Source organism: Syngnathus typhle, linkage group LG17, assembly GCF_033458585.1.
Source record: "Syngnathus typhle isolate RoL2023-S1 ecotype Sweden linkage group LG17, RoL_Styp_1.0, whole genome shotgun sequence".
NCBI classification, from domain to species: Eukaryota; Metazoa; Chordata; class Actinopteri; order Syngnathiformes; family Syngnathidae; genus Syngnathus; species Syngnathus typhle.
In genome coordinates, this window is record NC_083754.1 from 7153936 (window position 1) to 7268426 (window position 114491).

Consider the following 114491-nt stretch of genomic DNA (forward strand, 5'->3'; position numbering starts at 1 on the left):
TGTATAATACGCACCCTAAAAATGGCATGTTGATGCTGGAAAAAAGCCTGTACCCATGTGTAATACGCACCCAAATTTTGACTCCTACTTAAGTCCGTAAACGTAAAATTATTTCAGAAAAAAGATCATCTTTGGGAACAACCGGATGTTATTCTGCCGGTCAGTATCATTGCGCATGCGCTCGCAAACTCGATAGCGAAGAAATGTTTCGGATTTGTGTAGGGTACATTATGACAGCAAACGAGCAGGTGATCGAGCAAGCGTCTGATACGAGAGCATTGTGTTCGTATGGAGCGTGTTTGAAGTGAACAGCAGAGAAGAAAGCGCATCTGTAATGGCGGCCTCCGTATCATATCCGGATTTAAAAATTCAGATTTTTTTTGTACCCATGTATAATGCGCACCCCAGATTTTACGACAATAAATTAGTTAAATTTTGCGCATTACACTACATGGAAAAAAACGGTATATACATATATATATATATATATAATATTATATTGGTCCACGGACAAACAAAACATTCAAGTAAACAATACAAAAAGTAAAAACAAAAACAAGGCACATACAATGAATAAATAAGAGCAGTGAATAAATAAATAAATAAATAAATAAATAAATAAATAAATAAATAAATAAATAAATAAATAAATAAATAAATAAATAAATAAATAAATAAATAAATAAATAAATAAATAAATAAATAAATAAATAAATAAATAAATAAATAAATAAGCGCAGCATGGTCGAAATGGAGCAATTGTGCATCCAGTAGACAGTCAGTATATTGCGCAAAAGTACAGGAGGAGTTGCTCACAGTATTTTGTAGACTTTTAATTTATTTATTTTTAATAGACAGTGACACACTTGCGTCCACGCATGGCTTAATTACCTTTCCCCATCAAGCATCACGTTTCCATGTCATGGTATGTGATGTGAGCACACGTGCCTCCCTCACCTTGTTGGACCATCTGCGGCATAGCCCCTCTCCAGTCTCAGCTGCTCATCAGCGCTTCACTTTGTCTCCCAATATGCATCGGCGTCTCAGCTGTTGTGTGTGCGCATGTTTGACTTCAGCCGTGGAAGTGCAACAGGAGCACAGCGCTGCCCGTGGCACATGGCCAAGGGTGATGCAGCTCTTTGTAATACACAGCAGCACACTGAGCAAGCGCTTAGTGAGTCTTAGCTTAGCATTACGCTTTTGGTCCCCACATGGAAGATCTCATGAAACCAACAATTCATTTCCATGCCTTTGTTTCACCTGAGCTAATGATTATTTACTTTCCATTTACTGGCAAACTTTGCACATATATATTCAAAACGTGTGGTCTAGCTTTTGAGCCCGCAAGGTGCTTTGTGGAACATATTGAGCGGATTTAAGCTGCCATTGTTTTAATATGGATCAAATTACCAAATGTTGCCTTGGTGAGGAATATGTTGAAGGTTGTCTCCCGTGTTTGTTCTGTTCATTAAAACGCGCACTAATGCAAGAGTTCTAATTAAAATCTCTAATTAAGACTGCGCGTTGACAAAGAGCAGATCACACTGTAAGAGCCTCCAGGGGTAGCTGCTGTGAAATGCTAATAACGAGCCAGGCATGGAAATGTCGTAAATAAGATTAACTCAACTTTAGTCATTGAGCACTCTCAAAAAGCGCAGCTGAAACAAAATGTTGTGCAATAATAATAATAATAATAATAAATAATAAATAATCACAATTAATGTTGATTATGTTGCCCCCAATGGTGAAATACTGAATTACAAATGTTTTTTTTTTGAGTCAGTGCAGCTTTTATTGCGCTTCGATTTTTTATTTTTTTTTTAGCTTTCCTTTGTCCTTCGCTCGACCGCACACATTGTACTCAAAGACGGCAACATTCTTTTCAAGTTTAATTTATTTAGGAATGGGCTGGACGCAAACTTTCCAAATTGCGGCAGCCCGTTGAATCAATATTAAGAAGGTACACGATGGACTGTCTAGGACACGAAGTACTCGTCGGCTCATGTTAGACTTTAGTCGCGTCGTTCTCTTGTCCCTTCGTCTTTGACGTCGGTGAAACAAGATTCAGCCGGTAGATGAGGGAACATAGTCGCTCTAATTGTACGAAGTAGAAGAAGGTGAATGGATCGCAGCTTTGGCACCCGCTGCATTGACTTGTGTGTCTGTGTGTGTGTGAGCGGAAACGGTTTAATTGAGCACAGCCTTCCGTTTCACGGATCTCGGCCGCAAATCAAACTGAGCCGCGCTGACACTGTTGCTGATTTCTTGGACTGCGTGAAAAGAGAATAAAAAGTCGGTCGGATACGTGGCGATTGTAGTGACTGTCAGTAAACACGACATTTTTTTTTTCTTAGAGAATTTGAAAACCCTCCTAAAAATGCAGATTGCAGCTTTCCTACCATCGATTGGATGGCCGAGGCCTGCAAAATGCAGACGCGCAAATCGTCAAGAGAGTATTTAGACGCCGAAAGCTCGAGGCAACGTCGTCTTGAGGCGTTTCGCGGATATTTATAAATGAGGACAAACAGTCGTTGTTCCCGTGATGGGAAGATGTTTGTCGATTCCGTAACAGCCAAGAATATTGTCACTTTTATTCGTTTGAGCCTCAATGTGAACGAACGGCGTCATTCTTCACGTTTGTCAAACAGCAGCCCGACCGAAACCGCCACCTTCCACGCGGCGTCCCGTCTTCTTGACACCTCAGACACGGTTATACAAATTGTGTATCGTCTGTTTTGTGCAGCCGGAGGTGGAGAGGATCAAATCTCAGCTTCATCCGGAAAAAAAAGGTGCAAACAGCACCGGGAAGGATACTTGGCTTGCAGACAGCAAGTGTGGCGGAACTGACGGGTCGTCCTGGCTGCTAACACCAAGTCGGGTGTGGCGTCTAATTGCCAACAAGCGATCTACGTCCATTTTCACAAGAGCTGCCCGTGCGTGTGTGTGTTTTACCTTCTCCACTGCGAATGAGTTCATTCTTTTCAAGGGGGTCAATATGGCGACAATTTTAGCCGATGATGTATCCCCGGCGGCGCCGCGCGGCATTTCTCAACTGTCATCACCATCCCGCCTCAATTACTTTGAAGGATTGTGCGACGCAAGGTCGTTGGCTCGGCAGCTAGCTTCCCCACGTACGATTTTTGTTTTTTTCTAAGGACTCTAATGAGTCTCAGATTCGATGTTGTTGATTTGAAACAATCTGCTCATTTTTTGAATGCACATTTATATGCAACAAAGGGCAAAACAATTAGAAGCTAATGCGAAAGAATCCAGCAAACTCCAACTTAATTCTTACAGGAACTGGCTTTGTCTAGAATTTTCTATATCTACCGTCAAATTCATCAAATTCTAGTTGTGTGCTTGTATCGATTGTTTTTAGTCTGAATCGGTCGGCGTTGTCACACACAAGTCAAGCTGAATCTATTCAAACACTTTTTTCCCCCCGTCTTGTTTGTTTGTTACAGCTCTCCTGGGGTGAGCAGCTCCGATTTCTAGTAGCTTCTTTTTTTTTTTTTTCTTCCTCTACTCCCTGACATTGTTGGCAAAATGCAGGTGCATTCATTATCGTGTAATTACCCCCGCCGTTGGTCCGGCTTTGTATTATTTATGACGTGCTACATTCTGCCCGCGCTGTTGTGACAGCAAAGGTAAAATGAGCGAGCATCATAGAGCACGCGAGCTCCGCAGGCGTCATTAGGGAGAAGTCGCTCTCAAGGCCGCCTCGAGGAGATCCGCCGCTAATCAGTCTCCCCGTCCACTTAGCTTTACCTTCGTCCCGTTTTACGACGTCATTGCGCGTCAGAGTGGAAACAGATGGTGGGAGCGAAATCGCTAAGTAAGTGAGGCTTGGCGCGCGGCGGTGACGGCGACACCGTGCCCGCTGACGCATCATCTTTCAAGGGGGCTTTGAAAGCCGGCCAACTTGGGAGGAATTCCGGGGCAGGTATGGAAAAAGAGGCGGGGCCTGTGAGTCATTCGTTTAGTGAAGCGGCAACTCATCTGAAAGTCATGCCAGGAGTCATCCAGATCACGGGGTGCCACGGAGATTCCGGGCTTGGTCTGACTCACCGTTAATGAATCTCGGCTTGGGGTGTTTTCTGCAATTACTCCCCAAATAGTTTCATAATATTTCAACATATCTGCCAAATTTTGGCATCACTAAAAATAGCTCAGCTTTCCAATGATATCTGCAGGAGGCTTCTCTCTGGGCTTCTCAGTGCAGCAGTAATATTATTAGGACTAACAATATATTGTTATGTGTTGCAACATCGCAACAGACTGTATGGTATCGAAGCTAAAGAGATGAATGATGAGGCAGAAAAGGTCCCCTGCTGAGATGCAAGGTGATAATTTGTGTGTGGACTTTTGCTGCTGCATTGTTTGGACGCCACTCTCTAACCTTCACTCACTTTGTATTATTCATGACCCCAAACAAGACCGTCACTTGTTTTACAAATGAATAATTTGCCACGAAAGGCGTCACAAGCTAACAGAGGCCGCTTTCATCCAGACGACGCATCGAATGATGCATGTTTATGAAGTGAGATTGTAGAAGGTCCTTTCGCTTCTCCGCATAGAAGCAAAGGGCCAGTCGAGCGTCCCTCGCGCGGTAAACATTCCCAAGTCCTCACCTTTCAGTTTTCTCTCAAAGCCCGAGTAGGTTCTGGTTGCGGGTTGTAGCCGCCCTCCTTCCTCGCGCCTCGCCGACTTTCTGCAACACAGCAGCATTTATATTTCAGCGGCTACGTATGAATTATGCACAGCAAAGCGCTAAGAAAGGGTTTTAATGATGTCTCGCCGGTCGGTACAAGGTAGCCATCGGGTCCGTCTGGGCCGTCGGGTCGGGAGCGTCGACTCCAACGCCGTTTCAGGTTTGCAGTCGGCGCACAGGTTCGGGCGAGGACCTTCGGGTTCCGACCCTGTCAGAATATTGATCGGCGCTGACATCTGGCGTAATGATTCTTTGTCAGCCAAGAAAGAAACGGACGGGGCCTCGATTCGACTCGTATCGCGTACCGACTTTTAATTAAGAGCCCGTCGCCGTCTCCTTTTGACCTCGTCATCTGCGGACGCTGTTGATTTTGTGTCAACGCCCGAATGCATCCTACCCCACCCCCTCCACCCTGATGCAAACTGTAATTGCGATTTGCGGAAGACGTACTAAATCTCGAAACATGGCCCCTCCATTAAAAGTTAAACAGGTTCACTCCTGAAAAATGTCTTCCAGCCGAGATCAGGAACATTGTCATGTAGGGCCATGCATTATAATTCGATATCAAATATTTATTGACGACGAACTGGCAAGTGCAACATTGCACATGTGTTACTTTGCACACACACACACACACACGCACAAAGTGGCTCAGTATGAACCGCTTGATTGGCCGAGTGATGTCCCCTGGGAAACATTTCAAATGCATGCAGCTGGTTTGTGTATTTAAACTTCAAGACTATATTATAATAATCCGACCTCAAGAACCGCCGCCTTTTGGACCCGCATATAGTTTGGCAAACAACACCATTTTATGCACAGTGTACTTTAGGAAGAGCCCCATTTGCATTTGTAAGCCAACTAAAACAACAGAGAGCCTGCCGGGGGATAGAAAGGAGGAGTAAGACAAACATTTGATTTCCGCCGCGGGACACCAAAATGAATCATTTAACATCTATGTGCTGTTATTTACACTTCACTTGGTCACTTTGAGTGAGTGCTGTGCCACAAGAGGAAGGAGTCATCTCTAATCCGGCTGAAGTCCAAAATAAATTTTGGAATGCAAGATTTAGCAGCTAACAACTGTGTTCTTTCCCAACAATAACACCAGGGGATGCAATTTTTCCCGTACAGTTAGGTTTTCTTTTTTTTTTTTTTTATCTGCTGAGGGTCAGTCGTCTTGTGTAGAGCGAGCGTCAATAATGACAATCCAAAAATGTAGAAACTCTCAAATCCAATAATTCATGTTTGTTCCGATATTCAAACATGGAACCTTTACTTTATTTTTTTACTTTCCCAAGATATTCCTTTCAACCGCTTTCCATTTTTCACTCGTTATCACCTTTGAAGTGCAAAGTCTGTTAATAAGCTTTTTCTTTTACACCTCTGTGACTGTTCCTTATGTTAAATGACGAGCTAAGAATAACTGACGAAAGTTGACTCGTCCCGTGTTGTTTTCCAAGAAACAATGTGGAACTAATTGGCCGACCGCAAATGAGAAGTTAAAAGTCGGCGTGTTGTCCTTCTCCTTTTTTTCGCGGTAGGAGTGGCCGTTGATGGGTGTTAACTTCTGTTGCGATTATAAATCATCACCGCAAAGCGTTCACATACGGACGCTTCATTAGGTTCGCCCGCGCAGTTTAATGAGATCCAAAACAAAGGAAATAACTTGAGTGACACAATGTCAAAGACTGATTTTACTGAGATTTCTAATCTTAAAGAATTAGCCAGAATTCACTGCAAAACTAATTTTGTTTTCATGTCATTCTTATTTTTAATTTATAGATAATGAAGCTTTTCCTGACAAAGCTTACATTATGATGACTATAATTAATACATCTCACTGCCACCACTTCCTTCCTGCTCCATATTTGCATTAAAAAGTCTTTTTTTGTTAGTTTTTTTGTTTAGTATTTGTCTCATCTGACTATCTGAGCGGAAGCAACCTACTGACAGCTTCCCACGCAATTCAATAAGCATTCCCCATTTTTTTGCATATGCTTTTAAATCCATTTTATATGTGTTTGTATTATAACGTCCGAATGGTCGCTAACAAGGATCCGTGTCCGTGATTAAAATTGAAGATATCGACAGAACAAATTGGCGTCGGCGATGGCGAGATGGGCTCATTTGTTTCACGCATTATCATACGTCTTGTTGTTTTGACAGCGCATCCGGTGAGATGGCCGCGTAGATACTTTAATCCCAAGAAGGTTCATTACGCTAAAGCTGCTCCAGCCGTATTCCCAGCAGAATGCATCCAAGGCTATTGTCTTTCCCCACTTTTAATACCCCGAAAGCCTTTAGCAGCATCGGTCGAATGTGACAGAAATGTTGATGCTCGCGCAGCAGCGTAAGCAGCTATTGATGTTTGCATACAGCGAACCACACGTCTCTGGCAAACTCTGTAACGTTGCCCTCGTCAGAGTTTGCTTTGCTGGAGGCCAAAATTTGACATGTCTGTGAATGCTGCATCATTTATGGACTGTCAGCATTGGGATGGGTCGGCTGCAAACAGCGAGGTTTGGAGAAACGTTGACGTCTTTCCTCTCAATGAATGATGCAATTGGAGGTTTTTGTTTTTTTCCCCCAGCAACCCATAGTCCAAAGTGAGGAAGGATGACTTCTCATTTTATTCTTTTTTTTATTTTTTATTTCATGGATGTCTCGGTGGCGTGTCTGACAAAACCTCCATCCAGAGAAATATTATGTAAATTGATTTTGTATAGGTGCCACAATATGTAGAGGGGGGTAGGGGGGGCTTGCACAGAGCGCCATTCAAGCTAGAACCGGCAGTGCACCAAGTGCAGTAACTGGTGTTCAATTTTGAAATGTTTCTTCATTCCAATGAAAGTCTGAAATTATGATGTCATTGTGTCTGCATTGTCCGCAATGTATTTTGCCACGTTGAGGAAATAGAAATGTGTTTTGGAGTTTCCACACATTTTTTTACACTAAAACAGTTACCGTTTTTTTCCATGTATAATGCGCAAAATTTAACAAATTTATTGTTCTAAAATCTGGGGTGCGCATTATACATGGGTACATTTTTTTTTTTTTCCGGATACCATTCGGAGGCCGCCATTACAGATGCGCTTTCTTCTCTGCTGTTCACTTCAAACACGCTCCATACGAACACAATGCTCTCGTATCAGACGCTTGCTCGATCACCTGCTCGTTTGCTGTCACAATGTACCCAACACAAATCCGAAACATTTCTTCGCTATCGAGTTTGCTAGCGCATGCGCAGTGATACTGACCGGCAGAATAACATCCGGTTGTTCCCAAAGATGATCTTTTTTCTGAAATAATTTTACGTTTACGGACTTAAGTAGGAGTCAAAATTTGGGTGCGTATTACACATGGGTACAGGCTTTTTTCCAGCATCGACATACCATTTTTAGTGTGCGTATTATACATGGGGGCGCATTATACATGGAAAAAAACGGTAAGTCACTTAACGTGTTAATTTAGGGTTAAAATTAAATGTCTGCTATTTTTCTGTGTAATCCAGTATGACCCAGGAAGTGGAAACAAAGTGGGGAAGGTCGTTATTGTGGAACACAAAATGGAGCTTCCTACAACTACAATTGACCAATGTAAGTACAAAAAAAAAAATCAATTTTTGTTCTCTGTAATGCTAAATGAAATCTTACTTATCCATGACTTTGACTGACAATTAGTTTCTAAAAAGGAAGCCTGTCGCCGTCATTCAAGCGCTAAAGACGAATCCGAGCAAGTACGTTTGCGAGTCCATTCTCTCCATCTTCCCAGAAGCTTCTTTTCGACATTAAAAACACAGCAGTAATAATGACCGGCTCCGCATAAGCCCCGAGTGTCTTGAGAGTGGTAATAAAGAGCAGCTTGACTTCAACCTTCTGCCGCACACGTCTTTTCCACGGCAATGTGATGCGAGCATCTTTGCTGGTGACGCGAGCTGCATTTTAATACAATACTCTCGGCATACTACATAATGCATCGCGTGCTCCCGTCTATGCTTTCAGTGCCCCTCACATGAGGCCTCACCATCATTCCACTTTACTGACACCTTTGCGAGGCCTCTTTGCAGGAAAGAAAAAAACAACAACTCCAAACAAACCCAAAGGACACAATCTCGTGAGAGAAGAGAGATGGCGAGCTCTGAAACAATGAAAACAAACAGAGCGGTACTATTTGCCGCGGTGAGCGACCACAGCGAGCGGCAAATATAGAAAAAAATCTGACGACCATGAAAAAAAAATTTTCTCTGCAAAGTATTCAGAGCATGATAATTGTCCTCATATTTGATGCGTGGCTTCACAAAACCACGCAACCCCTGTGAAAGACACGCACTAGCCCGTTGTCACCTTTGGGCCTCAAATCAGCTAGCGTGGGGTGAGAGATTAGCTCACTTGCCGGGCCGATCGATGCATTGATCATCGGAGCATGAGGAGTCAGTCGCTATGCGTCACGGAGGCGCTCCTTCAATGTCAGGACTCGTCGCTTTGTTTGCGCCGCCAAAGCGGCCACACCTCTCCGGCGGAAAATTAATGATTACGAGCAAAGGTTAATATCCACTCAGCTGAAAATGAATCAAGACTGAATTAATGAGATCATTACTTGCATGGATTGATAATGAAATTAGTCTTCTTTCCAAGCTGCGGGCTGCCGAGGTATTGATTTGGAAAGGAATGCTTCTGTAAGCGGAGCCCTTGACCGGACGGACGCCCTCTGCTGGGAGGTCCTTGAACTTTTTAGTTTTTGTTTAACAAACAACCTTCAACGTCCCGCTCGCTAACACAGTTCGTAATGTTAAAATTCAGTGCCCGCTTTGTCCGCCTGGGGGCAGTATAAAACAGAAAGATGACTCATCTAAATTTCTCTCAGCTCATCAGTACGGCACTTATATTAGTCGTGTGTTACAGAAGATACAATTTTATTTTTATTTGTGTTGACGCACTGACCCTAAAGGACGATGTTGCATAATGTACAGTAGATGCTATTTAGCATTAGCTAGTGGTCTGAAAGGATAAGCTACTGTATGTGGTTGTTCAAGTAAACAATGCGTTTAGTTAGTGTTTTTGTTAGTGTTTTTGGATGTGCACACCTGAGCAGTCATTTATTACTCAGTGAATTTAATAGGCAATTTTGCTCTTTTAATTGTGTAAACTAACTGCTATAATGATCTCGCCGCATGCTGATAGTTTGCTTCTGTGCTGGATTTTTTTAATTAAACTTCAGCCCAAACTTTTTGGCTTTAGAGTTGTCTGCTCATTTGGATGCCGGCTTGTTGTTTTGTACTTTGAAACGTGCATTTTGGGTCCTGGCTCCCTGGCCGGTTGTTAGTGAAGCCATAAAAGCGCTATAGCTGAAGTTGTTCTCTACTGTTGGAACATCTTTACAATCTGTTACCAGAGAAAAGGTGTGATGAAAGAGACTGCTTGATGACAGACGAGCCGAGACAGATTCTTCTTTCACTGACCTTTGTTTTGGGGGGGGGGGCTCTTCGATTTTGTAACTCGAACGAACTCCTCGCCGCCGTTACAAGTTGTTAACGTGACGACCAAAAAGATCTATTGTGCAACACTCGCTTAGCATCACGACTTTAGGATTCTTCTCTCGTCCCTCCCCAGTGAAATTTCGGTGCTCAAAATTAAAAAAATAAAAAGAAATTGCAGAAAAAGTTTGGTCTCTTTAAATGCATTGGAAAAGCTGTAGCGTCTCCATTTGAAATGGCGCAAACTTGAGATTCATGACATTCCCTCACACTTGTCTCTCTGGCCCCCAGCTTGTACCCACTTTGAGGACCGCTATCCTCCAGCTTTTTCTTCCCGCGCCTCCGTCTCATCTGTCGGAATGCTTTATGTGCGTATGGACAAAAGCTATGTGTTGGTTTGCAAGGTGCCACGGACAATCAAGCACCCGCGGGAGTCCGGCCCTCAAGGAGCCAAACAAAAAACACCCAAAGCTAGAGAAGCCCTTATTTTTCCTCTCCTGAAATGAATCCATCAGATTAGAAGATCCTTCTGTTTTTTTATGGCTTTTCTTGGGCTTGTGCTGCTTATTAGCCATTCTGCAGTGGCGCTAATGATGTTATCGCCAGCCACGCGTTCCATTGTGTCCGCCGCGGCTCCTCATTTGTATTCCTCGTATTGACGTCGCCCTCGCTAGTGTCAAATGTACCGCACGTCGAGGTATCGGTCGCACTAAAGAGCTGATCCAAACAGACGTGCCGGGCTATTTAAAATGATAATGTAGTCGGCTTGCGCAATTAAGAGACACGCAAGACCTTGATCTGATTCGCAATCTATAAATTATGGCATAGCAAACATTCTCCCTCCGGGCCGGGAATAAAATTTCGTATCTATAGATGTATATAAGGAGATAGAAATGCACGTACGCAAAGTTGTACATTGAATTAGGTGCATTAACCCCGACGCACTTTTGCAGTTTGTTCTAATAGCGCATTAGCATGCTGGATGCTAAGCGGTAATTTATGGAATTATAGCCGTATCGCTCGAGTAGTGTAAGAACATATTTTAAAGTCATGACTGGTGGAAATGAAACCATACGATAATTGGCCTGGAGCAGCCACTTTTGATTCGGTGATAAGAAAAAAAAAAAATGAAATTGTGGCCCATACACATCAGCCGCCCTCGGCAGCGATTACCTTCTAGAAGTTGAATTTGCATCTCCTTGTCTCACTGGTGTGTTGTTATTTACTCTCATTCATTTATATTCCTGACATGGCCTTCAAATTCATTTACACGTTGTGCCTGCAGGTGGTGCAGCGGAGCAAATATAATTAAAACTTCCCTACTTTTGCTTTGAGCCTTTTGCTCGTCATTAAAAGTCCATGGTTTCTCCGTAAGCGTTTTCCGGGTCGCAACGCGATTGAGAAAGATGTCGCCTCTGACTCCGTCCGTGCTCTTATATCACCTAAAAAACGTCGATGGAGCGAGATTAATGTTTCGATACCGCACTAAAGCCATTCGCACAGTTTGAGAAGCCGTTTGCAATCTTCTGCTTCCTAATGCAGGCATTAATTATGTATGCCTAATTTATTGGTTTCCAGTATCAATGCGCTCGTCTCTCCGTGATTACTGTTTAATTGGTGATTAGATAGCTGCGAGCGCCGGGCCACGCTGGCTGTCATATTTCTTTTTAAAAGCATCTTTTGTGCAACGCGTACGTGTAAACAGCTCGCGCTACCTGCGTTAAACAAAGAGACGCCGGCTCGTTAATTAGCGGAAGGTAGGGCGGGCGAATTAGCAAACCTTGTAAACAACACAAATACGCTAGCGCCGCTTTTGTGTGCAAGGCCGGCCGCCATGTTGCGTCCTTGTTTTTGCATTGCCGGCGGCTCGAGTCCACCTCCGTTCCCGTTTTGAGCAATTATGGCGGTTTTGGACAAAAGTAGTTCTCGTGTCTTTCCCAAGTATACTTTTCATGCATGCGTAGACGGGAAAATGAAGCAGACGAGCTCTCTTCAGGTGCAAAGAGACATTTGCCACCGTTCAAATGATGACTCACTCAAGTTGATGACAGTGATCGGGTCGACGCGGGAAGCCGTCGGAAGACGTTTTGCGTTATTATCGCCGTCGCAACAATGGAGATGGCGGATATTTTGCCACGCACAAACAAGGCGCTTAGTGGAAATGAATTGGCTGACGGGAGACTTTTACACCCGAGTGGTGGAGTTGAAGCATTCCAGTGGGCCATGGCAACTGCTCTCGTTTATGCTTTTGGCACAAAAATAAAAAACATAAATAAGAAAGAAATGAGTCCCAGGCAAGGATCTGTGTGTATTGAATAATTCCTGGCAGGTGCCTGTTATTAAAACAACAACTCTTTTCGAGTTTGCTTTGTGTTCACACATGGCTCGCTGCAAACATACAAATATTTGATGTCGGTGCAGAAGTCCATTAGGAAATGAGCAACTTCACGGGCTGCCAAAGCAAGCTGGCGCTCATGCAGCTTCCTTCCACTACCCCTCCACCCCCAACCCCTCACCAGCTGGGTGTGGGAGTGCGGCTCCGGTCCTCCAGCAGTTTGGCATCGCTGTTGTTGCTGCAGGAACTGCAGCTACACACACACGCACACACACAGACGCAAAGAGCCCCTGTGGCAATCCGCCCCCACACTCGGTCAAACTTTTGCTACCGACAAAAGTCGATGGCGGAGAAAATGCATCAAATTGAATGAAAGGAAGATTGCGTTTAAATTGTATTGACGTCTTTCCAGATTTAAGTTGGAACTAAGCATGCATGCCGCCTCCGATTCTAGTGATTGATGAACCGATGAATCGGACTCAGTCGTTTTATCGTGTTTATCGTCGCACCTACTTCTGCTTGTCATTGTCACAAATGGCAAACGCGAGTTGAGGCGCCACGGCAGGGGGGGGGACGGCGAGGGTTTGACGAGCGGGTGCCGTTCATCCATCACGGGGCGTTGTCTTTAACGGCGTGCCGGGGCCGCCGATGAGCCACATAACGCCGTGCGATCCCCGCCGGGAGGAGCAGTTCAAGGACAACTTAGCATGCCTTTCATGCTTTGTAACTCTCGCAGGATGGATCACAGCACTCTGGCTGAGAAACAAACGAGTAGGAGGTAGCGGGTATGTGTGTGCGCGCGGGTGTGTGTTATTGACAGATTGGGATCAAAGATTGAGCTCCCCAATGCGAGTGGCTACGGCAATGTAAATAAGTGCATATTCGTGGATGAATTATAAACGACTGACTTTTTTTTTTAAAACAAACGGCTGAGTAGGAGGAATTTTTTGGACTTATTTAAAAGGTTCGAGCAAAGGTCTTCAATTAATACCTTCGGAACCCAGACCTATTATTATTTTTTTTTTTGGTATATTTCTATATGTGCAAATAAAATGAAAACCGATTTGATACTTTTTTTTCCTCTATTGAAAACCCAGTTTGAGAGAACAGTACATGCCTCCAAGTTTGACATTGACTTTTGGGAAAGCTGCGAAGTGCTCAAGGTTAGCGGCGCAAAGGGCAGCGTGGGACTTGCCTTGATGGCGGCGGTGGTGCTGGCTTTCCTTCCCGGGGTGACGAAGTGCTCCGCAGAGAGCAGCGAACGTCCAGCCATCCTTGGCCGCCCAACAGGCGGGATTAACGGAGCCATGCATCATCGCCGTGGCAACCAGTGATCTGTGGCAGGCTTATTTATTGACTCTGCAGACGTATCGATTGTCTCCAGTGAGGAAAGTCCAGACGCGCTCAACTAGTTATGTAACGTAATTAAAATAATAATAAAGATAAAGAAGAGTGGTGTTCTTCTTGGTTCTTTCAAGATTTTTTTTGTTTTCCAGCACCCAGTTTTTTCTGCATTTAGAAAAATTGGTGGTGAATGTTTGGTGAGAGGAATTATGACAATAATTAAACTCTTTTGGTTTGTGAGAATAGTACAATTTTTCAAGCAAAACAATTAGATATTTTTTTCATTTTGTACATTTACAAAAAAAAAATACATTTACAATTATTGTACTTTTTTTTAAAAATATTGAATAAAATATTTTACAAGACCAGATATGAATTTTCATTTTGCGAAGAAAAATTACATTTTATCCAAGTCGTCATAAAATCTGAATTATTTTTATTAAATCTCTTTTGGCATACTCTGGTCACTTAAATTAGCACATCTCTATTGTAATTTCATATTTTTTTTTTTCAATGTGTCAGCACGGGTCATGTACAAGGTCATTGTCCTTTGAAAGATTCTATGAAAAATCCTGGAGTCTTTAAAGGCAAACTTGTGGCGCATGCAGAAGGTTAGCATCACTGACGTGTAATTTGGAGCAAATCCAAATGAGAATTAATGAGCCTTGGTAGAGGTCGTACCTTTCTGTTCCAGTTCATCCACATTTCTGCTCATTGGTTAGCGCTTTTTATAACTAAAGTGTCTTAGAAAACATCAAATTTGGCTTCCGCCGATGGCTAGGTAGCAACCTTGGTGCGTTTCTTCTTTGTGTTTTTTTTTTCTTCTTGACGTCAAACACTCCCTGACATTGCCAATGTTCCGACAGCAGCGGCGGCAGCTTATTTAACAAGCCATTAATCTCTAACGACAGAGGAGAGCATGGCAGCAGATGTTTGTTAACAAACGTTGGCGGGGCTCATCTGTGACGTTCTTCAACCTCACGCGTTGCCGCCACGTCGGGAGGACCACGAGGTGAAGCACGAGGCAGTTGGCAGGAGTTTGCTATTATTTCCATGTTGGAAAATAGTTGTGTACCCTTGAGAATGAATAGATAGGTTTGTGAAAGAAATAATTTTTCCGCTCCTTTTTTTTTTTTTAATAAGCGAGTGGCTAGGCTCATTGAAATGGGATGAATTACAAAATGTGCGGCCATTTGCCAAACGAATGATTACTTTTCCTATACAAAGCACTTGGTTATGAAATATTATTTTGATTATAAAACAAGCATACAATTTGAAAATGAGCCTTTGCTGCACGGAATAAAAGTTTCTCATCACCATTTTGTGCAATTTGTATCGTAATTGTGATGGATACGTCGACCGGGTTAAAGGCATCGCAGAAATCAAGACAAATTTTAATATGTTCCCATCAGTCATTTCTAAAGATAAAATATTTTTTTATTTTAATTCATTTTGTAAATTGGACTAGAACACAGATGTCAAACCCAAGGCCCGGGGGCCGGATACGGACCGCCACATAATTTTATGTGGCCCGCGAAGACAAATTGTGCATCAAATTCATGTCATTACTTGAATTGCAAATTGTCTTCACTTTTAATATCTTTTGCTTTAAATATTTGACCAGTTTTTACTCATCTGATTCGAAAACGAGTTATTTGTCAGTTTGTTTTGTAGCTTTTACTGTACTATATAATATAAAGTGCTCATACATTTATTTGGATTGATAGTCATAATGGCCCTCCGAAAAAGAAGCTATGACTACAATGCGGCCCGCGAAAAAAATGAGTTTGACACCCCTGGACTAGAACAATAAAATGCTACCATAATGTATTTATTCATTCAATTTTCTTTTTTTTTTAACTGAAAATGTCACTAGCCGATCTGCCTACATTCTCATCATTTTCTGAGCATCTCCATGGAGGAGAATTAGCAATTAGCAGCTTAGCGCGCAATGCGACGAGGGCGGCAACACATCTTCGCCGCTCACAGTCATCTGTATGCTAATGTCAACCACGTAGAGAGACTCCAATTATCGGCTAATGCTCATGATACGTCAGTGTTCTTATTTAATATGGGCGCCGCTAATGAGCGCGGCGAAAATAGTGTGCACATTAACGCATTGGTAAACAACAAGGTCGTTGCATGTGCAGAAGACTTGTTCCTTATCATAAAACTAATAATTGTATCTCTTTTGTCCAAAACAGATATCAAGAGAATGGATATGTGGAAAGTTCTCCTTTAGGGTGCTAAGGAATGAAAGTGAAAGGTAAGGACACTTTCAAAAGTATATCGACATGTGTTGTAATAGTCGTCGTCGTTTTATAGTTGGAAATATAATACCATGAAACCGCTACTTCACGTTTCGTTTATCGCGGCTTCACTATATCGCAGATTTTTTTTTTCCCAAATTAAAAAAAACATTTAAAAGTCAAAATAAAACTTCTAAACTGAGGAAACGTGTCTAACCTTTAGGACAATGAAGTATTGCTCCAGATGTTCGTTTACATTCCTTTAGAGGTCCGTTGTTGGTGACTGTACTTCGTGGATTTCACTTATCGCGGGAGGTTTTCGGAACCAATTATCCGCGATAAACAAGGGATTACTGTATGATTGTAAATTAATTTAAGATTAAAATTTAAAATTTCGTCAGTATATTTCGATATATTTGAAAACAAGTTGTACTATCATACTTGACCTAGTTATGTCTGTCACATAGAATTTGAAATAAATAGGATTCGCCAACCAAAGCCAAAGTGTGACTCTTTGGACCACAGGCGGGGTATCGTTCAAAATCAGTATACTGATATTGGGACATCAACAATAATCTCTGAAGGTTGTGGAACATTTAACTTTGCGATTGACGTTTGCCTTCAGCTACCGCCGTGCATCTTGCACCACATTTCTTGAGTTGACAGAAATATTAGAGCTCACATTTTGACGGTAAGGTCAGAAGTGGAACCTGTCGAAAATAACTGCACGGTCAAATTTTGTTGTCACGTTAGAGGTCGGCGGTAATCATTTTATTATGATGATGAACTTTTTAACGGGTTAGCCAGTGTCACCTCCATGGCATAACTTCACATACTTGTGGGAGTTGTACGCAAGAAAAATCAGCATTTTCCTTTGTAAACAAAAAAAAAAACATCATCTCTTTTTCACAAATATAAATATATTTTATGTTTTGGTATGTACAGTAGTCATCTTCCATCATCATCATCATTAGTTTTGAGAGGGGGAGCAAATGGAAAGTGCCGCGATTATGTCCAAGCGTGCCCTTCGACCGCGGAGCAGTTGAGGAGCGTTTTTGTTTCGTCGAGTTGGTAGAAGGCTGGCGGTGGCGACGGGTTCCGCTAGACCAGAGAACCTCGAGATATGCTTTCCTCTTGTTTCTCCCATTCAAAATTCTGGCCTGTCATTTGGTAGAACATCATATTAAAGGGCTTATAGAACTTGTGCAGTCGCCGAATCACATCTGGCTCGATTTTGGGGTGAGTTCTCCCTTTGGACTTGCCCAGGCAGCGGGGAGTGCTGCTGTCCTCGGGCTTCTTCAGACAAGGGAAGCCTTTCGTCTTGTTGAAGTAAAAGTGTTTGTCTGTGACGATCCTCTTGAGTCCCAAAAAGTCCTGGACTTTGGCCATCTCGCCCGCGGGGTCCACAATGAGCCTCTCGCCACTGACAAAGTGCATTTGGGAAAGAGGAAAGTACTGCATCCAGCTTTCCAGGTGCAGTGCATATATCCCAATGCGCAAAGCGCTCCACGAGGCATCTATCAGACCCAGGGTTCGGTTTTTGAAAGCGAGAACCTCGAAGGTGGGGATCTCGGCCTTCTTGGACAGAGTCTGCGTGTAGTCCGAAATGGCCCTGGTGACGGGATTGCGCACCACGATGATGAGCTTGATGTCCCTGGCCATGGTGTGGATGCGCTTGGGGGCTTGGTTGGTCACAAAGTAACTGGGGGTCTTCTCCATGGTGATCTGCCCCTCCAGCGTTGAAGGCATCAGGTCTCTGGGGAGGAAACGGACAGAGACGTCTTAGTGTGCAGACAGATATGGAAGGATGCTTTCGATTTTGTGGGTTTACCCATCATAGACATGTCTACCAAATACCATGTTGCTAAGTGATACTGAATTCAGGAGTAAGTTGTTTTTTTGAAGTACCATTGCAAATGGTAGATTTCCCATGTGTTTTGGGGTATGGGGTCTAGATTTGTTTGTGGGTCTACCGTATTTTCCGGACTATAAGGCGCACCTTCAATGAATGGCCCATTTTAAAACTTTGTCCAGATATAAGGCGCACCGGACTATAAGGCGCACCATTAATACAATCACAACATAATAACTTGAAATAGTGAAAACAATAACAATATATCAATAATGTTATTATCACACAACACACAAAATAAACATATAAAGCTTAGTACAAAGGAAAACGGTCAGATAGATCAGTAAACTTCAAAAGTTAAAGTTAAAGGTTACAATAACAAATAAACAATTTTATGAAAGTTGAATGAATTTTTTATTAGAGGTATTGAGTTCGTTTTATTGTCTTTATTGTTGTTTGAATAAGAAGGGTGATATTGGTGTTTGTGACTGCAGTAAACAGGCCAGGTTGCACCATGTCAGATTTTTAATTCAAATCAAATTATTCTCCATTTTATCTTTTTTGTTTCAACTTCAGATGCAACAAATTACTTTATAATCACACAATAATGATCCATAGTCTTTTTGATTCATGATTCATAGTCTTCAGCGGGCCACTTATGATTGATTTTATGACACAATGCTTTGGGTCAGTTTAAATTTAGTCGCGAGCGGCATTTGGTCTGCGGGCCGGAATTTGGTCCATATATATGGCGCACCGGAATATAAGGCGCACTTTTGGGAAGATTTGAGGTTTTCAGGTGCGCCTTATAGTCTGGAAAATATGGTACTTATAATAGACCTGTCTACCAAATTTCATGTGGCCAAGCAAAACTTGCTCCAAACAAACAAACCTGCAGCTCAGCTAATTTTTGTGTGCGTCCGCTTCCGAAGACTAGCTAAAAACGACAAACAAAGCAATCCCAACTATATTACCGCTCGCTATTATGTTGCATTGAGCAACGCGTCGTATCAGCTCAAATAATTACACCCATGAAGTCATGCGCCGGAGATAAAAGACAAGAAGATGAAACGGCTGTCGAGCGAGCATGCGCATTGCTTAATTGACTCCATCTGTGTTACTCCAGGAGCTGTTTTGGAACTTTAATAATGAGTCGACTGCATATCATTAATACCGGGGCGCCAGGGGCATTGTTTTGTCATACATTTATTAGGCATGCTATGCTCACACTGTGCAAGGGAGTTCTATTCACCCCCCCGTACACATTTCAGGTCTTTACGTCTGTTGCTCATTCAAGTCCGCCGCCATTCATTAGGAGTTTCGAGGTGATTATTTGTCGTAAAATCGCAACGCCCCTCACATGAGGAACACATCCCACGCAAAGCCATTTGCCATGGCTGCCAATGTTCATCTCACCCAGGTGGCAAATCCAACAGCAGCAGCGTCATTGCTGTTTCTATTTCAGTTGAACTAATAATACAGTGTAGCGTTAGCTTCCGGCGAAAAGCTTATCAAATGTTTACACTTGACGCTCCACGCTCCCCGCTCCTTTTGTGGGTCCCACTGCTAAATTGGTCCATTAGATCCTCTATGACTCTTACTTAACTGATCACAAACAGAAAGGCGGCAGCTTTTCTGCAAAGCGCGATTCAAAACGACGCCGAAGCGAGTCGCGTTTGCTCGCTAAATGAGCAGAGCAAAGTGCAATTATGGCGTCTGTTACGTCTGGGAAATGAGGAAAAGTTGCCGTGATTGTGCTTGTAAGAGCAGCTTTCCTCCTCTTTTGTGTTTTATTTCGCGCTCGCCTGTGATATCTCAACACGCGGGGGCGGGTGTTGTTTCAGACTTACACTTGCCACGATATACTCGCATCAATCATTTGCACGGCGGACATATTCCAAATGAAGTCTTCTACGCCAAAGAATCCAATTTAGCCAGCAAAACATAAGATGTGGTTACGGACATATCGACCACCCACTTCGCTCGCACCCACGTCATTGGTTTCCGAGCTGAGAATCTTGCAAGTGGCCTGGTAATTGCATCTCAAGTAACAGTATTGCCTTCCTGATGGGTAATTTCCCTCTGGGTTGTGTTTGTCTCTCGACAGTATGGTGCCGCGCATACTCCGGGCGTGTGTTAGGGAAATTAAATCTGCAGATAGCAAAGTGACCAGAGAGAATATTCGCTTTCATTAGGTGCCCTCACTTTCCGCTAGTAATGCCGGGCTGAAGGTTTGTTTTTTTATCTTTTCCAGAAGGGCTCCTGCAAACTTCAGTTAGGTACTATGCCATCGCCATAAAAAAAAAAAAGTTGAAATGGAATCACCTCGGCACAACCAATTTCCAACTCCATAGACACGACCTCATTGGTAATGTGCCGCGCATCTCGCAAAGCATGTCCAATCGTTCAAGGTTACCTTTTTGGAAGCATTAAAACCGATCGTCCTCATCCGGCGCAACACGGAACATTATACGTTTAATTATAGGACAACACAAGCCCAAAGACTTGTTTTGATGGCGCGCCGCAATCACCATCATCATCATCAGTCATGGATCAAGTGCGTTTGAAATGTCAGCAGCCAAGGAAATCACAAAGCCGATAAACAAGCTAGTTGTGGAGGGAGGGGGGCATCGAGCGGAACAGCGGCAAATAACCGCAAACGCTGACCTCCTCGTTTTGGTTCGTTTTGATTTCTATTTTCGCTCGCTAAGCTTGACGCGGGTCATTCGGGTGGGTAGGCGACTAAAACCATGGATCCAAACAGGCCTTCCTCGCCATCTGCTGTTTACCTCAAATATTTGTTTTCCGCATCTCATATCGTATCTCGTTAGTGTATTCCGGTAGAGTCTTGTGAGTACAGCGTTTAAAATGCCGTGGACTCCAACATCCCAACACAATTTCCGGCGTCTGCGGAATCCAGGGACTAATTTTCAGGCTCAACGAGGTGAGAGCCAATTTACATTTGTAGAAACTGTTAATCGTTCTGAGCTGTTTGCGGCGGAAAAAGTTCGTCCTCCCGAGAAGCTCAACTGTCTCTCACAATTAGGGAAGATGAAATAGACACCTCCGCTCGCCCTGGCTTCATACCCGTTCGGATCAAGCCTGGCGTCCTCTACGTCAAAGACGACCAATTATCCCCAAAAAATCTCAGTCAAAACCGCTGCCGCATCCTCCGAGAGCAAAATCTGAGAGACGTCAGAGCTTATGAGAGCAGACAAATGTGGTCCTGAATCTTTCTTTCAAAAAGAGAGCGTGATTTTTCGAGTGAATAATGGAGATTGAGTCTCTTGTAGTTTTTGTGTATTATCGACTCGTCTGCATTTGTGGCTCGGGACAAGAATCGTAAGCAATTATTTTGTTTTTCTGAGGAGGGTCAAAGCAAACATCAGGAAGCCAAATAGATGGTTGAGGTCGTCCAAGCGGCTATTTATCACCGCCAATCGGCTGATGGATGCTACGGTCAGTTTGCAATGAATAAGACATGGCCGCGCATTGAGCGACATGTTTGCGATAAGCACCGAGATATTGCTTCTCTGAGCACACGGAGGAAAACACTCCAAATGAGTCATTCCTCAACAAGTGAACGCGTTCTTGTTTGGCACGCACGTGAACGCAAGCCCACAGGCCAGAGCAAAGGCCAACGCTGGGTCTGTTTTGGAGTGGGAGGCATTGTTGCTGTCACAGTTTACAGTGCCGCTTTTTTTGGCGAACAGCAACGCTGTTCACGCCGATCGGCCCAGTAATGATGCGAGCGCTCGGATCCAGATGGGTTTTGTTTTTGTTTGTTTCCAACCTGAGTGTGAACTTCCCACCTGTCAGTGTTTTCTAAGCATATCTTAGCTTGAAGCTTATCCACTGGGCACTCGTGTGTTTTGTTTGGGTCTATAAAATAATATCAGTCCAAACCGGTGGAGGGGTTCAAGTACACGAGAAAAAATATTTCCTCTTGGTATACCCATTAAAGATATTTAAGATATTAGACACTCAGATAAGCCTCACCAAGTTGACACCTGTGTGCTGGGACTTTTTAAATAAGAAATACCTTTTCCATATTTTTTATCACCTATGTCGCACCAGTCTTGGTTTCCTGATCCCAGGCCAATTAACACCCCACCGTTCTCTCAGCTAGCGCCACGATAGGTCACACTAGTTTCCTTAGAATCACAGCGAGTCTGGGATTATTCACTCGAGTCTTGTCTCGTTTCTGAGCTCAAGCTAATCAAGACTTGGCCATTCCAAATGTTTTGTCAGTTTCATTTTAGCTATTCTGTATTTGTTCGCTTGAGTATCTCTCTCTCTCCTGTCCTGGGTTAGTCAGTCTAGATTTCGTTAGTCACCTCCCCTCCGTTCCAAATGCTCCCTCACCTGTTTTGTGTCAGTTCTTAATCATTATCTTTGTCTCAGCTAGTCTGTAATGGTTCTCATCTCATCTGCTCGTGTCGTAGGCGTTTTCCCTTGATCCGCCTGTCTTGGACAGGCATTCCAGTTCTTTCCCAGGTGTTCCCTCACCTGTGTCATGCCAGTTTAGGTTTCCTGAGAGTCCCAGACAGTCAACCCTGCTGTCTTCCTGAATCTTCTTTCACCTTTATCATGCCAGGTTGTATTTCTTTCGTTTGTATCCAAGTCAGTCCTTTCAGGTCTCTTTTGGTCTTATCCAGTCATCTCTTTCTCTTCCAGGGTGTCGTCTCACTCGTGACGACTTAAGTTTGTCGTATTGCTAAAAATAGATTCTTTATCCTCCTCTCAAAAGTCTTTGTGGGTCAATTTTAAATGTGACTTACGTACATGCCCACTTTGAGACCCATCAGATCACATTTGGCAGCTGATAATAATCCATATCACGATTGTCAGCAAAAGAATAGTACATTTTTTGTTTACCCGGCACTACGTCAAGAACATTTGAGGACAGGAAGTGACAGCTGGTCCTGATCAAAAACCCTATTCCCCCGATCTCTCCCCGTCATCCCCTAAAGACCGTCGCGTTTCCAACGGCACCCGGCCAGCCAGGTACTTTCTTTCAGCGCACCTGCCAGACTGTAGCAGTCGCATCTGAAGCTTTTTGGACATGAAATAATGTGTGGGAGAAGAGCTATGAGGATGTTTGCAAAGCTGTTTCACGCTGCACCATTACCATCCTCAACAGTCGCCTGAAAGGGAGAGAAAAAAAAGTCTATTTTTAACTGAAGTCTGCGGAGACAATGAGAGCGCAATCTTATCTCCAATCAAATTCTCAAAAGGATATTGCCGTCTTTGCTGTCTCCACATTAGGACTGTACAAAGGAGGCTGCTGCTTTCCAATGTCTAGAAATAGATAGAACAAAGCCAAAAATAATGATCTTACATTTGCGATGTAATGCAATTAGAAGGAGAAACACGACAGACCCACAAACAGATCATTAGGTTCTTCTTCTCGGTCTCATCCCGTGGCCAAAAAATTTATTATGATAGGAGATTTTTTTATATGAGTACCTTTTGAAGCATTTTGGGTGAGACGCATTCACATTTCCACGTTTTTTTTTTTCAATCCATCCTGGACCTGAAGGTCAATGCGACACCACCACACAAACACAGAAACAAGTCTTCTCTATATGTGCAGAGAGGTAGAAAAAAGCAATTCAGCAGTTTTCTCCTCACAGAGAAATATCAGGACAAATTTAGCTCTACCTTTACACCCGTTGAGAGAGAGAAAAAAAAAAAAGTCTGACATTAAGTTTCAATCCCTTTCACGCCAGTATTAATGCTAAACCTCAGCGTGGCGGAACTCCCAACATTTTCCAAAGCTGCTCTACACGGGCAGCGCAAGGTCGCTGGCGAGCTGCCATGAAATACACACAAAATATCCCGAGCGCACCAAATAAATATTGCAAGAGCCGTTTTGAATAATACAGGACACTTTTGGGGGTTTGTTCCCAGATGCTATTACCGCATTCAGTGCACAAGCATGGCGCTACGTCAACTTTACTTCTCCTTCCTAAACTCACCCGTGCGTCAAAAAAACAAAAAAAAACAAAAAACTCGCATCACATCAACATCAATTTATTGCTAGAGATTGGGATCTAAAAAAATAATTAATAAACGTTTCTCCAACACAATTGTTTACCATTTGCCTTGACATGCGCTGAGTAGTCTGGATCTGGATACCTCATGAAACTTTTTTTTTTACTGTCAGAAAGAGTGAGCCTTCATCATGAGGTCAGACGCAAAATTCAAAGTAGTAACTTGAGGCGTAAACCCTGTAGCCGCGACGGGAATCCATCATTGGACTAATTGGCAATTTTGTCCAACCTGAGCTATAATTGGAATGTACAGCTCTGTGCTAATGACGACAAAGTCTTGATGAACTGGCTGGTTGTCGGCTACTTGAGTTAAAAACAAAAAAACATCATCAGTGTAGCTTTTTAACTACTTACAAGATCAAATGTAAGCTAAATTATGCTAACAACGAGCTAACTGAGTCTCGAGTGTGGCGTGCATGAATTTCTTCCATTTCCCGCTAAGAAATGTCATATTAATGAAGGCGTGCTGATCGGGCTTGTTAATTCACATACGCGATGAATCATGCATGCGTGTACCTGCTGCACTGCCGCCGTGCAAGAAGGCCAAATCAAAGTACGACTTCCTTGGATTTGATCGCATTTCAATGAGCAACACGTACGCTCAGATTTTTGTTTTTTAAATCCCAAAAGATAAAAAAGAAAGGAGGCAAAAATAGCAGGACATTTGAAATGAAGTCTTTGTGGTTTTTGAGATGTCTATCACGCTCTTGTTTTTAAGACGATGTATCTCAAAGGGGCAGGTTAACTTCCTCCAAATTGGTGACGTTCACTTTTGCTGTAAAAAAAAAAAAGCAGTTGAAGTTGTGCCAAAATTGTGCACTCGAGCATGGCAAAATGAAGAATGCCTCTGGCCGTTTTTTAACTTTCTGCTTTTCTTCGCGCTTATCACACAGAATCAACATCATGTTTTGCTTTTGTCAGGGCAAATCAGGTCCCGCAAACACATCCCAAAAAGGTTGAACAGTCTGTTCAGGCTGGTTCAATAACACCTTTTCCCAACGGAAAAGAGTAAAGCAAATCCAGTCCAGATTTCTCGGTCTCATCTTAAATCCAACAGTTACAAATCTTAACTGTCTTTAGGTGACTGGTTTAAAAAAATGTTCTCTGTTGGAATCTGCATTGCAATGACCACAGATCGCCCGGTTAAATGTAGGCCAAGCAATCTCAAGTCTCGGGGGACCCGAACCCCATTTTCTATATCCGTCAATCTGCATGCATGAAGCTGCGGGCCGCCTCCAGCCAAACATTATGAAGTGCTACTTTCTTATTGGAAGCGGGCGAAGAGATTGCACATGCTCGGTTATGTGCTTCATATTGATCGAGCCGAGCTCGGGTTATGTCGCTCTGTCTGTAAGTAAGCCGCGGCATCATTCCCTTTTTTTATTTCCACCATTCTGCACTGTTAAATGTTTTTTTTTTTTTTAATTTATTTATCATTTAACTCCCAATTGGCAATAGGCTCAGTTCCGGCTGTATAGTTTGTCACTTGTTTCATATTATTATTATTTTTATATAAATATAGACTGTAATTCGTTTTGCTCACACCGACTTGCACGGCAACTTTGACTCAGTGGATTTTTTCCAAAATAAAAAAAAAAAAAAGTTCAATGTGGATTTAATTGGCATTTCTGTGACGATTTAGTCAAATGGCCGTTAGTGTCGGGTGTAAGCATGTGCATAGTCGTGAATCTTGTTCACGATGGCATTATTGCAATTTCATTTGCTAAACAATGCAAACAGCCCAAATGCGTCCATTTGGCATCCGTCGTAATAAGACCGGCATGAATAATTTAGCCACACATCACATTTGCAGGGATACTTGAAGAAAAACGATGTGTCATTTTACCCGAGATGAATGCATATTAGGGAGAGAGTAGAGACGGATTGGGAAGGGGCTGAGGTTGGTTATTTTTTAGCAGCGCAACATCTGGATGCAAAGAAACAGGCTGCTAAGAATGTTCTCATCATGCAGACATGGCCTAAGCTGCTCCATTATGGGCTAAGCTGACCTATCAGTTGGGCTTTGGCTAATCCAAATTGTGCTTTTCCTGCCAGCACATTGCTCAATTCAGACGTTCAGCCGTGGGGGGGGGGCGCAAACATAATTCACCTGCCGTATGAGCCGCTAGCATTTAAGAGATATTGACAGAAATGCAGACTAGACTTTAGACCGGGTGAAACTAGGTCTAAGTTGTGGCGCAGGTGGTATAATACAGTTTTGGTGGAGTTGATCCAATGGAAATAATACATTTAGACAAATTCTATATTCTTTCCATTTCAAAGTTGGGGTTTGGAGTAAACAGCGGCGCTTTAAAGCACGCTTTGGTTTGTTTTTGTGCCCTTTCTCACTGAGGTCAGGCGTTAGTAAGACGTTTCAGTCGGCGCCTGCCATGATAGCAAATATCAGCAGCGCGCAGTCGACTCGGCGGGAACACAGCTCCGCCGGCCGGGCTGACATGACTCGGGGGAAATTAATTTGCTACAGCCATAAAACGCTTGCTTATTTAATCACTGTTAGATTTAATCTAACACCTTAATCTCATCGGGTGGCTTCTCCGCCTGGAGCTTTGCACCTGCAAAAAGTACGAAGGGATTATAGTCAGAGAAGCTTGCCGGAGGTTGAGTTAAAAAAAAAAAAAACAGTGCAGTCATGAAAGCAAACGTAACAGCCAGCAAACAAGTACTCCATTAAATGAGAGTGCCTCTCTCTCAAAGAGTGACATCTAATGGCATCGGAGCTTTTTGGGTTCCCGCCATGTATATTTAATGCTGTCCGGATCAAAGTGCGGCAAGTCTCTTCCAGCCCTCGCCGGATCAAAGAAATCTTGCTCACGAGCGTGACACCAAGCGTCGGGGGTCCCGGCCCGTTTGCCACGGCGCCGCCTCGTCTTTCATTTCAAGCGGGAGCGCACCTGTGCGACCGGCGACACCTTGGCTGTGAAATAGCTGACGCAAAAGCTAAAGCATCTCCTCGCTTTTCAGAACTTGAGACGGGAGGAGATACGAGGGTGTAATCCTTGAATGGATCTGGCAAGTCACCCCCTTTTGAGCCCCCCCCCCCCCTCTACACACACACACTTAATCTGCCCGGCAGAGGTAGTTTGATGCAGCAAGCGAATCTACCATAAACACTCTCCACAAATGCAGGATAATGTTTTGCTGATAGACAGATTAACTTGTGTAATCCAGGCTGCCAATGGCAGAGTTGAAAAGGAAATGTGTCAACTGTTGAAAGATAAAATTAAACCGTAATCTCTCAAGTCTTCCCTTTTGACTGCTATTGTCCTCACATGTTCCGCGCTACCGTACCGACATCAAATATCTCTCTCTCTTTTTTTTTTTTTTTTTTTTTTTTTAACTCACATAAGCGACTCACTTTGCGGGCTATAAATAACGCCGCACGGCAAAGCAGCACTCGAGTCCAGTCGGCACCAATCTACAACTGTTGAGTCAGCAACTTGAAAGTGTGTAGTGCAAAGTTTCAATGAACAAGTTCTTTTGTTATATTTTCACGACGCAAACATTAAATTACATCCCAGCAGCTAATTTACAGTATTCTGAATCACATTTTTCTGTGTGTAGTGGAGTCAAACTTCTCTTTGGGAAAGTTGCTCCCCTTTTTTGGAAAACCAACAATCCAGACAAGCTCAACAATGTCAGTTTGAAGAGTCGAGCAAGTTATTAGGCCGATAGGATACACGCAGTAAAACAAATGACCCTTAAGGACCGACGAGCGCGTATTAATTACTCGAGAAAGCATTGGGTATTCAATTCCGTCACCTGAATCAGGGTGGGCAAACCGCATTGCGTCTTGCCGTCATTTTTCCCCCCGGGCTGATGTGAGCACAATGAGGAAGCCAGGAAAGAAGCCGACTTTTTAATTAAGCAAATGTGTTCCATCCGCCGTGCGCCATACGTCTATTCAAAGGCGTGTGTTTTATCTCCGAGAGCAGGTTTCTATCATCTTTTGTCTGCGCGGCCCTGAAATGGACCGGCAGCTGAACCGGAGCCCAGCAAACACCTACTACCCCCCCCCCCCCCCCCCCGCTCTCTCTCTCTCGCTTGAAAGAATCGCTCACTTTGCTTGGCTTCCGCAAATGGAATTTGACACCAGAGTGTGTACTTTTTGTACAATGAATTTATCGCCTAATGACTCTTGCACACTCGGGCGATATATTCTGGTGATAGCGAATTCTGAGAGGCTTACGTCGTCTGTTGAGACAAAGCGTATCCTTCAATCTTTTTTTTTTTTACCGCACTCTCTCCAATAATACGTATGACGAAGCTCCTGACAACACTCCATTATCACCTCATTGCAACTCTGGCAAAGTGTTATAAGGGTCAACTCTTAAGAAGTGTGATCTCCGCGGGAACATTTAGCGTGTTGATGTTATTATTAGGGGTGGCAAACCATGAGTAACTAACGGTAACTGCGACATGGCCAAAAAATCACAATACGCGGGAGGGAAAATCAATATCGAAAAGCATAACTACATTTTATGGTTGTCAGTCTAATCCAGTAGTTAAGTCATCATAGACATTGTGCTGTTCCTTCTGGTGTGCCCATCATGGCCACCTGGGGGCAGTATTATCACACAGACATTGCGACAACCACAAAGAAGAGTTTCACAACTAATCTAGTAAGTTACCCCGCCTGGAAATGAGCGTGGAAGAAAATAGGGAGTTTTGTTTTCTCCACTTCCCAGCGCGTTCATTTATCGTTGAGGCGGCGGTTTAATGGAGCAGATGTTGTCGTAATTAATATTACACAGCGCAGCCATCCTTCATATTACAAGGATGTTTATGCTTCATAGCCTGAAGTGAACCAAATCAAATGGCTGGCCTCTCCCAAACACTTGGATCTCAGAGAAAATACAAATGAAGGTGGCTGGGCGGGGGTAATCTCAATGGAGTGACTTTTTAATGGACACTTTTCGTATTTGGGCATAGCGGTTAAAAGCTTGTCAGGAAGAATTTTCCTCTCGATTAATCCTCGCGCTGGCTGGTACGCATTATCACGTTTCAAAACGCGTCTTTTCTCGAGTCAATACGCAGCCATTGCTAATCTCATCGAGTCACGCGGATTGCTGTGCTAAAACTGTTGCCGACATCATAGCAAATATCATTATACTCGATGACATGTCATGGAAATATTTGTTGACTTAGGGCAATAAATCTAAAGATGCTTATACAAAGTACCAATGAAAAAAAACATTTGGCTAATATCACCATTATGACCAATTAGAGAATAGGCCCATCAAAATTAAGACAGTAGTTGTACTCCTAAAAAGTATATTTAATATTTTTGTAAGTCAGTTTTGTACACAATTTGAACATTAAACACTGTACCTAACTGTGGAAATTTAAAAATTACTTAATTGATTCAATTGCATACAAAACTTAAATATTTAAATGCTTTAAAGCAAGCAGTCCTTAAATTAAGTGTAAATTGTTGAACTTAAAAGTTAAAGACAACTGATTTGCGCTAAACAAATGTACTAGATTTATAATTAGTATATAAGTGTATCAAATTTCATTACAGGATTTTGTACAGGCTTGTTTTGTATTTGCGAAGCTTTCACTTATTTGAAGGTTTACCGCTTGCAGCCGGCAATTTCATTTTAAATGTCATATCGCTTGCCCCCCCCTTAATTTGTATTCACCAGGCAAAGAATTGCGAGGCACCATTGCACTGATGTCATTTTAACAAACAGATAACTTTGAAAGTCTGCAGCTCTTCAGCTGATTATCTAATTTAGCGGCAGACACAACACAAATCAAACGCCCCTCAAGAGTTTGAAGGACGGGGTGATGAACTTGCTCGAGAACGTCTTATAAGATTAGATAAAGATACGTTGGCTGTCCCATTTGGACGGCTCCTGTTTACGAGTGCTAAACGTGCAGTTTGTAAAGAAGCGCGGCCAATCTCAGGAGCGTTTTGTCAAACATGGCAATAAAAGCCTGCAATTATTCATGTTGCTTAAGTGCTCCCGAGTAGAACAGCTCGGCGGGTTTGACTGACTTGGCAGTGAGGGCCTGGAATTGAAAATGGAGCTTGTTTTGTTGTTGGCGGGGTTAGAAATTGTCGGTGAGGAGACGGCACCTGTACAAAATACATGTTTGCTACCAATGACGAAAGTGGAAACGGCATGGCACTGCCTAGTAGCAGCGAGGAGTCGGATGATTCGCATTAGGATTCAAGATTATGGCCACAAATGCGCCCACTCAAATGACATCCGCAAAACAGAATGCCTCTTTTGTTGTGCAGTATTATGCTTTTATTGCTTTAGGACAGCCGCTTTAAAAATCCCCCAGAGATGCATAAATTATGAGCGGGGCAAATGTGCATAATCTATATTTCATTTCCAAGAGCTATTAAAACAAATACACACAAAACAAAGAAAAATGAGCGGTTTTGAAGTTGACAGTAAAATGCTAATTGGCTAATTTCCCAACTACAGAGGCTCCTTCGTTTTGGACGATCTGGGCCGTCGTAAAGCCAGGCAACAGTTACATTTGCCACCTGTATTTGATTTAATTAATTGTCAATCTCCAAAAACAAAAATTCAGTGTTATAGTAAGTCAGTATTACAAAATAATGTTTGCTACATACATGTTGCTAAATGTTAGCTTGTTTACAGTGCTAATGCTAGCTTAGTATTTTAGCACTGCTATATTGTTGAAGCCAAACAGACAGCATGCTCTGTTAATATGTCAACAACTTTGCACGTTTATAATCAGGCTGTAAGTGGGTATGTTTGACAATTGCACTTGTGAAGCGAGGCTACGTTCAAATGTTGCGAACCATTTTAAATCAAAAACACTCATTTGTGTTTTAACATGATGAAGAACATTTAGAACAGAAACAAAGCGACTGAAGCATCCTTGCTTGCAGGGGCTACAGCACATCTGATGCTCAAAGATTGTTTCACTTTGAAAACTGCTGTAAAATGTTCCAGTACCAAATAATTTAATTGTAAAGCTTAGATCTACGCCTCTGATGTTTTTCACGCCTTCCTCATCTTGCCGGCGGTATCTCTTTCACTTTTGGCGTCTTGATAATGTTCCACATTGTTTTTGTGGAAGCCGAAGCCGACAATTCTCCACCTACGCTACGAGCGTCATGACAAAAAAAAAAGGGGCCGCGTAGTTGTCGTTTAGCCCGACTTTGACAAAACAGCACACGGCGTACACACGCCGTCGCGCGCACGCACACTTCCTTGTCTCACTTCCGACGTTGACGCTCTTAGAAGAAATCCGCCGCTGTCTCAACCGCTCGCTTTGAGGCGGTTTTGAATAGCTGTCAGGGTGCATCATTATGCTTGCTCGCGGCAATTTGCACTTGACTAACGCTGACACATCAGCCCGCCTCTAGTCTGATGTATTATTTTCATCTAGGAACAACACTACACATCTTTGAAAAGATGTTGAACTGAATTGAGTGATACCGACACTGTGACCTGGACTTTTGATATCAAAGTATCTGGTATCTTTGAATCAGATTCTGGACCAAGTGAAAAAAATGTCAAACTTGTACAACAGTTGGGCTTTAAGGCTCCACTGGTTTCACTTTCCCCAGTTTTATCGACTTTGTTTTACACAGTCCAGGGTATAAAATGGCAACGTTTAAACCTCCCAGCTGGCACCAGCGATCAATTCTCCAAGTTAATGTCTGGTGTTCCATCAAAACATTAAAGTTTATGCTGTCGTCGGAGCGCGACGATAAACAAGTTGGCCCGTTGTCGTCGGCCCGAGCAGTACGCCAGCGCCGGCGTCGCCGAAGTAGTCGCGGTGACCTCTAAATTTGATTAGGAGCGAACAAATCATTTGCCAAGTCGTCCGCGCTGGTTGGCAAGCTAACGCCGCTGAACTAGTTGCCACAATTTTGTTTCCATTAACATGCCGCGTCTGCAATTTGCTGAGCGTGAGGCTTATTTTCAGTGACACCCCACCCCCCAACACCACCGTAGCCCCTCTGTCTTGGTAAGCCAAATAATTAACAGCTGTGCTGACACTTAAATCTGTTGTGTTTTACAGTTTTCATTAAATGTGTCAAAGTCCTTTCAGCTTCGTCATCACCGCCGAGACCGGACCGGGAATTTGTAATTGCTGAACCGTTATCAATCTGTGTTTTTTTTAGTCATAGTGGTAACAAAATATTAATGATAAAATGACATACCCAAAGGTCATGGATGTTGTCTGAAACAGAGAAAGCATGTGAAGTGAAGGGAAACAAGCCGAGTGTTTACGTCCATCACCTAAGTGAAATACAGGCGCAGAATAAAATCCCTTGAATATAAATTCAAAGGAATTGAAGTGAAGTTAGAGGATAACCAGAAGGTCAACGCAATCACAGCAAAAATATAACCTTGTCGGTGGAGGTAATGAGTCAAGGGCTCTTCAATAGGGCGAAGTATGAGGCACGGAATGACCTTGCTACTTCTACACTTGATTGTCAGCACAAAAAGTGACGGAAAGAGTTGAAGAGCTTTGGAGCTTAGCTCATCAGCACTCCCGACGTTCCCCGGCTGGAGTGCCTATTAATGTTGGATTGTCATTCTGACGAGCATGAGGAGAGTGGGTGTTCATAAAGATAAGCAAATGTGCGCCGTAAACAATATACCGTCCCGTGTAGGAGAGCCCGAGTTGCCGCACGTGGCGGCGGCTTTAGCGGATCCATTTTCTCCTCTTCATTAAAACAAGAGCCCGTAGAAAATCGTCATCAGCAAACTCGTTGCTTTTCTGTAGCGTTCCGACAGATAAAGGGCCGGTCGGAAATAGCCATCTAGCTCCGCTCAACAATGACGGATCCCTCCGTATTTTTAATTCTGCCAAGAAATGCTACAAAGGGAAAGCGAAAGATGAAAGCCCGACGTACAGCGTTAGCACATAGAAGCGTATTGTCATTCTTCCCGTCAAGCTCTGAAGGCCTCAAAAGGAATACAGTTTTCTTTGCCGCAAGGTTATCCGACAGTCGTTCCCTCGCTGCAGTTCTCAGCGCCCACTTATTGTTCTAGGACATTAAAAGGAACCTTCTCTAAATGGCTGTCAGTCTCCCCCACGCAATGCAAGTTGAAAAGGTTGCGCAAAGGCAACCGGGCGGCCATTACCCTGGCTCGCAGGCACCAGATGGCTGGTTTGACTGCGTGGTCTTATGAAAGCCAGTAAATGAAAAAGGGCGAATGTCAGTCAAAGCGGCGAAATGTCAACTAAAACACAATGCGGATCAAGGCCTGGAACTTCATTAGAGCTAGTTAGAGAAAGCCATGCCGCGGACTGGCGCCGCAGACTTCAGGTTACGAGGGCACTCTCGCGGCGAGGCAATTAGCCCGCCGTCGAGTCAGTATAGCTGAGCCCGAGCAAACGAAAGTCATTGACCTTTTTTACCTCCAAAGCGCTCGAGTGTTGTTCACATCCGAATCCCACGACCTCTTTGGCGAGGCAAGGCTGGTGACTTTTGACCTCGTTTTGCCTTCGATACAGCAAGTGACCTTTTTACAGAGCAGAAAAACAAACATGACCTTTTTAGGACTTGTAAAATTGACCCGTTATTGCAATAATTTGATTCCCGTCATCTCGTGCACCAGGGAATTGAGATAAAATGAGTACCTGAAACGCAGCAACAAATATAAATGTGTGAGTTGGAAATTACACAGCTGCAATGATGGAAATAGCAACGATTGGGTAGGTGTTTTTTTTTCCAGCGGTGTAGAAAAATTAAAAATCCAACCTTCTGTTTTTTTCCCAAGTGGTGTAATAGGTCTTTGGTTGAGCAATGCATTGAAATATATTAATTAGAACCGGAAAAAAAAAATGAATGACAGGATCGAGATTAATTTGGATTTTTTTTCCTCCAATCATTCAGGAAGTTTCTCAAAAACCTCTTCAACAAGAGTGATTGAAATCACCTTTGAATTTCTGCATCATTTAGTTTCTAAAAGCAGAACAGCAGTGTTTCAATAACAGAGCCCTGTGGGACACCAAAGGCAAGATGTGAAATAGGAGTGAGCTGGTCCGCATCGTGTATTGTGCACTGTTGGCTGGGATGAATTTCCAAACAAACAGTAACATTAAATATGGATGTGTTTTCTTCCAAACTGTCGAAAGTATATCTGCGCAAGTAATGGAAGGTTCACATCGCGATTGAGACAAAGGCCATTGAAGCAAAACAATGCAGTCCTTTGAGAGGATATGATCACAGGCAAAAATATCAACAATGGAGGAGGCCAAAAACCGTTAACTTGATTGATTCTAGTGCCTAATTTATCGCGCCAAAGTGCTTTTTCACCACGTTTCTTCCAATATGCGAAAAAGCCTCCGTGCCACAGCTGTGATTTTAATAGATGTAAATATTGATTTTCCTGTAAACGTGTTGACAGTAAAGGGAGGGAATATCTACTGCCCCACTTGATTGAGCAATTAAAGACAGTGGAGCTTTCAACCAACGGCCATGTTAAGCTTCAGTGAAGAACTTACGTCCTGTACTAAAACTGAGATATAGCGCAGCTGCTCAGGTGAGGTATTTTTTTCCATATTTTTTCTGGGGAGACGTTGTCTCGGCAGAATAAATCTTCATCCCTATTTTTTCTCTATTCAATTCAGGTTTTCAAGTAAATTTGACCTTTAGGGTCAAGTGTCAGTGTTCATATGAAGTAAGCTCCTATCTGTAACCTGTTTATGAGCTCGGGCAATCATACAAACTCCGATGTCACGTTGCACGGCGGTGAAATTCTAATTCTGAAGTGTGCAATATTGCCGTGTAAGTTAATTCAACTCCTTCGTGTGTGTTACATCTCGGGGCTTATTTGCTCCTCTCCGCTATACATGCCACGAAAGAGCTAATCAAAATAAGAGCTACCATATATACCATACTATATGCATACTAAAAAAAAAAAATAATGTTACGCCTTATATCTACCAAGACCCGGGTGAAAAATAGGTTTGCACCTGTGCTGTGCGGTAACCACGGCAACAGTGAAGAAGGATCATATCGGGGCCATCTGTTTATTAAGGAAGAGGAAAACAATGACAGGATTCAAAAAAATATATATATATAATCATTGGTGTGAATTTTTCACAGAGGCGAGGTTCATGCAGAGAACAAAGTAGAAGCCAAGTGCTTTTACTGTACAGCAAATATATATTTAAGATGTGATGTTTAGTAGAGTGTCTTGAGGAGGGGCGAGAGTGATTTGATGAACAAATAAATGTGTGCACAATGAAAATTAGTCCATCAACATAGTAATTGATTAAAATAGTCTGATTTCTGAATTTGCAGTTTTGTTGAATGAGGGAAAATCAGTGAGGCTGAAAAAAATCCAGGTTAAAATGTCAACCTTTTTTTTTTCCATGCAAATTTCTTGGTGGTGAATTTTAATTTCCTTCCTGTTTGCCACGTTCATGGAGTCTAGTTGGCTGAATTGAATTTGTTTTTGGAAATACTCAACCCGTTTATCATTTACAATTGTCTCATAATTCTTTTGAGTTTATGTGACTTTATGATGTAATATTAGGTCCAATTAAATTTTTAACAATATTGAAAACCCACATAGAGTATTTCTCCAAAACAAACATGACTGTGGTGCCTGTTAGTGAGCAGCGCTGATCAATAAGGCGAGTACGAGTGCGGGCGATTGATCGGACAGAGAGCGAGAGAACGAGAGAGCGCCCATGGCGGCTCTTTTCAGCCAGCGGCTAATTTGCGTCGCCTGTCTCGCTGCGATCCTTAATTGCGGACTGTTGCTTAAACGCTAACACTATGAATTTTTCAGCCGCTCGTAACGAGGCGTAGCTCTCGGCCAGCGTTTAATGGATTGCTGATGAGTCACAAAACTGGCTGTAAATGATTTATTAAAAGCCCTTTGACACTCTGCATTTCATTCGTTTAATCAAATCAAATCTGCTTTATTTACCCAGTTGAGGTCCAGGCGTGGAAATTAAAAACTAGGTACGATACGTTCATCAAAGAGACAGCGATCTGTAATCGGACGTCTAAATATGTGACTTGGGAAAATGTAGATGTTGCTACTTGTTGGTTCTACACATCAGTTCAGTTCAGCGTTGCTTGCTAATCTGCACATGATAACCTGAAACATTAACAGCCGTTGCCCGCAAAGAGCACTTGTAATATCAAAAAATACAAAATCCGCCCATTTTTGGCGCGCCGACGGAGCTTGTGCACTTCATCGCTAATCCTTTAAAACCCGACAAATTCGGGAAGAATTAGGTTAACCAAAGCCCATCCTTGACCGCCGCCGGTCCATGTTAGCCAGCAGACGGGATAGAGGAGAAAAAAAAGTGCCATATTCTCTATGTGAGATTATATTGGTCAGTTAGAGGGTCATGATGTGCACTGGCGGAGCTAAATGGGGGTTGTAAGGGGCACTGCCCCCCCTCGCTACTTCGCGTTTCGTTTATCGCGGCTTCACTACATCGCGGATTTTTTTCCAAATTAAAAAAACATTTAAAAGTCAAAATAAAACTTCTAAATTGAGGAAATGTGTCTAACCTTCAGGACAATGTAGTATTGCTCCAAATGTTCGTTTACATTCCTTAGAAGTCCGCGTGTTAGCACGATCGCGAATTAGCATCTTTCCGCTAACTCGTTAGCCTGCCCAGTACTTCTTGTTGGTGACCGTACTTCGCGGATTTCATTTATCGCGGGTGGTTTTTGGAACCAATTATCCGCGATAAACGAGGGATTACTGTGCACTTTTTATCCCTTCCCTAATATGATAATTTCGCCATACGGTTCTCCTCGTTCACTGTGATGTGTTGCTTTCTGTCGGCCTTCAAACAAAAAAAAATTGAAGGCAAACCCTCAAATCCCTCACTTAAAAGCAAGACGCAAGAATTTGCGGCAACTTTTTGCATTTACATAGCGTCAAATCCTACTACCGATTGCTTTCTCTGTGACAGAGAGTAAAAATAGAAGCTTGTGATCAAAGACACATCTGGAACTGGAAAGAGAGAGAGAAAAAATGTCATCAGACGTGGCAGAAAGTGGGTCTGCCGCTCACCGACTGTCTAAAAGCAAATTATGAGCAAGTGCAGACTCCCGGCTCACGTCCCTCTTAAGGAACAGGTACTCGGGGAAAAAACACCTGAGGTCACAGAGTCCCCTCTGGATGGAGCCTCAATGCCCTCCGCAGGTTCTGTCAATGTTTAAAAGCTTCATACGTTTGTCTTTTAAACAAAAGCAAGAGGGAGGAAAAAAGTAGAGCGGATTTCCACAGGCATGGTGGGGGGAACAAAAACGGGTTTTTGCAAGACCGCATGTAGAGTTCCTCCGCACTCGCACGTCTTTTCATTCTTATTTCTCGCCAAACTTTCCAAAGTGGGTCATTTTATTTCAGGGCGTTTGGTGTCAGCCTTCATCTTGAACCAATCAGCTAATCCTTCTCTCTGGATAAAGGCACAATATGAAACATTGATGGCCAGTAAAACTAACTCATTAAAACACTTGGTCCTCTTTCGTAATCACATGAGAACCAGGACTTGATGATGAGGTACGTTTGATTATTATTCCGGCGAGATTTTTTAAATTATTTATAAGGTAGCTCGCTAGCAAGCTTCCCATGTTTCTAGCTATAATATCTATCTAGCTAGCTATAAAGCTATATTAATTTGCTCATACCTTTTATTGGCTTCTTTTTTTTATTTTTATTTAAGAACAATTGCAAAGTCAACCAGCATCAGGGAAACGGGTAATAGCTTCGCAGGATTATAGTTGTCTGCTCAGAATGTCGACAAGTGACCCTCCTCTTACTGAGAGGCACTTGAAACCTGGCGCAATTACAACCACAGCCATGAGCTCGACGTTAGCCAGGTAGGAGGAGGAGGAGAAGTGCGAGGCTAAATGACGCATGCAGCCTTGTTATAACACAATGTGAATCATAGATTTGGCGGAAGCCTTTCACGGTTACCACACGTGTGATTCACAGAATCACCTCTTAGAATGTTCTCTAATTTCTATAGGCTATTCTGAATGACCACATTTCTGTATAGTCAACTGCCTTCCCATTTGACTTCAGAGCAATCTCGGCATGTTGGAGACGTTACCTCCCACCCAATCATTTGTCCTGACAGCTACAGGAGGAAATGATTAAACACAGAACAACATATTGCGGTAAAGTGTGAAGCCGTTTTTTTTTTTTTTTTTTTCTTAGGTGGCTTTCTTTTTTTATGGCTTCACACATCACTGTGTAAGGAGCTGAGCGAGCTTGTTTAGCTTAGAATTCATCATAAGTCAAAACCAATGGAAGAAAATCCGATAAAAACTCAAAGCTCTTTAATGGTGTTTTTACGGAATGCCTGATTTTTTTACTTTATTGACAGAGAGATGAAAAACAATGGTTCTAATTGCAGTTGATGAGCTTTTTTGGGTGTCTGGAAGTTCTGTAGTTGAAATCAGAATGCGTGAAAAACACTCATGCAATCAAATTGTTAAGATTTGTCATAGCCGGACTCCTATGCGTCTTTCCACTGTTACGTAAAATAATTCCCGTTTTATCGTATTCTAAAAAATGCCCAATAATTAACATTGTGAATTTTAAAAACCTTAAAACGATTGTTTTGAGGAAGGCTAACTTCGGTTAAGTAATTCAAACAACAACACGGATGATAGCATTTTGATCGATTTTGTACATCCAAATATAAATCCTGTGGGTTTTTTATGGTCACATTCATCCGTTTCTGAAATGATTGCCAAGATGAAGCATCTCGATAAAGTAGCAGTCGTAGTTCGTATGGAAAAGACACTCTTAATAAATCATTTAAATGCCTTCACAATGTAAGCGGTGCTCTTTTCTATCGGGTTCGCTAATGGCCCTGTCGGAATAATGACACGAAAGCATAAGGAAATGTGTATTGACAAGGTATGAATGCATCCTTTTACGAATTCTTAACTTAATGACATGTGGAAGTGTAACGTCAATCCCCACCTTTGCTACTCGGAATTTCACCGCTATTCTTTTCTAGTCTAGCTTTATGTCGAGCTGTCCTTGGCTATTGACTGAAAACCTTAAACATTTCACAGTTGTACGTATGTGCTCTGCAACTGGAAGCTGCCACAACATGACGCTGAATAGAAAAGTAGCAATCGTAGCTAAGTAGCAAACGGCTCTTGCCTGAGAGATTTTTCTGTCAGTGAGGAGTTACTGTATGTTGTTATTGGTCCGTGACCTTCTGATGAAGGAGTTTGCTGGCATGGGATGCCAACCTTGCCTCAAACTGCAACTTCAGCCCCCAAGTCTGAGGAATGAGATATGAGCAGCTAAGGCTACATGTACACACCGACGCACACATTTCGCACCGCGTGGCGCTGATAACAACACAATCCCTCTGACATCAGGGAGCCGACTGCCTGTCCATTTTAATTACCTGGGAAACAGCGACTCAACAGTAGCAGTATTAGTGCAGGCTTGCGTCTCTGTGATTGTCATATCGGGAAGATAGAGGGAGGAACTGTCAAATAGGCTAACCCCTCTCTCTCGCTGTCTCTCTTCCTTCTTGTGTGTGAAGACATAAAGATTTTGCGGTTAATCCGCACGGGAGAGCGAGGCACAATGGATAATCTCAGGATAGGCAAATAGCTGCAGCTCGCACCGTGGCTCCCCCGTCACGACTTGTCATCTCACCAAAACGCTAAATGCGAGGGAGTGCGCTACAGCACACTCGGCTGCAAGTCGCACATTACGCGTGTTTACGGAAGCCAAATGTCAGACTTTAAAGAAGACAGCATTCTTTGTTTCCCCCAAAGAACGTCTTACCTGTTGACTGCTAAACATTTTTGGTGTCCCACATAAGCCACTGCTGTTTTGTCTCTGCTACCAAACATTGAAAACAATATTGAAACTTTAATGAATCATTATTAATCAACCTGTCTAACAATCTTAAGAGATTTTTCTAAACCATTTAAACTAGTTTTGTGTCTTGAGAACATGTATGTCAAACTACCTTGAAGAATTATAGCATACTCTTTAATAATGAAATCATTTTTCAGCACATTTTCCAAAACGACAAAACAAACGATAAAGGAGGATCCTATTTCCTTTGCCACTCCCTCGCTGTTATCCTTCTATATTTTTTGTGTGTTCTTGTCCACTTGCCGTAAGTCCTCACTTTAGATAGTGTCACTGGAGGCTTGCTGAACACTTCAACGTCGCCTCTGTTCTTCAGACGCTCTTTGACTCTCAGCCAGTATCCGAGTTGTTGCGGTCAAACACGCCCAAAGGTTATCTGGCGACATCATCGCAGCAGATAGCACCTTGAACGTGCCTTGAGCCAGACATCAGTGACTTGGACGTTGCCGTGTTTTCCACACCAGAAAGAAAAAAAAAAGATGAAAACCAAAAAGTCGTTTGACGTTACTTTCAAGACCGTATTCCTCTCGAGGAGTTTATTTTTTTCAAGTCCAGTAAACAACATCCTAACGGCGTACAACCTCTCCACTAAACTGAATTCGACAAAAGTGAAAACAAAATGAATCTCAGGAGAGAGTCGGAAAGAGCTTAGCGTTGAAGGCAACTTGAAAAGAGAAAAAGCTTTACAAGAGTGAAGCTGACTTCCTCCGGCACACCGCAAATGATCCTTTCCGCTATGAAAAGTGTGAGCGCAACTTGAGGTGGAAAAAGTGCCTTTTAGAGGCAAGTGGGTGTCCAAAGGAAGGAGGGAAAATGGATCTCTATTGTTGCAAAAAAAAAGAGAGGTGGGGCGGGCGGGGGACATCTCGTTGAGGAAGCTCCCTAGATTGGGACTGAACTTTTTAGTAGGATTAGAAGTTCGTCCAAACACAAAAAAAAATTCCCCATTTCTGAACATTATATGATGACCCCACCTGACCCTAGTTCTCACAGCCATTGTTTTGAATTAAAGCACCAAGCCTCACTTCAAATTGAGATTCCTTCATCGCCATCATAGTAGGACCGAAGCAAGAACGATAAAAACAAGTCGCCCCGCGCGTAATAAATAGGCCTTTAAAAGCTCACTTACTTTTGCTTCAATAGACTATGAGGAACATTTCATCTGGTCCCGAGAATAATGAACATTTTCCGAGCAAACGCAAAGATTTATAGCGCCGCTATCGAGAACCACTTCGACGCTACGTCCCTTCGGGGGCTTCTAAAGAAGAAGGGAGAGAGAGAAAAAACACCTTCCCCGTTGATATATTAACGTTGTGACGTGACGGCGGGGTGGAAAACGTTAGCCGTATTTAAGACGGTGCAGCATCTGGTGGCTCATGCGTTACTTGAAGGCATTTAAAGAGGTTTTGTGGAGGCAATTAATACACAAGAATTGCATTTAAGAGATCCTCTTTTGTCTCGTCTGAGATGAAATCCAAGTGAATCACTTCTACAGCCGCTACGTCGTTAGCCTTTTACAAGGCGGCGCCCTCCCGAGCTTCTGAAGATGGCTGTTTATGTTCCTTTTTGATATTTTTTTTGTTTTGTTTTTTTACATTGTTGTACTTGAAGCTTGCACGGGAGCGCCAACGTGAAGTCGCCTTTGATTTGTTGTTGTCGACGAACGAGGAGAAAGTGCTTGTCAGTGCAAGTACGTTTGTGTTGCTTTTCACTGACGTCACGTGTGTGCTTTCTAAAAGAAAAAACTTATCAAAAAGTGTAAAGGCGCAACCTTTAATTGCACAAAGACTTAGATGGATTCTCCTAGAGTCAATCACGAAATTGAGATACCGGTTTTAGATAACAGTAAATGATTGTCTGCCGTTCTTGTTTGGGTCCTAAAGTAGTTTAAGGGGAAAAAAACTCACTGGTACAAGCTAACTTTTTGATTATATGTCAAGTTCTAATTTATGGATGAAAGACTTTGATAAAAGGACAAAGGAATTTTATCAGAATAATAGAGGATATACCGTATTTTCCGGACTATAAGTCGCTCCGGAGGATTAGTCGCACCAGCCATAAAATGCATAATAAAGAAGAAAAAGAACATATGTAAGTTGCACCGCAGAGCAGACGTGATCTTGAAAGGCAAACATAAAATAAAAATAGAATAGGCAACAACAGATTGACGGTATGGTATGCTAACGTTACATAAACACATAAACAAAGAACTGAAAATGTTCTTAACATTTTGAGTTATTCAAATAACTAGAACATAAATAACATGCTAATGTTTATCCAACCATCCGCGTTACTCCATATCATTAAATCCAACAAAATATTCATCCTCTGTGTCACTTATACACAACTCCGCTAACCCCGGAAGTAGAAGATGCAGCGCTTCCTCTTCAACGTGGCTTACGTCAGACTCATTGTCAGTTGCAGTTCCAATTATTCCACAGGCCGAGAGCGCCCTCATGCGGTTTAGTGTGAAAATAACGTATAGCGAAATGGTATAATGTGTTAATAATTACACACATAAGTCGCTCCTGAGTATAAGTTGCACCCGCGGCCAAACTATTAAAAAAAAACTGTGACTTATCGTCCAGAAAATACGGTAGCAATCAGAGCTGTGTGAGGATCCAGAGCCACTTTCATGCTACATTGTCTACCAAGCATACCCATCTCTGGTCTCTCCCCCCGGCCTGTCGTGACACGAAACATTCACAGCAAATATCCGTTCCCGTGCCTCCGCCTCTTCTATTAAAAGCTTTTCCAGCGGTTTAGGTCATTTGGTCATTCAGCGGGAAAAAACGTGCGGCTAGCTACTTCAATTTTTCAACGTATCCCTCTTGGTTTATTTATCTCCAGCCGGCCGAATGTAGTGTCCCTTTGTGTCATTTGCGCCTGTTCCCGGACGAGTGCGGAGCTCTGACGTTGCGAGCGAGCAAGCTTGCGGAACAGCAGCTTCTAAAAGCCTGGCAAGCGTCAGACGATGGAGTGATGCGCTAAATGCACTCGGCATGTCAGGCTTATAGGAAAAAGCAACCAATGACGTGTACTTGTGTTCTTCAGTTTTTTTTATTTTTCCAAAATATGGATGAGAGGTTGTTTTTTTTCAATGTTTCAAAATGGCGACTTTGTTTGTCTTGTAGCCCGACATAAAATTTGCTAAAGCCCCCATTAAAAATACAAGTGCTAGCAAACCCAATTTGGATCAATGCCAAATTGTGCACCTCCAGCATATGCTTCGATGTTGTTGTAGGATGGATTCATTATTTACATTAAGCTCGACATAATGTGGAAAGATGCCCAGAAAAGTAGCCAAAGAGATCCACAAAAACTTTTCTTCCTTGGCTTGCGCAGCACCGTGATTAAAATTTCGTAAACATTGCTTCAAGTCCTCCCAAATCACAAGCGGATAAACATTGTAACGAGCACATAACGTCCGTGGCGGAGGTAAAGGCAACAAAAAAAAAAACGGGCTGCTTGTGAGCACAGAAGGCAAAAAGGAGCCAGTTGTCTCCAGTATTGGAAATTACACAGCGCACCCGTTGAATGGCTAATGAACTTCCTCCCGCTCCCCACGCTAACGGCGATCAGGCTGATTTCATTCCCGAGGCCCTTTTGTGCGTAATTATTGATTGTCCCGAGGAAGGTGGACCGCACAGAGGCCAGAAAACAGCCGGTAATTAGTATTCCTGGACCCTGACGTCCCCGCCGTTGCTTTTATTTGTTTGCAATGCAAGTAGGCTCATGATAACTGGCAGCGCGAGCCGCTACCTGAAGCTTGATTTTTATCTCCCTCCTCTTTAAGGCGTTAACGACCCGAAATTACGAATGTTTTCAATTACAGCCTGTTAAATTAATAACCTGCTCACCATATAGCCGAGACGTAGCGCGCGTGACGATTGCTCCGCTTTCATATCCACTCACTTTGCTCTCCATTTATATGAAGCTAAAATATGCGGCGCAGATGCTAACTCTTACATCTTTCCCCAGGCTAATAAATGTTCAGAAGTTGGAGTCTGCGGTGTATAATGTATATTCCGCACCAAATCTGAAAGAGGGAGGTTTGCGCTACTGTGGGTGCACCAGATACCCAAATATTTGTATCCAAGACGTCAAATGACATTTTTCACAAGTCCACTTATTGTCAACTGTTCAGTTTACATTTGTCGACCTCCAGCTCGTCCTCAGCGCTGACTTTGCCACCAATCCACCTTTTGTTGTTTAAGTGTGTCATGTTGAGTGCTCTCTGACATTTCTAGCAAAGAGCTACTTAAAGGGCGGCGGGGGCGGCAGCTTCCTCAAAACCGTCTGGCGCGACGTTGCCTCTTGCCAGGACACGACACACTTAACGGACATCTGTTGCGGATCACTCGCTGCAGAAATGTCATGGCCGTTTTTGGGCTGCCGTTTCCTTAAGCCCCGCCCACCCTGCTCCCGTTGAAGAAGGTCACTCGTGGAAAGACCCCGCAGTGCTGCGTTGGCATTGCATCATTTATAGTTCGGCAATAGCATAACCGAGTCAATCTTATTCTGAGGGAAAGAAGAATACGGCCGCTCGCTTGGAAGCATCGCGCATATTAAATAGTTTGCCGTGTTCTAAATGACGCCCACGCAGCTACTTCTTTTTATATCGATATTCAAACGCTAATGACGTTCCTAAGCCCTCCATTACATTAGTCACAAGTAAAAGAATAGTTTGATTTCACTTGTTGATCCGTTTTACAACTTTCACAATGTTTAATGATATTTACTGCGCCAAAGTACATCTTTTACATCGTCCCTTACTGATATTTTATATTATTTATAGTAAATAAATGAAAATGTTCAAATCAATTTAGTTCAAGTTGCTCACGGATAATTGCATCATTGCTTCACCCTCCTTGTCGTTATTCCTCACGTTGCCGTTTTTTCGCCTGTTTAAGCACATCGGCGCGGGGTGGCGTGACCCACATAAAGCCGTGACCCCAGAGATGTGTGAGAGCCTCCCCACGGCAGCAACCTCTTAAATCTTTCTGAGACATTTGCAACATCCTCCTGAGTAGATGCGCACTCCTACACACGCACCTCAAAAAAAAAAAACGCTCTTCGGTGTAACTGCTGCATTATTGAACAGCGTGCGCCAACTCGTCTTGAAAAGCCAATCAACAGATAAATGGTGGCGAATAATTGCTTTTTTGGGGACAGGAGAGGGTTTATTTTTGAAATATTGCGAGCTTTATCTTATTCAACAGCTCTCAGAGGAAAAATGTAACTTCATTCTCTATTTGGTCATTCATTTGCTTTTGCTTAGGACGAACATTTTCTTTTATTACAACTTTATTTTTGTTTTACCGTTCTAAATTTGCAACAATCTTCTGATATCATAATATAGTATCTTGTCGTCTTGGCCCTTATAATATTCTACCTTTAGTCAGGTTAAATACAATTGCTAATTCACATGATATTGGGAAATTTCTTTCTCACAAAAGTAGATTTTGTAATTTGTGTCCTATTTTGATTTCCTTGCCATAAATAAACTTTACACTTAAATCCATAAAAGTTTTATTGTTTACTTTTTAATCGTAGGCATAAGAAAAGCGAAATCAAAGTTCATCCGTTTTACTGAGATGTTGGCGAGCTCCTAAAAATCTCGAGGCCTGTGTTCGTTGACCTCTGAGTGTGTGTGCGTGTGTGTTTTGGAGGAGAAGCTGGTCTTGCTGGGTCTTGTTCCTCCACGTGCGTCCGTCTCGCCTTTCTGCCTCTGACATTGGACGACCCGATTGATTACAGCCGCTGCCAGTCTCCCTGAGAGCTGCCGATATCCCGTCACCGGCCCAATGAAGGCATCAAGCCTCTCGCATATACAAACAGCAAAGCGCCTCACGTGCCTCCGGGCCTCGCTTGAGGAAGATTAAACATCTGCGGCGCCGCTCGTGAGCGGCGCGGAGATAAGACTGGAAGCGCGACGACGAGGCCACCTTCAGCTCGATGAGCTCTTGCGTAATCGCGCTCTGCCTCTTTCATCCTCGTCGAGCGCGCTCTCCGATAAACCGTGGGATCTCGACGCGTCATTTTGTTGCATCAAATCGTCAATGTGTAATTAATCTTGCCACGCGGCCCTCCGTCAGATCACAGAAAAAGCAAATGGCGGCGTAATTGCACGTTTAAAAGTTTGATGATTTGCGCCGCACGTGATAACGGCAGCATAATGACATGCAAATGAGTTCGGGGGCCGTTATCGCTTACCTTGGTTCGAGTGGCGGGCTGACATCACCGCGGGGCCACTTAACTCTCAAATCTCTCATTCAGTCATTAGCAATAACAAAGACGCAGCCATGATGAAGAGTCGAGGCCACTCGCTGCGCTTTAAAGGTTAAAAAAACATCACACGTGTCATTATGTGTACTGTGCTCTTTGATTTTCTTGAATGCTTGATTAACACTCAATGTCAGATCCTTGGAAATTTATTTGAAAAGCATATAGTGTGTGAATACCATACATCTTTATTTGAAGCTTAAGATCAGGGGATGCTTTAAGAATAGTTGTCAATTTTTGTCTATGTGAAGCCCTTTGAGACTGCTTGTGATTTAGGGCTATACAAATAAACTTGACTTGACTTAACAAAAACATTATATATATATATGTATGTATATATATATATTATTATTAAAATTTAATAATTTTAATTTAATAATTTTATATACATTATATATGTATATTATAATATCAATTTTAATTGCATGTATTTTAATTGTAATTCATTTTAATATATATGCAATTATAATATATGCAATTAAAATATTATATATTATAATATACATAGATAAAGTATATAAAATTATGAAATTAAAATTATTAAATTATTAAAACATTGTATATATACTATAATATATCATATTTTACTTGCATACATTGTATATAATATATAAATATATATTTTAATTGCATATATTGTATATAATATATAAATATATAATATTTTAATATCAAAGAAAGGCATAAGAAAGATGTGGTTTTTATCTCTCAGCGTTCACTTATCAGCGGGAAAATCATCTCAGCCATTGACCCCGGGGCCTCACGGCACTCATTAGAGCGCCACGTGATGGTGGCGGAGGGCGGCTCGTCCTGCGGTATGCCCCTTCGCGCCGCGAGTACACGGCTCGCAATCAGAAGGTGGTCGGATTTGTGCGTGCCGGTTACTCTTCTTGGCCCTCGGCAGGACTCTTTATCCGCCTTGCTATTATTACCACTACCAATCTCCTTATTCCTTCCCTGAATCCAGGCCGCATTCTGTGATGTCATGGTGCCGCCGACGCATAATGGAGCTCCGGCGTGAGTGAGTGCATTGAAATGAAAGAATATAGCGGGCGCTTTTCAAGCTCCCAAAACATCAAGGGTCAGCGCATCTGTGTCGCTTGCCGCGGGGTCACTGCAGCAGCCTCCGCCGTGTGGCCGGTATCGACTAAGCAATTAGGACAGCGTGCTTTTGAATTATGCACAGCGGGACGGCAAACGGCGCTCCTGGTTTTCTACATGTGTGCTGCAACGCCACAAATTTGTGCAGCCGACTGTGACTTTTGTGCACTCGCAGGCTTTTTCTGCTGAAAGACACTAGTTAAAGCTTTGACTACAGTGGGGAGAAGTAATTATTTGATCCCCTGCTGGAATTGTAAGCTTGCCTACTTACAAGGAAATTAACAGTCGTCAGTTGTTAGTTTAATGATTATGGCTGTTTCCAACCTTTATTGGGCACAGATTACAGTATGTACAGTGTAAAACATTTTCAAGAAGACCTTGAAAAAAAATATTCTGATATGAAGTCGTTATATTGTGGAAAAAAGCAGTATTTCGAAATGGTTGGGCCCTAATTGAATGAATCGTCTTCAAGGTAAAACACAAGCGTCGGGAATTAAGCGAACTACTTCCACCTCCACATATCCTGCTCCCACATCCTCCTCCTCGCTGCTCCTCCACATGGGGGACGCACACATTTCATTTTCAACGCCGCTAGCAGCTGCGATTTGAACAGCTTCCCCGGTGAGTAGCCCAGCGTAGCGGAACACAAGGCTCCTCTATTGTCTTTTCTCTGCATTGCTAAGATAGCAGGTTGTTAAACCTTCTCCACGTTTGAGCCTCGCACGTCAATCCGCATTTAAGACAATCTTAGACGCTCATCCGGTTTGAGAGCAACTTCTGTGCAGCTTATCCATCAAAACGTCGAGGAGCGAGAAACATTGCGATGCTAGCGTTGGTGCTAAACATTGACTACAAGCTAACCTTAGAAATCCAACATTCATTCTTTAAAGATATATAGTATATGTACTATGTAATAAATTGGCTTTAAAATAAGAGATGCTAGGCTTATAAAGGGAAACATTCCGTATCTATACAGTGTATGAAATGGCATTCAAATGAAAAATTCCACTCGACAACTGTAGAGCAGCGAATATAATGGCGCCATCCAAATACATTCGTCTTAATTCATTTTCTCGAGCTTTTCAGGAGCTTCATGAAATGTGCTTTCATATTATTTCCTTGCAGTGTTTAGTAGCGTGGAACCAGACTTTATGGATGGAACCAAGCATGCCCCCTAAGTCATTATAATGCAGACGGAAGGCGCACAACAAAAGGGCTCCGTACCCGAGAGCGCTTTCCTTTCCAATAGCATTTCTTTGTGTGTCCATTATGTATCTGAATCAGACGCCCCCAGAGATGGAGGCAAAGATTTACTTAGTTCAATACCATGTAGGCCACACGCCTTCCAGCAAGGGTCGCACTCTGGATGGAAATCAGAGGGAAAAAAAAGCATCAAAACCAGACGCATCCGGTGGGAGTTTGCTAATCACGTTTGCTAAAAAAGAATTGATACCGACTGACTGCTTCTCAATGCTCGACTATTACTACTCTCAGTTCAAATGATTTATGGCCTACTACATCATAGGGAAACAGACGCTTTGTTTTCTTTTTTTTCAAAACTGCTCCCTTGTCTGCGTCAATCTGAAAATATGTGATTACTAATAAAACAAAAGTCCCACAAGGATGATTTTAATTAGCCTCATTAAATGCGTTGAGCAATTATTTGCTTATCAGCTATTGCAGAAAGAATATGAAAATGCTTATATTATTTGCAGCGTTATAATAGGCTGTCTTTTTTGAGAAAAGACAAAAAAAACAACAACCAAAAATGCTTTTACATTTAATAGCAAGATATGGACTCAATGGATTTGAAAGCAATCAAAAATTAATATGTGAGTCGCTCAAGGCAAATGTGCTATTAGTTTTTCAAATCGAATTCTAAAATCATTTAGAGCATAGGTGTCAAAGTCAAGGCCAGGGGGCCAGATACGGCCCGCCAAATCATTTTATGTGGCCCCCGAAGACAAATTGTAAATTAACTTCACATGTCAATACTAAAGTTACAAATTGTATTCACTTTTAAAAAATATGGATATTGCTAGCAATTATTGTTACTATTGATCTTTTAAAATTATTTGAACAATTTTTACAAGTCTCCGGTTTCAAACTTAGTTATTCATCAGTTTGTTGACGGTCCTCCAAAGGAAACTTTGACTATGATGCGGCCCGCGACAAAAATGAGTTTGACGCCCCTGATTTACAGTATGTATGTTCGTTTTAATGTATAGATTTGTCCCTGTAGAATGTTTTCACAAATTTTTGGACAAAAAACACTTTTTGTGACTTTGACTGGGCAGGGATGGTATTACTTTTCTGTGAAATATAAAATGATATTTATGAAATCGTTATCATTTTAGGATTGCCATACTTGCGTGATGTATTAACAGTCGACCCATTTGTTCATTTCTGCTTCGTCATTTGGGAATCTTCCATTAAATTTACGCGGGTTGTAAGAAGATGAGAGAAGTTCTGTATTACAACTTGACGACGTAACTGGTCGGAAATCCGTGATTCTGGAAACGTGCCTTGACAAGGAGGCCTTTAGTGGTGAGATTTGGGTAGGGGAGGGGGAGCATCCAAAGAGGAAGCAGCTTGATCTCCAGAGCTTGGGCAAGGATAACAAGCAGTCAGGAGAAGGGGTAAGGAAAAAAACAAGGAATGATGGAGTGTCAGCAAGTGCAGGATGAAGATGGATAGTGAGAGTGTTGTGGCTGAACAAAAAAAAAATACATCGGTTCAATGTTTGAGGTTTGTTTTTGGTCAACACACCTCTCCCGCTGAGAAAGGGATATGAGGCCGGCTCGACGCCAGCCGATTACCGACACGGGTCGGCAAGCGGGTGCATCCACGAGGAACACATGAAACAGTTTCTTGTGTGTGACCCGCACTGACACCTCCTGCTGGTAGGATGCCGCTGCGCTTCAAAAAGAAGAAAAAAAAAGGGCTCCCGTTGACGGCGCAGAAAGCATGTTTGCGATGATAACATTTAATTACAATGCAGCCGAGGTGGTTCATATAAATAAAAAACGTCTTCCCCGAACGAATTGAAATTGAGACATTTATTTTAGAGCGCACATTTCGGGCTAGGAGATTGTTGTGGGGCCATGGGGCAAAGAAAGTCATTATACTTTGGTGGGAACATCAAGCTCTGATCTGGCAATAATTAATTTCTCTGATTAATTCATGACCCTCAATTCAGATGTGTGGGAACACGCCGCTAATGCAGTTCCACAGACAAAAGCAATACAGTACGTTCCAATTATGTGACATCGTGCCTTAAAAACAAACACTGCTTTTCATTGGACAACTATACATTAGGGGTGTAAATCGCGGGTTTTGTCACGATACGATATCATATCGATACAAAGAACTACGATACGATATTTGCCGATATCTTAAAGCCTGCTGCAATTCATTCACGATATATCGCGATATAGTGCTCTACGATCGATATCTATTTTTTTAAATAAAAAATATAGAACAATATCCTGATTTATAACAATTCATACGCAAAATCAACAAGGTACTGCAAACTCTTTATTTAGGAAATTACAAGAGTATTGTAGTATACAAAGTGCTTATTTTAACACTGAACTTTGATGTCGTGTTTTTTCTTTAAATGTGCGGCGAGATTTGTGCTCCCTGAATATTTGATCACCGCATGGCAGGATTTACAAACTGCACGTGTCTTGTCCGTTGAGTCATCTTTTCTTTGGAATCCAAAGTGCTTCCAAATGAATGACTTGAAGCCTTAAGGGGAGCAAATTTCCTTGTCTTTTTGGACACTAGCCATAGCACCAGCCCAGGAGCCGCGTGCTAGTTGTCGACTCCCCTTTCACGTGCCTGCTCTGCTCACAACACAACAACGCCGTGCACTGCTCCCGGAAAGAGGAAGCAAGCAACAATGAACTGGATTTCAAAATAAAGTCGCGTCTAATGTCCGAGGTCAAACGCGGCGATATAAATCGATGTTTACGTTTAGCATCAATGCCAATAAATCGGAGAGCATTATATCGATTAATCGATGTGTATTGATCTATCGTTACACCCCTAATGTTTACGTTTAGCATCGATGCCAATAAATCGTAGAGCATTATATCGATTAATTGATGTGTATCGATGAATCGTTACACCCCTACTATACATATATTTTTTTTACGCATCACCGACGACACGGATAAAAGAAACGCTAGCTCAGCGAAGTAAGATTGCACTTACATCATTATTACACCACGGTGCCCCTTGGACGCAAGAAAATGAAGACATTTAGTTCCGAGTGCGCATTTTGGAGAAAGGAGATTGTTGCGGGGCCGTGGGCCAAAGAAAGTCATTATACTTTGCTGTGGAGCAACAAGAAGCTGAGATCCAGGCAGTAATTAATTTCTCAGCGATTAGTACATGAATCTCAATGACAAAATTCAAACACAGGGAAGGGGGTGTCGTTTCTTGGCTTGATACGTTGTTGATGCTTTTCCACGGAATGGAGCAGAGACTACAAGGTGTTCTTTAGAAACAAACTTGTTTCTGGTACTATTACGGAATCTTGTGGCTTTCTTTCTGATGAATCTGTTTGAAAATATCTGAATAAAACCAAAGAGTACGAAAACCAAAGCAATATTTCCTATTGGAAAGAATGTCTAACCAATTAATCTGTTACAAATATATATATATATATATATATATAACTGTCGTTTGACTGCAAACAATTTGGATTGAAATACATTTCAGTTATCCACCCAACTTTAATGAAAGTCAAACCTGACTTTTTTGATGATTTATTCAGTGTTGAGTCAAGATTTTCCACGCAGCCGTATGTGTCCCTCGCAATGTTTTCACGGAGGTTTTGACAGATGGGTGGGACTGAGGCGAGCGCCAGTTAGCATACGCTTAGGCGGGACACTAATTCCCATATCTGAACACGGGCATGCTGTTTACATAACATTCTGAGGGAAGTTATCAACCACACACACAGAGTACAAGCTACTTATAAAATACACATTTCTGTAGCGTCGGATGTGCCATCAGCTCCACTAAATCAGTGAGTCATAGTGTATGAATAAAACAGGATTGTAAAATATGCAAGGTTATACTTTTCAAATCCTACAAGTTGTTTTATTACTAACACTTTTGCACAATGATGGAGCCAAATGACGACTGTGCTCATTCACTTTTCTGTAATAGAATATCAAATGTAAGTCCTTGGGCTCTAATCTCTTAAGTGAAATTTCCATATATTTACATGCTAAATGGGTTTTAAATGCTGAGAATGGAGCCTATCTATTGTGTGCGACAAAATTAGCATGGCCAAATTGGAGCTCAAAGAAGAAAATGTACAGCTTAGCTGCTTGGTAATGTTGACTCATTACTTTTGTCAGCACAAAAGACTTTGAAAACATTGGACTTTTTTTCAAAGGCAAAATCATGGTGAGAAAATCAATGTTGCGGCCGGCTAGTGTGCTCGCGAAACATCTAATCAAAGAAGTTCTGATGCTGTCCTTAGATTGCTCGCAACCGCTGCGAGGCCAACGTGCGCGGTATCGAGGGATCGCTGCGTTTCTAGCTAGCGATAAATGAATCGGCCTCACTGTTTCAATACATTTGAAAAGTGATATGCAAATGGAAAATTGTGAGTGAGACACACATTTGTTGACACATTATGGTAGACTGTCAGCTTGAGGGATCGCTCGTCAGCGTGGTGCCCGTGGGCGGCGAGCATTGACTCTCGCAGCTGGAGTCATGTTAAGCGTAAGGCGAAGTGACAGACACGCTAATCAAGTATCTAAGTGACACCACGTTGCCGTCGACGCGGGTTCGTGATTTATTAGTCGCAGCCAACGCGTCGCGTGTCACACTGTGGAGTGGCTCACGGCTAAACATGGCCGCTGCCAAATTCCTACGCTTGGTCACTGCCCATCCGCCCGCCAAGTCTCGCTACCCTCAGGCCTTCTGAGCGCTGGACCGCCGATAGCCCCCGTCGGAGGGCGACTCGCAAAGCCGGGGTTACGCCAAGTCATCGGGGAGCCCGCGGGAGCGCGTCTGCTGAGTAAGCCTCCAGCCCCGAGACAGAAGACGGAGAACTTGCGGTGGACCCCAATTATCGGCGCGTCAGTCACAATCTTTCAATTACCACCTCACCGCTTTAAATTTGAGTCAGGATATTCCCGGAGAAGAAGGGGGCACCGAGGTTAACCGTTGCACTCAGCAGTAAAGCTTTGGCATGGGAAGAGAGAGGGGGATGAGTTGAGGCAGCCGAGCCGGACACAGCTAGGGAAAGTTGTGTTAGCCTCCAATTAATTCTGGATTTCTTTGCGAGCGCCAGGCTTGGAGCGGCGCCCGCCTGGTCGGCGAAACAGTGCCTCTGGTACGAACGGGATCCATTCGGTCGAGCGCCTTCCCTCCTCGCATCCACTTAATCTGCCTGCCGAGTTCAAATGAGATTACTGAGATTGAAGAGAAAATTGCATAATTGGACACGTTTTCGTTTTTCTTTTCCGGGCGTGACGGGTGAGTACACGGCCGTGTCGCGGCACCTGCTTCGCCCGAGCAACGCAGGCCAACGCGCATTGTGGTGAATATTGGAATCGCCGGCTTTTGCATAATTCATGTGCCTTAACATCTGCGAGCGAGCCCGCCGCGCATCCAGAGTTCATTGGCTGCCTGGCGGATTGAGGCCCGTGTTGGCATGCTATTCATTTTTAATGGCATGAAGAGGAGAAGAAAATATGAAGGCTTGGTTTTCGAGTCGTGTGCATCTTGGCTGTCCGCATAGAAGGTAGTGCAGTCATGCTTGTCCGACCGACTCTTGATCGGCACAGTAGCTGTCTGTTGTAGTACCAATGTTGACCTATGGGAGGCAGCATGGTGCCTGAGGGCGTCCAGACTACCTTAAATAACGAAGAAATAGACAAAGCTAGGTTGAGTTTAGCTTTTAATTGACAAACTTGTCGTTTGTCATGACTTGAGGCACAATATATAAACAATCGATACAAAAAGTCGGTCTTCTTTTTGTGCGCGGCAACAGCTTCCTGATTGGCTGTCGCTATGTTTCAAGTCACACGTATGCCGTCTGAACTGAACTGCACATACCCAACACCACCGGATTATCGGCCGGGATAATCATTCAAGAATTGTTTTTTGTCTAACTTTGATCTTAAAGGTGGTGGGAAAAAAAAATCCAAAATTGCCCCGATTATCACCGTGTTTATCGCACTAAATGTAAAATTGCCGTCGGGCGTGACATAATTACATCAAAACAGAAAATCTCTCCAACCATGAGAATGCAATGTAATTTTTTGATGCGGTTCCTCTCAGGGAGTCGTTATTATTTTGCGAGATGCGCTCGGGCGCATCGCACGGTGAGCGCGATATAGCCCAAAGCGCTGCGTGCCGTACGCTTTCATGAAGAGAAGAGCAGAGGCGGCGATGTTGGGAGATATTAATGGAACATAAACAATATATATGACTGCAGCGCCTCGTGTGCGTTTCACGTTTCTCACAACTTTACTTCTATATTTATTTATCTCGTCTCGGGCAATTTGTGTCACGTATATAGCCTCCCGGCTGAAAATGATGCCCGGAGCTTTATGTCATCGCGGCGGGATTAAACAACATTTCCTTCATTGAACATGGTGGGTGGGTGGGGGAATAACATAAGGCTTTACATGCACGTATAAATCAGACCACTTTGATGCATTCTGGCCAAATATGAGTCAGTCACGTTTGAATTTTGGTAAGCTTTCTACTTGTCTGCACGCCAGTATTTTAATTTTAGCCAAACAAAAAGGACATGTCGCCATCGTCATCATTCAAACTCTGGAGCAGAAACAAACTCCCACTTACAGGCCAGCAAGCAGGATAATACATCATCCAATCGAAAAGTGTGCGCACACACACGCACACACACACACACAAACACGCGCATGCTAGGCCAGTGGTGGCATGTTTATGCTTGTGTTGAATTGAAAGGTGCTGGCTGGGCAAAGTTGACGCGGTGCCAAATTGAGCAAAACGCGAGCTGACAACAAAAATGATGCCTGGCATCTGATGGCGTCCGTATCATCGGATGAAGACAATCAAATCGGATGAAATCTGATGTTTATCTCCCGGGAAAGCGGGCGGCCTCACACACACACGCACGCACACAGACAAAAAAAAAAAGGCTAATCTCTAAACTGAGAATTATTCATTTTATCCGTTGCTGAATTTCAACGAGGTTATATATAAAATGCGCACAAACACACACACACACACACAAACGTGCGCGCACACGGCTGCCTACGAGGACATGTATTATTAAACATCCATCACCCTGAATTGGGTGTTTTTTTTCTTCCCTCCCCGCACCGTTACTATTTACGATGCGAAACATAAGACGCTTAATAATGTTTATGAAGGTATTTGTCAAGTGAGTGAACACAAATCTGTTAGTAATCAATGCGAGGGTCCTGTCTTTTAATCTGGCCCGCTTTACATTTTCAAGATCTCCTGATATGTGCTGCATTCAACTAAAAGTTTTTTATCCATAAAATTGGGTTGATTAAAACTTATTTTTTTCAGAATTTTTCCTTTTATCCATCCCATCAACAAAAAGTCATTCAAATAGTTTCTTTGACTTGTTCCCAGACCTTTTGTTCCTCTTTGCTAATTGCCTGTCAATAACAGGAGGTTGGCTGATTGCTTTCATTTTCTCAATAAAAATTCAAAGGCGACTTTGAAAAGTTGAAAGGAAATTAAAAAAAAAAGAAACACAATGAAATCGTGACGCAAATCAGTGGGCGAGCACTTACAAGTCGTGGTGGGGGGTCACAGCCTCCATGATGTCAATTCAGTTCAACCCACAGCCTCATTAAAAGCAGAAATAATTTGGCAGTATTTCTCTCTAGTCATCCGTTCTTTTACTGGAAAGTTTATTTTTGAGGGGACTTATGACAGCTGCATTTGTGGGCGATTTATTTATTGGTGAAAATTGAATTATTTATTTATTATAATTATTTATTTTTGAAAATTGAATAATTTTTATTGACAGCATGTATTTTTTATATTAGCCTGATAAAATTGCTACTACTATTGTCTTACTTTTTGTGAAGAAGCTCTGCTAAATCTCTCTCAATATTGAGGCTCTCATCCGCCGCCGTTCTGTCAACGAAAAAAAAGCAAAGGAATTCGGCTTCTATTATTTTCGTGACGGCTTTTTGTATGAATGGAGCATCTATTGGTGAATGTTTGTCATCATAGTTTAGATATCACAAAAACCTTTTCCACTATGACCAAACAGTCCAAATCCACACGTGAGTCAAACGACTACCAGAAGTCAAGATCCTCTCAATCAAGCGCCGTTAAAGCCGACAGCTGCCAGTGCGTCGTTTTTGCACGTCTGCTGTGCGTCGTTTTTGCACGTCTGCTGAGACGTGAAACACGACAAGCGTTTGCGATCCGACGCCTTGCACATTAAATCAGGCAAATTGCACGACATGTGATCAAACCCAAAGTGTGAAATTTCTTCCCTCTCTGCTACCAAAGTAATTATCATGGCACATTAATTTTCAGCAGATCGAAAGCCTTTGTGGAATTCGGCGTGCGCGCGGCCTGCCTGTGTTTATTCCGGTAGAAATGAGCCGTGTTGCAAAACAAAACCTGAGCGAGAGCGAGGGAGGGAGACGAGGGGCTTTGCAACACGGCAACTGAGAGTGTACGCTAGCAGATTGTATCACAAATGTGGGAAATAGTAATTGGCGCCAATGTTGTTTGCGGCTCAATATGCTGCCATGTACCGACGTGACGGCGGCCATCAATTCAAATGTGCTCTCATGAAGAAAATTGAAGTGGACATTCCAAAACTATCACTCTGCAGACTTTGATAATATGGACTTTTTATGACATTCAAGGCTCATGCGTGACGATTCTGCCGTCGTCATTTTAAATCAATTAGGCAAAGTGCCGTATTATTTGTCAGTTCTGGGATTCTACTTCCGAATCGACCATCTTGTAGCAAAATATGATGTCTTAGCAGAAAAAGGCGTGTACGACACTAAAACCTAAAAAGAAACGCGTCAGTGCTTGAGGCTAAAGGAGTTAGCCTGCCCGCCATGCACCACAGCGCTCCTTTTGGGCCGCTACGACGAATTCCAAAAGGCTTTTTTCCTCTGCGGACGTGTTGACAAAGCCTTCATTTATGATGAATTCCCATCCGAGGGTGAGCGCGGCCCCCCCGTGTGATTGAGAAGCCTCGTAGCAAACCGGCTTGCGAGTCCCATTTCACCGTGGACCTATATTCATTTAGTTCTGCGGATTTATACACGCTGCTATCTGGCCGGCCAAATCCGGCATGACATGAGGGAGCGCTGCGGCCGCTCGCGAGAGGAGCTAGAGAGGGGCCTTAATCTCCTTCTTTCTTTTCACGACCAGCTCAATCTTGCAGCCAGCGCCTTGTCGCGTATGGAGGCAATAAATTGAATTAAATCAACCCATTAGTCACGCCATCCACCTTCTCACCTCGTCCGTGCTACGCTTTCATGCTAAGTAGGTCCTTTTACGAGGATGTGGCTTTTGATGGCTTGACCTTGAGTCCAAAAGAAAATCCAGCATGTTCTCGCTCATTACACCAATCAATTAGGACGCCCGCCTCGTCGCGCAGAGTGGCCCGCCGTGTTCCGTGGGTCTTTAAAGGGAAATGTCTGCCCGGGGGAAAAGTCGATTCATACTCGGAATTGGGTGGGGGAGAGAAGGGGAGGGCTTCTGGCTTGTGTACATGAAACAAACCAGAGTTTGATTAGATCAGGAAAACAACTGAAAGCAGTTTTACCTTCAAATAGTCATCAGTTGAAGTTGTCAGTGCACTTGTAAAAAGTCTCACGGACAAATCATTTATTCTTTTCTCAGCCATATGGTCCTTTAATCAAACCTTTCAGTTTTTATGGAAGGAGCGGTTGACTGAATTCATCATTCGCCCCGCTTGTGACTTATTCAAAAGTAACCATTAGGACTTTTTTTTTTTCACCTTGTGTCATTTGAAATCGAAATACGCAATTAGCAAAAAGAAACTTTCAATGCAATCATTGGTCCCGTTTTGAAGTTATGAGGCGGATGGCGCCCGCGCGACGCATTACCAAACCAAATTATGCTCAGCAGCAACATTAGAGAGATTGATTATAAAATGTCACACTGCGTTGCCGCTGAGAAAAAAGCAAATTTGGAGGTCAATGACTCGAGATCATCCGCCGCTCGTTAGCGACTTGTAAAAACACGGCGCAAAGGCTAGCAATTTGCGATGATGTCATCCAAAACAGAAGCACATACAAGAAATTCAGAAGGAGACAGAGGCGAGCGATTTCTTTCTTTCTGTGCCTGGAAGCCCTATTTGTACTCAAAGTGCTGCCACTTTCTCCTCACAATTCAATATTGATTTAATTGTACGTGGGCGGCTGGTGAATTATTGATATGCGCGTGTATGAAAATGCCCACGAGGGACGACTTGTCTCGGTGCACAACAAGCTAGCGGAACTTTCCAATTAATAAGCAGAATCTCCCCCTAAAGTGCAGCCTTGGTCCTCAAAGTAAACGTCTTCTAGGATAACGAAAAAGAGCCTCGGATTGCAAATGATTGGCTTCTGAATCAAAAAAGTCCATCAATCTAGATCACAGCGATTCCAAAAGCAATGCTCGTGCATCACAACATTAGGAAAAGGCCGCTCATCAAAGCGTCCATCCGTCTCGCTGTATGTAGGCCGCCTTTGGGCCGCTGTCGACGGCGACGGAGTACATTGCCTCACGCTGCGCGAAAACGAGTCGAACGGAACGCCCCGCGGTGATGTTGGGGGAGCGAGCCGAGCATGAATAAGTAAACATGAAGCCACCAGGCACTTGAAAGGCAACGGGCGGCGCCGGACTTGGCAACCAATCAGACCGTTGGACTCGTTTTGGGTGTAAACACAAGAATTAGCGCACGCCTTGCGAGTCCTTCGAGGTAAAATTGAATAGAGTCGCCATCAACAATGAGCAAATGATGTTTGTTTTGTGGGGGGGTGTAAATGATCTCCAAGCACCTTGGCAATTAAAGCCATTGTCCTTTGCGTCACTTCATTCTTGACAATGACAAGCCATCTTGTGTGTGTGTCAAAGCAAAAACCAAATCTATGAGCGAGCGCTACGAGGAACACCAGCGACGGCGCCAATTTTTTTTTTATGGGCAAAGGAGGAGAAAATACTCAGGGAGATCTGGTTTGATTATTTAGCTGAAAAGTTAAAAACAAATTGGCGTTATCGTTGCGTGCGTGATCATGTTTTACTGAATTTAGTCGAGCGTGAAGCAACAGTGCCTCTACTGGTTGCAACCATGTACTGCACTCCATTTTGACTCGATGCCGTGTTGAAACATCAAAAGCCATTTTTTAAGCTTTTTAATGGATTGAATGAACTAAGAAAGCTTTTCTGCTCAAGTCAGTCTTTGACCTTTTGGAAATTTAATATCATCAAAGCAAAAGCGAGAGCTTGTCTTTTTATTAATCATCTTTTTATCAGTCTTGGGTATGATCAGCATTTTTATTTTCCAAGTTTGTTCTCGTGATGGACAGAGCCATACGGACACGTAATGGGACGTATTCTAATAGCAGCCGGTCCCTCGGCCTATTATTCAAGTAGTCAGCTCACGGACAAACCTCGGAAGCATATTCCCAACAGTGACTGTATCTTGGCTCCGGCACCATTCCTGTCACCCCCCACCCCCCAGCCCCCCTGAACAAATGCATGAGCCTGCGTCATAAGACAGCATCCCCCGCAGCCAATACGTTGCATGCAGAGATGTGGGGAGAAAATTGGAATCTTGACAAGTATGATTGGCACATGCATTTGTCCCGGGGTAGACTTATTTGCCCAGACGTGCCCGAGTGTAAAACGTTGCCACCTCCCCTCGCATCAAAATGACGTCATCTTCGTACATTTGATTTTCCGTCTGGACAGAATATGATTTGACACACAGGGCCGTGTCACTTTCATTTCCAGACGTGTACCTTGTAACTCTTTTGATGGACGCAAACACCGAGAAGATACGAGCCTCGGTGGGCAAAGCATAACCCACGGCTACTACACTAATAGAAGAGTGGGATAAAAATAAATATAGTCAAATAGAGCTTCACTTGAAAGCATCCGAGCGTGACTGGCGGAGTGAGAGCGGAATGGCGCATCAATTGGGAACAAGACCAAAAGAGGAAATTGGCTATAGCCATTAACTACACTTTTCTTTTTTAAGTCCCCATCAGTATGCAAAAAGGGGCCAGAGAGTTTTATTACGACTTCCGGCAGCACAATACGATCAAACCCATTCATCGGCCACAGCAAATTTGAAGCTCTATTGAGCCAAAGTAATAGACCAGAAGAGATGAAACTCCATGCAAATCTCACTTTGCCATTATTATAAAGTTATCGGAAGTATTGATATTATTAAGATGAGAAATAGAAAAACAAAATCCAACCAACTGAACGATCTGAGTTAAAGACAGACGGACGGACTGAAAAAAACTGAACGACATTGCTTGCCAACCGCTGTACTTAAAGAGATGGGAACGTAATCCAGGTGGCAATTAAATGTCCTTCAACACCCATGTTCTGCCAAACGTTTGCTTCATCCGTGTAATTTGTTCAAGAGGAGCGTTGCTAAGCACCCATGTTTGCCTAACTCGTGAGAACGCCGTTCTCATTTCAATCCAATTTTTGGTCCGGTTGTGGAGTACCTGTAATCTGGGCTCAGTTGGACTGAGTCTCTTCTGTGTGTTTGCTTTGGAATTTGCAAAATGGCTGTTTGAAACCAAAATGATCAACTTCCTGTTTAATTTCAAGCATGGCCAATTCTGACTTTTTTCCGCATCTTGTTATGGTAGACGTGTCCACCCGATTTTGTGTCGATCAGTGAAACTATTTTCCAGGCAGTGCTACTGAGTGACAAATTGCTAATTGAATCCAAAATGGCTGATTTTGTGTTCAACTTCAAGCCTGTCCTGAGACAATGTGCGTTTTCTTTGGATAGACATGTCCACCCAATTTCACGTCAGTTTGTGAAACAGGTGTCAGGAGCTAATTTTCCCTTGAGTGTTCCTGAGAAATGTCTGATTGAAACAAAGATGGCTGAAAAAGACCAAAACATTCGTAACACAAGACGGCTGCAGCCCGTTTGGAATGCTACCATGCAGGGGGAATACAATGGAGTCAGAAGAGCCCGAAGGCAGTGTTTTGTCAGGACTGGTGGCACGCTGCTAAATTCAAAATGGAATTCCTCGACGGCAGCCAGCGCCTGTCCCGGTGAGCCCTGGCACCGTCTTATCAGGCGTCGACAGATTCCCTCTGTGTCGGGAAGAACCGGCCTGGTCCAGCTGGAATCGACGGCGAGCGACCACTTAAGGGAGATCTGCTGGCCCGCAGATGAGGAGTCAACAGGGAAGCCGGTGAGGTCAGGGAAAAGTGGCGCTAAGCCCTGGATAAACACTGGATTTCGACTTTCCGCCGCTGGGATACACACTCCGATCCGTCTCCTCGTTGTCACCCGGGCGCTCGCCTCCTGACCGCCATTGCTCGACTGACAGCGTTGCTATGAATGAACCTTCGCTATCTCGCGAATCCCGCCTCGACAGAATCGCTTTCTTTTCCACGCTTGAATGCGCTCGGCTGCGCCGCTGAGGAAAAGTTTCAGTTCCGCATGTTCCGCATCGAGCCAGCGAGATGCCGCGGCTCCTTGACAATGGCACGTCTTGTTCTGTGACACTATTGAAAATTCTTTCAGAAAAACAGTCAGAGACTTTTAAACGTGAAGAAAAAAGATGAAGTAGCTCACGACAAAAGGTTGAGAAAGATACTCTGATACAATACCAATTCAGATACCAAAGTTTCAGTTGTAAAATGGATGGAAAGTCTCTAAGCTCCCCTCTTATATTAACAATAAAAAATATATATATCATACCGGAATGAAAACAATGTATTTTGGAACTAATCGCCGCGAAGCAGGAACCTATCGATGAGTCATTTCTCAACGCCGCCATGCAGCCCCGAAGGAGGGTGTTGGGCTAAGAGAGATTTATAGGCTCGGCCCCTCGCCTTTTATTGCACAGGGGGGTTAAAATGTCATTTTAATAACACAGAGATATTAGAGCTCGCAAACCTCGCGAGCACTTTTGTTCTGGTTCACCGTCGCCTGATTTATCTGCCGTGTAAATATCGAGCGCGCCAGCGATGCTAACGCCGCCAAACTTATAACGGAGCTGTTGTCGAACGCCGACGCAGTTTCAAGTCAGTGAAATGCAATTTCCCCGTGAATGACTTGCAAGGACATTTGAGGATTCCTCAACGACTTTCATTCAGCAGGGCCGGTTGGGAAACCTCTCATTGCACGTGATTTTCAAGTGGGATTTAGCCGAATGGGGATAATCCGATGAGGGGAAACGACGTCATTTATAACGAGGGGATCATGCCTGGGTGTCGTACAAAACAACCACGGATTCTTCTTCTCCCGCCTTCATCCGAGCTGAGAGGACTGTTGAAGGTGATCCGAGGAGATCCGCCGCAAATGAAAATAAGGGCCGGTTCGTCACTTGCATACAAAACGGAACTTTGCTGCATACAGTACGCGGCGCATGCAAATTCAACAGTGTAATATCTTTTTTTTTTCCTGTTTTAATATATTAATTCCGGAACACAGATAGGTGAAGTGAGGTTGAGTCATGCTCAGGAGAGCAGATGATTTGAAATTCTCACGGCGGCTCCGCTCTTAGAACGTTCCAAGTGCCAGTTGGCTGGAAGTCCTCTGTGCATAGTAAAGATAGAGCTACATTGCTAATTAATCCCAAAACACACAGGAGGAAGTGTCCATGAGCGCTAAAATAAAAACACTAAAAAAAGATAGCGATCGCCAACATGAGCCCATTTGAGGCTCCCCAAACCACTCAAAGCTTCATGTGAAGCCCTAAAATAACGTAATCTAATAATAACGTAAAATAATAATCTACCAATCAATTTAAATGCTTAACTGGTCCCTGTTTATACATCTATACAAGTACACACACACGTGTGTGCGTGTGTACTCGTCAACACTCCCTGGCACCTCAACAACGGATTACCCCAAAAACACAATCCATGTGATAAGCACCCTCATGATGCATCGGCGTTTTATTTCACGCAGTTTCACTTATCGCAGGCGTCCAAATGCGGAGCAGGTGTTGGCGCCTGAAATTTACGAGGAGTTCTTCTGAAGAGCGCCAATGTCAAATGGTTGTAAACATCTGTAACCCATCGTAATTCCGCGTCCGTTAAGTGCGCATTAGCCCGGATGTCAGCAGGCGTAGAGACGAGCGTGGAAATGCATTATTTACAAACAAGCCGTAACACGCTTCGCATAAATTATCTTCATCGGTGACTCAGACGAGAGCATAACTTCTTCTCTTTGATGATGCAGTCAACTGTAGCGCTCATACATGCCAACGGTCTGAATTGCCTGGAGATGATACACCATGGCAGCAAAACACTTATCAGTTCTACAAAAATAAATAAAGCAGCCCCCCCAGTTTAACAGAAAAAAATTTAGCTACGCCCCTGGACATGACCAAGCCAGATAGTAGTTGAATGTAGACCTCGAAAGGTATTTGTTGATTCGAGGGCCCCTAAAAGTCGCTTGTATTTATGTGAGCGAATCATGTTCTGCGTGTAACAAGCCTCTCATGCCAGCGCAGGAAGACCAAACAGATGCTCACCGACCAACAGCGGCAATCCGGCTTTAACCAGCAAATGAATAAAACTCCATCTCGACAGCTCATTGACTCCCTTCGCCCGAAAAAAGTTGAATTCCCACGCTCGGACATCATCATTAAAGCATGAGCGGCGTCCAAGCGAGGCGTGACCAACTGACCACGGGTGAACCTTCAAAATTGATTTTTTTTTTTTTTTCCTCTTTGCTCGCAAACACACCGATGATCTACTGGGTTCTTTTCTGGCTAATAAAGCTGCAGTCAGGGGGAATGTCAACAGCGGCGAGGCTGATGAAAGGCGCCGTAAACACGCACACACAAACACACTCCAGTCAGAAAAGCATTGGCACAAAGTTGGAGAACTTCAACGGAGTGTCAAAAGCCAAATGTTTTATGAGCTGGAAACGACACAAGCTAACATTCACGGTATCAGACAGACAGTAGTAGTCGGACTCTATTTTTAACCTTGTACCACAAAGGACTAATTATCCAGTGTCCAAAATTGGCGAGGTATGCCGCAGGTGAATGTATGGCACAGCCGAGCCCAACTCGTCCCTGAGGGCTAATTACTGGAGTTCAGGGTAACTATTTGTACTCTTTTCACGAGTCGCAAATACTGTATGGAGTGTAATTGTGAAGTGTTGAAGCAGAACCAGCCTAGTTACTAAACATAGTACCGTTAAAGGTACCGTTCAAGAGTTTTCAGGTTACCACCCTATAGTGACAAGACATTGTAACCCTCCAACGTACAGCCTTCAAAAGAACTATTTGTGCTGTTTTCATGCAGAGCACGTCTAAATATCCCCCCTCCTTCTCCCAAGTCAATAAGGTCAAGTGTCACAGCAGAGCTTTACCGGTACCAAGATGTTGTACCGCTACATGGAAAAGCAACACTACTGTGTCCCTCAGGACTTGAGCATGTTCCGAAAGTGTAAAATCTTTTCAAGGTGCCACCCTTGTGATAAGACATTGCGGCCCTTCCGCTACACTAATGTGGCCCTTAGGGCTCATTACCAGATTCCAAGGCAACTCTTTTGTACTATTTCACACACAAAGGAGAACTTGACCGTTCATTGTACCCCCCCCCCCCCAAGGTACAGCTTAAGAAATGGACCTCCTACTTACACTTCAAGGTAACTGTTCAGGCATTTCTACTCTAATGTGCACCTCGGGGACCATTTGTGGTATCCCTCGATTCGCGAATCATTGAAGCCTCAAGAGGCCGGCGTAGGACTCACCTATACCAGTCCAGACCCTTCTCGTAGTTCCTGTCAAAGAAGTGCGGCTCGTTCCCGACTGCCCGCACGTCCGGGTGCACCCTGAGCGCCTCCAGTAGGGCTCGGGTGCCCCCTTTTTTCACCCCAATGATGATGGCTTGGGGCAGCTTCTTCTCGCCGTAATCCGAAGTGCAGTTAAGCCGCGGATCGCCCTCCGTGGCCGCCCGGAGGCGCGTCGGCTCTGTGGCGGACGCCCGCTGGGTCCCGGTCCAGACATGATCCCCGCCCTCCTCCTGGCCCGCCTCCCGGTCCACGACGGACACCGCCGTGCTGAAGCGAGCCTCGGCGAGGCCCGGCGAGGTGGCGTAAAGTTGATCCCTCACTAGCGTGGTGTCCTCGGTGCCGGCCGACCGAGCCTGGTAGGCAAAGTTGTCTTGCAGCGGGAACCGTAGCGAGTTGTAGCAGCTCATCAAGCTGTAGAACAGGTAGGTGACGGACAGGGAGAGGGTGAACATGAACAAGATCTTCCGGGGCACTTTAGAGGCGACAGTGCCGGACCAGAATGCCATCTCTGACAGCGGAGGTCCTCTCAGGGAAGTGGCCAGACATGTTTCCACTGCAGGTCTTGCATGGACAAAAAAAAAAGAGGAAATCAGCAAGAATCAGTCCCCGCTGCAGCTCCCGCTGTTTAAAAAAAGAAAGCGAGGCGTGAAGCTGGACCGAGCCGAGCCAAACGTGCCCGATTGCATATTCATTAGGGGGGGGGAGGCAGAGGGGGGATCGTTAAAATTCCGAGTCTCCCCCTCTCTCTTTTTCCCCCCCTCCTCTCTCTTTTGAGAATCGATTAGTTGATGCTTGACAGACAATGTCAGAATTTATCGGCGCCAACTTGCGAGGTTCCGCTGAAGCTGGCGTCCTTCCAAATGAGAGAGTGGACGCACGCACGCAAAGAAAAGAAAGGAAGAGAGAGAGTGGAGAAGTGATGCTGGTCAAGTGCGCATCTCATCCGTCCACCACCAAACAGCTGATCCACCCAATAATCTCATCACAGTAATAATCCTTCCTCCAGCAGCGGCAGTAAGAAGACGATCTTGGCCACTTGGGCGAAAGAAGAAAAAAAAAAAGTCAAAGGAGGAGATGCGCAACACATCCACTCTTTCCCGCTGCCAAGGCATTTGTGGACGCGCGCGCGCAATCCGCCGTGTGAAGCTCCCTCACTCACTCACTCTCTCACCCGCTCCTCGTGTGTTAAAACACCGTCATTTTTAGTCAGAGGGAGGGGGGGGGGGGGGGTCACACCCCCGTGCTGTTCCCATGACGTCAATTTCATTAAGCCCCTCACCCACCTACCTCTCAGTAGAAGTCCGGAGCTGATTTTTTAAGACTTATTTATTTTTTTGAAAGCGCCTTCACATGATTGTGCACAAAAGCTCGTGTCTGCACCCTGCTGGTTTCCCGTTGAAGCACTCGAAGGCGCCCGCCGCGCGTGAGGGGCGATGCTTCAGAGCTTGAAGTTGCTCAGAGGAAAGACCGGGACTAATATCGTATCCAGATGAGCATGAAAAATGATTTGTGTCCAACGGAAGCGACTTCAGCGATATTTCTTTTGTGTTGGATTTATATTTTGATCACAGCTTCTCTTTAAACTCGCCCGAGGACAAATGCGCGCAGCATATCTTCTTGTTTATGACAGCGGTTTCGTCAACATTCGCAAGTAGACCCGTGTGAGCCTTTTTTATTGGGAGTCGCACTCGGAGCATTAAGATTCAGCTCAAGAGGATATCTTATTAGGCGATGAATTATCAGTCATGATAAAGCGCTTCCAACTTTTGGTCTCTGTAGCTTTAGAGACTTCTCAGAGAACCCAGTTGTGTTCAAGTCCTGTTGTGTTTTGCATTTGTGTGCCCTTTGTCCCTCATCATCTCAAAATTCAAATAAACAAAATTCGTTAAAAATAGAAAATGAAATATTTGAGTCAATTCAAAAACACAAACACTTGGATGGCAGTGAAGGCACGGAGGTTAAATACCGCTCGCCATGCCACACAACACCTGCCGAGACTCGTCCGGCGCGGAGGTGCGAGACGCCAGTTCGTGCCGCGACTCCTGAAGACCGCGAGACAATTCTTGTCAGCGAACCTCTCGAGTGGCCCTGCGCAATTTCTCGCGCTGTCGCGGGGAAATCCGTCAGATCGTTGGCACCTTAGCAACGAATTTGCAGGGCGCTTTTCAGCGCCGCCCCCTTGATGTTGGCGTCTCCTTGTGGAAAACGCTAAACCACGGGCGGGGCTGAGATGAAATTTCCTCCACCTCAGTGTAATTGAAGCGCGTGGCGGCTCGCTTTCAAGCTGACAGCGGCAGTTATGGCCTATCAGCTAGCTCTTTGACAGAGGATGTCCGCTAATCGAAGGAGGCATCACGATTTTCTCATCAAGAGAAATGAATGACATGCGAAGGAGATACGAAACCTTTTCCGATCGCTTGCCTTGAGATACGAGCGAGGCCGCTTATTCCTGCTCTGACGTGTACAATTAGCTACTGTTGGTTTTGCTCCTCTTCGAATGCCCCACCCCCCTCCCTGCCGGACCTTGCCAGGACTGCCGCCGCCGCACTCAGCGTCGATGGCGAGGCGCGGTGATAGATACCGTCCTTTCCGTCGATCAATAATCTCGCTTCCCCGCAGTGTTGACCGGCCTGCCACGCGGTCCGCTAATTAGATGATAAAAGTGATGGATGCGTATTAAATTCAGTTGCCAAGCGCTTTCAAGCCGACTGACTCCTTTGGGCTTTGTCCCATTTCCTGTTGACCTTTTGGATCACGACTTTATAATCGGATGCGGAGGCCCATTGGCGTTCGAACTGATCGGGATTTAAAACGTTATTTGAATCCATATTTGTTTCGAAAGCATTTAGTGATGTCAAAGCCAAGTTAGTTAAGTTAGTTTGAGAAGCACGCTTTGCTACATACTGACTCCCATTCTCCGTCTGTTGTGCGGAATCTAGAGGGTGTTGATGTTTGACTGATGCAACACACGGCCAACTCTTTCCTTCCTAATGGGCCGCATCTTCTGGAAGTTTTGTCACGGGAGACTTTGCTTTTCCTTCACTTGTTTTGACTTCGATTTCTCCCAAGGTGCCATTGAACTCTTTGAACGTCATTCACGATCTCATCTGAAAGTATTGGAACAAATTCCAAATTCCTTTATTGTTGCCGTGAACTAAGAACTGTCTCTCAAATATTACCCACCATATTTTTTTATCCACAAAAAGATGGAATCTCATATTTTCATGTTGCTTGAAGAAAAGATAAAACCCAAATCTGCCCGTAGACGTTATCGATTGTTTGAAAATCGCAGCATGTGAGGAACTCAATTGGCCACTTGAATTCCCAAATATGGTTCCTCCCTTAATATAGCTGACCTTTAATTGAACGACGTTCCTTTTGAAACCTCTCTCTCTCTCCCTCTCCACTTTTCAGATGAGAGGATGTGTTTTAAAATGCTGCTCGTGTTATTATAAGATAAAACGACTTTGACGTCTGAGGGCCGGGAGCTTAACGGCAAACGCAAGAGGCCAAGAAGAGCATAACACACACGGTGAATGAATGAATGAAAATCAAGACAGTTTTATTTTCACAAGCGGTTTAAAGTTTCTTTTGGACTTGAGATGTTTTTCACCGTCAAAGAGTCCACAAGGACATTAGATGCATCTTCACTGTTTTCCACCGAGGAGCGACAGGGAAAAATGGGAGTCATGTTGGGGATAAATGCACCTGAGGGAGAAGCCCAATGTGTTTTTCTAGCTTTTTTTTTTTCCCCGCCTCGTCTGAAGGCGGCAATAAACACTGACCCTCTTGTTTCTTTCTGACATGTGACACGCCGATGTGTGGAAGTAAATCCCAGCGCCGCAAAGCAAAAAAAAGCGAGGCTGGCGGCGAGAGAAAGTCGCCACGACGGCTAAATCAGGTGTGCAATCGCAGACGGCTGCCGTCGCAATGCTGATGATATTTTACATTTCATTGCCCCATTGTTTGTCGTTGCCGTGGCGCTCGCTGCGCTTTTCTTTTTCGCCGCCTGTGCCAAATGTTTTATTTTGGGTGACTAATCACCTGTCTTTGATTCGTACTAATTCCGCTTTATCGCTGACGCAAGACTCTTGTTTATCGTAAGATAGGAGCTCGTTAATTATGACAGGGTCGCAACGCTGTGGCAGGATGAAAATCTACAAAATATCTCCAAATATGCAGAAAAACATGTCAATCTCCACAGGCAGGTCAATGAAGCCATAAATGAAACATTTCATCAGCAGCGGTCACGTGGGACCCCAGTCGACGTTTGACAACTGTGAAACTTGACGTGTTGGATTCATTTGTAAATCCATCAACAAAATGAAAGTATAAAATAGAATGTTGCTTCTGATTTGGGCTGATGTGTAAGGATTTTTTTAGTGGGGGTTATGAAATGACAAGAACTGAAATCGGTCCCAAAATGGCCGCTTCAAAACCAAAATGGCCGACTTGTTTAATTTTGGGTCCTTGAGACATTGTGCTATTTCGGTTGGAAGCAGCCATTTTGGGCGAATTCCAGGGCTCATACTTTGACAAATTATGACTAGGGACTTGGGCTGGATGGAAGCAGGTGTCCTACACAGATGGGCGATGCTAAATTGCCAAGAATGTCGGCAAAGAGTGTGATTCGTAGCTATGAAAATGGCAGACAAGGCTTTTGGCTTTCATTTTTGTGCATATTGAAAGTTAGTAGTATAGTGGATGTTGTCTGAAACATTTGAGGTAACACATTTTATAAACTGTATATGAGATGAGCGTCACAAGCCTTGGGAACTAACTCTGGTTTATTTTATTTTATTTCTACACATTTAATGAACAATAGCTGCCCGCAGTCACTTTCCCCCAAAATCTTGCAGACATTAATAACGGTAATAGTTTAGTCCACCGTGCCTGGCCCATCTAACAAATCATTTCCATGTGCTGGAGCCGAGAAAAAAAAAAAAAGATTTCCATATGTATGAGTTTTTGAATGCGGAGGCCTTTCTCCGGCAGCACTATTAAGGGAGTTCTCCGTTGGCTGCACACGCCTGGCGAACTGTACGGCATTCTAATCTGGCCATTTGAGGGGTTACGGTGGGAGAGTCTGCGGCTCATCTGTCGCTGGAGAGGAAGTGCTCTGTTTGCCAAAAACTTGAAAGGCAACCGGAAGCAATGTTCAAGTTATCAGTTGGCTCTCCGACATTTTTTCCCATCTTCAATTAAGTTTGACTTATGGTCAAAACTATTTTGCAAGACAGAGGCTGAGCTTCACTGTGTTTGTTTACAGCCAGAACACGAGCAATTTATACTTCTTGTTTTTGACCTCATTTCTACCGTACTCAAAACTACAAATACCTTGCGTACGTACTGAATGTTCTTCCCGCTCCAAATTCAGAATTAGCAGTTGGGTCTGACGAAAGATCGCCCTCATCGTTGCACCACATCACGTCAACGTAATGACAGCTGTCCTGTCAATCAGAACCCAGCGTGGAGGCTCTCAAGACAAGTCGGGGCCGGTAGAACTTTACAACACTTTCTATTCCAATGCTGCTGTAACCAATTGCAAAGTTTTTCATTATACCCGATTTATCCGAATTTGTATGTACACTAGAGACTTCCGATAATTGTTTTTTGTTGTTTTTTAATTTGGATTAGAAGGGATGACAAATGCTTCAATTTGCTTTGGCAAAGCTAAAACATGCATAAAACATGTTTAGTAATGGAGCCATTTCAAAAAAAAAAACTTCTTTTTCTCACATTTAGAGGCAAAGCCATTCAAGCCTGAGTCGCTTTTATGGACTTTTGCAGGGTAAAAGCTGCCGAAATGTTACGTTTTATAGTCGTTCACGCTGCGCCAAGCGTCTGATGTGCTCAGCCGCCAATTTGTTTATGTCTTGCAGACGGCGTGTGTGTGATTTATCGTCGGGCCGGTGGGGGCGGAAGCAGAGAAGGCCGTTGTCTTCCTCCTCTGCTTCTCGCTTTCTCGCTCTCTCTCCCGCCGCAACGTTCACCCAGATATGCAGCCTCGGGCGAGCGTGCCTTTCATTATTTCTTTTGAAACTTTCATCTGAAGTCTCTGAGGGATTAGCCCTCTTGATTCCTGACACAGTCGATGAAAAACAAGCCTCATATACAGTGAAGGCTCACAGCCGGAAAAGCCACGCTGAGCCAGCCCCCCCCCCCCCTCGTGGCTCGGTGTGAACACACACAATGGCTTACACGTGTGGGTGCACCCCCCCTCCCTATTTTTGAAGACATTGGCTTATTTAGATTTGTCTTGTTGGCGATATCAAGCAATGCTGCGGTAACAAACAAGGACTGCTTTCCATTCAGGATGCAATCTTACAACTTGTTCCTATGGAAACATGCTCGTAATACATCCGATAGGATTCAATTCAAGCGCTGGATGGTAAATTCTGCCTTTATACATTGACACAATGGGAGGTAGTGAGAGCTGCATTGGTCCAAAAAAAAGAATGTTAAATTTTTAGGGCCAATTTTCATGTCATTAGAAATTAAATTTGCCTCATTTGTCCGAAAATTATGATGACAAATGCAACAGCGCCTTGAGATACATGTTGAGATTGTTCCGCAAAACTATGCATCATGTACATTTCTTCTGTGCGGTCTGTAGCATCACTCAGCTCTCTGTGTCCATTCGGCCAGACGAGAAAAGAAGCTGCTTGTACGCACGGACAAGAAATATGCTCCCGGTTGGTGTGTCGTGATAAGCGCCAGGTGCTGGTCAAGTTTATCCATTTCGTCCCTAGATAAAGTTTCTGCTGGATGTTTTTTTCTATATGATGCTTTTATCTCGTCGTGTGTGTGCAGAACGTGATTCGGGTCGCAACGCTTGTTGTGGCTCTGTCAGAACATACATGCGCCTTAATGATGGGCGACATGCTATTGCTGGAAAATTGCTTTTCCCATAAGAAATAACGCCTAGGATAGTTATAACGCTGCACGGGCAGTTCGTTCGGTAACATTGTGTCAAAAATATATCTACACATCTGTACAGCTACCTTCTTGCATCCTAAAACACAGCAGCTCCCTAAATGAAAGTGAGCAAAACAAGAATGTCATTCTGCAGAGTCTTGAAGGTCACCTCAAGACTTTTTTTTTTTTTTTTTATCAATTCCTGCCACGTTTTGAATGAAAAGCGACCCGAGCCCCTCGCTCCATCAATTCACGATACTCTCAGCCGCCCCGCTCGGCCTTATCTTCCCGCCGCAAGAGTGCGGAAAATGTGTCATTTGACAGAAAAATGGAATGAAAGCGTTTGAATGTAGCCGTCCCGACAAGCCACGGTGGAATATGTCATCTATTTAAGAGCTAATTGCGTCATAATTCCAGCGCTCTGCTTATGTCAGGTCCGGTTTTATGCCTGATTGTTGCCAGTCAAAATGGCAGAAAGCAAAGATTTTGATTAAAGACAGCTTTCAACTGCGAGCTGCTTTGTCTCGGGCGGCAGCAGGTGTGCATTTGTGAGCCGAATCAACCCCCTTACGGGACGCGATAATTAACAAGCGTTTTCTGTTTTATTTTTAACAACAAGAAACATTTATCACAGCACGAGCCAGAGAAAATGTCTCCTGTTTTGCCAGCAATCTTTGAGCTTGACGTGTTCAGTTGCATCACCTTTCAAAAGCAGTTAGGAACGACTTGTGTCAGAATCAAAATGAAATCAAATCGAGCTGCGGGCAACCTTTTTCTGTCTGATCCTCAAAATGATTGTCAAACTTTTACCTCGTTAGATATCGTAGGCGGAAAGGGAAGTACAGTAATCCCTTGTTTATCGCGAATAATTGGTTGCAAAAACCACCCGCGATAAGGGAAATCCGCGAAGTACGGTCACCAACAAGAAGTACTGGGCAGGCTAACGAGTTAGCAGAAAGATGCTAATTTGCGATCGTGCTAACACGCGAAAACGGACTTCTAAAGGAATGTAAACGAACATTTGGAGTAATACTACATTGTCCTTAAAGTTAGACACGTTTCTTCAATTTAGAAGTTTTATTTTGACTTTTAAATGTTTTTTTTAATTAGGATAAAAAATCTGCGATGTAGTGAAGCCGCGGTAAACTAAACACGAAGTAGCAAGGGATCACTGTACTGTATTTCTTTCCCCCCTTCTTTACATTCTTGTCCGGGGATGTAATTACACGACTTGACGGCAACTTCTACTTCTCTAATACTTCCGTGTCATCCACTTTGTCAAACGGCATCCTATAAAAAGCCGTCGTGTACTTTCTGATTAAATTTACGGCCGCAATAAAATGTGACCGACCGGAGTTGCTCGGCCATCTGGACGCGCTGCATTAACGCGTCGTTTTGAGCGCGTGATGGACGCGCCTAGAGCGCGTCGCGCGCAGATGTTGCTGCGGCCATCAAGGACGTTCGCCGAGCAATCCAAGTCCTCCGACGTCCGGCTCACGAGCGTGTAAATCATCTACGAGGAAGGCTGTCAGGCGTGATGACACCGCTCATCAACAATGGCGAGCACTCGCCACGGCGACGTACGTCTTCATCAGCGAACGGACAGCGGGAAGTCTCTGGCGTGGCGGCTTGTAATTGTCCCGATGCTGTAGGCCAAATCTGATTGCGGCGGCTTTACATCATGCCACAATGTGGCACAAGCTTTTATCATCATAAGCGCGCAGTGGCCCGACTATGACTGGATACTTTTTCTTAACCCGGCTATATCAATACATGTGAAAGAAAACAAAAAAGCACGTCGGACGATTAAATGTAGAGTGACGAATATTCGGTAAGCCAGACGCAATTTGATGTAATAATGCCGCCTCGGGGTTCCAGACTTGCATGCTTTTAGTGAACAATCAAAGCAATTGTGTGTGAATAAGCTGCAGTTTTAGCAGCTATTTGAAAGATGAAGCTGTGTAAAGGGCAAATTTCTTATTTCAGGACTCCATTTAGAAATTTTTGTTTCAGCCTAAAACACACTATAACCTTACAGGGTTAGGTGTCTAAATGAATCAATTACTCGGTAAGTTAAAGTTAAAAAGTTAAAGTCCCAATGATCGTCACACACACATCTGGGTGTGGTGAAATTTGTCCTCTGCATTTAACCCATCCCCATGTGATTTTGATCCATCCCCTGGGGGAGAGGGGAGCAGTGAGCAGCAGCGATGCCGCGCTTGGGAATCATTTGGCGATCTAACCCCCCAATTCCAACCCTTAATGCTGAGTGCCAAGCAGGGAGGCAATGGGTCCCATTTTTATAGTCTTTGGTATGACCCGGCCGGGGTTTGAACCCACGACCTTCCAGTCTCAGGGCGGACACTCTACCACTAGGCCACTGAGCTGGCAAAGTGAAGTTTTTGGAGGGCTCGGGTCTCGAACCAGCATTGCAATCTTCGGAGGCAAAGGTGTCATCCACTCGACCATTGCCTGTCCGTAATTAATCGTTTATCAAATTAAGTCCAGAAGATAAGTATTTGCAGAATTTTGTTGTCCTCCATGAAAGCAGATTGCTTTGAATCAAAATAAAACAAAGGTTCTTCGTTTGTTGCAGAAAATAATCGTAATGTTGAATGCTAAATACATTTTGATGCACGACCACCTGTTGCACTAAAGCTGAGAGGCAAATGTTGCGTGTAGACGGTTATCCTGTTGACACAAGGATTCAATCTTTGACGACAAACCTTCCCAAGTAGCCTGCGAGCTAACGTAGCTTGATCCTGCCGGCAGATGGAGAGAAATCCGAGCGCAGCCTCTGCTCATCGGTGGCGGTGTCACGTCGTCTCTGCAAGTTAACGTCTTCAAACACAGATTGCACTTGACTTTTGTGTCTGTCTCTTGTCTTTTTCCTCCAGTGGATGGACGTAAAGCAGAGCTGAGTTTTGTAACCCGGATTTCCATGTAAACTTCAGATGAGTCGCGACCTCTGCACTCAATCTGGAAAAAAAGCGTGGGATGTGACAAATTGTGTAACAGGTAAAGATGAAAACACAGCCATTGTCAAGTTTTCACTAGGTTTTTTTTATGACTGTTGGGACTGAAAAGTCGGAAGAAGTCATACTGTTTTGCAAAAAATGTAGTTTGGCACTTTATTTAGATTCAAATAAAAAATTGGGTGGATGGAAACTGAAGTAAAATTTCCAATAAATGAATCATGAATATTATTAATAGATCACGTCTCAATCAAAGGTTAGCTTAGCATGGATTCTCTGCCTTTTGATAATTACTATTTGTGATTCCTCCACGAAAATGATATTTGTAGAATAGTTTACATGGTGGCGATAATTTCTGACTTCGGAGTGATTCCGCAGTTTGTTTAGCCAGCTCGCTGCTAGCTAGCAGCAGGCTTAGCGTGTGTGCCTTGCATTGCTACGTTGACATTAGCGTTCGCTTTCAATGCGAGGCGTGTTCGCACCTCAGGTTTGGCTTAGTTGTCACTTGAGTTCCATTTTATCATAGTAAAAAAAAAACATCCACACATCTGTGAGATATTCTTCTCCATTCTCTGGCCCTACAGGTTAGCTTTAATACCTCGCGTGTGACGCAAAGGCCGTCCTGCTCATTATGCTCATGTTGTGCGTTGTGACTGGTGTCAGCAGTCATCTCCAAGTCATCAGCGACAAAACGCCCCCATTTATAATTCATGTGATGTGTTTCATCGCCATAGCAATGTCTTTTTGTTTCATTCCCATCATGTTTGTTGGGGTCATTTTGAGGGTCATTACAGCGTAGCTCTCAAGTAGCCTGATGAGATTCAGGCTGGTGGTGCGGTTAACACGAGGACCACGAGACAAAAGCTGAGGGAGAAAGACACCAAGATGAAATGTGAAATGATAAGTAAAGATTCATTAGCAGGTCATATTATGAACGTTCCTTTTGAATAATGCCTCCATTCCGTCGCCTTTTTTTCTTATGGTAATCGAAGGCGTGTCTGCTTGATAGCAGCACGCGCGCACGCTATTGAAATGCGGCCGGCGTAATGTAATGTGCGTGCGTCTTAATGGAAAGACATTAGGCAAAAAGGCATCGGAAGAAGATTAAAAGCAATAGGTGTATGAATAAAAGAGTTTAATGGTTGCTGCATGCAGACGCTTTCGCAATTATGTCAAGCTATTAAGAATGCATTATTTACATTTTAAAATATTAAACGTCCGAGAAATGGATCAGCGCAAACAAATGATTGCCCGTAAAGATGTTTTTGTGTTTGCATATTCCGAGCACGCTAATCGGCCAACAATACCCCAATTTGATGACCAGCTTTTAACTAATTCTGTATTTTCGTCTTTTATAAATCCCCCCCAAAAAATCCACTGAGACACAGAAATAGACATAGAAATGTTATTTGTACCATACAAAGCTTTTAAACTGTACAGACAGTGTTTTTTTTCCCAGAAAACTGCTGCACTTTCTTGGAGGAATGTGTCAGCAGCATCTTCTAGGAGAATTTTTAATGCACTTCTGAAACGGACAAAAACAAAACAAAAGCAACCTTAATTGGATGAAATAGCAAACCAAGCGCTGAGTCCGAAAGGGAACCAGCCATAGCGGCGTTATTTATACCCGGCACGTTGGGTTGAAGATTTGACTCAGCATGTTGGGTTAAGTTTTTGAAGAATGTTACGTTCGATTTACTTCAATTGTAGTATAAAATGGCGTCCATCTTGAGATCTAGTTTTCAACTCAATCTGCTGGGTCAAAAGAATTGAGCCAACCTTGCGTAAAAGTACATATGCAACCCCGAAAGTAGGCGAGGAAGACAACCCACCATCATTTTTAGGTGTCCACATTTCTCTCACCTCTCTGTCAACACCCGTTCAAGTCCACGTCTGATCGGCTGATCCTTTGAGAACATGTCGGCAGCCGCCTGAGCGACGGTCTTACGGTGAACATAAGCTTGTGGCACTAATGGAGGGAAAACGTTCGCAGATGGTCCTAATCCAGGTCGAGAGCAAATGATTCCTAAATGGCGGGGATGAAGTCGTCTGCGGGATTTCCAAAGGCGCCGTGCCGTGTCTGTTTGCGGCGGGATTAATGACCCCGAGCTGTAGAGTTGACTGGGGGATTTGCTATCTTCGCACTTAGCCGTAAACACCAGAAGCTCCCTGAGCAGAATGAGGACGAATGTGTGATGCATCTCCCGCCATCGCTTTTAGCGAGGTGTCGACCGACGTTTCACTTCAGTAGATTTACTTGAGTATTTAGATTTTCCTTCATTTTGTCAAAACAGACACAATTAAAAGAGACATTAGCCAAAATGTAGCAAAAATGCATTTTTTGCGTAAAGTTGAATGAGTACTTCTACTTTTCCCGGGGTACCTGTACTTCTATTTTAAAGCAAGTACTTTTGCCACCTGTGTTTATAAATGCCACGTCGAAGCACTCTGACGTGCACCTTCATCACATGGCTAAAGGCGATGGCGGCGGGGGTGATGAATGGGCCGCGGGCCTGGCCCCCCGCCTTCCTCTGACAGCGGCGCTGTCATCGGCCGCCGAGCCGACGCCTCCATTAACTTGTGACACGGGCGCATCTACACGCTCGCCGCCGGCGACGCTCTCGGTCGCTCACTCGCGGTCACCCCATTGCTCCGTCACTCCCGCCGCCGCCTGTTTATGTGCTTTTTATTTCCACTTTGCAACAGGAAGTGAGGAAACGTGTTAAAATCGGTGATGGAGCACATCACCCGCCGTGCTGGACGCTGATGGCGAAGAAGCACGCGGCTCAATTCCGCAGCATCTGGCCGCCCGCGCCAAGAGAACTTCGAGCGACAAAGTCATTCGGGGCTACAAATGAGACTTTGATTGTCGCAGGGCTGCAGGGACAACAAGTCACGGCCGCCGCGTCTCGGCATCAAATTATGACAGAGTTGGAGTATTCAATAAATTGAGCCGCGGCATCCCTGCCGTAATTACGCGCACGCGCGCAAACAGCTGCTCCGCTCATCCAGGGCGGGTCAAGTTAATCCCCGATGCCCGCCGAGGAAGTCAATCACGGTGAGGAGGCCGACTACCTGCATTTATTTACGCACGCGCACGTAATTAACCTGCGCCTGAACTTGTGTTATTGAACCGCTTCAATCCAGCCAACTAAGAGTCGGCTCGAGTAATAGTACGGCAAACCTTTACACCCAATAGAAAGCGGATTAAACGTGTTTTGATTCCCAGTTTAAAGCGCTTCCTCGCTCTCTCTGAGCGTCTTCTGTCCAAATACACAAAGGATGAAAATTACCCACTTTGGTTGAAATCACAGTTACGTTTGGTCACATTAGACGTTTTTGACTGATGGTGTTCCAAGCAAGGGGGAAAAAAATTACTCCCGCACTCCACAACAATAAAAATCCTTTAATAAGAAGGGTTTTTTTTTAGACATATGATAATCCTGAGAAAATGTGTCTCAAAATTGGATCATTATCAGTGTGTGTGTGTCGCGCTAAACTGGTTGCTGCCCCAACAATTGCCTTCGCACCAAGAACGCCAGCTTCAATAAGACTAACAAAATGGACAGAAATTGTGAGCGGAGCAAAGACCAAAAAAAAAATCATATCAACAAACCTTTTGGAGCCTCATGCGTTTCTCTCATGAATGGAAATTGATTTAGAGAAATTGGAGTGCATCAGGGTCCGCATTGATTTCAGGGCACTGATGAACACGCCGCGATCTGAATCACGAGCGCAAATGGGAAAATCCAGGCAGAAATGACACATTTGAGCTCGGGCGGCGACACCTCTTGTTTCTGCAGGCCCGTACACATGAAAGATGACGGCTGCGTCCGTCCATCGGCCCTGTGGAAACACCGATAAAGGCCTCAAAATCAATAAAGCCGCCCACTGCTTTATGATCTTTGAGCAGTCGAAGTGCTTATGCGGCAACCGGCTTCCGACCCACCGGTGGATTTCTCACAAACACCACCCGCCAGCAGGATTCACAGAATATCAGTCACATTTATCCCTCCACCTTAACCACTTTGAGCCTGAGCCAATGAGCGCAAGTAAAAGTGCAGAGGGCGGAGCCCTGGGGCACTCCGGAAGATTAAAATACCATTTACGTTGCACTGAATGATGTAGAAATTGATGGATTTATTCTTGACCTCATTGGGAAGCAAGAGAGACAGGGCACACCTAGGACTGGTCGCCGGTCAATCACAGAGCACATGTTAACATTCAATTAAGCAGACTCGCATGGGTTGCTGGATTTGTTTTCGAGGCTATTGAATTTGAGCAGCTGCCCTCGTGTTCCCATTCGCGCTCCTCTCCCGGGATCTTGGCACTGATGCGTACGCCATTAAGGCCGTGCTCCTCGGCAGGAACCTTCCCCCATGCGTCACTCTGGCAGATTTATGGGCACGCCGTGCGACAGGATGGCCAAAGTTTAGAGTGGAGACAGGACGTTAAATCTTCAGGTCGCCCCGTCTAAATCTTACACGCCTCTAAAGCTGGAGTGACATTGCTGGTCCAAGTGGCCGCTTCCCATGTGATATTTTTTTCCAATTGTCAATTTGCATATATTGCCAGTGAATCATGAATCATCCATTTTCTGAACCGCTTAGTCCCCACAGGGGTCGCGGGAGTGCTGGAGCCTATCCCAGCCGTCATTGGGCAGTAGGAGGGGGACACCCTGAACCGGTTGCCAGCCAATCGCAGGGCACACAGAGACAAACAACCATTTGCACTCGCACTCACACCTAGGGACAATTTGGAGTCTTCAATCAGCCTACCAAGCATGTTTTTGGGAGTGCCCGGAGAAAACCCACGCGGGCCCGGGGAGAACGTGCAAACTCCACACAGGGAGGGCCAGAGCTGGAATCGAACCCGAACCCTCCTAACTGTGAGGCGGACGTGCTACCCAGTGCGTCACCGAGCCACCTACATTACCGTAATTTTCGGACTATAAATCGCACCGGAGTAGAAGTCGCACCAGCCATAAAATGCCCCAAAAAGTGAAAAAAACATATATATGTATACAAGTCGCTCCTGAGTATAAGTCGCCCCCCCACCCAAACTATGAAAAAAAAACGCGATTTATAGTCCGAAAACTACGGTAATTCATAAATAATCCAAATATTAGATTTTGTAGTCTGGAAGCTACTAGCAAGATTTGAATAAATCTCACTTTACCCCTCCCTCGACTCTCATGACTCACTCCAAACAAATTCCCTGCTAGCATTTCATGCATTTTTTTAAAAAAAAATGCTAGCATGAATGAAATTAAATGAAACATATGCCAATTGTGGCTCAGGAGAGCCCAGATTTGTGATTGTGTCACTTGAAGCATGCAGTTTAAATCCTGCCTAAGTCTTTCCTCTCTTTTTTTTTTCTTAATTTATCATTGTTGACCCACCATGGACATGCTTGACTTGTCTAATTGGCTCCCCATAAGCTCATTTAGCCGACGTGTTAAGTAAATTGTGGTCTGTTATGAAAATGAGAGTGCAGTGCATCCATGTTGCGTCTGATCACCTTTTGTTGTTGTTGTTGCACGTTACAATTTCAACTTTGTCATGACCACTCGGTCTTCCGATTCATTCCTGCCTTGACGGAGTGCTTGTTATCACCTCACCTTGCATCTTCCTCCTCAATCAAAGCCTGCAGGCATGAATCACGCGCCAATATGAGACCCCCTCCCCTCCGTCCCCTCTTTATTTAACATCCACACACGCCTTCAATTTGATCACAGACGAAAAGCAATGGCGATTTTTGCCGCTGTTGACATCGTAAATCTGAACCGGATTAAAAGTGCTGCTTCACTGTTGGCGGAGCTCTGTGGGCTCATCTGTCACCTGTGGAGGAGACGTAAGAAACAAATCGACTGTTAACATACTGCTATCTGCTGGAGGATGTTGGAATAGACACAAGGACGTGCCTGACAACTGTGAAGGAATTTATTCGATGTTATATTTTCTTATAAGTGCGTAACACTGACAAAAAAAAAAATCTTTATTGGCGAGGACAATACGGACAATATTCATCTGGGCCAAGGCCGAGAGTCAAGAAACTATCTGAAGAAGATATTTATTTATTTATTTATTTATTTTTATTTTGAAGAGTATATTTTTGCTGTCATTGAAGATGGCTAATTGAATTTAACTAATAATTTAATTAGCCTTTTATCCTGTCTGTGTTTCCATCATATTCACACAAGTTTGGGGAAACAAAAGGTTCAGTTCCCCTTTGAAGCTCATTAGAGTCCAATTTTCTCAGCGCGCTGTCATCTGTAAGTGCAAATACGTCAGCTGAGAAGTAGCTCGCCATCCCATCTCGGTTGGATAAATTCCCAGCTGGCGGCCTGAACCCGAACAACTCCATTCCGCTGCGCACTCGTCCGATGCGCCCTTTGACCCCCGGCCGCTGGCTCGCAACACTCGCTCCCCCAGATGTCATCACGTTAAAGCGTAGTGCAAGACGTGACTGTGGATTGTTCTGGTCTTTTCTAGATATTTTTAGATGTATTGAAATATCGTTCCAACCTTACACCTTTTAATTGGATTCTCTCTTGTTTATTTTTTTTTGCAGGATTTTGATCATGCAGAGCGTTTTTCATCACCCAAGAAGTGTAATGATGATGACGCACTGGCCATGCAAGGATTTCAGCTTCTTTTGGTGTGTGTACACACAGCAACACACACAGACACACATCTATAATGACATTGCACGCCCGGTCCGATGCCCCGGCAGATTGAATGAGCGAGCACCCGCTGTGCTACGAGCGAGCTGGCAACTTGCAGATTAAATAAAGCTGTCCGGTCCAGACCCGACCGAAATGTCTAGGCGCAGACGGAAATGTAATGTTTGCATCTCAGAGAGTTCTGCAATGTGCGAAGGGGACGCATCCTAGGGGCCCCAGCTGGGTCCAATTTGGGGTCCACAGAGGTCACTCCACAAAGGGAATGAATAGCAAGGAAATGAGCTTTTCGCTCGCGAGTGAAATTGACTGCGGAAGCTTCTCAAGGTTGATTGCTGTCTCACACGATAAAAAAAAAAATTACATCTTGTTTTGACCCTTGTTGAAATTAGCCAGTGACATGTTAACAGTGACATGTTAACATTACGCTTCACTGTTGTTGAAACAAGAGCTATTTGAACACAAATGGTGGTGCAACACATGTAGACAGATACTATACGTATGTGTGTGTGTGTATCCTTTAGCAGAATGTTTGATGATTTCAATTGTTGGCTGTTTTCTATATTTTGGGCTCCATTCAAAGTGGGGAAAATGTCAGCTACAGCTAGCTTGAAAACGTCGGCGTGGTGTTCTTGGCATCGTGCACGCTATTGAGCAGAAGCTTTCAAGGATGGCTCTAATTACCTTTGAGGACCCGCCGAGCGTCTGCCGACAACCAGTTCACGCCATCGTGCGGTTGTAGCGTTAAAAAGTAACATTAGCAATTTGCATATAAACAAGTGTGAGTGCAGTTCAAGGACACAAGTCTCTTCTCAATCAATAAGTGCTAAAGGTCCTAAATGAGCACATTAGTCATGTTGACTACTTTGCCGCGTGCTTATTGATCAAGGGACAATGTCAAGCGCGTTGATGGACAAAGACAAATAGGCCAAAGGAAAGCGCCGCTTGCCCGCGGTCCATTTGGAACGATGTCGGCCGCTCCCGGTTGCCCGCGTCGTGCTTTTGTACACTCTCTGTTAATATCATCGAGCGACGAGCGCGTCGCCACTGTCGATACGTGTTCGTTCTCCATCGGAGAACTTGGCGGGGAGGGAATTCAATTTGCTGGCGTTCATTCTGAACTATTTTGTTCTCCTGGCTGCCGGATGACATCTGCCTGCCGGAAAAAGGAACCAAGAGTGTCATCCTCCTCTGCAAGCCTCAATACGGACAATCCTGCATCACCCTGATTTGAAACCCTAACCCGATCTTAAAATCAAGTCTGACTCCAGTCGCCAATCCGTTTGAGTACTCAGCTGTCAACAGTTAAGTTGTTGCTTTCAATTTCCTGTTTTTTCGTGTGCCCAAAGGTGAAAAGAGTCAGCAGCAAGTAAGTGCAGGTGACATCACTTGAGGGTGAAGCACGACTTTGTATTTTGGCTTTGCACTCATTGCTGGGTGCTGTGGAAAATAGGTTCCAGAGTCCCTGTTAGCTAGAAAATCAATATGCTCATATTTCATTGATCAGGGTGCACAAGCATGTATTTACGTACACACAATCATTGATTAAAATGCACAAGTATATATTCTAAGATAGAAGTTGTTATGAAGTTGTGTCAAACCATAAAATCCAACGTGGCATTTACTGCAACATGAATGCAATAGGAGCAAATATAAATTGCACCAATATATCAATTCAAGTAATAAAATACACTCACTGTACGCAACAATTAATTCCACCAATACTTACTTTTACTTTATAGTAAAGTAGTACTAGTAGTCGTAGTAGCGTTATAGTAATAAAGATTCTAAGAACGGATTATTGGAATAGAATAGATCATTAAAAATCCAAATAAATGATAAAGATTCAGGTTCTTTGTCAATGTTATAATTTATTGGTATTGACAAATACCCTACAGAGAAGCAAATGGTTATATAAATACTCAAATATAGACAATCGACTACACTCAGAAACACAATAGCGTAAACAGTCAGTGGATAGCAGAAATTTTTTTTGCTAATATGAAAGTTTGACAGGAGGGTTACAGAAAAAGGATGAGGGAGCCCGAATGAAAAAGGCTCAGTGCAAAGTATTATGTGTATATCCAAACGAGATATGCCTTTAGTTTTACAATTACATACATAGTCCATTTGTTCAAACTTAGCCGTAATGGCGCCATACTGATATTGTAATCATTACCTAGGCAACAATTATGTGCGGTATGGTTATGTAATAAACACTGAGCCGTGAGAAGCAGCATCCAGACCAATACAAACAAGCTGAATGAGTATCAATAAACTTAACAACTTATTAGACACGTTAACAAGCACTTAGCGTAACCAGCATGAGAATCAGGTAAAATCTTTCAAATGAAATCAATTGAAATATATTTATATAGCCCTTAATCACAAAAGAGTCTCAAATATGAATTCTTAATAATCTGTCAGGAAAATCGATTGTCATGATGTCACATCCCCCTTCTTGGCAGTGGGCATAGTCAGCAGATGAAAAAGAATGATCCTAACAAATATCTGATATGGACATTCAGACAGCAGCATTGGAGATGAAGCGAATCCTTTGTGAGTAGATCAGGTCAACAAAGTAAAGAATGAGGTTGACGTTGCTGAACACGGCTACCACCATCTTGCTGTCCCAAGGGCATTTTCCTCGCGGACACACCTCCGGACGCATTGTCACGCTGTACTTCTTATCAAAGCTGAAGATGGGCCAAACCAGTGCGGTGCTGAGGTAGAGAATCACAGCCATGAAGGTGTAGACGACGACGAAGCGATCAAAGGCGAACCGTAGGGAAGACGTCCTGCCAGATATTGTCACCATGATCACAAGCACAGTGATGGAGAAGCACAGACTGTACACCACCACACAGTACTCAGTGGCCGCGTAGTTTTCGTACTCGCTGTAATTGTCCAGCGCTCCGAAAATAATGCAGGCCACAAATCCCTGGACCACCTTAAGTAGACCGGACACCGTTGCCATGTATCCCACCACGGCGCCCGGTTTGGCACGAGTTATGAACACTTCGGCGGCGTACGGGAAGACGCAGACGCTGGAGACGACGGTCACGGCAATGCGGTAGGCTTGCTCCTCGCAGCCTTCGTCGGGGCAGTCCACATCCAGGAAGTAGACGGGGTACACCACGGAGGCAGTGATATACATGAGTGTCGCCAGCATGGCGAAAGCCACCGTCAAGTTGTCCCACGAGATGGGCATGCAGACGTGGAGTCGCGTGATGTCCAAGCTGAATATCACCAGGGTGACAGCAAAGCAGAAGCACCACGTAAACATGCAGAAGTATCCATAGGTGGCGCTGTAGCCTGCGTTGTGCGACACAAGGGCGATGATGGCCGACCCAAAGAGCAGTTGGCACATTCGCGCCGCACCTAAAGGTGACAATACGGCCTTTTTGTCCAGGTAGTGTCCACCGTGAGCATCCATCACGTATGAGCGTTGGACCCCGATAACAGTCAAAATCCTTTCGGGAACAGTCTCAGCCTCGTTCTTGGTTGCCTTTTATAGGTAGACCCTAATTACAAGGGTCTGAAGTTTGTTTCCCCCAGAGCTGGCATTACAACTTCACTCTCAAGAAGCCTTTACTCTGTGACTTACAGTATGTCGAGTAAAATGAAAAGAAGTTACCTCAGACTTGTTGTACTTCTCTTTAAGTAATACAGCAGAGGCATCAAATACCTTGAGTTTTGTCAAAGTCTGGCCATCAAAATCTTTCTTGGCTTGCTCTCCTAAAAACTTCTCCAGAGCATTTCAAGGTCAGTCGTGTTCCGTAAGCCTTCCTCGGATCATATCGGTGAATCCAACAATAGCCTTCATTGACAAACAGGTGCAGATGTCTGTGGTCCTGTCAGTCAAGTTCCTCTACGTCCTCTTTGTAGGCCGCCATCGAAAAACTCTGAAAATTTAGTCGTCCTACTTTGTCGCCGTTTGTCTTTCGTCCAACCGCGTGTCGTGGTGTATAGCTCAGGATGGCTGTTTAAATGAAAGTTGCAGCCATGCCCAGGGTTGCAGGCCCCCGGCTAGCACTATAAATAGCGGCTCTGTATTCCACAGCAGTGTGGGAGGCTACATGTGGCAGGCGGTAGGGGAGTCGTCTTTCTTGGGAGGCTGAGTCAGAGCTCCTGCCATAAGGAACTGGCATTTATACACCGTGTAATGACAGGGCGGAAGGCCGAGACGCCCATTAGAGACAGAAATTACACACGATCCAACGGGAAAATTACACAGAAGCAGTGATAGATTTGAGCTAGGAAGTTGAACGTGAATTAGTAGTTTCCAAAAATACTTACCGTACTTGTGATATTTGTAGTCTTCCTTGTTCAATTGACATTGAGTACAGAGAAATCCTATGAAGAAATCGTTCACACTGCTGCTATGTTTTCATAAATGTGTGAAGATAAACAGCTTGAAGGTGCAAGTCTTTCCCTGCATAGAAACAGAAATCGGTTTGGCGAAACTACAAAATAGTCGAGCAACAATGCGCAGTTAAAACAGGACATATCATTTTCCAGCTCGTTACACTGTAGTTATGAGAAAATCCTTTGCATTTTAAACTGAACTTTACTGTGTTTTCTTAGGATGCTAACGGCTAACATACGTACAGTGTGGCCAAGGCCAAATTTATTAGCTTTGGTGCTAACTGCGATAGCTAATAATAATCAAAATCTAGCTACGTAAGCCAATACAACAGGAAGAAGCTAACTTGAAGGACCACAGGAAATGTGTGAAATAAAAATCCACAACTACCAGTGTATTTTATTTACAATGGAGGTCCTTTATTAATTGTCACGGTACCTAGCTAACAGACCAGCGCTAACTAACACCTCATTAGCAACGGTTTTAGCCTGCATAAAACTATTATACCAGTGCATGGGAAAATTCTCTGGCTAGTAAGCTAACACCTCAACAACTTGGAGGGAACTCATTCAATTACGACCTAGGGTGATGGGCCAAATTCTTAAAATCTTCAACTCAAAAAGTCTTAATATCTGTACGTTTGTACGCTGGTAATCCTTTGGTGGTCATTTACTACTCTGACAAGGTAAAAAAAAAAGTTATAATTCATTAAATTAATATGTATTTGATGTGGATCATCAAAAAATAGGAGAGCAGGTTTATTTTTCCCGTTGTATTTATATTTTGTGTCGTTTCTTTTGGGTCTAATACAAAGACATGCAGTCAACACAAAGAGGGGAAAAACCAACCAAGTATTTACAATTTTACAAAGAATCACTTCTCTGCGAAAAAAAATAGCACTTATAAATATGATTTACATAACAAAATAAATATGTAAATAACCAATGTAGTTCGAGTTTCTCCTGTTAAAAATATGTTACAGAATAAAATTACAATTAGTAATACCGTTCTTTCTGTAGTTGGTGTGAGGAAACACGTCCTTAGAAAGACACCAGCCCATACAGCATTCCCATTATATTAAAAGGTGATCTCTATTATGAAATAAGCATGGCGTGACAAACTGAAAGAACCTATACAAACACACTAACCATGTACAATACACATTTTCTCCCTTTAAATGCACATTGCATTGATCTGAGAACTGGTAAAACTAGCGAGGAGCCAACTACAGTATAATCTTTGGGCCTTGCGTGTTGTTCCACTTGTGCTGATTCAAGAGGTACACTTTATATTAAATGGCACTGTGGTGTGTGTGTGTGGTTGTCACGTTGTCATGATGACCCTAAAATCCCTCCTGGTGTACTAAGTAGCAGTGTTGGTAGTTCAATTCAGTTTATGGGGAAGGATGCTGATGTGAAGCAAAGCATCAAAGAACCCTAAACTGTATTTCACGTTTAAATATTTGTCTACAGCACATGACCCCGCAGTCCTCCGTAATCAGTTCATAGACACTCATATAACGCAGTTGCTAATCAAAACAGCAGCTCGGAAGTACAGCTGCACCGAAGCAGATTGTCCTAAGAATTTATCTGCATTGTAAATGAGTTCTGAGTTCAGTAGACTCCGACGCGTGGTCATGCCACAGTATGCTATCTGGGGAGCTACTCGATTTGTTACTTCCTGCCTTGGTTAATTGATCTTGGCAATTAATTTGATTTCAAACACCATATATGGGTATTATAGTTCAATACTATTCCAGGATTGCATTTGTACAATTAAATGCATAAGACCTCTTCCCCATCTGCGTTTTAGTAAACATCCCCCGCCACTATCTGCTGAAAAATGGTAATCTGTTTCGTTTGAGAGTTTGTTTGTTTGTTTGTTTGTTTTTTGCCTTGAGGTACAACAGTAAACGGGATGTCATAAGGGGGAAGACTAAGGTAGAAAGAGTGGTAGGAGGTATCAGGTGTGGACACTGGCCAGAGAGACCTGCCACAACCCTAGATGGGCTTTAGCTTGAAGATACTGTTAAGTGTGTTTTTTGTTGGTTTGTTGCTTTATACGAGTCTCTTTAGCTGCCACTGCTCAGCATGCCCAGTAGTTTGCTGGGGTCCATGCCCTGTTGCTGGGCCATCTTCTGCACATCAAATCCCATGTGCATCAGGAACTGGATCACGTTCATTTCTTGGCCTGTGAACTGGTCTCGGATGGTGGGGCAGGTGGGGTTGCAGTGCGGCCACGGGCAGCTGTCTATCAAATGTACAGGGCAACCTTTGGGCGGGGCTTTGTTGTTCCTGTTGTCATGGAGACTGCGGTCCCAGCAGTGAAGTGCCCGAGGCAAGGAAGTGCCTTTGACCTGCACGTCCGTCCAGTAGCTGCGAGACAACAGACACAAGAGGGCGCTGTCAACTCACAAGAAAACCCAGCAAAACTATTCTGTAGCGTAGCGCTTTAAACTCACTTTCTTGTGATGACTTCATGTGAGAGGCATGCTGGGGCGAACATAGCTCTACAATGAAAGACATTTTCAATCAGGCAAATTTGTAGATGCCTCAATTTCATTCTCCTTTTCTGGACCGTAACTTACGGGACATCTTTTAGGGTGTTCCTCAGCTCAATACCCAGATTTTGGATGTAACGCCACTGGCCTTCCTGCACTGGCTGGCCTGTCAACTGAATGTTGTCTACTGTCAACTGGGCTTCGTCAAACAGCCACTGGACCACAAAGACTGGGCCTGGAAATTGGCAGATACATTCGTTAAACCAAACCGATCATGTACTCTACGCTTCTGTGGCTACGTGGATACCGAAGCGTACTTTTTATGGACGGAAAGACTCGGTAGCCGAAAAAACAATTCCACTCCTCTCCTTCATGGGCTTGTTTGCATTTCTCCGGTACCACTCCTCCCCAGTACCTGGTGATAAGATCAAATATAGATCAGTGACCAATTTGTGACGACAAAACCTGGTGACCGCTCTGGGTGCCTACTTGATGCCCCTCTTGATGGTCTCAGTGGGGGCACAGCTGACTGCATCCAAGCAGTCCGTGAAGTCATACTGCTTGTTGTCCAGAAACCAGCCAGAGTCGGCCAAGCCGCGCACTTGTATCCCAGTGTGTCCCAGACCCTCCAGCAGCTCCGCCACACGGTCCACATTCAGCAGAACCCCCGTTCCACCGGCACTGCATGAAGATGTGACGGATTCTGATTACTGATCACAGCAGTTTGGGAAATTCACCCGGTTTCACTTGTGAACGTACCTGCTCCCGGCTAGGAGCAGAACCTTGGCGTTTTCCAGACCCTTTTTAAGCAAGGCTTTAACGACCTCTTGAATTATCAATGAGCCCATAAAAGCGTAGCCACCTGCACACCACAGAAAAAAAACACAAGGAATTCGGAGTTTGTTTCTCTTCGTGATTTCCAGCATCCAGTAACGACTTACTGTGCTCTGTCTTGGCAGTGGCGCCACTCCACGCATCGCTGGAGCAGTATGGGATGTACCTGTACAGACGAAATCAAAGTCATTGGTTGTTGAACCCTGTTATTTGAAAGGATTTAAAAAAAAAAAAATAATGAACACCATAACATACACCATGTTGGCGTTCCACCAGTGAGGGTTTTCCTCCGGCAGTGGAGACAGGATCCCAGTGCCTGTGCAGACAATTCACCATGTATCATTAGCCATTCCGGCACTCCCAGACACATCCTCTTCCTCATCATCGTCATTACCACATGAATTATAGTTATTACACAGCAATGAGAGACGGAGGCGTCCACGCTCTTGGAGCTACGGGCGCCAGGTCGACATTTGTTCACAGTCTGAACAGTCGAGCAAGGCCGGTGTTTGCGTTTCTGCAAAACTCACCTGGAAGTTGGTCTTCCACCTCGAGTTAGTGAACTGATCTAACTAAATCATCTAACTGTGAGTCCCCAATTGAATTTGGTCGACTGATCAACTGAATCATCCGAGTCACCGTGACTTTGCCATCTTGTCTACATGAACTGATTCAATTGCGTCAGCGGTGTTTCACATGGGTCCGCCAAATTGACAGCAATCCAATAAAGCAGGCTCATCTGAGGGTTTGGTGTTTCTAGTTTGCTTTCATTCTGTGGCTACTTGGTAGGAACTAGTTTAATAGTGACCTCAGAAATGGTTAGCCTGAGGATTCAGGTTACGACCCACTTGGTAGAAACCATAAGCGCCATTGAGATTAGGTGTTGTTCCTCATGGACTTTGAGGTTTGTTTGGAAATGATTCCAGACAGGTGAGGTGAGGCTGACCTGTTTTTGTTTGCGGCCACTTGGACGAGCTCATCAGCCTCCTCATGGTCTCATATCTGCTGTCGCAGTTCTCTTTGTTGAAGCAGTACCAGCCGCCTGCACAGAGGGTTGACGAAGACTCAATTCATAGTTCTTGAAAAAAATATCTCTGGATGAGCAGTATAGAAAGTGGACACATGGATATATATACGACACATGGATTTTACTTACCTTCAAGGAATATCAACCAGCGTCTGCTTCCTCTGGATTCTTTTAGGTAATACCTGCGGGACATTGAAGAATACACCATTGTATCATGTACAATCTCCAGTTACATGATACCTTTTAGTTTTCAACCAGCATGACAATATATTTTAAACAGACACATTCCAGTGTTGATATGGTTCACTTTCCAATTCTTTGGGGGAGATAACCAACTGCTGTAATACCGTATACACTATTGTCACTAAGTCAGACTCTTATCTTGAATGTTAGCATCCTGTTGCTTTGTTGATTCCTATCTTCAGGGGGAAAAAAAAGGTGACAGCAGCCTGCAGCAATGGCAAAAAAGGTGACAGCATTGGAAGACCACTGATGTTGCTTATCTCAATCGCCCCTATGCTGCTTACAAGCTGAAGAGTAGAACTGTGATTTTCCTTTGAGCTCATTCTTGGGCGGTGATATCACGACAACGCCGATGACCAAATCGATTGGCATTTTAGATTGTTAATCGTAAAATCGCTCACTCGATATTTAAACCGATGTAGTCACATGCAACAAATTCCTGGGCAAAGCGCACGTTCTGAAGCGAATAATCACGGGTGTGTCGATGAGGTAGGCAACTACCCGTGACTAAACTCTTGTGACAGCCAAACACGTTTCAGTGACTGCATAGAAATCCATTTGCTTAGATGCTGTCACACTTTGGCTCGATTTCATGACTTGATACTATCATAGTAAGCCACAGTCAGTCATGTTCACTTCCAAGCTTTTTATATTACCAAACAAGTCTCGGATCAAATTCCTTTAGTTGAATTCTACATCTCCACACATAGTAAAGGATTTTTTTTTTTTGGTCAGCGAATGTGAGCTGTTGCATTGAGCATCTTAACAGACAACCACCACAGTGCTGAATGCAAAAAAAAATAAAATGGCCATCTGCCAGTGAACTGTCCCTCTCCACTGTTACTCCTGCTGTGTCTCTAAAGAGCTTAGCGCTTTAGCGCACTCCTGTTAAAGAAGGAATTACGCAGAATTATTATTGTTGAAGCCAGACGACGCATCATCACCGGCTTTTCAGTCGTCTGCACATCGCTATTGTGGTCCAGGATGTAACGGGGCAAAAAATAATAATACTGCCGCTATCTATGCAAATATAATTATCACAGCATTTTCAGGAATTTAGTATGGCACTTAAAGCATTTTATAAAAAACATAAACAGCCCATGAAAAGGCCTCATTACAATTTTATAACATAGAAAGCAATACATTAATAAAAACACTGCTATTTATTTGAGTGTTAACATCATTATGCATTCAAAGAATGACTTGAAAAAATTACGTGTCCCATATTTCATCTTAAACATCATACAAATTACAACAGACATTATTTTATTATTGCACATGTGAATTAAAAAAAACATTAGCTTTGGAATTATTAGAACAAGAAAAAGCAACCTAATCGGGCATTTCACTCTGACAACCGGTAGCCACAAATGTGCCAAATGTTATTCTTTCCCATATTGCATTGCATTTCTGCAGTTTAGAAACTTTTTAAGAACAAGTATTCAATCAATGTACATACAGAAATGTACAAAGCCGATATTACAGAATTAATAACAACGGATAATATGATCCTAAAAAGCATTTGCGGATCAATAAAAATAATTTTCAGCATTTTACTTTAACAATTTGCAATGTAATAACGAGTTAAACTTTGGGCCCCCAATCCACAGGTTGGGAAACACTTTTCTATAAGGATCTTAAGATTTTACAAAATTTACAGGATTGATGGATGTAAAATTTTATAGATTCAAGAATCAAGAATTTTTATTGCCATGTTTGAACAAGGAATTTGACTTCTGTACATCACAGCCTCTGTTCAACATTTAGGTGACTAACAACACTCAGGACGTGTGAAAAATGATAAATATTCTCAGACATCCCCTGATCTTAAACTCCCAGGAGGGCAAGGAAAAACTCAAAAACAACAAAATAAAAGTTTCAGTGGACGCACGTTTTGAGACTCGATCAGAAGGACCACAGGATGGGAAGGTCCCTGATCCGCAGTTAAGAGAAACCTGTTATATGTTTTATGACATTCATGATGGGCAAGAAAGATGGCACGACATAAATGATAATTGCATGTAATAAAAAGGCATTTCAGGTTATCAATAAAATGCAGCCATTTTTGCAGCCTCACTTCATGATATCCTCTTCCAGGGTCTTAAACCTGTAGGTCACGTTGGCGCACGCATTAGGCAGATTTTTTGCAGTTTCTTTGACCTACCCTGCGGGACTTCCGTCGTTGCATGTGACCGAGACGTTCTCCAGAAAGTGAAGCTTCATGTCGTGGTCGAGCTTCTGCGCCGAGCACGGGTACAGAGACTGCGCCAGGTTCTTCACTTGCGTCATGAAGTTATCCATGTTCTCCTCCACGGCGGTGAAATCCAGTGGGAAGCTCTCGGTGGTGTCACCCCGGTTGCCGCTCGCCGCCCGGTATGTGGGAGGCGGCGGCGCGCGTCGTGGTTGCGGGTTGCGGCCACCGCGGAACCTCCGTGCGCACAGCCCGGCTCCGGACTGCATCACGACCAAGAGTAGCGGCAGCAACGATGAGGCGAATCGAACTGCTGTCATATTTATCCCCTGATAGTTTTTTTTCCCCCTTTAATTGAGATGCAACCCCAAAACAATTTGACTTTTAAGCTCCGTTTGACGACCCGTGCAATTGTCGCAGACGTTCCTCTCGAGGTTGGTGCCATGCTCTTGAATTTTATTCAAACTTTCCCCCCTTGGGTGCGCGTCCAGCCAATCAGCACTTGCGGGGCAGGACTCAAAGCACGTTCGAGCGTGGCAGAACTACACCCACCCACCTACCACCACCCTCTTTTTTTATGTACTTAAGAAACACACACATATTTCTTTTGATCTACGATGTTCTATTTGATGTGGTGACTTTTATTGGCCTTAAAATGGCCGTTAACCCCATTGCAACATTGATTAATTATAAAGTGACAATACACATCTTGTTTGTCGGATGCACACATCAAGATTATTTTTTTGCTATTTATGGGAAAAACGATCCATGCTAGTGATTTGGATTTTTCTTTTATCCCCCATTTAACCCCCCCACCGCAACAATGATTTATAAAGTGACGAAACACATTGTGTTTGTTAGATGCACGTTCAGTAAGATTAGTTTCGTCGTTTAAAAAGGGAAAGAAAAAATGTGATCATTTTTTTTCTTTTTTTTTTAAATCCATAAAACCTCATTTTGCTCATTTATACAGTGACAATACACAACATAGATTCATATCACCTAAAAGTGAATTTTGTTTATTAATTTAACACGGGAACTTATTTTTCCTTCTTTCTTTTTCTTTTTTTTTTTTTTTTTTAATCCAGACAAGGCCTCCGAAGATCAAAGCAGCCATCACTCTTACCCCAACCCCACCGCACCCCCACCATCTCCCACTCTGTCTCTCTCCAAACCTTCCCGGGCGACTGTATATTCGAAACTGAGCAAAGCGTCCTGAGCATAGGAATGTCATTGCGCTCCGACCATTTTCATTTTGATCTACATTAAGTGTTTTTTGAAAGCTGGGACAGGCTCCACCCATGACTCTGAGGGTATGACATTCAGGGTTGCATGACTGTGTGCCAGGTAGGATGGATTTGATGGACTCACCCGCAGGAGTGATCAGGTCTGTAGAAGTGTAGGCTTTGTCACCGATTGAGTCGAGTCACTTTGACGTCATCCCCAAAAATGTAAGCCTGAAATCACTCGCAGATGGATCGCAATTCAGACAAATGCCCTACCATGAAGGCACCGGGATCTTTTGACCGGCGTGAGTGGCATACGCCTGCGAGGCAACTGATTAATGACTTTGACTCAAAGTCTTTGAGGCCATTCCAGTTTCTCTGATGACAAAGTTGTATCAGGAAATATCTTTGTCTGCAGAAGACCTGTAAAAATGACTAGAAATGATTGAGCTTTCATGCCGAGCCTGTGTAGCACTATAATGCTGTCACATAAATAACCAGAAAACGTAAGAACCGTAACCAAAGCGCAAGGATTTACTTGAAAGTCCCTTTCAGGCGAAACTCGACAAAGCGGGACATTGTCTGGAGTGCAAGTTCACACAGTTGTTTCGGCTAACCTCACTAAGATAATTAGATGCACGGTGACGAGGACAATTGCTTTGGACACAAAGAGGCGTGGACATCGCGTCTCGGGTGTTAAACTTCACACTCAGATCACGGCCGGTGGGTTTATATCTCTGTTACTACGCTTTGCAGCCATTTGGGAAACTGTCAACTCTGGGAACGGTTTCAGAGAAATTGCCTGATCCGTTCCGAGCGAAATCAAATTGCTCTCCGCTGATAAAATTTGGGATTCTTTGGAAAACACTTGCCTGCGTACCTTATTTGAACTCCTTGTATTAGGCCCCTCTGTATTAGGCCCCTGTAATTGTCTTGTTCCTTTTTAGTCTGCCCCAGGGCCACCGCCTCCCGTTGTCTGCTTGTACCACAAACACAAATGTAACCATACAAGTCGGCAGGGATTAATCCTGGAATTAGGTCATTTGAAAATGACCCAGCTGTTCTGATTGCAGTCCCTTAGAAGCGCCCCCGTGCCCTCTCCCGGCTCTGGAGCCCCCCGCCCCAACGCCAGGCCTCCTGTGAAAGTCAAAGCCTCGACTCTTTCATCTCCGATCAGTTGCATGTGCCCCTTGCAGATCCGCAGGTTTTACTGCTTAAAACCGCGCTGGCAAGAGGTGATCATGCGACCGTTGCCGCGCACCCCCACAACGGCGGTTCCGCTCGCACACCTCCATCATCCGTCTCGGCACGGCTGTTAGCGTTGATGCGCACATGCTGTTGTCATCGAGGGTCCGTCCGGCGCGGTCCGTCGAGTGCGGCGAGTTGGAACTGTTAGGTCAGGTTACATCAAAGAGATCAGGAGGGATCAGTCTCTTGAAAGGGACAGGCTCTGGCTCAAATCATCAGAAACAGGTGGAGGTCCTCAATGGGAGAACAAAGCGGAGAGCACCATCCATAAAGCATTTATGTTTCATGGAGGAGTTCCTTTAAATCCTTTTCAATTGAGAGCGCAAACCACACAAAACAAGAATGGAACAAAGTGCCTTGGGGATTGTGGGACTCTTCCATACTGCTGAGTAAACAATGCAATAGATCAGTCCAAGATATAATGCCATAAAAAGTGGGTAAGCGTCACGATGAATTTTGTTATCGGACCATTTAGAATTTAGCAATTCTAAAGTCAATCATTCAAAAGATTGTCTTAAGTGACAGAAGACAGGTCACATCAAAAATCGGTGCCTAATTCACAAATGCTGAATTAGTCAGGTGTTCACTCTTATTGGACTCCGACCTTTGCATGAAAATGGTCATGAGCAAATGAAGTCGGCGTGGGCGGGATTTACGTAGATTAGCTCGTTACCATATTGTCAGACCTAGGTTGAATAGATTTATTCAGTTCTTGAATGGGCCCAACCTCTAGCGACCCAAGAAATTGTATACAACCAATTAAAAATCGATAATCCCTCTAAGAACTGAAATGCACTTCAAGGCCATCCGAACACTGAGCTTCTATTGGACGTCACCTCGTGGCTAAACTCCAGATTCGGGTCCCCAAAATTCACGTTGAACCTATTGTCCAAAGCCACCCAAAACAAACGTGTAGAGAGATTCCGGCCGTTAACGCACCATTGACCTCCTTTCATGTGCCTTCACCACATGTCCCTGACATTAGCCAGAGAGATGCTGGATGACCTTGATCCTGATTTAAATCAAGAGGTGCCATCTAAGATGTGCATGCAAATGGGGAGTACGAGAGAGTAAGTGAGGCAGGAGACATCTGTCGAGCAGGCTCTCATTTCGTAAGAGGGGGCCATCTATTGGTTGCAGATGATGCCCCCCGCTTGATAGGAGCCAAGTCTTTCAAGACCGGACAGCTTGCATTAGGGGGCTCTGCGGTCAGCTGTTTGTTGTTCACGGACACAGGCTGTTGCCTCGAAACGATGCGATGCAAAGGTCACTTTGAAATTTTTCATCTTGAACTTAGTCAACAAGATGAAAGTAAACTATCCTGTCGATATCTATGTACGGCTCTCTTTAAAATCTGAGCGTAATTCCTGTTGAGTTTAACATTTTTAATGCCTCGGTAAGACTTCACCGAGTCAGGATTCAAATATTTGCTTTAGAGTTTTGGTGAGAATTTGTCATCTGCGGACGCTCTGAGCTGGCCCGGTGGCCACCATGAATGACTACATGCTGTGCTTCATTATCCTGGACACTTTCTTAACACCAAGCAGCCGGTTTCTTTTATCCAGACAGGCGAAAGATGAAGCTACTGTAATCAAAGAAGACAAAGATCAGTGCCAGCTTTTGTGCTACCTGCTTTGATGTCATTTTTTTTTGGGCGGGGGTGTAAAGCAGCTGACGTGGTTTGCCAAAGAGCAACCGTCGTCGCCAACTGTCTGACAGGCGGCTTTTCATCAGCGTGACATCACTCTGCTACTTGATTACTTTCCGTGGGCTCTTCCAGACCTCTGATTTCTTTTTTTCTTTCGTTTTTTTTTTCCTCCCTAGAGGAATCTTAAACCATCATTGCTGCCGTCTTCTCGACATCTGACGCACGCGTTAGCGTGTTTTGCGTACGCAGAATATCGATAGTCACAGTTAGCAGTGTTGTTCAATGAACTTGTTCATATTTGGGGCAAAAAAGTTTTAGAACTTTTATATGTAGGGAGACAAACATCTTACTTTGCTACTCCTGTCACCAAACGTTATATAGCTGCGTAATTCAAAGCTCGGCAAAAAAAAAAATCTTTAAAAATACCTCAGTTGTTTTGGGGGTAGCTTTCTACTTCCTGTTTTGATTCCTGTTAGCTTGATAGGAATCTAAATCAGAGCCAGTAGTGACCAACATTTTGTGAACAAAGGATTTTAAATCTCCCGTGATTGGTGTTGTCCATCTGTTTGTAATAATTTGACGAGACGCATCGAGTGAAGCTACGTTATCTTCTCATGCTAACTGGCTGGTGGCCAACTGGCTGGCTGCCACATGCTTGTCGCTTTGAATCAAAAGTTAGAATGCCTATGTTGCCATTTAACGTTTTATATTACATTTGTGCTTGATTTTATTTGATATGTGTGTGACAGTTCACTGTTCTATTGGTTTTGATGGAGAAGTATTAGATTGGTTAACTTCTGGAGCAGCATGGTGGGCTAGTTGTTAGCAAGGTGTGCTAGCGGTTAGCATGGGTACCTCAGATGTCTGAGATCCATGGGTTAAATCTCAATTAGGGCTGTTCGTATGGTCTAGCCATGTTATTAAATGTGGGAGAGGAACCGCATTGTTGCTGGTAGAATCGCTTATTATCAGACGAGATTATAAAACAGGACGGGGGGAAAAAAAAGAACACCTCCATCTTTCTGCTCCGTCGGTCCTTTCCTTTGATTCGTCTTCCACAGAAGAGTAAGCTGTGATAAATTACAAGGCAGTATCTGAAAGTGTTTGTTTTTGGAGGAAACTGCAGTGTGCTTTGGATATTTATAACCGTGCTCCTGTCTCAACTCCGTGTATCTGCTTTACCGGATCACTATCTATCTTTTACCTGCCTCCCACATCATAAAGTTGGTCGTCTTCAGGATGAAGAGGTGTCTGAAGTCCGATGACCGACTTGTGGAGTTTTCCAAAGGGGGGAAAAAAACGGTTTGAAGGGATTAGAGAGCATGTTTGTTTATTCTCAGATGAGAGGATGTCGAGAAGGACCGTGGAGAGGTTGAAGTGGGATGGACGGTGCATGATTCATGTCAAACTCTTTGATGTTCTCCAGCGCACATCCTCTCGCAAAACCACCAGTAGGTATGATTATCATTGCGCGATCTAATTACAAACACAGACTCGAGGTGTTCTAAAGCCACCGAGGTGGAGGAAATGTTTTTCGCAAAGAGCCAACCTAAACCGTTGATTCCGAGAAGATTGTTGTTTTTTTCTCGCGGTCACCTTGGCTCGGTCAGTGGAAACATTTATTCAGAAAAAGGTAACCTATCTTGTTCTGAAATGTGCTTGCCTCCCTTTCTCCTTCGGCAGGAAGAAAGTGGTCGGGAAGGAAGAGTTACTCAGGCTTTACTCATTGACGTTCCTCGGAACGTGTCATCTTGTTTTTTGGGGCGGTGACTAATGAGAACATTGGCTCTCAGGTTTTCCTCTCGTCAGAATTGATATCACTGGAACCAGAGGGAACCACTTGTAAAGGTTGGACGCAGTAATTGTGATGTTCAAGAGTCTCCACTTGGTTGCTTTGGTCAATTATCAGTCTGCTCTTTGAGTACAATTTGTCTCTTAACCATAGCCATACAAGTGGATAGCGTGTCTGATGCGTTCAATGTGGCGCTCTCTGTGGTATTAAGAGCCTGGAACTGCGACATGACTTGAAGTTCTTACGTTTTCTAACTTTTTAAGAAATACAAAACATGACCTTTGTACAAATGAATATTGTCTTAATTGCTTGTCCTTTATGTACAACAATCTGTTGTCCTGGATGAAAACCCTTGAAGAATAAATCCAAATTCCATCAACGTGAGCACCCTCACATCTGGAGGACAGGTGTAGAGCCAATTCTCACGTGTCAGAACTTTCTCCCTAATTTACTTATTTCAAGAGCCCCACCAAAGCCAGAGCGAGGCGTCCCCGTGGCACCAGATTAGACACGGCAGAGGACGGGAGGCAAAACAACATTTATTCCCGTGAACCGAAGGCAGGTAGAGGGGAGGACGACTGCTACGCGTCTCGAACCGTTTTCGGGCCGTCGCTTTGAAATGAAATGTCCGTGGCCCTGAAGTCATTACGCCTTCAAAGCTAATTAACACATGGCTTTTGTTTGGGCCCAGGTTATGTCGGTACAGATGATTTGGGGGCTGCGGGGATTGGGTCGGGAGGGCGGAACATAGATACCAAGGGCAAGGTGTGCTTTCATGTCAGGAGGAAGTGCTTGACTCCTGACCCCCCTCTTGAGCTCAAAACCGGGCTGTCGACACGGCTTCCTTGCGTGCCACGTTAAAAGATGAGCACTGGGTAAGAGGCGGGGAACCTTCGGAGCCAGCTGCCACCGTGGCTGGCTCCACGCTACCCTTTTGCCTCTATCTAAATGCTAAGTTGCATAAGATCAAGAATCTATTTATGTTCTCAACCCAGGGGGTAGAGAAAGCGCAGGATCAGAATCTAGACAGGCCTGGAGAGCAGTCGTAGCCGCCGGTTTGTTTGTCTTCGTCTTGTGCGCTACAAGGCACTCACTATATCATCAAAGCCTTTACCTCGGAGCCACGCATTTCCATATGGGTGTGCCCGCGTTTGAAGACCAGTCCAATGTGCCACATTACCTTTTGAATCCTCTGGCACCACAGCATGGTCAACATAAAACAGCATCCTTTTGCCCTTAATCACGCCAAGTCTGGGGACCGATGAATGTGCTTATTTATTTCTCGCTAGAGTTTACTCACAGTGATGCCATTTAAAGCACGTGTGCCTCAGTCCGAGTGAACCCCGCAGTTTAATATGCATTACCCCGAGTCGACACCGGGGTCCGAGGGTCAGCAAAGTGTTTGATGATGCCGTTTTATTGTTCCAGAGGGTCAAGATCTTCAAAGCTCTCCTTCTGTTCTCTGCAGGGGCACCCGGGGCAGCAGCTGTCGGAATACACACAGCTTTGTGTTTTTTTATATACACGCGAGAAGAAGAAGTAGCTCGAGACTACTCTCGTTTTTACTGCGGTGATGGGGTGGGATAGGACACTAATATTGTTGTGCCCTTTTGTGCATGATGAGTGGGGAGCGCGTGAATCACATCGGGGGGGACGCATGACCAATATGGAACCAACGGTAGGTCGTTAACTCATTCACTGCCATTGACGGATATAGACGTCCAAGATTCCGTTTAAAAGGGCTGCCATGGGTTAGGGTTGTACGCACGGGTTTTTCCGGTGTTTCCACATTGCGGGTAGGTCGAGATCACAGGTGTCAAACTCAAGGCCCACGGGCCAGAAACGGCCCGCCACATCATTTTATGTGGCCCGCGAAGACAAATTGCGCATCCAAATTCATGTTATGACTAAAATTGCAAATTGTCTTCACTTTTAAAAATCATCTCTTTTAAATATTTGAACAGTTTTTACTAGTCTGATTTGAAAAATAGTTATTTGTCAGTTTGCTTTGTCGCTTATACTTTTTATAATATGAGGCATTCAAACGTTTGGGTTGACAGTCATAATGGTCCTCCGAAAGAAGCTATGACTACAATGCGGCCCACGACAAAAATGAGTTTGACACCCCTGCTCTAGATTGTATTCCCAGTAATGGACGGGGGTTTACCGTACTTCATGAAATTTTACGGAATCTTAACTTTGGGTGATGCTACTTCCTGAATGGCCGCGTCCCTTTTGCTTTTTCACACCAAACAAGCATAAGCTGCCTTCATGACATGCCAGGCCTTTTCATTCCAAGTATCCCAAACACTTCAGAAGCTCGGCGGTTTTGCGTCTTTGATTGCCGGAATGTTTTTTTGGACCGGCTTTCCCGACTTTGGGTCAAAAACCCAAGCCAACTTATTTTCCAGCCTTAGCGACACAAGTTGAGGACAGATTTTTTTTTTCATACGCCGGCACATCGCAGCCACATAAAACAAGGCCAAATGACAAGTTTGTTCCCACTTAACCCTGCGGAGCTCATCAGTCGCTTGATTGCAAGTCCAAATCTTGTGATCATTAGTGGTACCGCAAGTATATTGTTCGCTTTGATTTTCACTGCTTGAGCTGGATTTAAATCGGAGTGGTGCGACCATTTCCAAGTCTTGACAAAAATGGAGCTGTTTTATGTCCGCCGCTCGCTGGAACACCGTTTGCCAGATTTTTCTTGAAGCTGTCATTGCGCGGCTGCTAACAAAACGCAGAGCACGTACGGCCACTCTCGGTGTACAACAGCGAATTAGCTCACATTTACACCAAAAGCTTTCCCATTTAGGTACTTTAGTTTTCATTCATTTGGGGGATTTTTTTTGATGAACTCATTCACTGCCACTGACGGCTATAGACGTCAAAGATCTATTTTAATTGTAAATGAGTTGATATGAAGTATTATTTTTCCAAATAACAATCAATGCTTTCTCAAAACAACGACTTGAACTGATGTTCAGTCTTTTTTGGGATTTGGTGGTTTCAAAGCGTTCCCCGACGATACGCTCCCGAGCCGGACGACACAGTAGCAGGAAGCGGTTTGTGCTCAAGCAAAAGACGCTTTACTTTGATCATTTTCTGCTGCTCTTTGATGCGGCCAATAATGATGTTTAATTGATTATGTAGAATGAGCGAGCAGAGATTTTTTTCTCAGTTTTTTTTTCTGGAGGGGGGGGTTCGCTCACTCCGTGAGTAGATGGTTGCATGCCATATTGCCCCATTCCCTTTCTTCTTCTAAAACAAATAAAGACGTCAAACATCAAAGCCCCTCTCGGTTAATAAAAGAAGACCTCAAATATTTTCCATTATGTTTGACATGGTTTTGGGTTTCGCCAGCCAACGGAATAACAAGGCAAGAATAAAAACGATGCAGTTCTTCTTTTCTCGTTGTTGTTGTTGCTGCGCTGTTCTGTGATCTTTGTCGGCTGTAATTATTCAAAGGTATTCTCCTCGTTATGATAGCCAGAGTTTGAAACAACAATGTACTCCTGAGCTTTGAAGGCGACGGAGAGTCCGTTCGGTTCCCGTCTCGGGCCGGAGAGTTGACCTTTCACCCGGGCCGATTACGTCCGTGGCAGAGATAACCGTAAAGGCGGCTCCCTTTGATTATGCGGGAGGGAAACGCAGTGATGCTCCGGCACGGTGAGGTCAAAGAAACACGGGTGAAACTTCCTGCTGGAAAGCGTGTGAAAATAGAGATGCAAACATATCCCGTCCATCCATTTTTAAAAATCCCAATGCAAACATATCCCGTCCATCCATTTTTAAAAATCCCATCCAACACCAGCTGCAAGTTGTGTGCAGCCCACGAGTCTCTTTCAAAGCCCCAAATCCAAATGTGTAAGTTATACTTCGTCCCGTGACTGTGGGAATCGTTCCGACTTTTCTGGAAAAACACAATTTGACAGGAATACTCAATTTGACATTTAACACATACATCCGTGACGGGATCGTACACTGTGTCTGTTTTGATACTCAGTCCAGCCCGCCCGGACCAACAATACCCCCCACCACACTCCACCCCCTCCTTTGGAACCTCTTTTATCTTTATAATATTTAGTCCAGATGGCATGTGCAAAAAATAAAAAATAATGCATGCGTAATATCCATTCTATCATGTCAACAAACGTAATGTAAATACTGGCGCGCTCAACCGCACAAGATGATGAACTCTTGTGTCACAAAGCTATTATCGTGACACTTTTGTTGAAAGCCGGAGCGGAGGCCATTAACTGTCGGCCACTTTTGACACTGCCGTTTAAAGCGTCACGCCAATGATGACATGTCGCTGGAGCTAAACGAGAGCAGAAAGTCATCACAGGCTCTCATGTGAGGCCCAAATGAAGATGAGCGTACGAGCGCTCTTGATTCCCCTCATACTTAACCCAAATTATGGCCTTTCTTCTTTCTCTCTGTACTTGCCGTGTTATTTTCTTTCTGCTTTTCTGTCGGAGAGCGAGAGAGAGAGAGAGAGAGAGAGAGAGAGCGACAGAGGACGAGCCTCCTGCTTGACTCAGTGTTGCACCAGAGCTCAGAATAGTAAACACAAAGCCTTGTAATTTGCGCCGTGCTTTTGTCATCCTCGGCTTTAATTCCTCTTTCGGCGAGCGTCACATTATGAAGGGCGGGAATCAAAGGAAGCTGTGGAATGCTTCAGCGGCAAAGATAAACACATGAATGGTGCAGCCTGTGGCCTGAGTGTTTTGCTCTTTCCTGTCACATTTGTTGGATTGGAATTAAGAAATTTGGAACACTCACGGGACGTGAATTTATAAATATAAATAACAATATTGTAAAAAAAATACCTACGTCCATAAAAAACGATTTACCAACATTTTTTAGTGAGCTTTACTCCATTTTAACTAAAAGGGCCAGCTATTTTGGAGCCAGCACTCGTATTTTGATTAAAAAGTTTCCATCCAGGAGTAACGATTCAATTTTGATTCTAAAGTGATTCGTTACAAATAAAGAAGCCGTGAGTTTGAAGCAAAAGTCTTCATTTGTAGACTTTATTGGAATTAAAGCATGCTGACACCTCGCATGTCAAAAATTTTAATTCAAGACGGTGACTTGTAAGAAGCCACATCCTTTCATGTGATGAACTTCTGTTGGATTTTTTTTTGGGGGGGGGATCATTGCTCTCCCTCTTTGAAGTGAGTACCGGTCTGTTTTTCCTCAGCCGTAGTGTCACCATGTCGCTGCTCGTCTGTTTCTTGTCTCTGATTGGATGGGACGGAACCCGCCGTCCAGATTGAATTTAAATGGTTCCCCCCACCATAGAGTAAGAAATTCTAACAAACGACCATGAAACACATCAAAATTCAATTAATTTTTTTAAATAATTGGCCGACAAATGATTTGGTTTTGAGAACTCTCACTAACGACCCAGGCTAAACTTAGCATACATACAAAGATGCACTACGTCAACTAAAATGGCATCATCTTGGGGTGTTAAATAAAGAGCACAAAAATAGTTGAGGATAGCTTCTACAGAATTGGCTTCTGAGTGCCCCAGAAAATATTGGCCTTTTGTTCAAATCCATTCCTCTAACACAGCCTGACAGCCTTTATAATGGCTACTTGAAAGGAAGGCTTTGATTTTCCCTTTCCAAGCAATACTTTTACTGATTCATGGCTCTTTTTTTATGTTGTTATTTCAACTCCCCGAAATAGTCGCTAAAGTGCTATTCCCAAACATTTAACATATAAACATTTTTACTGCTCAAATGTAATTTTGTGGACAAGACAAAAAAAGGGCCCCACGTTTCTTGATTTGCAGATGTAATAACTTGAGGGCCAGACAGTCCGCCACTGGATTCGGGATGCTGTCTGTCCTCGCCACGTGCCCGTCCGACGGTTTGTTGCACTTTGAGGTCCAAGTGTCAACGCAGAGGATTAGCCCAGAAGGCAAACTTGTCATTTGGCACAGAGAAAATAAAACGCCGTGCCTCCGTAACGTCTTCCTTTACTTTGCGCGTTCCTCTGGGATGGTGCTGAGGACTCTCCAGCTGCCGCCCTGCACTTTGGTCCAACGTCAACATTCTCGCCAGGGGGACAGTGGGGGGGGGGACCAACAACAATCCTGCCCTCTCACCACCAGGCGCTTTTGAAATGCTAACTTAAAAAAACAAGCTGCCTAATGGGTTTGTCACGTACGCTCACTGGCCTAAAGTAGAGGTCCTTAATAGATCCACACCTGACATTGTGACCCCAAATTCACGCTGCAGGTCTAAAGACCCCCGTTTTTTTTTGTTTTGTTTTATCGACTGTCAGTGCGTTGCTGATATAACATGTTTATAATTGCGGTTGTAATACGGGCGTGTGTGGTAGTAAGAGCCATCTGTAATATTTTCAATGTATTCTTTTGGCCAAATCAAATTTCTTGTGCTTTTGAGGATCATAAATAAGAACAGACATCTTTATTTTGGAGGCCACGCTGGGATAGGGCATATGCGAGCAATTGAAAGACCATAAGGTGGTAAACCACGAAATTAATAAAGCACCACATGCAGTTGGATTCCAAGAATCCCGATTGCCTCGAGCTGGAGTACCGTTGAATGCTAAACACAGCACATTCATACTGCGACAAATATTGAGTCAAGTTGCCTTTGAAGCCTGTCAAATTTTGAATTGGAGCGAAATAATATCTGCAATAATTAACAGATCCCTGTAGATGGTGATATTACATTGCGCTTTGGATTTAATAACTGCGCAGCTTTTGATCAGACCCGTCGTGTCAACCAATCAGCTCCCTCCAGCCACTCGTGTGTTGTCCAGGTGTACTTCAATGCCCCCCCCCCAGTTTGCTTGTATTGGGCTAGTTTCTAAGGGGGGGGGTTGGGATCATTGGTGAGGTCGTCAGTTGTGTTTTTACATTTCTAGCAAGTTTCTATTCGGGCCCCCTTTGCGTGTGCATGTGGCGGCATCGTATCCCCTCTGTTCTGCAGGACATCTGTGGCTTGCGTGATGGGCTTTGTGGAACGGTGCTCTGTTAGTGCGAGTTAAAGAGGCGCAGTCACGAGCTCCAGCGGAAGAGACCCCACTGGCGCAAGAGGTCTCATCTACTCTGAAGACGCACACAAACACCGTACCAACAAGTCTTGGTTTGCCATTAGATTTTTTTTTTTTTTGCAGTTGTGTAATGAGGACATGACTAGAACAGGTGTGGGCAAAATATGGCTCGGGGGCCACGATTATTCATCAGCTACCAATGACTTCAAGATTTTTTTGTTGATACACAGGATTAGCTTCACTCATTACAATTCACAACAGAGTGCTTGGAATGATTCAAACACGTTAAATGCAAGATTGAAGGAATTTCTAGTAAGTAATGGCTGTTTAGTACATGAGACAACAATCGCCTGTCTTGTTTTCATGGCCGGTCTATGGGATAGGCTGGCGGGAAGCAATGAGGCCTTACTTTCCGCATCGTCATAGAGAACCGTCGGTCATGGACCCCCAGCCAAAAGCGTTGCTTTCTTCTTTAGATCAAGCCCCGCCCACCCTTTCACAAAAGGTTGGCTGAGTCATTTTTGCATTAACGCCAGTGAAAGCGTAACCTCCCTGGCAGAGGTACTAAGAAAGGCCCTTCCTCGCTGAGGGCGTCGCGAAGCTGCGAATGAGTAGTCGCGTTGTTTGCCAGGATTCCTTTTCGTCTTTATTAGTGCTCGCGGCACATGTTCGATACATCCTGGCCACACCGTCTTCTCGTTTATGACGTGTGCGGTCTGCGGCAAAAGCTTTGCACTTCAGCCAAAATAACATTTGTCTGGGCTGGTTGATAACTGCCTTTTATGGTTAGCCAATTGTTTTATTTATCCATATCAGAATTAGCATGTTCAATTTTCTGCTCAAGCAACAGTGAGTTTTTTTTTTAATTGCTTGAATTTTATTTCAATTTAGCCGCACTTCTTGACGGTTAGCTTAGTTGTGCTCATTTCCAGTGATAAATTGACAACCAAGGCATCCCACCATAGACAATAAAGGGATCTCGCATTTTTTAGCTTGTCAGGCTAGCTGTGCTTTCTACACTGGAGGCCCGACCGTGTTTGGCAGTTCATCTGAACAGGGTTTGGCTTCTTTTTTTCTTCTTTTTTTTTTATGAGAGGAACATGAAAGCGTGGGAAAGGAGGGGGGAGAATAAAGGCGGCTCACGTTTGATCGTGTGAAAGCGATCTGATTTACAGCTCTAGCCAACACCTTCACTTAGACCTGGCGGAACGTCACCTGCGCATGCCAGAGGACTACGACGGTTCGTTTACAGCCGTTGGCTCGGCGTGGCGGGCGCGTCAAACCACAAATGCTTCATCTTTACTCGTGAGCTAATGCTGAGGAAATCATTAAGCTGTGTCAGACGTCCACGTACAACACAAAGGAATGAGCGCTGTTCTTGTATAAATGCTCTTTATATAGAAGCGGCTGTTTTTCATTCAAGGCTATTGCGTCATGGTTACCTTTCAAGTTGTTTCACCTGAATCCCATTCACTTGTTTCCTACCAGCTTGTGCTGATAAAAAAAATACTTGTAAAATACTCATTGTTGTGCAACTCATCCATTTTCTATAGCGACCGTCCTCATTGAGGTCACAGGTGAGATGGAACATAGATTTCAGATGAAAGAGGCAAAAGCTGATCGATTTCCTTTTTTTTTCACCAACTTTGTGGCATCTCTGCGTAAAAGAATCTCAGAGCCACAATCGTCGACGCTTTACGAGGCCCGGAACGAAAGAAGAAATCGGATAAAGGATATATTTGCTTCAAAGGGCTTTACTGTAAGAGCAATTTCCAGATGGGCTGGGTCGACCCCATTCTGTAATTAAGTTCTTCACTTCGGCTCGCTCTGGAATTAAAAGGACGATTGCCGCTTTTCAACAAGGAGCTTTATATATGTCTTTGTTTGTCTGTGGCCGGCGCTTGAAAGCGCAAAGCACTTCCGCCGTCGCCCCGGAAAGTCTCAACGCCGTCGTAACTGCTCGTCAGAGGTGCTTTGCTTTTATATTTTGTGATTATTCTGTTTGGTGCCCATCTGACCAGATGAGCCCTTTGAGGTCCAAACAAGCGGCTTTTATTTGATTCTCCCGCCACGGACATCGAATGTGACATGATGTCGCGTCGGCCTTTGCTACGGAGGAGACCTGACTCGGTTTCCTTTTCAAGTGTCTTTACAAAGTGAAAATGTGATGACAGGCGGTTGAGACGAGTGGACTGTAAAGAATTATCTGTGGTTCCGTGGTTTTTCTTCCTCAAAGTACAGCTCCGGGGCGGTTCTCCAAAATTCAATAACAAGCCCCGCTCTGCTTCCAAGACAGATTTTGACATGACAATGATACACTGGCGTCAGACACGGCTGTTTTGCTACGAGAGAAAAAATAAATAAAAATCCCAAGGCATAAGAATAATAATGACACAAAAAGGCATAACCTGCTGATTGAACTGGATGCCGGGGACGTCTCGGGCCAATTAATTGAAGTTCTGAAGGCTTTTTTATGTGAGCCAGACATGAAAGATGGCATGCGGTGTTCTTCAAAGGCAGTTAAGATGTATAATTAATAACAGCATTCAGCAATTTGGGACATGACAAAAGAGGACACCCAGGTCTCTTTGAATGCGTCGAAGCCTTCCCTCAGATGAATTGCGGTCCTTTAATTAGGCGGGATTAAGGAGATGGGGCGGGGCCGATACCTACCGCCGACACCCCATACTAAAAACATTTCCCTCCCGTCTGACCCCAAAATATTGGCTGAAGTCATCAGTCAATCAGACTATTGGGTGGCCCGCGGTGAAACCCAGTAAACAATGCCGAATGTTTTTCTGTTTTTACAACCGGCTGCACTCATGTTATGAAGGAGACTTAAAACCATCAGACAACAAATATGGGCTTGGATAAAACGTCACGAGCAATGCTAAGCACATTTGATATCAGAACTAAAAAACCCGACTGAATCAGAATTGGCCAACCGAGACCGGCAGTGTACTGTAAATCCAGCCTTGAGTCTGTCAAAGCTCTTCAAAGAACCTCGACCAGTGACAGTCTCCTTCTGGTCTGCATCTTCCTGGCTTTGTTTACAGATGTTGCGCCCGGCCAGCTACAGCAGTCGGAGGTCTGTCAGCGAGTGCTAAATATAGTTGCATAGAAAGCAAAGCAGTTTTTTTTTTTCTTGGTTTGCATCTGATGACCAGAGTCAGGCCATGGATCGTTAATACGGATACTTAACACTACGAAATAGTGGCAAACAGCACACACGGAAAAATTTTGACTTCTTGTGTTTGTCTGGGAAAGAGGTGATTCACGGCTTTGGAAAATCAGCAAGAAGCCAACGTCATATATATTCGGTTTCTGCCGAGATGACACATTTACCTGCCAGGAAAATCCACCCAAAACAAGTTAAGGGTGTGAGCGCGTGGATAATGTTTCAATTTCAGTCGCCGCCTTGCTAAGATCTGTGGCCAATATCGCGGCACATTGTTAGTGCCAACATCTATCGAGATTTAGCATCAGACGGTGAGTCTTGTGTGCACTTTAAGTTGTTTGTGGAATTTTGTTTTGCCGTTTTCCGGAGGCAAATCTCTACCCTCGCATCTGTACTGTCCCCTTTCGCTCTCAATGAAGGGACATTGCGTTTCTCCACTTCCATGTGACCTCATCTGTGTTTAATTTTTTTGCCTACCCGGCCGGGGTTAACATTTGCGTGCTTTGATCAGGCCTGCCAGGAATTGGCCTTGTTTATCTTGTTTATCTGATGAGAGCCCCTTGATGGGGAGGGGGCACACATTTGGCATGCCTTGATGTGGGCCTTGATAGCTGCAGGACACTACGAAGACGCCGTAATAGTCGGAGGTGAAGGCAAGGCGATTGCAGATGTGGCTGCGGGTCTTTCTCAACCTCTTGAAGATGGACAAGGAACGGGGAGAACCCCTTTCAAGCCTGATTAGATCTCACAAATCGATGGCCAATTTCAGGTCTGGTAGGCATGCGAGATGTAAGGAGCAGAATTCCCACTGGATTCCAAATCCAATCAAAAGGTGGACTTCCTTTTCTTGACTAGTTGTGACCGTCGGTACTAATTTGAAATGCGCTCGACCAACACGAACAGAACTTAAGCACTGACAATTCTTGGACTTGAAGTTCCACATGACCTCACATTAACGTTCCGAGATAAGGCTCGATTTGTTTTGACGGTCGACAGCACGCTCTGCTGCCCCTACAGGATTTAATGGGAACAGCACTTTAACCTGAGCAGTTATCTCCGTTCAAAAAGTGCAGACTGAAGCCTTGAAGTCTCGAGATTGACAGTTATTAATCGACGGCCGCTAAGTGCAGGAAATGGTACGTAATCACGGATCGCCCCGATCCTCCATTTCCTGCTCTCATTCATTGACACCATGATGGAGCGCTGAGGAAACGGAGCGTCCCGACACTCACTCCGACTGACCTCGGACCCTCGGAAATGGAAAGCTTCCTCTCCTGCAGAGCAGCTGGACGCCAGGAGGAGAGCCCCATGTTTATTTGTGCACCAGTTCAATTAAGGGCCTGATTACAAAACCTCTCACTGGAATCTTTCACACAGACCAAATTGTCGCATCAGATACGTAAAGCAAGACTTGTAAATGTCGTGAGGTTTATTTTTTGATGGGGGAAATTTAGGAAATAGCGTTTCAGTTCGCGTATTTGTGTTGTGAACAGCTGGAGATGCACAAGGATGGTCTAACCCGGTGTCAGTACGGATTTTAGCTACTTTGAGAGCATTTGATCTGTTATGTTGTGGTCTCACTCCCAAAATTCTTGAAGTCAACAAGTTTACACATGTGGCTGCAATATTACTCTGTCCAGGGATGTTTTTGTGGGATGAGTTCTTTGCTCCTTTTTGGATGGACCAGCAAAATTTTGGGCAAGTGGTGGGTTATACTCTGGAATGGTTTCATCCAAAGTCAGATGTATTTCTTTGTCAGCGGTCCTCTGAAATCCCACTGGATCCGCTTTTGCGTCTTACTCCTGTTTCCAGTCCGTCCTCAAGGCTTGGCCACTTCCATGTTGTTTTTGCAACTGGTGGCTTTCTGTTCAAAGCTGCCATGTGTTTTTTCTCTTAATCACGCGACATTCCGATTGAGTCAATCTTTGACCACCACTTGTGTACTTCAGGATGTTGTTGTTTTTGCGGTGTCATTGTGCAATGACTCGGAGAGACGCGGGAGGACCACCGGGGGCCTTCACCCAATAGGCCAGCCAACGGTTTGCCAATAATAATCACAACTAAACAATGTGAATGCTGGAGAGCTGAACTGAATTGCTGTGGAATGCGTTGAAATAAATTGAGAAACTGTCTCTGTTCAATAAGAAATAAGCTTTCAATGTTACTTCTAACAATAGCGCTTGAACATTCGTTTACCACTCATATTTTTTGCCTGGCCTGCCTTACCTGGAATCCTCCAACATGTTGCTATTCGCTGTCAAGTCATCTGGCGACCAAGATAGCTCTAATCCAGAATCTTTGTCGCCACCACCAACGACTCAACGATTCAAACGCAATTGTATGGCTAACCTAACTGTTATGATGGCGATGCCATGCACTTAATTACAAGGATCACCGTGCCGGTGCCGAAGAGCTGGTACTTTGCGGCGGTGAGGCCAGACTCTCGACGAGGGTTCGAAAGGGAGCGGGGTTGCGGGGGGGCGGGGGGGGGTTGGCTTTCGGGGGGCGTCGAGATGAAAGACTCCAGTAGATGGAGGATGGATCTTGCTTGTTAACATATCGGAGCTTCAAGGGCGTCCAGTGAGATCAAAGAGTCCAAAAAAAGCATGACCGCAATCCATCAAGCTCCCCGATGAGGAAGTGAGAGAGGCTTTCACTGTCCCCCTAATGGGCTTTGGTGATGAGCCACAAAGAGAGCATCATAATGGGCCTCATACAAAGTCTAATGTGGCTTCATTGTTTGTCATTAAACAGCTTCCCTCCCACCACCATCTTTTGTGTATTCACTAAATCAGAGGTTCTCAGGGACCCTCGCCGGGGAGAACCTCGTAATCTTAACACCAATTAAACATAACCGCTGTGCACTTAAACGGCAATGTGACATAATTTTGCGACCGTTTCAATCTAAATACAGGGCAGGGTGTCTCCGTAAAGAAAGGTTCTGTACTCAATACTTTGCTCACCTCTGACTAAATGTTGATGAATGTCCGGTTGTATTTTGTCCTGTACACAGCAGCAGCAGGGGTGCCGTTGTGAGCATCTTTCGTCCTTTTCTCTCGGCTTTATTTTGCTGGGGTTTTTTTTTTTGTCCCCCCCGCCTTTTTGCTTTACTCTTTGATGTGGTTGCCCGGGTGCCGCCAGACAAAAGAGCTTCCATCAGCTGGATGTAAGGGATTGTGGTGGCGGGGGGTTAAGGCAAGGTGGAACAAGGGAGTGAATAAAGAATCAAAGTGAGTACGATGGGCTTTGGAGGTGGAGGACTCCGTGTGAAGCATCAAGCCCACTAGGAGGCTCACAGTTGGCATGACTTCTTTTTTCTTCTTTGTACTGCACGTCATTGTGCCGCTGATGTCTATTTGTGGCCACTCCCTGTTCTCATTACGGTGGGAAGGCCCCCCCTGGAAAAAAAAAAAAGTGCTGTGATTGGGAGTTCAAACTAAATTTTGAGTGGGAACAGGTCGCGAGTTCAAGTCATTGCGTGTGATATATATAAAAAAAAAAATTCATTGGGTTTTAAATAAAAAAAAAGAACAAAATAATTAATTATTAATTGCAATTTTAAAATAGGAAAATAAGTTTTCGATACAGCAGGTGTACGCTTCTTTTATGATAGTGACAGTTTGACGCTAGAATGAATTCCTTGACTGCACGCTCTTTGGAGTGAGGAAAAGGACACAGCGAGGGCTCCTGAGCCTTTTGGTGGTGCCGACCCAGCGGCCTCATTAAGGCTGACAACATCCCCCTCAGCTTGGCCTCCATTGTCAGGGCCAGCTTAATGCTAAATGGCAATTAAAGGCGTCGTCAAGGCGCAGGTATTTTTTTACGGGATGGTTTTTCTTTGACGTCTGAAGATAAAAAGCGTAGCGGACATCGGGGGTGTTGTTTATTGTTGTTTATTGTTTAGCACATATTATTATATCAATAACTGTGCAAGGAGGGAGACGAAGCCTAGGGCTTGTAAAGAGCTCCACTCCTTCTAACCCCCAAATCCAACCCTTAATGCTGAGTGCCAAGCAGGGAGGCAATGGGTCCCATTTTTACAGTCTTTGGTATGACCCGGCCGGGGTTTGAACCCACAACCTTCCAGTCTTGGGGCGGACACTCTATAACCACTAGGCCACTGAGCTGTTGACTTTCTATTCCAAGGGCCGCTTCTTCAAACAAAAATGTTGCACACTCAGCTGTAGATCGGACCAAACGATCAAACGTGCAAATACGAAAGAACACTCGCAAGGAGCTGCTGTAAGCCACAACTCACACCTAGACGCTCACACGCCGACTAACACGACAACCCTCCAAAAAAAACGGCTTCGATCGTTTGATTTTTTTTTTTCCCCTTCTCTTCTCATGTTCCTCATCCTGTTTTGGAGTCGAGTGTCCGTTGTTGAACTCCATCCCACGTGTTTATACTGCGTGTACGTTAATCACAAGCATGTACACGCATGTATTTATTTGCTCGTGTGCAGTCACGGCTGGAAGCCGCACGCTCTGCACATGCCGGAGGGGCCCGAACTGTGTGAGCAAGAAAACACGTTGGACTTTGAGCGCTCGTTGCACACATGGATGAGAATCGGCGTAAACAGCGTGTGAGCGGGGATGCCGTGTGGAGGGATACGACGGCAACGCTGATTGGACGATGTGTTTACGCGGACGCGACAGCTCGTCTTAACACAGCTGCTTTGCGGGGACGCCCGCGGTATTTCAAAGGGCCAGGCCATGTTGGCCGCTGGATCAATGATATGAAATTCCGCCAAACTGAACAAAATTTGATCTTAACTTCAAATGTATATCAGCATCTTCTGAAGGATTATTTGGGTTGGTAAAAGTCATGGGTTTTTTTTGACCCCTTGGCCACCCCCTCCAAGGAAAAACATCCTAACTCCGCCAGTGCCCTGGAGTGATTTCAAAGAACGACAAGGCTGCGGTCGCCCTGTACGCCGCGACATGGTGTCAAGGATCGGCCGCTTCGCCGAGGTCTCCATCCCTTTCCCAAGACTTCAAATTTGGAATAACAAAAGGAAGTCTGACAGTCGAGCGCCCCAGTGCTACGAAGCGCTCCAAAATCCCGACTGCGGCGATATAAGATACTCCAGCGGTTTGTTCAGCTGGAGATGCGCAAGCGGGAAAAGGACTCGATGGCTACCGATGGCTTTGTTTTGACATGGGTGTGGATCATCTGATCTTCCTTTTTCATATTGTGGCCGCATTTGTTGAAGCTGCTGGAAAAGGCGGCTGCTCTCAGCAAATGTGAGCTTTCATAACCTTTGCAAGCAAAGTGCACCGTCCGTTCAAGAAGAGGCCCTTTGCCTTCGACGTGACCTTTTGAATCACTGGGTCATGTCGTTTTTTTAT

At 44.0% G+C, this 114491-nt stretch overlaps 3 protein-coding genes across 3 annotated transcripts; all 3 read right to left on the reverse strand.

The window, feature by feature from the left end:
• Nucleotides 1–17020: 17020 nt before the first annotated feature.
• hs3st4 (heparan sulfate (glucosamine) 3-O-sulfotransferase 4) lies at nt 17021–66389 on the reverse strand. The gene is made up of 2 exons (XM_061304222.1): nt 65232–66389; nt 17021–17871 (listed from the first exon to the last, which is right to left on the reverse strand). Exons 1-2 carry the CDS (start codon nt 65777–65779, stop codon nt 17217–17219), a joined length of 1203 nt encoding a protein of 400 aa, XP_061160206.1. The 5' UTR covers nt 65780–66389; the 3' UTR covers nt 17021–17216.
• Nucleotides 66390–83699: 17310 nt separating this feature from the next.
• Nucleotides 83700–85969, reverse strand: LOC133170477 (myeloid-associated differentiation marker-like protein 2). The gene has a single exon (XM_061303446.1). The coding sequence runs from the start codon at nt 85282–85284 to the stop codon at nt 84373–84375; it is 912 nt and encodes a 303-aa protein (XP_061159430.1). The 5' UTR covers nt 85285–85969; the 3' UTR covers nt 83700–84372.
• A 1002-nt stretch (nt 85970–86971) lies between these two features.
• On the reverse strand, nt 86972–93486 carry notum1a (notum, palmitoleoyl-protein carboxylesterase a). Its single transcript, XM_061303435.1, has 11 exons — nt 92983–93486; nt 90705–90757; nt 90495–90590; nt 89804–89864; nt 89656–89714; nt 89474–89576; nt 89204–89395; nt 89032–89129; nt 88802–88949; nt 88676–88723; nt 86972–88589 (listed from the first exon to the last, which is right to left on the reverse strand). The coding sequence occupies exons 1-11, from the start codon at nt 93327–93329 to the stop codon at nt 88286–88288; spliced, it is 1509 nt and encodes a 502-aa protein (XP_061159419.1). The 5' UTR covers nt 93330–93486; the 3' UTR covers nt 86972–88285.
• Nucleotides 93487–114491: the final 21005 nt, after the last annotated feature.

What these genes read in the sequence shown, in the direction of transcription:
- LOC133170477 (XM_061303446.1), bottom strand. Translation starts at nt 85,284, where the DNA reads ATGGATGCTCACGGTGGACACTACCTGGACAAAAAGGCCGTATTGTCA.
- hs3st4 (XM_061304222.1), bottom strand. Translation starts at nt 65,779, where the DNA reads ATGGCATTCTGGTCCGGCACTGTCGCCTCTAAAGTGCCCCGGAAGATC. An exon ending in AAGGGTCTGGACTGGTATAG is followed by an intron (nt 17,872 to 65,231) that starts GTGAGTCCTACG and finishes TTTCCTCCCCAG; the next exon opens with AGACCTGATGCCTTCAACGC.
- notum1a (XM_061303435.1), bottom strand. Translation starts at nt 93,329, where the DNA reads ATGACAGCAGTTCGATTCGCCTCATCGTTGCTGCCGCTACTCTTGGTC. An exon ending in AGTCTTTCCGTCCATAAAAA is followed by an intron (nt 88,950 to 89,031) that starts GTACGCTTCGGT and finishes GCCAATTTCCAG; the next exon opens with GCCCAGTCTTTGTGGTCCAG. An exon ending in CATGAAGTCATCACAAGAAA is followed by an intron (nt 88,590 to 88,675) that starts GTGAGTTTAAAG and finishes GTTGTCTCGCAG; the next exon opens with CTACTGGACGGACGTGCAGG.